The sequence below is a fragment of the Orcinus orca genome, chromosome 8 (assembly GCF_937001465.1).
Source record: "Orcinus orca chromosome 8, mOrcOrc1.1, whole genome shotgun sequence".
Taxonomy (NCBI): domain Eukaryota; kingdom Metazoa; phylum Chordata; class Mammalia; order Artiodactyla; family Delphinidae; genus Orcinus; species Orcinus orca.
In genome coordinates, this window is record NC_064566.1 from 99,273,488 (window position 1) to 99,394,098 (window position 120,611).

Here is a 120,611-nt window from a genome sequence, read left to right on the forward strand (position 1 = left end):
AGTTTCCACTCACCCTGTGTCTGGGACCATGCAAGATTGTCCATTTGTTCATCTCTAAGCCACACCTCTGTTCCAGTAAAAGAAACTGTGTCCCTTGATTCAACACATATGCACTAAGTGCCTACACCCAAAAAAGACCAGGTAGCAACTACCTCTAAGATAGGTATTATTATTCCTTTCTTTATAAATGAGAAAACGGAATCTCCCACAAGTAAGAAACAACTTAGGTACAACTTCTTAGAAGGAAATCATATTTTAAAGAAAAGCATTTTCAGAGGGAAAACTTGTTGAGGTTTGCACAGCTGGAGGAACATGCTACGCAGACCCCAGAGCTCTGATTCTGCTCCGTGATTCCCAGGGAGGCAAGGCCTCAAAGGGGTAGGGGGAATATGAAAATGGAGAAGCCTCAGTCCCTACCTCAAAGGATCTCACTGTCCACGGGGAGAGAGCCAGCCACACAGACAGCTCCAAAATGTGTGAAAAGTGCTCTAATAAAGGTATCAAATGTATAGGGAGCAATGAATGGGGGCGTCACCCACGTTGCCCAGGAGAATCCCGAGAGGGACTATTTCAGCTTTTGAAAAATGAATAGATTGGGACTTCCCTGGTGGCACAGTGGTAAGAATCCACCTGCCAATGCAGGGGACACAGGTTCCAGCCCTTGTCCAGGAAGATCCCACATGCCGCGGAGCAATTAAGCCCGTGTGCCACAACTATTGAGCCTGCGCTCTAGAGCCCGCGAGCCACAACTACTGAGCCCATGTGCCACAACTACTGAAGCCCATGCACCTAGTGCCCGTGCTCCGCAACAGGAGAAGCCACCGCAATGAGAAGCCCATCCATGGCAACAAAGAGTAGCCCCCACTTGCCACAACTAGAGAAAGCCCGCATGCAGCAACGAAGACCCAACGCAGCCAAAAATAAATAAAATAAAATAAATTTATTTAAAAAAAAAAAGAATAGATCAGCAGGTGGAGAGGAAGAAGGAAGCCATTCTAAGCCCACAAGTCCCATCTTGAGGATTTTATTCTCTCTTGGCCCTACCTATGTCCATTCTTCCCAGGCAGGCTGTCTCTGAAAACCACATTTTGCAACACTTCCTGTTTTCAGTTTCAGTCATTTTCTTTAAATTGTGAGCACCTACATTTCTTGCGTTAGTCTCCTTCCTCCATCCTGGTCTTTGCTGGCAGTTTTATCATGGACAGGCTGCCATGCTCAAATTTACCCTTAATACAAGCATGATACCAAAACCCAATTTGTTAAAGAATATCTATGAAAAACCCAAAGTTAATATCATACTTAATGGTGAAATATTAAATGCTCTCCTCCTAAGATCAGAAACAAGGCAAAGGATGTCCACTCTCACCATTCTATTCCACATTTTACTGATGGTCTCAGCCAAAGCAATAAGGAAAGAAAAATAAGTAAAATATGTACATATTGGAAAGGAAGAAATAAATCATCTTTCCTTGCAGATAACATGATTGCTTATGGAAAAAATCTTAAGAAACTCTTCAAAACCAGTACTGGAATTAATAAGTGAATTTAGCAAGATCACACAATACATGGTCAACATTTAAGTTCCGCTGTATTCTTACAAAGTAAGAGCAAGTAATTGGAAAATGAAAATTTGAAAACAGTTCTATTTACAATAGCATTAAAAAATGTAAATGAAAACCGATTAAAAAAAGGCAGAAGCTTTCTTCATTCTAAACTACAAAACATTGCTGACAGAAATTAAAGAAGACCTAAAAAAACGGCAAGCTATGCCACGTTCATGGGTTGGTATTCAATATTGTTAAGGTATCAGCTTTACCCAATTTAATCTATAGTCATTAAAATTCCAATTATAATTCAAGAAGGACATTTTTTTTAAAAGAAATGAGTTGATTTTTTGGGCTTCCCTGGTGGCACAGTGGTTGAGAATCTGCCTGCCAATGCAGGGGACATGGGTTCGAGCCCTGGTCTGGGAAGATCCCACATGCCGCGGAGCAACTGGGCCCGTGAGCCACAATTACTGAGCCTGCGCGTCTGGAGCCTGTGCTCCGCAACAAGAGAGGCCGTGATAGTGAGAGGCCCGCGCACCGCGATGAAGAGTGGCTCCCGCTTGCCACAACTAGAGAAAGCCCTCGCACAGAAACGAAGACCCAACACAGCCATAAATAAATAAATTAATTTAAAAATTAAAAAAAAAACTCAAAGAAATGAGTTGATTTTTTAAATTTACATGGAAAAGAAAAAGATCTAAGAGTCAAAACAAATTTGAAAAAGAAAAACAAAATTGGGGGACTATGACTGCCTGAATTGAAGACTTACTATCAAGCTATGATAATCAAACTTAATCAAACACAAACTTTACCAAACTTAACTGTTCCAATTACCTGTCACTGTGTAACAGATCACCCTAAAACAGTAGCTTAAAACAAGAACAATCATTTATTTTGCCCATAAATCTGGAGGTTGACTGGGCTCAGCTGACCAATTCTCACTCAGGGGCTCTCTGAATGAAGATGTAGTCAGTTGACGGCTGGGGCTGGAGTCAACTCCAAGGTTGCTTCACTCATGTGTCTGGTACCCAGACTAGGACCACTCAACAATGAGGTTCCTCAAGCATCTCTTTCTATGTGGTCTTTCCACATGGGGGACTCAGGGGACCAGACTTCCTACAGGGCAGCTGAAGACTCTACAGTGAATGTCCAGAGAACCAGGTGGAAGCAGTAGGAATTTAATAATCTAGACTTGGAAGTTACCCAGAGTTGCCTGCTCCACCTTCTACCCATTAGAAGTCAGTCCCCGAGGCCAGCCCATATTCATGGGGAGAGGAATTAGACTCCATTCCTTGATGACAGGAGTGCTCAAAAAAATTGCAGACATGTTTTAAAACCACCACATGAACTAAACAAGTGAAGTAAAAATCACTCTTGGCCTAGAAGAAAGTATGGTAGAAACACAAAAGCATCTGACAAAATGATGGGAAATACCATCCGGGACTTTTTGAGCTTCCTGAAGCTCCTGATGAGCTTTATCAGCATGACAGGCAGGTAGAAGACAAGAACCCAGGTTGGGAGAGGGACCTGTCCCCACCTCATACAAGTATTGGCCTCAACTAGATGAGGTCTCCAAATTTCTTGGGCCTTCTCTTTCATTGCCAGGCCTTTCCAACATGCTGTTCCACTGACTAGCATGCCCTTCCTCTTTCCTATGACTACCTCCTACTCATTCTTCAGGTTCAGTTTAGGAATTTGTCCCTCCAGGAAGCCCTCCTTGACCCCCAAGCCTGGGTCAAGGCCCCTCCCATGGGGTGCCATAACTTCCTATACTTTGCCCCTTCTCAAGGCTCATTAGTGTCTTGTGGCTACTTATTTACTTATTGATCCCTCTACCGCTTACTAGAGTTGAAGTTCCCTGAGGGCACAAGGCAGTACTTTGTACTCTGGGAAGGCTGATGAATGACTTAAGTGAGGGTGTGGAATATTCCTGATCTAAAATAGGACTCAAAGCTACACAAGGAAGTGGCTGCGAGATCTCTTGCATCACCTCCCTGCATAGGCAAACTAGAACTGGGCAGAGCAGATCTGACAAGAGTGACTAGCTCCCTCAGTGTGAACAGCTGACACTGCAATCTGCTCAACCATGGACTTCCCTCCAGCCTCCCCAAATCAGCAACTCCCCTTCCCAGCTCCTCTCTGAGAGTAGATCGACCTGCTTCCCACTAAAACCATAGATGCGATAATAGGAGGAAAAAAAGAGGGTCGAGGTTAGGACAATTGGTGGCAACGAGATGAACACAGATTAATGACGAGGACCTCACCCTGGCCACCCACCCCAGCCTGGGCTGGCGAAGGTTCATAGTTGATACCCATTAAAGAGCTTAATTAAATAATTATAATTCACACCCCAGAGCATCAAAGAATCAATACCGGGGAACTTTGGGCCACTCTGGGGGTGGCATCCCACTGGCTTCACAGTTCAGCACAGCAGGCAGAGCTGGTGGAAGTAAATGCAGTTGACACGGAAGTTGCATTAAAAGAGGGCAATAATAGATTAAAAGCTGCCAGGATCCTGGCGACTGGCTGTCAATATCCTTTATTCCCTACCTCGCCCCAATTCTGCCCCCTCCACACACTATTAGCCCAAATCGATGGGCTGTCAATTGACAACACCAGCTCCAGCATTAATGCGAGCTCACAAAAGAAGCCCGGCCCCATATTATCACTTCTCTTGCTTCCAAATTACCACATAATGCAGGCCGCGGGCAGCTTGTGACATATTAACACCATATACGATTTGTTGGGATTGGACTAAATATTTCATGGCTAAAGATTTCATCAGAGACTTGATGACAGAAATAAACTGCTGCCCACAGGGAAATCACTGGAAATAACAGAATTAGGCATTGTTGGAAAATCCAGAGGGACCAAGGGCTGGTAAAGGGATAGAGAGGAACACTGCCCACAGCTGGTGACCTGCGGTTCAGGGAAAGAGACTGCAATGAAAAAGCCTTTTTATTGGTCCCACAAAAGAACAGGTATTTCGATTTCGTCTCGTTTACTTTCTATTCTTGTGCAAAAGCTGGGGAGGAGATTCCTCTTCTTGATAACAGGGAATGTGATTGTTATGGGTTGAACTATGTACCCCCCTCCATTAAAAAAAAAAAGTTAAAGTCTTCATCCCCACAACCTCAGAATGTAACCTTATTTGCAAACAGTCTTTACAGGGTAATCTAGTTAAAATGAGGTCACTAGCGTGGGCCCTAACCTAGTACGACTGGTGTCCTCATAAAAAAAGGAAATTTGGACACAGACGTGCACCGAGGGAAGACAATGTGAAGACACACAGGGAGAAGACAGTCATGTGACTGGAGTGCTGCATCCTTAAGCCCAAGGACACAGGAGGCCACCCGAAGCCAGAAGGGAGGCACAGGGCAGCTCCCTCCCTGAGCATGCAGGGAGCATGGCTCTGCCAACACCGTGATTTCCGGCTGCTGGCCTCCAGAACCACAGCACGATACACTTCTGTTGTTTAAGTTTTTGGTACCTTGTTATGGCAGCCTTAGGAAATGTTAATATTATCACTTAATTCATTTAATTAATAGTTAATAACCCTTACTAGCACGTACTCTATGCGTCAGGCACAGAGCTAAACTCTCCACATACCCTGGCTCACTTAATCCTCATAACACACCTAATGGCTGATTATTATAATCCCCATTTCATAGGTAAAGATAATCAGCTTCAGAAAGAATAATTCACTGAAGGTCACACAGGTAGTAAACAACACAGCAGGTCCCAGACACACGAAAAACACTAAATCAACAAATAAATAAGGTTTCTGATGAATATTTGCAATGTCTGTTTTGGTTTTTTTAATGTGGCTTGATCTAATTTTTTTTTAAATTTAGTTACTTTTGTTTGCGTTGGGTCTTCATTGCTGTGCGCGGGCTTTATGCGGTGAGCGGGGCCTACTCTTCGTTTCGGTGCGCCTTATTCTCATTGCGGTGGCTTCTCTTGTTGCGGAACACAGGCTCTAGGTGCACAGGCTTCAGTAGTTGTGGTACGCAGGCTCACTAGTTGTGGCGCATGGGCTTAGTTGCTCTGCGGCATGTGGGATCTTCCCGGACCAGGGCTTGAACCCGTGTCCCTTGTGTTGGCGGGCGGATTCTTAATCACTGTGCCACCAGGGAAGTCCGTTCAATGTATTTTCAAGTGGTTACTTGCCTGCAGCCTGCTTTCTTTTCAGCCCAATCTAATTTTTTCAACTCTTGGGTTTGGAAGCTGTATCAGCTTGGTTTGAGAGTCCACAGTCTCAAAGGGATGTGTAGACATTAGAAGGCAACAGCATAGGGCAGTGGAGAAATGGGAGGATTTGGTGAAAGGGTACACACTTCCAGTCACAAGATGAGTAAGTTTGGGGGATCTAATAATGTACAGCTTGGTGACTATATTTAACAACACTGCATTATATACTTGGAAGTTGCTGAGAGTAGATTTTAAATGTTCTCACCACAAAAATAAAACAGTAATTATGTGAGATGATGGAGATACTAATTAACCTCATTGTTTCTTTAATTGGAGTATAACTGCTTTACAATGCTGTTACTTTCTGCTGTGCAACAGGAAGTGAATCAGCTATATGTATACATATATACCCTCCCTTTTGGATCTCCCTCCCACTCCCCCACCCCATCCCACCCATCTAGATCATCACAGAGCACCGAGCTGAGCTCCCTGTGCTATACAGCAGGTTCCCACTAGCTACCTATTTTTTATATGGTAGTGTATATATGTCAATCCTAATCTCCCAATTCATCCCACCCTCCCCTTCCTTCACTGTGTCCACATGTCCGTTCTCTATGTCTGCATCTTTATTCCTGCCCTGGAAATAGGTTCATCTGCACCGTTTTTTCTAGATTCCATATATATGCGTTAATATACGGTATTTGTTAAGTCAGAAAAACTAACCTTATTGTTGTGATCACTTCACAACATGTATCAAATCAACACTTTGTACACCTTAAACTTATACCATGTTATATGACAATTATGTCAATAAAGCTGGGGGATAAAACGGAAAACCACCACACAGCCAATGTTATTACTTACTTCCTTGAGAGTAAGAATATGGTTTCATATTCACATACATTCTCTCTCCCCCCACTTTGGGGAAGCCAGCTCTGCAGCCTCCTTCTTTTCTAACTCAAAAAAGATTTTTAAGTGCTTTGTTGAAATACTATTCATATACCACACTATTCATTAATTCATCTATTTAAAGTATGCAATTCAATATTTTTAGTATATTCACAGAACTATGCAACCATTGCCACAACCACTTTAGAATGATTTCACCATCCCAAAACCCCATACCTGTTTGCAATAACTGCATTTTCCCCCAACTGGCCTTTCCCCCAGCCCTAGGAAACCACCTCTATCTCAAAGGATGTGCCTACTCTGAACATTCCACATAATCATACAATATGTGGGCTTTTGTCACTGCCCTGTTTTCAAGGATCATCCATGTTGTAGCATGTATCAGTACTTCATTCCCCTTTACTGCTGAATACTATTCCATTGTATGGACATGCCATGTTTCACTCATCCATTTGCTGATGGACATTTGGGTTATTGCCACTTTCCAGTTATTATAATCCTGCTGTGAACATTTGTGTATAAATGTTTGTGTGGATTTTTTAATTTCTCTTGGGTACATAACTATGAGTAGAATGCCTGGGTCATATGTTAATTCTAACTTTTGAGGAACTGCAGATTGTTTTCCAGACCCGCTGCACCATTTTACATGCGCACCAGCGGTGTATGAGGGTTCCAATTCCTGCACATCCTTGCCAACTTGTTCTTGTCTAGGCATTCTAGTGGATATCAAGTTCTGCCTCACTGTGGATTTGATTTGCATTTCTCTGATGGCTACTGATGTTGAGCTTCTTCCCATATGATTATTAGCTATTTCTGTATCTTCTTTTGTCCATTATAAACATTGGTTTCTTTTTTAAGTTTTAAGAGTTTTTGTAATACATGCTGGATAGTACTACTTTGTTAGCTCTATGACATGCAAATATCTTCCCCAATGCTGTAGGTTGTCTTTCTTCACTTTCTTGATGGTATCCTTTGAAGCACATTTTTACTTTTTATGAAGCCCAATGTTTTCTTTTGCTGCTTGTGTTTTTGGTGTCTAATGCAAGGTCAAGATTGGCAGCCTTTTTCTTAGGGTCCTGGGGCCGGCTGCATCCTGAGTGTTCTGTGGCCCAGCTTTAGGCTTCAGTTCTCCTGGCAGGCCCTGACTGTCCTCTCATATTGCAGAGACTATGTACACTACTTCTGCTCATCCCACTCATGCCACACACTGCCCAGATCTCAGGGGCAATCTGAAGACTGCAGGTGGTCCTTTAGGTCAAAGACTTGGACAGTTCTGTTACTGCCAACTTTCATTTGGCTAGAGCTGCTCTGGGCTTGATCGTTTCCTCATCTCATGCAGCTCTAATGTTGGCTCCCCCACCCTGCAAGGAGGAACTGTAGTGGAGATCTGCAGGGAGCCTGAACTCAGCCAGCCAGCCAGCCTGCCTCTCACCACTCCAAGAGCCATGACCATAGCATCATAAAGCCCAAAGGGAACACATTCTATCACTAACTTCTGGGGTGCCTGCTCCATCCCTTCTCGTTCATTCACTTGACATTGTATGTTTACAATGGGCCAGACACTGGCTGGAACTGTAGGAGTGCGTGGATATTCTTGCACTCATGAGTTTCAGCTTGGTGAGGAATTCAAACATTTCATACAAGTCATGAGTCTCAGGAGTCGGAGTCAAGGGTGATGAGGGAAATAACAGCGTTTTAAACTAGAAAGAGCGGATCAGGAAAGACTGTTTTCTCTTCCCGGGGAGACTCATCTTTTTTTCCTGCGTATTTCAAAGCTCTGTCTGTATTTAACCTGTCTGTCCCAAGTACCCTAAAAATCTCTCCTCAAACCCATACCCCACAGTCAAGGCACTTGCTCAACTTATTCAGCCGGGAATGATTTGCCTGGAACGTGAACATTCGGAGCTTTCTTTCCTCAGCATTTACTGTGCTTCTAGTTAGGCAACTTGTGAAACAAAAAGCACAAACCTTAGTGAAAATGTTCCAGCAGCCTCTCTCAGCGACCCAAGTAGTTTTCTAAATAGCTTACTGCCATCTAGTGGATAAAGATGTCCTTACAGCCATATACACCAAAGAAAAGAAAATCCTCAGCCTTTCCTATTTATGTCCCACCAATCACCCATTTCACCTTAACAGAACCCAAAAGGCTATTTTTCCTAAGAAAGTATATTGTAGGTACTCAATATTGTTTCAGCAAAGAATTGTTTGCAGGCATCGTTTTCTTTACAGTACATTTTAAGTACATAAATAACTACAGTAATGTTACTGGGAGTAAATGTACTGCTGTGGCTTCTAAGACGAAAATTATTCCCTTAGTAGTTTAAAAATTACAATCAGTTTCTCCATAAAAATACATTTTTAAACATAACCATGTTATTGCTAAGTGCAGCTGAAACCAGCATGTAACTCTTAAAATTGGACATGGAGATTGAGGGCCACTGAACTTTTTTGCTCTCACTTTCTGATCCAATGGTGCCCTGTGCAAAATTTAAATGCCAGGCATCCCAGGGCCATGACCTTAGATTTATAACAATTCATTATAATCATCCACACACAAGTGAAATTGCTTTTGTCATCATCCTATACAGACTTACACATGCACAGCCAGACGATCCAACCATCACTCTTAAGGTTGTTAGGATAATCAAATAGAGTAAGACAAGCCAAAACCATTAAACTATCTAGACTGAATGGAGAACTGTAAATGCTGTTCTTATGGCCACCTTCTCCACATCATCTTCTAGGCTGTAATAAACAATCTAACTTACACTTACTGCCATTGTTTCCCCGCAAAAAGAGTGCCATTTTGTAACTGTCTTCATCTTGTGAATGTCAGTCTCTCCTATAAGGCTGGAACACATCTTCCCCAGCTTCTGTATCTACTCCTGCAGTCAGGGCTTAGCCCACAGCAGGAAACTAAAAAATAAGGCAAAGTGAAAGACAAAAATTGACTTGAGTCATTGGGTTCAAATCCCCAGACTGCTTAGACTTCTCGCAAAACGTAAGTCTCCAAGTTTGAACACCCAAAGGACTGATGGGGGGAAAGAAAGACAAACGGAATTATCTGAAGGACACTGGGACCAAGTTCTTAAGCACGTAATTGCAAGTGTTTTCAGAAGCAAGATTACAAATTCCCTTGGTTTAAAGAAATCCCTTCCAGTACACATGAACCCCAGGCTCTACATTGAGATGAACCAGTACTTCATAATTCACTACACTGGGATGCAGGAGGGAACATACAGGTCTTGGAATAAGTCTACCCCAAATTCGAATGCCTGGCTGGCTCCCCCCCTCCACTGTATAATTAAACCTAGCAAATTGTTAACCTAATCCGTAGCTCCTCCCTGACCCCACTTATTTTCTACTAGACAGGCCCAGCAATGCATTGTTTCTCCCACCTGTGTAAAGGAAATAGTTTTATTTCACTGATGAAACTTACAACTTATGTAACTTGAAATTCAACAACTTCCAGTAATGGCTACTACTGATAACCTTCCACTAGGCCTTGTGCTAATTTTCACTATCACACTTGATCTTCAATTTTCTTACCAAGATCCCATGGTTCATGCACGAGACATATTACTTCCTTGAGAGTGGTCTCAAAAAACCACCACACATGGTTTGCTCCAGGTTCACAAACAATGCAGTAAATACTAAAACACAGGTCAGATTCCCACTCACTTGAAAACAGGTGCAAAAAAAGGTATATCAACTACGCTTTCATTTGTAACCCTTGGAAAAAACAAATTGGGTGCAGTGCTATAAACTCCTGGAGAGTTGCCAAACATTAACACACACCTAAGGCACTAAACTTAGTCAATTTGATGTATTTTTAGAAGAAACATCAGCTGTTTTACGAATTATAGCCTTTAGCTATACCCACTAACCTGAACAAGGGAGGGTCAACGCTAGGTAGTTATTGGGGAAACTCTTATGAAGCTCAACTGTCATCTGCATTATGCTAGTTGGGTCATCCAAGAACTGCTACAGAAAGGTGAAGGAAAGCTAAAGCAGAAACTAAGATTGGGTCATTCTGCTGAGAATGAACTGTGACCCAAGACATCCCACCATACCAAAACTGAGAATCTTCCCAAGTGACCACTAGGTGGCTGGTTGGCACTAAGCAGGCCCATCTCACACAAACATGACTTTACAGGATTCACTCAGGTGCAATACCTTCTGGCTTGTCAACTCAAGCTAACATACCAATGGCCCAATGAACAAAGAACCAATGAGGCGGCCTTTGCTCCTAAGCAAGCTTACCTAAAGACAGTCCAGCGTAATTAGGCTTGGTAAACACAATTGTTCTGCCTGAAGTTGCTGAGTTACAGTTGGCTATGATTTAAGATGAGATCAGAATTAGACAATTTCCTTAACGTCTGTTTCAAAGGGGTCAAGGGACATAACTATGCCAACCTTACAGCTAGCTCCATTAATTCCCAGCCCTTAATACTCAGGTGAGAAAACAGAAAAGCCTCTGCCCACGGATTAAAGGATTTCAAATGGACACTCTACCTGAAGTCACCTGTGTATACCACATGTTGTTACTTCTGACAGGATATTTCCTTGTCCTAATTTTGGCCTCAAATTTATCCTCTTTTGAACCCTCAGATGGTTTCAGGTATACCACATGGAATACTCAAAAATATCTGTGATGCCCCTTTCCAGTCTAACAAACACTGGAAAGCACGATGACCTGCAGTTCAAACTACACTAACACTTATGTAGACTTAGTACTAAATGAGCCTAGCTAGCAAAAGGTCTACACATTTTCCCATTTTTTATACCTTAATTTAAAAGGTTCAGGCAGTTGCCTAGACGTAACAATTTGTCATTGACAACCCAGATGCTGTTGTAATACTTATTAGGCCAGAAAGTTGTTCAACCCCCAAACCCGAACACTACCTTACTGCCCTTGTAAACAGAATCAAAACAATTTTATGGTGCCAATTTTAAATACAGTTTTATTTAAGACATTGCATTTTCCACTTACAATACAGTGCTTGTAAAGTGCAATGTTATTTGCTTTCCCTGTGCACACGTTCCATGTTCAAGTATCAAGAATGCCCAGTTTACTACAGCAGCTCAACTTTAAAACTGCCATGGAATTTGCTACAAATTTAGGTCCTTCAATGTTGTGTGGAATAATGCTAAACCTATGCTAAGCTGGCTTAATCAACCTCTTCAATGGTGGGCCCAGAGGAGGCACCACCAGACGGAGGAGCTCCACCACCAGGGAAGCCCCCGGGCATTCCTCCTGGCATTCCTCCTGGCATGCCTCCTGCGCTCTGGTACAGCTTGGTAATGATGGGGTTGCAGACTTTTTCCAGCTCCTTCTGCTGATGTTCAAATTCTTCCTTCTCTGCAGTCTGAGGAAAATAAAAATATTTTATTACAAGTTCTTCAAATAGAAGACTCTAAGCCTGATGTAATCAATCTGACACACTAGACACACAACAGCACATCAAGTTACGTTTAAGATCTTGGGTCACTCAGACATCCAAGGAAGGAAGTTGCCAACATCTGTAGTTCTGGTGGAAACCGCGAATGTTTTGAACCATTCTCATCATCGTGACCTTACAAATTTGTAAAACCCACCCACCCACCTAAGCTTTTGCTAAAGCCCTTTACACCCAACCCTGCACCCTTAAATCTTTGGCAACAGAAATTACAAACCTGGTTCTTATCAAGCCAGTTGATTATTTCATTACACTTATCAAGAATCTTCTGTTTGTCCTCATCATTAATCTTGCCTTGAAGTTTCTCATCCTCAACAGTAGCTTTCATGTTGAAAGCATAGGATTCAAGAGAATTCTTTGAAGACACCTTATCCCGCTGCTTCTCATCTTCAGCTTTATACTTCTCTGCTTCCTGAACCATGCGTTCAATGTCTTCCTTGCTCAAACGGCCTGTAAAATTAACCAACCTTTTAGGCAAGACTATCACCTGCAGTTCTGCACCATCACCCTGCAACTCCATTTAGCAGCTAAGTATGATCTCTGTTAAATGCCCTTGGAGTAGGAGTAGAAACACTTGGAAAATAAAACCATTATAAACCAAATTCTGCCTCTAAAAAGCAGGTAAGAGTGCCACAGGGTACAGGGTGCCACAGAACAAATCAGCATTTGATTCTTCAAATCAGGTATGGATGACAGATACAGAAATTGATTCCCTCTACGAAGGAGTCAATCTCAATACTGGCCTGGGTGCTCAAGAGTGCGCACTTAGCACACTCACAGAATACTGCCCAAACTTACCCTTGTCATTAGTGATGGTAATCTTGTTCTCTTTTCCTGTGCTCTTATCCACAGCAGAGACATTGAGGATGCCATTGGCATCAATATCAAAAGTGACTTCAATCTGAGGAACACCACGGGGAGCAGGAGGTATGCCTGTGAGTTCAAACTTGCCAAGCAGGTTGTTATCCTTGGTCATGGCACGCTCACCTTCATAAACCTTGTTATGAAACAGAAATAAATTCAAAATTACAATAAAAACACAAAGACAAGAAGAAAAACTCACAAATATCTGTGCTACTTCAGATTTGTATTAGCTTGATTAGGAAAGACTGATCGCTCAGACATCCAAGGAAGGAATTGGCCAACACAGGATTTCTGGTGGAAACTACGAATGGTTTTGGAATCCATCATCACAGCGGAACAAGTCTTCCCCAGTTTTACAGGACCTCAAGTAATCTAGGCCACAGAGAAACATACCTGAATGAGTACACCGGGCTGGTTGTCCGAGTAGGTTGTGAAGGTCTGCGTCTGCTTGGTGGGAATGGTGGTGTTGCGCTTGATGAGGACAGTCATGACTCCACCAGCAGTTTCAATTCCAAGGGAAAGAGGAGTGACATCCAACAGCAGCAAGTCTTGAACATTTTCAGATTTGTCTCCAGATAAAATGGCTGCCTGGACAGCTATATGATTAAAAAAAAATTTAAATAAAGCACAGTACTACAATAACTCATTATGTAACTAACCATTCTCAATCACTCAGACATCCAACAGTTTTGCCATCATTAGCTACAGCTTTTGGTGGAAACCACAAATGTTTAAAAATCATTCATCAGTTAGCTAAGGCCTAACAGGCTGCCTGTTAAACTGTTTAACTAGAATAGAAAGATTACCTGCACCATAAGCAACAGCCTCATCAGGGTTGATGCTCTTATTCAGTTCTTTCCCGTTGAAAAAGTCTTGTAGAAGTTTCTGAATCTTGGGGATGCGGGTTGAACCACCCACCAGGACAATATCATGGATCTGAGACTTGTCTAGCTTGGCATCCCGAAGGGCTTTCTCCACAGGGTCTAGTGTGCCACGGAACAAGTCAGCATTCAGTTCTTCAAATCGGGCACGGGTAATTGAGGTATAGAAGTCGATTCCTTCATAGAGGGAATCAATCTCAATACTGGCCTGGGTGCTGGAAGAGAGAGTGCGCTTAGCACGCTCACAAGCAGTACGAAGGCGACGGACAGCCCTCTTGTTCTCACTGATGTCCTTCTTGTGCTTGCGCTTGAATTCTGCAATAAAATGGTTGACCATCCGGTTGTCAAAGTCTTCTCCACCTAAGTGGGTATCTCCAGCTGTAGATTTGACCTCAAAGATTCCATCCTCAATAGTGAGGATTGACACATCAAAAGTGCCACCACCTAAATCAAAGATCAGCACATTTCTTTCTGCTCCAACCTGCAATTACAACACAAATTATTCTCATATCTATTGTGGTGACTCAAACTAATCTCGAGTGACGCATACATAAAACATGGTACTTACCTTTTTGTCTAAGCCATAGGCAATAGCAGCAGCAGTTGGCTCATTGATAATTCTAAGTACATTGAGCCCAGCAATAGTTCCAGCATCTTTGGTAGCCTGACGCTGAGAATCATTAAAGTAAGCGGGTACTGTGACAACAGCATTGGTAACAGTCTAGGAAAAAAAAGATTAAAACTTAACCACTATATCATCTACTTGGACACACAAAGATACATCCTCAAACAACGTTCTGGTTTTACCACCCATTTTGATAGATTTATCTACTGCTCACTCTTACGCCGCCATTATCAGGACACCTGGTAATCCCCATCTATATCCTCCCCTGCAGTACTGTGCACTACTCACCTTCCCAAGATAGGCTTCTGCTATTTCCTTCATCTTTGTCAAAACCATGGATGACACCTCCTCTGGATAAAAACTTTTTGTCTCTCCCTTGTATTCTACTTGAACCTTAGGCCTGCCTGCATCATTCACCACCATGAAAGGCCAATGCTTCATATCAGACTGGACAACAGCATCATCAAATCTTCGTCCAATGAGGCGTTTGGCATCTGCAAAAAGTATCAATACAAACGTTACCTTGAATTTCATTACACTACACCCGTCCCAAGACCAGATGCCTATGGATTCAAATTCTGAATGACCAAGATGCCGCAAACCTTAAGCCTTAAAAGGATAATCACTGAAGTTCCCTACAGAAAACTTTTCCTATCCTTAGGGCTTTCGTGGCCGCCTCACATTTAACAACCTTCTGAGACAACTTCTCAGATTACACACTGCCGAAATCACTTGAATTCATACCATGAAGATTTGCTGGCTTACCAAAAACCGTGTTGGTGGGATTCATCGCAACTTGGTTCTTTGCAGCATCACCGATCAATCGTTCAGTATCAGTAAAGGCGACATAGCTTGGGGTAGTTCGGTTCCCCTGATCATTGGCAATTATTTCCACCTTTCCGTGCTGGAAGACACCCACACAAGAATAGGTGGTGCCAAGATCAATGCCCACTGCAGGTCCCTTAGACATGGTTGCTGGGAAGAAAAAAAAAAAAAGTCCATGGTTTGAAAGGCGGCTCAAGCACTTAGAAAACGTTTACCAAGTCAACGCGACCAGATACGACCACTCCGCAAATTATGCTTAGAACCTCGCCCCAGAAACTGCTCTCGTCGGAAATAACCACGCGGGAAGGTCAGAGCAGGCATGGCGTGCTGCAGTAAGGTTGCCGTCCGAACCGCAGAGCCCGCCGCAGACGGAAGCACGCACCTGCCAAGAGGGTCTGCGCCACACCTGAGCACGTGGTCCCATGCCCCGGGCTGAACCTTAGCCCTCCCCTCCCCCCCTGCGCCGTGCTCAACACAGCAAGGCCTGCAAGGGTCCGAAGCCCCCTCCCCCACTTTGGGCGCGTGCCAATTATGACTTCCTCCTTTAAGAAAAATGGGTCCTGAAACAAGGAAATAGGGCACGACAAGCTCTAAGGCGCCGGTTCCACGCCCCGCAAACAGGCGCGGCTTCTTCTCCCTCCGGGCGGCCCGACCTCCGCAGCCCACTCCTCCGTCCCGACTGCACCCCAAGGAGGCTACCTCCCCTCGGAAACAAAGGTCCCCAGCCGGGCAAAGGAACCGTCGCACGCACCCTGCCTGACACACTCAGAAGGCCCCCGGCCGCTGCAAAGCCATGCAGCCTGAGCAGGGCGATAGACTCCCGAAGGGCCGCCAAAAGCCTTGGAAGACAGAAATCTTAACTTACCTGGAGCGCAGGCCCGGGTCCACTGGACGACAATACAGCAACCTACAAAGCTGCCGCCGCGTTCAACGAGACCGGTTTCCGTCCTCCGCCCCGTCTCTTATACCCTGCCTCAGAACCTTCCAGAAGGGGCCCGCCCCTGTCAGGGCCCATCACGGCTCTCTCGGCCAATGGGCGCGCGGCCACCTCCGCAAGCCCCAATGACGAACCCGGCTCTACCTTTCGGGCCTCCCCTCTCCCGCCCCAGCCCGCCCCGCCTAGCGATGACGCACTCACCGCAGCGTTCTGGAACTTTCATTCTCGCCCCCGCTGTCCGAAAGGCTCAGGGGAAAGGGAGGGTGGGGCCGACGGAGCCCGCGCGCGGGAGTCCTCAGTCACCCCGGGCGCGGGGGAAGGGCTCGTCTGCCTCTGCGCATGCGCCCCAGAAATCGCAGGCGGGAGGGACGAAGGAGGGGGAGGAAGAGGGGCGGGCCAACTTGGAACCAACCAATGACAGCAGCGCGATCGGCGATCTGGCTCCTGCGGAACCCCCGGAGCGAGAGCGCACGGCCTGCAGGGAGGGGTCCGGCGCCTGCAGCCCTGGAGAGAAGGCGGAAGTGGAGCGAGGACAAGATGGCCGCGAAGGTGGTTGCGCCCCTCCCCCACCATCCTCTTTCCCTTACTCCCACCCCGGCCTTGTAGATGGTCTTCTAGGCCCTCCGGGATTCCACACACCCACATAGCCAGCGTGGCTCTGTCCTAAGACTGACCCCGAGCGACGGGGCCGAAGTTTCCGACCCCAGGGCGCTGCGAGGGTAACTTGCCCAATGGCACCCAGATCTGGGGATGGAAGGAGCCGGCCGGCCGCCGCGGCGTCTCGCCTCTGCGCGGGATACGACAGGTTAGCCGGGCAGGCCCCCGGGACCCTCCGTTCATTGTGGTAGCTAGAGGCCGGCTGACCCCGACGCAGAGTGCGGAGAGGCCCAACTTCTCAACCTCCAGGGTCCCGATGCTGTGTCTGTATCCTTAGCGAAATAGATGGCTAAACTCGCTTCTTGGAGCCCGGATGCCTCCGTCACCCCCCCAGCGCCCATCGAGAACAGACTCGGCTTCTTGGCTCGGCCCCTTCTCCACCCGCCCGGGCCCCCTCACTTCTCAGTTATTTGTTTAAAAAAAGAAAAGCTAGGGAGCTCTTTCCTTGTAAGTGAACCAGGCGTAAGGAACCTGGGTTCCGGTAGCCCTGTGTCCTTGATTGAGACTTCCTGAGCCTCTTACTTTCAGTAATTTGAGGTAATATCTTTACTGCCTTGACTTTCGGCAAAAACTAAGCGAGGAACCAGGCAGAAGCGCCTTGAGAATATTACTGGACGAGTGGAGTGCAGAAAACAGTACCTAGAATTTCAAATTGCGGCGCATGATGCGGTGTTTGGGGCCTTGTCACTCTAAGCCTTTCTCAGCACGTTGAATGCTTTCTAGTGAGCGCTTTCAAACAGGCTGGGCAGGTAGTATTCCTATTTAGTAGATGAGCGGGCACAAATAGGGGAAAAGATTTTTTTTAAGACCACCTAGCAGAACTTTTAGTGGCGTGGCTGGAATTAGAAAGGTCTCCAGACTTCGAGAAGGGCCGTCAGACGAGAGATACCTTGTCCTTGTCCAAGCCAGTAAAGCCTAGAGACAGATTCGAATATTGGATCAAAGGATGTCCTTTCTGTATTTGCCTTCTGGGGGAAAATGTGAGCTTGAGCCCTTGGAGGTATGTACCTAACTTCTCCCCACTTCCCAAGGAGTTCGTTTTATATGATGCTTTCACAGGGTGCAAAGTGCTTTCATTTGTTATTTCATTTAATCATCAAAACGATTCTCTGAGAGAGAGATCATTCATTCCTGTGTTAGGAGAGAAATGAGGTTCAGAGATGTTATTTGTGGGAAGTTAAACATCTGGCTGAGCTACAGTAGAACCTAGCTCTTGATTCCAGAATCTTTGGTCTTTTTTTGTTAGTAATTTCCTTCCTGAAAACACGTGTAACTCGAACTGCCGAGAAAGATGTAAACTTCTTGCAGTTTTCTTTAGCATCTGCAGACTTCTCTCCCCACCCAATTTATCGAGTACAATCTCTGAACCACACCCTACATTTTGCAGCTTTTTAAACTAACCTCTGAACTACCTACAAGATTTGAACCGGTGGAAAGTAGAACGGGTGCCTAAATCCACGGGTTTGGGGTATCCCACCTAGTAGCAGTGACTACAGAAAGCTGAACAGATAACCTTCCCTTCTGGTCATTTTCAAAACGTGTTCTAGGATTTGAACTATCTTCTTATCGACTAGAATGAGAGTTTATGTGTTATGTATAAAGTTCAGATAATGATAAATGTCCTGTCTCCACCTCTTTAAATGCACAGGGTTTCAAACCCACTCAGGATCTAAAGTTAAAGTTTGGGTGCCTGGGGCTCCAGTCTGAGGCCTAGAGTTTCTGACTAGGGAGGAGGGTCATGATTAACATTTTTTGAGTGCTTGTCACAGGCCAAGCACTGTTCTAAGTGCTTTGCATATTATTACCTCATTTAATTCTGTGAAATTTTTTTCAGATTTATTTAAATCTCATAGTGTTTACTTTTCAGATTTCTTTGAACCCCTTAGTGTGTACTTTTTTACTGGCACTTCGCCTTGATATAAAATACTGGCTTAGTAAATATTTTTATTTTGATAAAGTCCTTAAGGTCGGAAACTGTCATGAACTTTGTCGTCACTTGGTTTGTCCAGGACTACTTAGTATCTCGCCTTGTGAGAAAAAAGTGCTTGGTATATTTGTGACTGGAATCAATAAATAATAGATCATATTCAGTCTGAGTTCTTCTGTTCTTCAGTTGGCTGCAAGCTAATAAATAAATTTCCAATGCAGGTTATATGAGCTTCAGCCTCTCCTACAGTATCACCTTTACTTATTTATTTTTAAATTGCCGACACAGATGCACCTGTAATAAATACTTGGTTTTTGTGATCAAACACAGTCCCATTTACAAGGCAACTTAGAAGTTAAAATTGAAATATAAACAGCTTAACACGAGAAATGAAGCAGAATTATATATGTCTTTTTCGCAACGGCAGTTTTGACATTGTTCTTATACAGGGTAACAACAAAGGCATCACTTCATTCTTTTACAGTTCTAAGTTTAGTGTGTGCATTTTATTGAAATGGTTATTTTCTAAACATCCGCATCATTCCATCTGTATCTTCTTCCTACACTTTTTCTTCCACCATCTATTTTATCCTTTTTTGTTTCATATTGAAGAATCAAATTTGTTTGACTTGCAAGGTTAATGGAATATGGTTTGAAACCAGTAGTGGCTCAAACTTTATCTTAAACCCAGAGCCTGTCATATCTGAACCCAAAAGCCTGACTGAAACAGAAGCACACTATCACTAAGACTTCAGCACCTTATCTCTCAGAATCTTCAATTCTTGGACTTTCTCAGATTTCAGGTAATAATTTGTTTTGTGACATTTTTTGTAGATATCCAGTATGAATGGACTTCCAAAATAATATGGATATTCAACTGGTATTTTAGTTTTCTAATAACTAACCTGTTTAAATAATCAAAACCTTTTCACGCAAAGGGGACTGATTCCTGCTTGCAGAGGCATAGACAGGAAACCTTAGGTTCAAAGGTAATAAATAATGATAAGAGCAAATTCCTAGTGATGGTAGAGCTGCAGCTGCCACAGCATACTCATTTGGCTCAAGTACTCTAGGAATGAGAATTCTCAGAATTACAGAGCAGATGTGTTATGTTGCCTGGACACCACACTACCAGAAGAATAAGGAAGTGGAGTAAGGAGTTTATGTCTTACAATGAGGCAGTGTTAGTATAAGAAGCATTCCAAATGTGCTAGCCCTCTTAAACTAATGGCAGGCATTTTTTACATTACTTCCTCAATGTCTCTTATGTCCCAACTTTTTTTTGGGGGGGGTGGGGGGCTGGGGGCCATGCCGCGTGGCTTGCGGGATCTTAGTTTCTTGACCAGAGATTGAACCCATGCCCTCAGCAGTGAAAGCATGATGTCCTAACCACTGGACTAACAGGGAATTACCCCCAATTTTTTTTAGAGGAAGACAAAACTCAAGATGAAACTTTCACTCAAGGATAAAACCCTATTTCTTAAAGGATTTTGGAAGGAAATGCATTTGTACTATGTGAGAATTAGATGTAAAAATGAAAATCAGAAATAGGGCAAAATCCCAGATCAACTTTTTCCCTTTAAGCGCCTGATTCCCATTTTAGGAACAGGGCTTTTATCACCACATTCAGCACTACTTTTTCTTTCCTATAGCCTGCTGCCTTTTTTTTTAAAGACTTTATTTTATTTTTATTTATCTATTTATTTGTTTATTTTTACTTTTGCGGGCCTTAGTTCCCTGACCAGGGCTTGAACCCTCACCCTCGGCAGTGAAAGCGCAGAGTCCTAACCACTGGCCTGCCAGGGAATTCCATGTCCTTTTAATAATAAAAAATATTTTGCTCTACCACTGGTGATCTGTTGACACTTGCTTCAGAGTCTTTGAAGGGCTATTTCAGGTTTAGCATTCTTGCCATAGGATGAATTTGACTAGCAGAGTCATGAAAACTATTAAAAAGGCAAGTTGTATTGGAGGCTGCTTTCTTTTAATTTCTCAGACACCTGTCTTCTCCCATGTGTCAGCTCTTCTGAGAGCTATCCTGGTAAATCATTTCTGCTAATTCTTTCCAAGATGCCAACAGTATTTAACAGGCACTAACCTAGATCCCTCCTGCCACCCACTAGTTATCCTCACCATCTCTTCCCTAAATGTTAATATCCTATCCTTCCAGCCCAGAGCTAGGCTTCCTGAGAGGCTAAACTGGGAAAATACTGAATTTCTCTCTGTCTCCACCTCTCAGGAGGGAATGGTATGATGTCCATGCAGTGCCATCAGGAAAAGCGGTCAGTCCCTGAACTTTTTGATAATTTAAGGCCTAGAATCAACAAAAGTCCCAGGTTCACATCTTTCTCCGAAAATGAAAGCAATGGAGGAAGCTCCAAGTTTGGTACAATGCTGAACTTCTGATGACACTCCTTGACATATTAAGAGAAAGCTGATCTAATCTCCCTTTTTAGTCTAGTCAGTCTTGAAATCCTGATTTCATATGTTCACTGAAAGAAGAGACTGTGGTTGGATGATATTCCAGCATTCTGAAAAGATCTCTTTCTCTAGAAGACTTCTTTCTAAGGAGATTGTTAAACGACACCTAATGATTGTTTTCTTGCTCCAGAGATATCCAGCAGGGAAGTCCTTAGAGACATCCAATTTGAGGGAAAATCCACAATTATTCCAGCATTATATTTCTGATATTTGTCAGTGGCCCTCTGAACATCAAGATGGAAAGCTTTTCACAGTCCCTTGTTACACATTTTGGACTCCCTTTTTTTTTAGTTCAATATAAGTAGGAAGATTAGTAGTGAACAGAGTGGGAAAATCTCAGTCATTCTCCATCTCCCACTATTTCTCAACTCCTCTTGAAATTAATATCCAAACTTTCTGGTAAATAAAGTCAGGTCAGGATGGAAGAGACTTGTTTCCTTTTTTGGAGTTTTTCATGGTGCAGATAGGTGTGATATAAGGCTGTGGGTTCTGCTTGACTCTGAATAATCATAGCAATCCAGTAGGTTTGCAGAAATGCATAGAAAATTTATGAACAACACCTCATTTCTTAACAGTGGTGAGTCAAAGTGTTGACACAAAACAGCCCAAGTGAGGAATTCTAAGTGTGTTCACTTCCCCTCTCCCCAGCCTTTCTCACCACAGGTCCTGGTCCCCAAATGCACAGATTTGGCCCCCGCTCTGGTCTAAAGGCACAGTGAGATGCCTTTTTGGAGACCATCAGCTTACATCCTTTTCCTTGTTTGCTGTCATATGAGGAAAGTGTTCATTTGAATCTCTCCCCATGCAATGGTCACTGCTACTTAAATGACCTCTCGTTTGGTCCGAGGCGGTTGTGTGGCTGGTGACTGGGCGTCAATGACGAGAAGAGTCCTGACTCCTGGGAAAGGATGGGAGTCAAGTCCGCTCGAACTCAGACAGTTTGGAAGGCTCTGCTCTGGCTGGGGATCGTGCCAGGAGTGCTCTCTGCTTTGGTCAGGGTAGCGTGGTGGACTTTCTTTGGTTCAGACCCTCTTGCCTCCGGCCCCACGGGACCGTAGGTGTGGGTAGCCAGCCCTGGCTGGGGCGCCGCTTCCGAGGACGGTGTCCGCTGGCTGCGGGAGCCGCTGTTAGCCGTGGAGCGCGTGGAGGAGGAGCCCGAGCGTGAGCTCCGAGAGCCCGAGGAGGAGGAGCTGGGTTTCACAAGGCGGGCTTTCGGGGCTTCGGCATCTTCTCTGAAGAGGAAAAAGAGCAAAAAGAGCAAAGATAGATTTTAGGGCCACAGGACTGCGAAAGCTTCCGCTGCGCTGCTGCTTTCTGAGGTTGCCCGATCAGCTCCTCAAGGTGGAAACCTCGAGCTACCACGTAGGGAAACAGGGACTCCCCCTGCGTCCTGCGCCCTTCCGGCGGGCTTGGGCGGGTGTGCGGCCCCTTGGCCGGGAGGTCCACCCTGTTACTCTGGGGGAATGGGCACTCCCTACTGGATGTCTAGACAGCAGTCCCCTTGACTGGGAGTTTGTCTGCAGAAGCCCTTTCATGGCCCGTAGGCTAGGCCCATTCTCTATTGCATGGCCTTTACAAGTGGAAGGCAATGAGAAGGAACGCAGAGTTTAGCTATTAAGTCCCTGTTGCGGATAGTTTCACAAGAAAGCCAAGGTAAACCAGTCCTCCTGCCCCTAGGCTGGAGCTCCTTACCCACCAGAATAATCCTTTTAACAGATTTAAGGTTAAGAGGAAATGGGACATTTTTGTTGTCGCTGGGGAGCTGGCGGTAGAAAGGCAGCCTAGGTGAGGAAGGGGATTTTGCGGGAGGTTTACCGGATTTCATTCGGTCTCTCTTCCTCCTCGTATCTCTCTTTGTCTTTCCGTCGGATTAGCAGCCACACCAGGAGGAAAATCAGCAGGGCTCCAGCCACCATACCTGTCACCGCTCCTGCAATCATGCCGATGCTTTGTACATCTGTTTTCTCAGAAACAAAAGCAAAAGTAAAACCAAACATAAGCTAAGCAACACATAGACTTAAAAAACATAAGCTCTGGACAAGATGAGTATTTCCAGATCTTTGTATCTATCTTCCTGAGTTCCCCATATACCCTTTCTTGGTGTATGACTGTCCCTCTTGATATTGAAGGGGAGCAGAATACGACACCCCAAAATATGCCTCGGTGACATTAGGATTATTTTTAGCTGATTATTTTTGAGAAAACAGCAGACACAAGAGAAGCTCTGAAAACAGAGTAGAAGTTACCCTTTGTAAGGGTATATCTATAAAGGAAACCTCCATTTGGTTTTGGTCCCCTCCTGGATATAATAAATTTCTTTAGGGGGCTGGAAAATTCACACATACTGTAAATACAGAGTTAGCTACAACTGTTGAACAGTCCTTGGTAACTACTGAATTTATTTCAGTGATAGCCATGTTCTTCTGTAGATAAAGATGTTGACCTTACTCTTACTTGTGATTAAAAACATTTTACGCTGAACCACTGCAGAGACAAAACCAAACCAACCCTTTGCGTACTTACACTGAACAGTCACTCGCACCACACAGCTCTCCTTCCCGGCCTCATTGCCCGCTGTGCACTGGTAGAGCCCAGAGGAGGACATGGTGAGATTCTGCAGCAGGACGCGTCCAGGGTGGTTGTAGTCTACACAAGCAGAAAGGTGACTGTAATCCCCTAGTGACAAGGTCTATATTTATCGTTTATTGTGTCACTGACCTAAGATTCTATCAATATAATACGGTTTGGTAAGGATGAGGTGAGAGAATCGATCCCTTTTTGGAATGTGGGAAGAAAGGTGAACATTCCTTTAAACTGCAGTGCATCCTCAAAAGTTACAAAAGATTCTGAACATTTAAGGGATACTAAACACAATAATTAGATATAATGAATTTACAGAGTACATTTATTCCTAATCTCCTTACCACTTTTATTTTTGCCATTTGAGGAAAGAAAAGACAGATTTTTCTGTCCCCGTTTAGGGATGAAAAATGGAAGTTCAAAGAGGTCCAGCAGTGTGTTCAAAGTCACCTTGTGAGTTGCTGACAAAACCAGATTTAGAATTCATGGAGAGAGTACTGTCCTGCTATCTCAATAGACCGGTAGAAAGATGACTTACCAATCCTAGATTTGGGAGGCAAACGTTCATCCTCTCCCTCCTTCTCCCGGATTCGCTGCCAGTAATACACAATGGGCTTTGTGCCAGAGGATGACTCACACTGTAAAGTCAGGTCACTTCCTTCTGTCAGCTCTCCTTCCAATTCACACTTGGGTTTTGATGGTCTCACTGGCAAAAAAAAAAAAAAAAAAGATCCCCAAACACCCGATTCAGTGGAAGAACTACATCCTGTTGACTTGTTTTTCCACCCATATGGTCAACTTTTGAGTGTGGATTCAATAGTACTTTGTTACCTCGCCATGCTTTACACCACTCTCCAAAATACACCCACTTCCATCCCCTGCACACATATACACCCAATTCCAGCTGTTTCCAGTGGTGCTGTTGTAATTTTTAGAGGCTGCCTCAGAAACTCTCTCATAACTTCTCAAAGAAGAGAAACTTTTATAATTGGAAATTTTAGGAAAGTTGAGTGATTTTACTAATACTGAAACAGGGACAGAAGTTCATTAACTTGTAAGCAATTAAGAACTTAGTAGTTCTTGCTATCACAAAACAGAGAAATGGACTTGAAGCAGATCTGAGAGATTTGTTAAGTATGAGGATACTATTTAAACATTAGAGGATATTTAAATTTTGTAATGGGCTACCGTGGAAAACCGTGATTATTTTTTCTTCTTTCATTACGACTAAAATACAAAGCATACACACTTCTTCCCCGGGAACTGGACTAGGTGACGTCTGTATAATACGAAGGATTGAACAAGAAGTTTTGTACCCGTGTGACACATTTGCCTATCCGTCACCAAGACCTTATTAATAAGATGTAGGCATTTACGAGGGCACTCTGTCTTACCTAAGACTTTTAAGATGACGTGGCTCCACACATAGCGCCCTGAATTCTTCACCTTGCAGGTGTACCGGCCCTCATCGCTGGGCTTCAGAGGCTCAATCTGCAGGGAAGCATCTCCTGCCAGGAAATTGGAAGCAAAGGCCACTCGGCCCTTCTGTTCCTCAGTCAAGTTATTGTAAACATGACGACTGGAGTAAGTGATCACCTGTGGGACAGACGGAGGCAGACTCAAGTTGTGTGGCTCTCAGCCTTGCCCTCTAGCTGAGGTCAAGATGAAGAAAGGATGGGAATTCCTGGTGGTCCAGTGGTTGGGGCTCTGTGCTTCCACTGCAGGGGGCGTGGGTTCATTGGGGAACTAAGATCCTGCATGCAGCCACGCGGTGCGGCCAAAAAAAAAAAAAAGACGAAGAAAGGAAAGGAAATGGAACAAAGCAGTCAAGCCTGGGGGTGATTCTAAGAGTCTAAGAGATCTCTGTTCTAAACAAACCTAAATACACTATGTTTGTCTAGGCCTTCCTTTTTCTAAGAATACGAACACCTCATATTTGTGTAGCATTTTAACTATAAAGTAGTAATTGTTGCATTAAATGCTCAGAACTTTTCTATTTTACAGGTAAGGAATTTTATTTTTATTTAAAAATTTTTTATATGTGTATTTTTTTATTGAAGTATAGTTGATTTAGAATATCATGTTAGTTTCAGGTGCACAGCACAGCAATTCAGTGATATATATATGTATATGTATATGTGTGTATGTGTATATATATACACATATATACATATATGTGTGTGTATATATACACATACACACACATACACATATACGCATATGCATATATATATACGCATATATACACATACACACATACACACATATATATACACACACAGACATAATACATACATGCATATACACATATATGCATATATATACATATACGCATACACACATATACACATATAGATATATACATAATACATATATACACACATACACACATATACACATATACATACGTATATACATACACGCACACACATACATACACACATATGAACATACATATACACATATATACATACATACACATATACATACATATATATATATAATCTTTTTCAGATTCTCTTCCCTTATAGGTTATTACAAAATAGAGTATAGTTCCCTGTGTTATAAGGAATTTTAAATTTGAGTTACAGACTCAAGTTCTCACAGCTGAGTCCAGGAAAGAAGTAAATGCACAGAACGGTCCCCAGAGTTGACTCTGAGGGGAATTGAGAGAATGGAGGCTAAGGAGGGGAGAAGACTTACCTTTCCCCTGCATACCTTCCTCACTTTTGCATTTCCTACCACTTGCACATGATCTGGTCAGAGTACATACACTCCTTGTGTTAAGTGCTTTTACATCTAGTTTATTTCTCACAGTTTTTCCAAGTAGGCGTTATCTATCCCCATTTCACAGGCACATAGCAGAACCAGGATTTGAACACGGCAGTCTAAAGCCATCCAGTTCATTGTTTTGCTTACCACAGTTACCTCTCCTTGTCCCACCTGCACTCATTTCGCTGCTCAGAAACTGCTGTTCCAGAAAGTTTGGAAATGAAGGAGAAAATGTGAAATGAAAAAATGTGTTTTGTTTTTACAAACGTTTCGAGCCCAGCTGAAGTTAAGGAGTAGAAGTTTATGGTTAAAATCTAGGTTTGATACTGAGGGATTCATCGTTGGCTTTCCTTCTTTGTCTGGCTTCGCTGTGAAGTAGTAAGTTAGGTGGGAAAACATTGTGTCCTTTCCTTCCATAAAATACACGTGAGCTTCATGTCTTTGTTTTCCCTGGTAGGGAGACCAAACTTCAGATTTCCCCAACAGGAAAAAACAATCATGATTTTTACTGGATTTTCATCTGCCTGCAACACCACCTCTAGTTCTTGAACCTTTTCCTGGTTCTCTTAGTCCATCACCTCCTGGTAATCACGAAAACCATGCTGATCTTGTCTACCAAGACCTCAAGCCATATAACTTCAGTTCTGTCCTCCCCGCCACTTAGCAATCATATTCCTAAAATTACTTGATTTAAACATCAGCAAACATTTATGGAATGACTGCTCCCCATCAGGTCAGGAGGAGGCTATACAGATGAAGTAAAACCCCTTTCTTATCATCAAGTAATTTATAATCTAGCAGGATTAACAAGGAGAGAAATGTAAACATAGAAAAAGGAATGACTAACTTGAAAGAGTATCAAGAGACAATGTCCCAGAAGAGTTGGTGGCATTTGAGTTAGGCTTTGAAAGATGAGTAGACTAAATAAGAGATTAGAGAGGCAGGGAGAAGCCTGCTGGAGGGGGCATGCCAGATACACAGAACAGCACTAAAAAAAGGCCGCAAGCATATGGGAATCCCCCAAGCACATTTCTGGCTGCAGCTGTTCCAAATTGTTTCACTCTACTTTAAGCCCTTAACCCTACTGTCAATCACGTGATGCTCTGCAGCACAGGAAATGCTTTCCTGAAAAGATACGAAGCCATCCAATAAAATGGCCATAAATGCTCTCACCATTGTATCAAAACTTTTCAGTATCATCCATTTTGCCCTTACCACCTCTCTGAAAAAAAGTGCTTTCTCCTTTTTCTGCATGTTCTTTTTCTTCAGCAAATGTTTATTGAACGCATCTGCCAGGTGCTTTGCTGGGCACTGGAAAACAAGCAGGAAGAAGACACAGTTCCTACCCTGGGGCCTCACAGTTTTGTGGGGGAAAAAAATGGGGGAGCAGCAAGTAAGAAAATTAAGGTGAACACTGTAATCGATAATACACTTAAAACGTTTTCAGTATGCAATTTTGTCCCCTCACTTCAACCAACACCACAGTTGTGATAATTCTGACATCTTTGTCACTATCGCCAACATATTTTTGAGCTCCAGTTTTATATTTCCAGCTACCTGGCCCCTACAGATGTCTGTCTTCTCCAGTCTACCTTACATAATAATGTAAGTTAATGCCAAGTTAATATTAATGTAAAACTCATGCTAGCTCTTTCCCAGATCAAAAGCCTTTCATGGCTCCGCGCCACCTCTGAATGATGACCAGATTCAGACCAGGGCCATCAAAATGATCTCTGCATTACCTTCCCAACCTCGTTTCCTATTTAGTCCCCCTCACATTCTTGAGTGTAGTCACGGTACATTTCCCTTGCTTTCACGTGAGGTGCGCTTTCTTTATGCTCACATGCCTTTGCCCACTGCATTTTTCCACTTAGAAACTCCCCTTTCTCCATCTCTCCACATAAAGAATCCCTATTCATTCTTTTAAACCCCAAATCAATGTTAATTCCTTATGAAACCTTCCCTGATAGGACACTCAGACTAAGAATGCTGTCATCCATAGCATGTCTTGGCACCATTTTTTTTTTTTTTTTTGCGGTATGCGGACCTCTCACTGTTGTGGCCTCTCCCGTTACGGAGCACAGGCTCCGGATGCGCAGGCCCAGCGGCCATGGCTCAGGGGCCCAGCCGCTCCGCGGCATGTGGGATCCTCCCGGACCGGGGCACGAACCCGCGTCCCCTGCATCGGCAGGCAGACTCTCAACCACTGCGCCACCAGGGAAGCCCCCTTGGCAGCATTTTTATGTGAGGAGAAAGTGTGAAAGACAAGACATTGGGCAAACAGGTTGCTGGATCCTCTTTCTATAATTCTGGGCATTGTCTGGGAGATCCTTCAGGCCACTGTGATTTTATGTATGTCTGTTGCCCTCGACTGTCTTTGGCTAGGCAATTTTGCAACCCGGCAATCGTTTATTTAATAAACACTAATTGAAAACATACTCTACACTTGGCACTGTTCTAGAGATGATAACAATACAGGGAAATGAATTTTATAAGTGTTGTCAGGGACCAGGACATGCCACCCCCAAACATGCCACTTTGCATATGCATAAGGATAAATTTCAGCAGAAGTCCCTTGAGCTCCTGAAATCCCTTCTCTGCCCAAAAGCAGAGCCTCCCCAAAGAATTTGTGTCCATAAATCCCCTTTCCCAGGGCAACTCTAACCTTCCCTTCTGGGAGATCAGAGGTGGGCATCACACCCAGACATTGTCACAAACTACCACATCTCCCATCTATCCTTCTAAGGGCCCATTTATCTTTCCAAAAGGTCATTTGCTTTACCATAGGTGCCCTTTCCACCCCTCCCTTCCCACACTAAATTAGGTATACTCTAACCACCTCTTTGAGTTACTCATTGCTGGGTACTCCCAGATGTTACTTACACAATGCATGGGTTAATAAAATGTTTGCTTTTTTTCTTATTAACCTGTCTTTTGTCAATCTAACTGACAGTGCCCCAGCCTGAACACCTAGGAGGGTAGAGGAAAAAAATATATTTTTTTCCTCCCTTACAGTTTTAAAGAACAACTTTTTTTTAAAAAAAGGTGAAATCGCGACTCTCATATACGTAGAAAATAAACACGTATCAAAGATTTTACTTAACTCGTTAATTAATGATGGAACCAGAAAGCTGTTACAACAGGTTCACAGGAGAATTGGACTAAAGAGTTTATATTCTCCTTTGGACAAAAATTCATTTGCATCTCTATGAACAGGAACCATTTCCATCCTATGGATAGGAAGCTTGGCATCACCATCAGCATTCCCCAAGTTAACTTCCATTTCTGCAGAAGTTAATACGTGAGGAAAATTAGACCCTAATTCATCTCCAGAAAACTTGGACTCTAAGCATAAAGCTGATGTTCAGGCGGCACCTCCCTATGGTGTATTGCAGGGAAGGGCCAAGTCTTCAGGCTCGGGTATGGAGAAAGCCACTTTGGTATGACAATGAGGGGAATTAGATCCCTTGAAGGCTGTTTCCCCTGCGTTCCTGCTCCCCTACAGCTGCCTCCCTTAGGGTGTGGTCTCCAGGTTCAACTCGCTGAGTCTTTACATTAGAGAACCTGAAAGGTTACTGGGAACAGCACTATGGGGGTGTCTCTTTCTTACTGGGATGAGGGTGGAGGGGGAATTGGGGCAGCTTCGCTAGGACAGCACCATCAGGCTGCTCCCTAAGACTAAGGTGAACTCTTCAAAGACATCGTAAAGCAAGTTGGGGGAGTCCCCTAACCACGTGGTCCAGTGGTTAAGACTCTGTGCTTCACTGCAGGGGGCACGGGTTTGATCCCTGGACAGGGAACTAAGATCCCACATGCCACGTGGCACGGCCAAAAAAATAAAACAAATTGGCAAGCATGGCCAGTTAGAGAATATTTAGGAGAGCGAAGAGAGGGTAGGAGGGAGAGTCATCCATAGGTAAGGCTGGACATGTGACCAAAGGCTGGACTTGAATCTTAAGCTGAAGAGATCCAAGATGACAGTCATTCATTCAACACATTTTGAGCCTCCACTGTGCCAGCACCTTTTTAGGCACTGGGGAAATATCAGGGAACTCAACATGTAAAAATCCAGCCCTTTAGAAGCATATATTCTAGTGATGGAAAACAGACATAGAAGAACATTACATGGGAGACCCGACAGCGTGAAATACTATAAAAATACAGAGCGGGGGAGGGGGGTTGTGGGCCAGGAAGACAGACTGCAATTTAGATAAGGTCAACAAGGTAGACCTCACTGGAAGGTGAAATTAGAGCACACAGTTGAAGGAGACACAGACTTAGCCTTGGAGTTATCTCGGGGCAGAGAGGCCTAGGCAGAGGAAAGAGCCAGTGCAAAGGCCCTCAGGTGGGAGGGCGCCTGGCATGTTTGAGGAACAGCAGGGAGGCCAGGTAGCTGGAGGACAGTAGATGGAGTCAGGCACTGGGGCCTCATCATGTAGGGCCTCATGGGCCACTGTAAAGATGGCTTTTACTCTGAGGGAAATGGGGGGCCACTAGAGGGCTCTGAGCAGAGGAGTATCAAGACCGATTAATGTTTTGAGAATAGGCTGTAGGAGGCCAAGGGTGGATACAGGAAAACCAGTCAGGAGGCTATTGTAGTGAAGATCCAGGCAAGAGATATGCTGCCTGGAAGGGAAGCAATGGAAGTGATAAGTCATCAGATTCTGAATGGATTTTGAGATAGAACCTACTAGATTTCCCAATAGACTGACTGAGCAACTTATTGAAATGTTTGTGGCATGAGAGTGTGAACTAAAATTCGTATTTATGGCAAGACAAGAACGATTTAAACATAAAGATTCTTCTTTGCCCTTTGCCCCCACCCCCCACCCCGCTCCGCATCGTGTGTCTGCATTTTGCATTGACCACACCCCCCATCAGCAGGAATGCCTGCTCAGCTGTAAAAAGCAATTCTCCTAGCCTCAGCAAGACCGCTCCTTAGAGATAATATTCCTTCTTGATCTTATAAAGGGTCACATGACCCACCACGATGGTGCTTAAATCTGAATTATGTAACCTGTCGATCATATGTCATTTAATGTACAGCCCTCTGGCTCAAAAAACGTATATAGGGCTTCCCTGGTGGCATAGTGGTTAAGAATCCGCCTGCCAATGCAGGGGACGCGGGTTCGAGCCCTGGTCCGGGAGGATCCCACATGCTGCGGAGCAACTAAGCCCGTGCGCCACAACTACTGAGCCTGTGCTCTAGAGCCCGCGAGCCACAACTACTGAGCCCGTGTGCCACAACTACTGAAGCCCGCGTGTCTAGAGGCCGTGCTCCGCAACAAGAGAAGCCAGCGCAATGAGAAGCCCGTGCACCACAAGGAAGAGTAGCCTCCGCTCGCCGCAACTAGAGGAAGCCCGTGTGCAGCAACGAAGACCCAACGCAGACAAAAAATAAATAAAAATAAAATAAATAAATACATAAAAAACATTATAAAATGTGTCTTGACTTCTAAGGGGCAGAACAGTTCTCAGAGCTTTCTGAGATGCTCTTCCTGGGTTACAATCCTCAAACTGGGCTCAAATAAAATTTTCCAATTCTTTCTTAGATTGACTGATTAATTTTTCATCGACAAGAGAAAGAGGAGTCCAGGACTACTCCCAGGTTTTTGGCATGAGTCCATGCAGGGAGAGAACTGCCCTCGACCAAGAGAGGGAAGACTGCACAGAGCAGGTTTGGGGTCAGAGCATGAGGAGTGGGGAGGGGTCAGGAGTTTAGTTTTGGACTTACTCCATTTGAGGTACCTGCTGGACACCCAAAGGAGGTGTGGAGTAAGCAGCTGCATACTTGTGAGTCTTCTGTGCCGGGGTGAGGCCTGGACTGGAAATAGGCATGTAGGAATTACAAGCATGTGGTTGGTGTTTAAAGCCAGGAGGCTGGGTAGGATCGCTGAAAGCATGAATAAGAGACCAGGAACACAGAAGGGAGAATGAGGCTATTCATATAGTGGATATGGAAACACAAGAACGAGAACTCCAGTAAAATACCAACAACCTCAGAGTAAAACGAATGACTGTCATCTTGGATTGCTTAATATACAAGTCCCGCCTCACCTCTGGATGACAGCTTGTCTTCCTCCCACCCTCTCTTCCTAGAGGCTCTCTGAGTCACTGGTGAAGTCTCAGTGAGACCACAGACCAGGAGGAGGCCTTGGAGGCATGGGGGCGGGGAAACAGCCAACTGGAGAGCTAATTCTCCTCATTGTCATACCAGTAGAGGCTCTCTCCCTACTCCAGCCTGAAAACTCCCACCTGCACAACTTACCCTCTAGGGAGGTGCCTCCTGAACACCGTCTTCAAGCTGAGGAACATTCCAGAAAGTACAGGAAATGCATGGGGAGGGGCAGAGGGCTTTAACTCTAGGAATCTTGGGTTCAGATCCGAGCCCTGAAATCTATCAGGCAAGTCCTTCATGTTTGCAAGTCCGAAAGGTTTAGAGTCCAAGTTTTCTGGAGATGAAGTAAGGTCTCATGTTCCTCACATATTAAAAGAAAACAACTGTAACAATCCTTACCCTACCGACTTCACAGGCTTATAGGAAGAATTAAATTTAAGATGGGAGTTCCCTGGTGGCCGAGTGGTTAGGATTCTGGGCTTTCACTGCCATGGCCCAGGTTCAATCCCTAGTCGGGGAACTGAGATCCCGCAAGCCATGTGGTGTGGACAAAAAAAAAAAAAAAAAAAAGTTTAAGAGACGACGTTTGAGAATGGGCACAATTCCTTCCCTCGATAACCATTTAGCAACTCCTCTGCCAGCACAGTGCTTGGCTCTGGGATCAAGCATGTGAATTAGATGTAGACATGAAAATCCACCAACACAATACAATACACCCACTCAGGGTTTTTTGTTTTTATTTAACAAACACGTATGTGGTATTTATTTTGTGCTGGGCACTGTTCTAAACACTTAACAAATATTAACTCCTTGCATTCAAGAAAAAAAAAAAAGGCAGCATCATACAGTGAAAAGTTTAAGACAAGATGAAGGAGATTAAGGAAGTAGGCTCTCCCGTACACTGCTTAGATTTAAGGCCTTTCTTTTGTTTAATAAATATCTGTAGAGTGCCTTCCATGGGGTGGGTACATATATCTTTAACCCGAAACTGGGGCCCTGCAGTTGAATCCTGCTAGAATGGGGTAGTTCTTTCGGGCCCTCCTGTAGTTGCTAATTAATAACTGCATTTCCCACTGAGGCTGGGCATCCCAGGCAGGAGTTCTTAGGACCCGGGAGAGGTTTCTATCCTATTCTTATCCCTTAAAAGGCAACCAACCTCATGTGCCAGGAGGTGGCCAGCAACATTTCTGAATAATTTCTTCATCCCACCTCACTACTTTTTGTTTTTCTCCCAATCAGATAAAACCTATGAACTCTGACCCAGAAAAATGTACATGACATCTTATTTTGCAGATAATTCCTTAGGGTTCCTGGTGTTCAACTTAAAGCCCTGTGCCTTAGACCCAGACCAGGAGGAGCTAGGACCAATCCTCCCGATATTGTACTTGTTCGTTTTAAATGTTTGCAGGGTTTTCTTGCCCCACCTCCTGTTGCACTCCGTGGGAAGAATAGGTTTCTTACAGGGTAGAGGAGCTGCCATAGAAATGCCAAACCGGTGGGACAGTGGGGAGAGGATGAAACACATTAGCAACAGGAAAAAAGTGGAAGCTTTAGCGCTCACCTCCTCTCTAAGAGGGAGTAGGGGGGGCTGATGTTTGGAGATAGAACAAGTAAGCGTGGAACACTTACTAGGCACGCGATGCTATTTTCTCTCTTTTTGACTTTTTCATATTTGTGTACATTTATGTAGGTGCACATCACCTATGTGCTTCCTAAGAAGAACAAAGAGACTCTAAACCTAGAAATCAGTACGGAGCTGGGTGATTTTTAGGGACTTTTGGGTTTTGTGGGCTGTGGGAGGTTGGTGACCCTTTGTGGTCTAGGGAATTTCTTCCTTGTTCATTTTAGTATCTGGACTAATATCAGGAGATACATTTGTCTCAAAAGGTACTTTTGACTTCGGAGAGCCTTAGGAGGTGTGGTCCAGAGTTGAATCTGACTGCTTTGGACTGTCAGAAGTTCACTACCGTAGGAGCTTTGTAACGTTTTGAACAGGCGCACACTAAGAAATACATTTTTCTTCCTGACCCAGCACACACAGAGCGTACACACATATAACTGAAACATAAGTTTCATGAAACAGTGTACGTGCCACATGCCCTGATACTTTCTAGTCTATGTTAAAACAAAATGTCTTGTTGCTCAGGATCCACTACTGAGTCCTAATTTTGAGAAACGCTACTGGCTGGGAAGTCGGTAGTCCTCTATTCAAATGAGAGTTCCTCCACCTACAGCTGTGTGCCTGGGCTCAACTAATGAACTTCTCTAAACCTTAAGGTCCTCAACGGTCACACAGGGACAAGCTACTTCATAGGACTTTGGTGGGATGAGAGAGTAAGCGTTCATGATCACTTTTATTAGGCAGATTCTGGGTTCAAGGAAGCCCCTAAGGTTTCCAAACTGTTCAGCCCATTCATTCCATTCATTTCTATAGTGAAGCTCTCCTGGCTAAAAGCCTCCATTGTTTCCCATCACCTGCGCATGCTGTGGTCTACGGTTTGACCCTCTGAATGTGGGCCCTAAGGCCAGTGCAGCCTGGGCCACACCTCAGCTTTGACCCCTGCCCTCACATCTCTGAACAGCCTAGTCCCCAAACTTGAGTCCCTGGATTCCGAACAACGTCCTCTGTTGTGTCTTTGTCTTGAAGCATACAGTCTTCTCCTTCTGAAATGCCTCTCCTTTTATTTTTACCTAAACAACACCTACACAGGTCTCAGGATCAAGCTGAGGGTCACCTTCTTGTATACAGGCTTTCCCGGTATATTGCTTTTCCCTCCCTTTCCCCCAAATCCTGTCCTAATATTAAATGAAGAAAAAAGAGATAACTACAGGTAAGTATTTAACATCTTTGGGAAGCAGAGATTATGCAACTTCAAAATAATTTTTTTTTTTGGCCACGCCACCCAGCTTGCAGGATCTTAGTTCCCAGATCAGGGATCGAACCGTTTCCTCAGCAGTGAAAGCGCGGCGTCCTAACCACTGGACTGCCAGGGAATTCCCCCAAAATAATATTAATAGGGACTTCCCCGGTGGCTCAGTGGTTAAGAATCTGCCTGCCAATGCCTGCCTGGTCCGGGAAGATCCCACATGCCACAGAGCAACTAAACCCATGAGCCACAACTACTGAGCCTGTGTTCTAGAGCCCGCAAGTCACAACTAGTAAGCCTGTGTGCCAAGCCCGTGTGCCACAACTACGGAAGCCCGCGTGCCTAGAGCCCGTGCTCTGCAATAAGAGAAGCCACAGCAATGAGAAGCCCACGCACCGCAACGAAGCGTAGTGCCCACTCGCTGCAGCCAGAGAAAGCCCACGTGCAGCAAGGAAGACCCAACGCAGCCAAAAATAAATAAATTTATAAAAAAATAATCTTAATATAATTAAATAACCCTTATTTAATATGAGAATTTCACAACACTTCTGACATGGGTTGGGGCTCAGTTACAGCCTTGCAATTTGACTCTTTTTTTTTTGTTCAGACACACATTGAATCTCAGATGCTTGTGTGCCTCTCCGTTTTATTTTGTTTTTTAATTCTAGGGGATGTAATGCTGAGACTAAGCCATGGATCAATAGGGGTGTGATGGGGGAACAGTGAATAAATTTAATCCTTCTGCAAACAAACAAATTAAATATATGAATCGCAGCTGCTGTAGGGCTGTTTGTCTTATGACATTCCTGATGGACCTGCTCTGGATGCATTTTTAGGGAAAGAAGGCAGGACAATTTGTTAGGACTCGAGTGGAACAGCGCAACTTTCTGGCAGTTGCTCTGCTCTGCCAGGCCCTATGTAGTAGTTGTGAAACTGCCTTGAAGGAGATGGACGTAGACCTCTCTCTATGTTTTAGATCAGGATTTTTCTTGCTTAAAGCCAAAGAGAAAGGGGAAAGGGTGAAAGAGTGGCCAAGAGGGTTGGCATGGGAATTGGAACACTTCTGTCCTGATTTCTCCAACTGAAAAATAGAGGGGAAATGTTGTGAGTTCCTGACTGACCTTGGGGGAGGTGAGCACTCTTACTTTGGAAATTCTACCGTGTTTCCATCCTAGAACCAGGAGGAAAGCTCCAGGTTTCTAGTGGCCACGCTCTCTAGGTTGAAATTCAAATATTCCTAAATGTTCCCTGCACATCTGAGCATCCTAGACAAGAGGGATGAAAGTGTTTCTGCTCAGATTGAAAGGCAAAGCTAAGCTTGGGATACAGGTCATTGATTAGCCTCACATCCGGGAATTCCCTGGTGGTCCAGTGGTTAGGTCTCTGAACTTCCACTGCAGGGAGCACCGGTTCAATCCCTGGTTGGGGAACTAAGATCCTGCAAGCCGTGCAGCGCGGTCAAAGAAAAAAAAAAAGAAAAAGAAAAAGAAGCACTGCGTCTGTTCCAACCCTTCCTGTATTTTATTTTCTTCCTTGGTCCCCCTTACTCTCACTCCCAACCCCCTGGCAATTAACCAGCTCTGGCAACGGCACCCACTGCTTGGTATCCCAACTCCCCACGACTGTAGTTTAAGCCCTTATCGTATAGCTGGAAACTGTTCAACTGACCTTGTTTCTACTGGAGTCCCGCTTAGATCAGCCTCACAGAGCCAGAATGCATACTCTAAAATGCAAAGATGCCCTTTTCACTCTTAAAAGCCTTCAAGAACGCCACGACCTTGTAGGGAAAATTCTCAGCTCCCTGGTATGAGAGACAAGACCTTTCAGTTTCTGGTCCTGCAACCCCACAGGCTCACACTTGCACTCCTTGAGAAGCACACCTTGACCTCTCCCCTCCTTCAAAGGCTCTCAGCCAGCGGCTCCTCCTTTGTTTTCCTCTAGAACACTCTGCTTATCTCTATCATGATATGTATCTCTTGAAGTAGCTCCTTTATGAGAGAGGGTATGTGTGTTTAGTGGGAATCCAATATTTATTATATTTAACTAAACTGATTTTTGATATTTCAGAACTTCCAATAGTGCTCAACTTTTTCCAGCAACAGAGTCTCTGCATAATTAATTCTGTCTGGAATAATTTTCTCCCCATATTCTCCTTATTTCCTATATAGCAGCACATTTTCTAATTTCAAATTATTTATGAAGGTGACATAGCTAGTGGTTAATAGCCCAGGTACCGATATCAGCGTGCCCAATTTCAAAAATGGTGACTTTAAGCAATTTTCTCACTTTGTATGTGTATATGCACGTGCCTTAGTTCCTTATTTGTGAAATGGCACCAATAATCCTGGTTATGAGGATTAAGTTAAGTGAGATAGTATGTGCTAAACAGATCTGTGCCTGGCATGTAGCTAATATTTATTGCTCGGTCTTTAAAAAAAATTTCTTGGGGGAGATTGGGATTAACATATATACACTAATATGTATAAAATAGATAACTAATAAGAACCTGCTGTATAAAAAAAAAATAAAAAAATTTTTTTTTAAATTATTGAATGACATTTTGCTTTAAGCTCCAAGAAGGCAGGGATGCTGCTATCTTCTTCACTATTGTACCCCAGTGCCTACCGTAGCATACAGTAAGTGCAAAATAAATTCATGCCATGTGAATGACTGAATAAATGGCAATCCTTACTTCAGAGCATTCACTGAAGATAAGTAGGCAACTGTGCCTGCTTATCAGAGTGATAACAGAAGCCGTATCAGTGGCCTTCTTTAATCAACCCTTATGTTCACTTGGCTACATAACCAAGCAACTCTTTTCTTCTTTAGTTTAAATGAAACCCCTTGGGTGAAAGTTAGATGAGTGGTGTCATTCTTGGATTTTTATTAGAGGAACATGGCCTCTTATTTACTTCCTTCAGAACTGAGAGTATCATGTCTAGGGTTGATTATGAAATTGTTGGAATAAACATGCACAGGTTAAGGTGACCTTGCTCTCGAGAGAACAGAGTGGGTCTTGGGATGATGTACTGTGAGAACAAAATGACAAGCAGTATCAAAATAACAAGGTGATGTAGGCAGCTCTGTAAGCAAGTTAAACTCCAACCGTGATCCTGGATTTTCTTTTCAGCGAAAACCTTTGCTTCTCCCTGCATAAACCACCTTATGAAATTAGTAGCATAGACAGAGGAGAGGAAAGGACAACTTTGCACTTTTTGTAGGGAAAGAAGTAAAGTTCTGAAAACGAAGCAAAGTCTAAAGTCAGCTTCCTAGGTTATAGTTTTTTGTTTGCCTGTTTGTTTTTTTAAAATCACAAGACTTTCAACAAAAAGATTTTTAAAAATAAGCCAATGGGTAAAGGGAGTAAGAATAGTTATGCTAGAAAACCTAGGTTGAGGCAAGGTACAGTGGCTGAGTGCAGCCAAGGCAGAAAGGATGGTAACAACAGGGTACCTACTTCTCATTCTCTAATGAAGACCAGACCAGGGGGTCACCAGGAGCAGAGAGTGACAAGTTCTGTTCACACCACCAGAAGTTTGTAGAAACCAATGGACCACCCTGGTGGTCCTACAGAACCTGAGCACTGCAGACCCAGGGCCAGCTCCTTTGTTTTCCAACTCTAGAACCAGTATCAGTTCTTTTGCTAGCCAGTTATACATGTGTTAAACATTTCCATTTATGTCCTGTACTTGTTCCTCTGTATCCTATATTGTTTATCATATTACACAATCTTAGAGTTCAGAAGGCGTGAGTGCACAAAGCTTAAGCATCGGCAGGTGGGGACGGTTTCAGAGGAGAAAGAGGAGCAAGATTCCCAGTGCAGGTGTGGCTCTGGCCCATCAACCAGGCAATCAAGCTACTTCATCCTAGCCCCCTTCATAGGAAAGACCCTACTAGGACAGATTCCCTCCTTCGGCAAATGATAGATGGCTTTCTCGTAGTTCTTGCTTGCCCAGGAAACATAGAATCTCTTATCCTCACAACCCAGTACCCTTTCTTGTTTATAGTTTTGCATCTGGAAGACTCTAGCCTTTTTCTAGCTAGAAAAGCAGTTCTAGCCCTTTCTGACACAAGGAGAAAGGCCAGGGAGGATGGGGGAGAGGAGGCGGGGCTCTAGCCGGCGCACACTCACCACTTTTTGGTTCCCTTCATGATCGGTGAGCAGCCATTCGATATCCAGGGTGTCTTTTTCTGGGAGCCCCAGTTGATGGTGACAGGGCAAAGTGACCTTTTCCTCTGCCACTCTCTTGATCTCAGTGTGAGTCCCCAAGGTTCCAACATAGTAGGAAGCTGGAAGAGGAAAACCTCTGATGAATCACGCAGAAACTGGATGGCAACGTGCAGGAAGCAAATATTACAACTAACAGTTATTGGATGTTTCTGTGGGCAAGGGGCGAGTCAAAGTGTTGGAAGAATCCTGGACCAGAAGTAATGGAAGTCCCGGGTCTCACACTGGCTCCTCCATATTAATTGAATTCATCATATCTTCCTTAACCCCCCAAATTACAGTCCAATTAATGCCCACCTTTCCTACCTTACTGGGTTTTTAGGAACAATGAAATAACTCAGGTCAACAACAGCTTTGTCTTTTGACCTTTCTCTCCTCTACTAGCAAAGGCCTCCATAAGAACGGAACTTAAAAGGGAAGGCAGGGCTGGCCTCCTCCCAGAACAGGCTCCAGATACTGGTTCACTCCTGAGAATCTTCTTAAGGTCAGGCTGCCCTCACAGAACTCTGAGTAAGTGCAGCATTGCCTCTGGGAACAAGTGGGCTCTTACAGGCAGTCCCTGCTTCCTTTATGGACACACATTCTCCTACCTTGCCACCCCCGCCAACTTCGCTCTTTCATTCTCTGTAGTTTCTTTCTTTTTTTTAAATTGAGTTATAATTGATATAATATTCTATATAAGTTACAGGTGTTCAATATAGTGATTCACAATTTTTAAATGTTATACTTCATTTATAGTTATTATAAAATATTGGCTATATTCCCCACGTTGTACAGTATGTCCTTGTAGTTTATTTTATACATGATGGTTTATACCTCTTAGTCCCCTACCCTTTTATTTTCTCTGTAGTTTCGTATCATAGGGCTTCAAAATATCAAGCAGCACTTTCTATCCAAAGCAGAATTCCAAGTTACCACATTTGGATGCTGTCCCTTCATCCATCCAATATTCCTCTGGCCAATAGGAATTCAGTTCCACTTTTGCTTTCTTTAACTGTCATCTTTTTCCAGGAATGGTATGGTGTCAGCAACTTTACATCCCAAGTTCACCTTCTCTCCTTCCCATTCATCTCTTAGTACCTGAGTTTTTCTTTTTCTTTTTTGTAACTTTTTGGCTGTACCACATGGCATGTGGGATCTTAGCTCCCCAACCAGGGATCGAACCTGCGCCCCCCTGCAGTGGAAGCTCGGAGTCTTAACCGCTGGACCTCCAGGGAAGTCTCTCTTAGTACATGACTATTAAATCTACAGTATTGATGACCGATAAATTGATATGATGAAACCTCACCTGATTCTAGGTATGTGTCTGGCAGTCAACGTGTGCTTTAGCTCTGATCCTCCTTTATCTCCTTACACAGTGATAAAGAAGCTCAGTGTCAAAAATGATCTCTTTCAAGCCATTCACAATGGAACAGAATCACACAGCCTCTAAGACCGAACAGCCCCCAGTGCCAGGGCTTGTGTGAAGCCCTCTCACTGGCAGAGAACTCACTTTGTCACTTTAGAAGGGTGTTAAGCACTAAAGACCAAGAGTCGTGACCAACAGAAGCATATAAACTACCTCTCTTATTCCCTGTTCATTTCCCCAAATTGATTAGCAGCAAATCTGTAGGAAGGAGAAGGGCCTGTCTTCTTGCCTGCAGGGAAGTGAAACAAGGAAGAAGGGAGCAGAGGAGACTGTGGTTCTCGCTCGGGGGACTGACGGGCTGAAATGCAGGGGCCCTCGGAGGTAGACCCCAAGAGAAGCAGCAGGTGGATTCCCAAGCTCCATGGCCAAGAAAGGAGACTAGAGAAATCTGCTGAGCATAAGGAGGGGCCTCAGAACCAAAAGACAAGCCCCTCGTGGGGTCTAACGGACATTCTCAAGAAGCTTTCCGTTATCTGTTTAGAACTTGACACTGCAGTGGGCGTGGCCACCATGTAGTGAGCACTTCCAATGGTGTGGCTCTGCACTGAGCAGCCGCTCTATAAAGAAAGGGTTATTATCCAAAATCACTGTGGAAATGTAAAGAGGGGGTTAGCAACTTGCCCAATATCATACAGCTAGCGCAGTGTGGCAGTGCTGGGCTCCACCCAGATCTGTCTCACTGCGAAGCTCACACTGACAACCATGCTATGCTGCACATGCCCTTGCTTTTTTTTTTTTTTTTTTTTTTTACAGTTTGTTGGTATTTTAATCTTCAACATCTGAGTGCTTTATTGGGTCTCTACACAGGTGACCATTTGTGTTTGATCTCTACACAAATGACCATTTCTCCAGTGCTTTTTCTGGAGAGACGACAGAGACAGCAAGGTCTCAGTTACCTGGCAGACACAGGGCAGTACTTGATGAACTGGGGAAAGAACTCTCCAGGGCTTCTTCATCCTCCTCTGTCTGATTTTCATTCTTTTTTTTTATTCTGCTGGTGGTAGAAGACTAGTATCATTGACTTCTTCCCTTTCCTACATTTTTCCACACTCTGCCAAAGGGCTGATCTTACCTTCACGACTATCTTCCGTACCTTCTCACTTTCATAGTCCTGGAGTTGATCTCTGAATCCGAGTTAGGCTCCTGTGGTTTCTCAGTGACCTCTGCCATGTTGTAGCAACAGTGTGATCTCGTGCCCTTTGTTTTATGTGGCTTCCTGGATGTCTGGTTCTCCCGTTAGCCTCTAAGCTCCTTGAGATCAAGTTCTGTTCACCACTGCATGCCCAGAGCACTCAGCCTGGGTCTCACACGCTGCAGGTGCTCACTAAATATGTGTTGGATGGATTTGAATCTAACCCACGCAATGATTTTACCAATGAGCAACCTGAGGTCTGGGAATAAAGGAGTCGGCCCAAGGTCCTACTGTTAGGGGAACCACTGACCAGAAGTGCCCTTCCTGGTCAGGCACGACAGTAACCACTTGCATGAGTTATCTTACAACAGGAGGTCCTGATAAGGAACTCGGAACTGACAAGCTACCACCAGTCGGAAGAAGTCAGGAAAGGTCAAAAGGAGAGAGGAGATGCCAGTCCATATGTCCTACCAACCTCCCAGAATCCTTCTCGCTGGAATCCATCTTGGCTGAGCGATGCACGTGTCACCAGGAAGGACCCTGAGTCAGAATGATTGGCCAGAGACAACCCGGACACTAAAACTTGAGACTGTGAGCCACGTGGCAGAGCCTTTCTCCTGGGTTCCCTTACCCGGCTGCTCTCCCCCCGGGGACCCCTTCCCCATAAGGTCTCTGGCTTTGTCAGCACGTGTGTCTCCTCAGACAATTCATTTCCTAGTGTTAGACAACAGCCCACTCTCGGGCCCTGGAAGGGGTCCCCCTTCCTGCAACACTACAACTCATTTAGTGGCAGAAATAACCCATAGAAAACCCATCCTCCCTCAGTCCCCACAAAGCAGAGGCGGTTTGCACTGTACTAAGCTAAGCTTGTAAGAAGGAGCTCTGGCTTCCATCCCTGATCATTCCACTGGACACGACAATGTTCAAATGAAGCACTCCTGGCAAAGCCAGAGAACCCAGTACCAATTTGGTGCATACAGCAGGCACTCTATACCTTGAATAAATTGCAAAGAATCAGCTATGTGAGTTGCCGATTTTAGCCACTAGAGGGAATCAAAGGCTCAGATTTGGTTGCTGTCCCACAAGGAAAGGAACGTAGTGGTGAGCGGCGTGCTTTGCCAGAGCCCCAAGCTCTATTCATACCACACCCAGAATTAAACACAGCAGTGCAGGGACTGGCCACTCAGTGAATACAAACGGCTTTACCAAGGCAGGGGGCCTCAAGATCAGGGTGCACGCACCTTGAGTCTTCCCTGAATCTCAGTTCCCCAGGACCCCTGGAGATTTCTCAGGTCCTTCTGTGCTTTTTAACCCACACTCATGTTCTACAGTCTACACTGTAGAACAGGACAGGGGCCTGGGCTCTGATTACCACCCCCAGGCTCGGCAGTGCTCATGGGGGATGCCGAGCACGTCTGGCCGGTGAGCAGGAAGGAGCAGTCCCAACACCCCGGGGCCATCCTTGGGTTCCCTGGACACTGAACGGTTTGTCTTCATTGAGAAAGACCTTAGGGATCATCAAAATTTAACTGCAGCTTGGAGAACTGAAGCGTCAAGTCACAAAGCTGGTTGGTGGCAGAACTGCAAGTAAGGGAATTCTCTCTATCGTGTGACTGGGACTTGTGGCGTTTGACAGTGGGGACAGGTGCTGGAAGGCGGCAGTGGTAAGGACTCCCTCCATGTGCAAATGCAGTCATGGATGCTGCGGCCGCTCCCTAAGCTGAAGCCTTTGCCTACAGCTCCAGCACTTAACAAAGGACCCCTGTGAGCTTGGGAGAATTACCCTCTCTGAGCCTTAGTGTTCTCATCTGCAAAATGGGAATTAAGCTGGACGCTGAGGCAAAGCACCTGGTGATGGCACATAGGGGCCTCCCCCTAAAATGTTCTTCTCTAGTACAGAAAGGAGCTTCTCCTCAGATGACGGCTGCCTACATTTGTTAGGATTAGTTTAAGGTTTTATTCTCTAAAGGGCATTTACATTTATTAAAGATTCTCTTGAACCTTCAAGACCTCCTTCAAAGAGAAGGGGCAGGGGTAACTTTATTTTTTCAACATGAATACTTGTATATAACTGAGGGAAAATAAGCCACATATTTTGAAGATGAATCCACTGAGGAGATGAGTCAGTTTTTATTAATTAATTTATTTATTTTTGCTGTGTTGGGTCTTCGTTTCTGTGCGAGGGCTTTCTCTAGTTGTGGCAAGTGGGGGCTACTCTTCATCGCGGTGCGCGGGCCTCTTACTATCGCGGCCTCTCTTGTTGCGGAGCACAGGCTCCAGATGCGCAGGCTCAGTACTTGTGGCTCACGGGCCCAGTTGCTCCGCGGCATGTGGGATCCTCCCAGACCAGGGCTCGAACCCGTGTCCCCTGCATTAGCAGGCAGACTCTCAACCACTGCGCCACCAGGGAAGCCCGATGAGTCAGTTTTTAAAAGGCGATTTCTATAACCAATTGACTATTCACATTAAAACACTCATAGTTGACTATTCTACTCACATAAAACATTCACTCTCAAATCGCCTTTCTAAAAATGTTATATATGAAGAGCTGGCCTTGTTTCAGTGGTCAGGTAGATGCCTTGGACAACACTTTCAAGGAAGCTCACTTAGGCCAAGTAAGTGAAGCCTATAGTCTTCAAGCCCTGACAAAAACACTGTTTCCCTCGTATACTGAGGCCCTATTTCTGGATCAGACTGTATGGGTTCGAGAGATGTGGCAGGAGTGAGAACCCTGGCTGAATTTTCTCAGATGGCTCTGCTAGGGCTGCCAGTGACCCATCTTGCTTTCACGGATGCAAAAAGACAAATGGCCAGGGGTAAATTTTAATAGAAACCAGGATGCTGCATATAAAATAACTATTTCTCTTTTCTTTCCCTAACAGAGAAATTTTCTACTTCTCAAATACTTACTGAATGCCTACGGGGTACAAGTTGCCCAGGGTCTGCTTGCTACTCTCTCCAAAGAATGGATCCTCTATGCTGCCCTCATCAACACAGGTCATGCACACTATTTAGTGTACAGCAGGGCACCTGCTAACAGGCTATGGAGGGGTGCAAGCACCTGCTTCCACTCGGTGGTTACACTCTTTTCAATGGACCTGTTCTCTTACCTGAAGAGGAGGAGAATTTTCTTGTGTTTTGCTTACATGGAATATTTGAGAAAGCCTCAAGAAAATCAAAATCATCGAACGTCATTTAGCAAAATTAAAAGGATTTTGGAAATTTAAAAATAGACTTCTCTTAATTTATAGATCAAGAAATCGAGGCTTAGAGAGAAGTGACTCACCCAAATTCCTCCTGATTTCTAAGACTAATATATATATATTATATATATATATAAAAATTCTGTAGGGGTGTGTGTGCGTGTGTGTGTGTGTGTGTGTGTGAAGGCGTGTACCTTCCAGACTGTATGGAACACTGTATGCAATTCAAGTTACAGCAGGATGCAATAGAAAGAGCATGAGTTTGGAGTCAGACAGATGTGGACTTAATTGGCTCTAAACCCAATTAATTCCCTGACTGCTCTTTTTTCCTCCTCTGTAAAATGAGTATGAAAACATCAACCATGAAAGGTGATTTTAAGGGTTACATTTGATGTATGTAAAGTGTCTGGCACTGGCACATGGTATACAGTACATACTCAACATGTGTTCATTGTTATTATTAATAGTTGTACACGCCATGCTTTGAAAGACAAGGAAAACCAGAAAAACATGCTGAGGAAGTGAAGAAGAATTGTGAGGAGTCTGAAAGTCATTTTGCTAGATAACTCTTAATATTTGGCCATATTTGCTCTCTCTCTCCATATATATATATGTATCTGTGTATATATGTATGCATATGTATATGTATATATACATACATATATGTATGTATACATGTATATTTTGCTGCATATTTTTGCTGCTATGTTTCAACATCTTGATTACACCTAGGAAAAGTGATCATATTGTATGGAAGATCAATCATTTCCGACAAGAGTGGTTAAGGAAGACGCCAAAGAGTAAGTGGGATTAAGCTGGTTCTGGAGACGACAGGCTTTTCCTGCACAGACCCCAGGGAAGGCAGAGAACATTCCTGGTGGAGAAGCAGCTTGAGCAGAGGCAGCCTCTCTCCTCTCGTCAGCCTCTCAGGCGCCCTTGCTGTGAACCAGGCAAGTTTCTCTTCTCTCTATTTTGCTTTCCCAGTCCAAACCCAGCATCTCTCCAGCCAGCTGCCTTTATGAGGTGTTCGGAAAAAGAAAACCAATTCACTCTGAGCTGCTAGATTCATCTCAATGTCTTCTCAGAGACAAACGTATAATTGATATTTAGAGAAAGCCTGGAGCTGAAGGAACGCAGCTGTGGTTATCAGTGGAATTTCAGCCATCTGGGAATCAGTGTGGTGCCTTGTTTTTTCCCCCAGGAGGTGAGCATTTGTCCCTGTAATCCTAAAATTAATGTGGATGCAAGGACCAAGATGGCAGCCTTGGGCTTCAGTGGCGGGGTGGGAGGTGGGAGTGTATAGAGCTTCAACTCACCTTCCTTCCCCTCTGTGAAAAACTGTCTCAATATGTACTTTTGTGTATTTATCCACATTAAAAAACTGTACGGAGCTCTTCACCTATCAGGTATAAAGGGAACACATAAGATAACAGTTTCTCCTCCCTCCTCAAACCATTTGAAAGCTAATGATTAATAATACTATACATTTATTTAGCAATTAACAATTAACTCAGCCTATTCAAATGCATCATCTCATGTGGCCCTATGAGCACACGATGAGCTCATGTTATCACCTCTGTTTCAGAGAAGAGAAAACAGAGGACCACACAGCTGAGGCCACACGGCTGATGGTTGGGACTGTGGGGACATGGGCCCACCTCCAGTGTTTATTCTAATCTCTTTCCCACACCAGAGGTCATTGCCTTTGCCTTGAAATTCGTTGGAAACACAGAGGTCGTGTTTATTAAATATGGGTGGCACAGAGCTAGGTAGCTGAGCTAATCTGAGTGAACACATTTAAGATATATAATTATCTTGCTAGCTGGGATTCTGAGCCAAAGGCTAGATGAAATTTAACAGAGACAATTGTTAGAAGTTATAGCTAGGCACAAGTACAGGGTGGGAAAGACCTGGAGGACCTGGGGGGCTACAAGATTTACACTGACCAGTAGTATGATATAACTGCTGAAAAAGCGCATGGAGTTTGGGTTGCAAAACTGCTTTGAGGAATAACTGCTTCATTGTCCTCTATCCTAGACAAGTGAGCACACCCAGAACATCTGTGTTCAGTTCTAGAAGCTGCACATGAGAGGGACATTGACAAAAAAGTTGGTATCCAGGGTTGTAACTGGGAGATGATGGGATCTAAAAACATGTCATATGAGGAATAGTTGACACAATTATTGGTGAAAAGGTAGCAAGACGGAAGACTAAGGGGCAACATGGTAGTTCCTTTCCAACATTTAAAAGCCTACAAAACAAGTAATAGGCTTATTGAGTGTTGTTCCAGAGAGTAGAATTAGGTCCAGATGGTGTAATAGATTCAATCATAAAAGGATAAACTGGGAGATCTCCAACACCTCTTTCCAGTTCTGAAATGATATGATTCTCTTACAAAGGATCTATTCCATTTGGGCTTAATATCTTTTTTAACTGAATTATAGTTGAATTACAATGTTGTGTTAATTATTGCTGTACAGCAAAGCGACTCAGTTATACATATATAAATTCTTTTTCAAATTCTTTTCCATTATGGTTTATCACAGGATATTGAATATAGTGCCCTGTGCTATACAGTAGGACCTTGTTGTTTATCCACATCTGGGCTTAATATGTCGATAGACTTCCTAACAGTTAGTCCCTGCCTGATCGGAGAATGCACTGAATCATTTAGTGAGTTTTCCATTCCTGGAGTCACTCAAGTGTGGGTATGTCAGGGGCTGTGAAAGGGATCCTTATGTGTGGATGTTAAACTCAATATTTCATGTCCTTCCTAACATTCTATGAAATATTTTTCCAACGCTTGATATAGTCAAGGCATGGTCCTCGCATACAAAGTGTGAGATACAGATGTATACTATTAGCTGTCAATGTATTTTGTCATCACCTATCAGCTCTTACACAATTTATACAAATAGTCTAGTTTTGTTCCATTGTAACATTACTTTTCAAGATCACTGACGGGCTCTTTGATAGAACTAAAAGGAACTGGCCCCATGCAACTGTAGCATTTCTTTCCTAGCTGTGGATATTTTAATCCACAAGGGGGCAGAATTTGCTTAGCGAGATTAGCCAAGCCTCACCTTATGTTTTTATAATAGTAAAAAGGATTAAAATTGACAAAGAATTATAGACGACCTTGGATTTAAGCTTGAAAAGCACTTTGTTGCCATTTGTGGTTATATGCTAAATTTCAAACTGTATGCATTTAGTTTCCAAGGGCCATGGAAAAAATGGAAATCTTAGAAAATATGATCAGGCATCTGAGAATAACGTCATTAAAGAAATAGAAACACACACTTTTAAAAAATAACTTAAGGTCACTGGTTTAACTTTTTCCAACTGAAATAGGTGTTTACTTTGTCTAAGACCAAAAAAACTTATTTTCATTGCAGAACTTTTATGAAACAAATCAATTACTCAGGCACTGTGAAGTATCATCTTCAGAGAGTCCGGGAGGGAAGGAACAAAAATCCATCCCAGGTGGCTTAGAGGGGAGAAATCAGCAGAAGAACCCTCAGGGTCCTTTACATCTTGATGTTTAGCCTTTGTTTTAGGTTGGTAATTTACTGAATTACAAAACCCTAGAATGCTCTGGTTCTCTGTAATCTAGAATCTCAAGCTTGGGAAGGCCCCGGAGGTCATCTTGGTCATTATCCTGCCTTCAGGTCAATTTCACATTTAAAACTAATCTGCTAAAACATATGCAGTTGTTCATAGTCTCTCATTATCACTGAGGATCTGAAATCACAGGAAAACTTTTATAAGTTCTTGACAGGTCTGTTAGTATCGAATTGTTTATTATTGTATATCATAAGATATTCAGGAATACTGATTTCTATAGCATTTCCTTAAACATCTCATCCACCATGCTTCAGATTCTGGGTGCCACAAACTAACGGGAACATTGACAAAATAGTTGGCAGCCAGAGCTGGATAACCAGGAGTGCACAGTTGTTCAAGCAATATGAGTAGCACTCCTGTTACCACCCTAGATGGTGCCGGGCTACAGAGATGAACGACATTGTCTTTTGTCTATGAAGACGTCCCAATAATAGAGAAACAAAAGAGGCACCCAACAGATCCAGTTCAAGGCAGTGTGTGTGATAAATATGAATGTGAGGGTCAGAACATGCTCTAGGATTTAGAAGAGGAAGATCACCAAGGCGATCAGGGATGGCTTCATACAAAAGGAAGTATTTAACCTGGGCCTGAAGAATAGGTTGGACTTTTAGCAGCTCTAATTCATAGGTGATGACATTCCAAAGACTGGGAATGGCGGCCTGACTGCTTAGGAAATGAGTTGTCAAGCTGACCTCAGTGTTTGGCAGATTAGAACATCACTGTGGACCCTCGATCCTGGTGAGGTCTCACAGACTGGTCTGTAGTATTACAAAATCAGCATGTAAGCTCTACCTACCACTGTCCTACACCTGGGGGTTGGCCATCTGGGAGTAATGGTGTACCCTGATTTCTCCAGTACTAATTGTCAGGGTAAGGCTACCAATCTAGTCTACAGGGATCACTCTGCTACTAAAAAATATACCAGTTATCCCTCAGAATTCTGTTCTCAGTAGTATGATTGTACATGTTCTGTGCATGTATTCATGTCCACATATGCAGCACCACACACACACACACACACACACACACACACACACCTGTCTAGAGACCCCTACAAGCATGCCCGTGTCAGTATGCAGATCAGACAAGAATGTATGCCTTTGATGCTGAGATTCCAAGAGCTAACCTGTTTCATTGACATGCCTATTTATAGCCTCTATCTCATTCCAAATGCTAAGTCGCTCTCTAAATCTAAATCTTTTATTACCTTCCGCAGAGATTTGACCAGAGGGAGGAAATTAAAAATAGACACAGACTGGCTACTGAGAAAGCAGTAGTCAATTTTTAGGGATTCACAGCAATGGAGACTTGAGATTATGCTTATAATTAAAATCTATTGATAAGTTAAAGCCTCATTTCAGCCTTTAACTTTATCCTTCCTCCTCCACCTTCCCATCAAAGCTAATTACAAAGAGAAGATGCCCAGTCTGAACTTCATCTGTTTCCCTCTCCATCACCCACTCTAGGGACAGACAGAAGAGCCAAGAAACAAAATGACAGTACAAATTGGTCACCCAATATATGTTTTAAAAACTCCCGATGGAGGGCTTCCCTGGTGGCACAGTGGTTGAAAGTCCGCCTGCCGATGCAGGGGACACAGGTTCGTGCCCCGGTCCAGGAGGATCCCACGTGCCGCGGAGCGGCTGGGCCCGTGAGCCATGGCCGCTGAGCCTGCGTGTCCGGAGCCTGTGCTCCGCAACGGGAGAGGCCACAGCAGTGAGAGGCCCGCGTACTGCAAAACAAACAAACGAAAAAACCAAAAAACTCCCTATGGAAACATTTATCAATAATAGCTAACAATTTTTGAATGATCATTTTGTGCAAAGCATTGCACTACTCTATTTATATTTATTTATTTATTTATTTTTAATTAAAAAAAATTTTTGGCTCCGTTGAGTCTTCATTGCTGTGCACGGGCCTTCTCTATTTGCAGTGAGCCGGGGCTTCTCATTGCGGTGGCTTCCCTTGTTGTGGAGCACAGGCTCTAGGTGCACGGGCTTCAGTAGTTGTGGCACGTGGGCTCAGTAGTTGTGGCTCACGGGCTCTAGAGTGCAGGCTCAGTAGCTGTGGTGCACGGGCTTAGTTGCTCCGTGGCATGTGGGATCTTCCTGGACCAGGGCTTGAACCCGTGTTCCCTACATTGGCAGGCGGATTCTTAACCACTGCGCCACCAGGGAAGCCCTCAATTTATATTTATTTCCATTTTTAAACTTCTCAACAATCCTGCGAGGTAAGCACTAGTATTATTCTCATTCTATAGACAAAGATGCTGAGGCACAGAGAGATTAATTTGCCCAGATCACACAGTTAGTAAGGAGTAGAGCCATGATTCTAATCCAGGCATGTTATCTGTAACACCCATACTCTTAACAGCGTATTATACTGCCTGTCAGTATATATATATTTAACAAACATTTTATTGCTCTAGAGTTCTGCTGGGATTCTTGTGAATTCCTGCAGACCTTCTCATCATCTTCTTTTCTACTCTTGGTCATATACAGAGATGCTTCTCAATCTTTCTCTATTATGCTCCCATTTTTACATATATATCAACTCACACTCTTCTTTACTACTATTTGGAATAGATTAAATACTGTAATTAAACAATGGCATTTTAGAGCAGGCCTTTAAAAACTAGACAAGAGGAATGTACTGCTGACCTAAAGAAGGTAGACACAAAAGAGTACATGCTACGTGCTTCTGTTTATACAAGGTACAGGACAGAAAATTCATCTATTCTGTTAGAAGTCCAGATGGTGGTTACCCTTTGAAGGAGGAGGAATGGGTTGATGGGAACATGGGGAGGCATCCAAGGGGCTGACTAAGTTCTATTTCTAGATTTGGGTGCTTGTTAACTCGGGAGTGTTCATTTGTGAAATTCATCAAACTGTACACTTATGATTGTGCATTTTAGGTATGTATCTTATACTTCTTTACTAATTTCACCTCTTTCTGCATAACAAATCAAACTTATTCCAAAACTTAGCAGTTAGAGTTTCAAACTCATTCCAAAATTTAGCAGCTTAAAACAACAAACATATTTCATAGTTTCTGTGGGTCAGGAATCTGGGCACAGCTCGGCTGGGTAGCTTTGGCTTAGGGTCTCCCATGAGGTGCAGTAAAACTGTTGGCTGGGGCTGTGGTCTCATCTGAAGGTTTGACTGAGGTAGGGAGACTCCATTTCTAAGCTTACACACGTGGCTGTTGGAAGGTCTCAATCCCTCACTACATGGACCTCTCCAAAGGGCTGCCTCATCCCATGGCAGCTGGCTTCTCCCAGGGTAAGTGACCCAAAAGAAAGCACAAGAAAGTGTCGAAGATGGAAACGCAGAGGAGACACCTGTTGCCATATTCTTTTGATATTTGTTATAAGTGATTACATTATTCCTGCCCACAATCAGGCAGAAGGAATACTAGGAGGGAGGAATTCTGGAGACAATCTTAGAGGCTGCCTACCACATCCTTTAATAAATGTTTAAAAAATTATGCATTAGCTTCCTCTACCTCCCCATTGACAATGATAATCACCGTCTCATAGAATTAAAAATGCTTTAACTATTCACAAGTTTTTTGGTAACCACAACAGCCCTAGGAGTAGGTTATGACATGAATTCTTCATTCTGTTTTATAAAAATGTAATGATAAGCTTGATATTACCACTTTTATGTCTGCATAGCACTTTTTAGATTTCACAGTTCTTTCCCATATATATTTTGAGTTTTGTTATGCAGAGTAGGTGGGAATTGTAGTTTAGTGTTAGTTTATCTGAAAGTACTCTGCAATCATAAAAATGCTTTATAATATTAACAATATCTAACATTCATTGAGTGCTTACTATATGCCAGTTACCGTATGCTGAGGAATACATACATATATATACATTTTATATATATAAATTCACTTAATCACTTAACCCTATGAAGCACGGTTTACCTCATCTTACAGAGCAAAATCTAAGACTCAGAGAGGTTAAGTAATTTGCTAAGATCTCAAAGTTAATAATTTCAACTCAGTCTGACTTCAGACCTCCCATGCTCTACACATGATATAAACTATACTCTTCACGTCATTCCGGTAACACATTTTCCTGGAATATGTCATGGGGAGATGTTTACAGAAGCTGTGCCATCCTAATATCATGGGGTCAAAAAGAAATCATCTTCAAAGGTTACGGCAGGTAGAATGTGGAAGACAGTAATTCCCCCAAATGGCATTTGTATCCAAGATTCAAGAATATAATCCTCCTGCCAATGCAGGGGACATGGGCTTGATCCCTGATCCGGGAAAAGCCTGCGTGCTGCAGAGCAACTAAACCGGTGTGTCACATCTACTGAGCCCATGCACCACAACTACTGAGCCCACGTGCCTAAGGCCCGTGCTTCACAACAAGAGAAGCCACCACAATGAGAAGCCCATGCACCGCAACAAAGAGTAGCCTCTGCTCGCCACAACTAGAGAAAAACCCGAGCGCAGCAACAAAGACCCAACGCAGCCAAAAATAAAATTAATTAATTTTAAAAAAAAGGATATGGTCTTTCTCCAAGAGGCTGATGCTACTGACCTATTATCATTTGGCTGAAGTGCTGGAATATATTCTTACTAATATGCTCATGAAAAGGTGACCATTCATTACCATTTAACACAGATTCTTATTTATTTTTTTTCTTACGGTGGCTTAGTGTTATTTTTTTTAACATCTTTATTGGCATATAATTGCTTTACAATGGTGTGTTAGTTTCTGCTTTATAACAAAGTGAATCAGCTATACATATACATATATCCCCATATCTCCTCCCTCTTGTGTTTGCCTCCCACCCTCCCTATCCCACCCCTCTAGGTGGTCACAAAGCACCGAGCTGATCTCCCTGTGCTCTGCGGCTGCTTCCCACTAGCTATCTATCTTACATTTGGTAGTATATATAAGTCCATGCCACTCTCTCACTTTGTCCCAGCTTACCCTTCCCCCTCCCCGTGTCCTCAAGTCCATTCCCTACATGTGTAACACAGACTCTTTTAAAAGGGCTTATAAATCACTACTGAATTAGATAAGTTCTTAAGGACTGCAATAAGCTTTCATATGCTTCCTACATCAAGTATGTGAGCAGAACTATAATCAGGCTTAGCTCATGCTTCACAAGAAACATCTCAGAGCTTCTCTTCTCCCAGAGACAGAGAATGGCAATTAAAAATCTGGACCTTGATCTGTGTGCTACGTAATGATGGTATACAGCTAAATGGGCTAACCCAGACTTCAACTTCTCATGTTGAGGTGGCAAGAAGAGACCTAGCGTTGCAGTCTGGCTCCCTACACCCAATATACATCCCTGCAGAAAATGTCAGGTCTCAGCAAGGGAGGGTTTACAGTGCCAAACAATTTCCCCTAGCTTTACTTCCTTCCTCTCACTCACCCACACCCAAATGACTCAAATGGCTGCTTCATGCTCATTTATCCTTTCATTCACTCCTGTATTTATTCAAATGACCTAATGATGAGTCTTGGCTTTGGCTCGCCAGAGGACTGACTTCCAGAAGATCTTTGCATTTTCACCAGTGCAGCATACAGGTTCTGGCTGACCTCCCTTTCTCCCTGCCTACTCCATGCTTACAGGAGAGGAGTGGAGAACTGGTAATCATCCAAGGGCTTTTGGTGGCTTCCAAATTTAATTAACTATTGGCATCACTTAAAAGTGACTTCTTGATTCTAAACTTTTTGGAATAATGTGATAAGCATATGGTAAACATTCGAACAGAACAAGATGGTCCACAGTGAAAGGTAAGTCTGTTACCCACACCTAGCCCTCAGTTTCCCTCCTACAGGTGACACTTGTTACCAGTTCCTGTGCACTCAGTGTCTCACACTTGACTCCTGGCTTGGTTGCTATGGAATATTAGGTTGGATACAGTTTTCTCAATTCCGGAAGGCATTGCTCCATTCACTTCTGGCTTCCAGAGTCACTGTGAAGAAGTCTGATGCCAGTTTTAATTCCAATCTTTCATAAGTGACCTCTTTTTTCTTTCTGAAAGTTTTTAGGGTTTTATCTTCATCCTCGGAGTTGTCAAATTTTGCTAAGATGGGTTTTGGATTGTACGTCTTTTTTTTTTTTTTCCCATTCATTTATTGTTAGTAATCTGAAAGCTCATTTAAATGTAAGGCAATGTTATTATACTATTTAAAAATAATTCCTTCCATTTTCACTTCTTCCTCTTTGTATACATATGTATTAGATGTTGGACCTCCTGGGTTGATCCTCTCATTTTCTTACCTTTTTCTCATGTTGTTTGAGTTGTTCCGAGAGTTCTTTTCAAAGGACCTCTTAGAGGTCATTAAAATCAGCAACTCAAATACATTTAGTACATACTCCTTTCTGGTTATATAACCTCTGACAAGTTCCTTACCTTCTCTGTGCCTCAGTTTTCTCATCTATAAAATGGGGGAAATAATTGTACCCAACTCATGGGCATTTAATGAGGATTGTTGATGTATACACACTACTATATATAAGATAGATAACTAATAAGAACCTACTGTATAGCACAGGGAACTCCACTCAATATTCTGTAATGGCCTATATGGGAAAAGAATCTAAGAAGAATAGATATATGTATATGTATAACTGATTCACTTTGCTGTACACCCGAAAGTAACACAACATTGTAAATCAACTATACTCCAATAAATTTTTTTTTAAAAAGATGTGGTATATATATATACACAATGGAATACTACTCCTTAACTATTAAAAAAAAACATAAAAAAGAATGAATTTTGCCATCTGCAGCAACATGGATGGACTTGGAGAGCATTATGCTATGTGAAATAAATCAGACAGAGAAAGATAAATACTATATGATACTGCTCATAAATGGAATCTAAAAAATACAACAAACTAGTGAATATAACATAAAAGAAGCAGACTGACAGATATGGAGAACAAATCAGTGGTTACCAGTGGCGGGGGAAGGGCATTATAGAGGTGGGGGAGTGGGAGGTACAAACTGTTGGGTAGAAGATAGGCTCAAGGATGTACTGTACCACATGGGGAATATAGCCATTATTTTGTAATAACTGTAAATGGAAAGTAACCTTTAAAATTGTATAAAATTTTTTTTAATTTTAAATTAAAAAAATGAGGATTAAAGCATGTAATGAGGATTAAGTTAAATACATGCCTGGTACATAGTAAATGTTCAATAAATATTATTATTATTAATCTGTTCCTTTTGCATAACATTCTACAATTTCTTCTCTTATGTCCCTTAGGATATTGATCATAGGGCTCCTTGCACAGTCTCTGTTTCTATTTGTTTTCCTCTTACTTTTCTCAAATGTCTCATGTTAGGGAGAGAGACACCAAAAAGCTCTTTGGAAGTGCTGTGAGCCAACAGGGCTTTTTGTGCCACGGATTTCTCTGTAGGCTTTTTCACTGCGGGATTCCCAAATGTCAGCATCCGGAGGCTTTTTCTTTGAAGCTGTTCTCTTTCTCCAGAGAATTCTCAAGTCACCCATCTGTCAGTGGGAGGTGAGTAATGGCTGCCAGTGATCTCTGAGCTGGGTGGCCAGGGGGTCAGAGGGAGAGTCCTGTTCAGAAATCCAACAGCCTCAAAGAAAAGGCCTCCAGACCTTGACTTTGGGAAGCCCCATGTTTGCAGTTTGGCCCTTTGCTCTTTGCTGTGTCTGATGTCTCTGTTTCTCCAAACTCCCTTCTCCTGTAGGGTGGGGGAGGAGTTGGGGCTTCTCTGTGGAGGGTGCGGAAGGAGAAACTTAGATCTTTTTAAACAGACTGTCACCTGATCCCCCAGCGTTAAGAACATGCCTCAACTCATCTTTTTGCTCCACGAGCCGGCTGCCCTCTACAAGCAGCAGGTTTCAGCCACGGGGACCTGGTGAGTCAGTTCTTCCCTTCATCCAAATGTTTGTCGACATTTCTCTTTCCCCTCAATTTCCTCCCCTATTCTCTTGACCTTGGTGGATTTACAGCCGTTTTATTCCTTTACTTTCATCTTAATGGGATTTGGGGAGGAAACAGAGAAAAACACCTGTGTTTAACCCAACAGGGGATTGGGGGCGGGGAGCAAGCATTGTCTTGCCCTAGACATTTTCTCTGCTCCATGTTTGAGACCAACTAACAACTTGATAACACCTGTGGCTTTTTATCCTCCCACTTCTCCTGTTCAACAGATAGTCATCTTTGCAGGGTGTGTCCCTTGACTGTGACACTGATATCTAACCCTGTGCCCGATGGGACAGTCCTTTGGGAACAGAGCTGCGTGTCCTTTTCCTCAGGCCGCTCACGTTGGTGTTGGCGACAGGATGGTCACACCCCTGCTGGGAAGTATTTCTGCTGCAACCTCCTTTGTTCAGCCTGATAGGAAAGGAGAAAGGACGCTTCTGTCTTCTCCATTGGACCTTTCCTGAAGAGCAGGGTACCAGAACAATGTGAAAGCAAGTCTTATCTTGTTTTTTCTTTCCTCCCTCCCTCCCTCTCTTCCTCCCTTCCTACCTTCCTTCCCTCCTTCCTGTTCACCAGGCACGTTGTATTTCAACTATTTTGGTTCAGAGTGGGGAAAAATGAATCAAGGTTTTCAGAACGCATTGAAGCAGTTCAGAAACCCTGGGGATAAAGCCATCCTGCCCAACATAAAAGCAGCCCTGTTCTGCCCAGCACCCTCCTTCCTCTGCCCTCACCTCTTTTGCTGCGTTTGCAGCTTAGAAACCCTATGAGAGGCCGAGGCCCTCCCAGGAAAAATATTTGTTTAAAGTTCTCATTTTTTCTGTGGTCTTTAAAAGCCACTGTGGTTCTTAGTCCCGGAATCAGCTTTTCTGGGCATATCACACTGGTCTCCATCTGTGACCTTTCTAGGGGCATGAACTCTACAGAACTCTAGCAGAGATCTGAAGAGTTTTGTTCAGGAGAAATTGGTGGCGAGCCCTGCAAGGAGCTGCTTGGGACATGCAAGCAGATTTCCTTGACCACTAGCTCCTGTGTCAACCAGGGAACCAACAGCGTGAGCATGTAGTATGTCCCCACTGTGCACAGGGATTTTGTGAGAGATACGAGAGTAGGATTAACACAGGATTCCTGATTCCTGCTCTCAAGGAGCGTCCAATATAGTTGTAAGTGGTATGCAAGAATCAGAATGCCATGAGACAGTACAGAATGGGCAAATCCTGGGAATTCCCTGGCAGTCCAGTGGTTAGGACTCCACATTCTCATTGCTGAGGGCCCAGGTTCAATCCCTGGTTGGGGAACTAGGATCCCACAAGCCGTGCGGCGAGGCCAAAAGGAAAAACCAAAAAACGAAACAAACAAACAAACAAAACCCCCCAAATGGGCAAATCCTGTAAAGTCTCAGGAGCTCCGAGGAAATAGTAACCCAGGGATGGTGACAATCAGTAGAGGAAGTAACCCCTGTGGTCTGAAGGATCGCAGCATTTCAGTAGGTAGGACGGGTGACAGGTAGAGGGGGACTTCACCAGATAGAGAGTTGGGAGTAGAGTAGTGCTGGATGTTTGGGTGGGAGTGACATGATCACTCAAAGCTGGGTTGCAAGGGAAAGAGAAGAGGAGGGCGCAAGTCATTTGCGGCGAGATTCAGGATACGGAAGCTTCTAGAGAAATACTACTTCAACTGGCCCGCAGAGCACAGCTCTAATTTTTCTTTTGATTGTTTTTAGTTTAACAGTAGTCTCAGGTTTTATCAACAGTTTTCTGCCTGACCTGGTTTACTGTTCTGTGAGATTAATCCAGAAGCAGATGGAGACTTAATTTCGCCCGCTCTCCACCCCGTGAACCCCTCTTAAATCTCCAGGCTTTTGCTGGGCTGTAGTGTGAGTAAATTGAGATAAAAAGGAATTTAGATATATTTCATTCAGCACCACAGGCCTATCTGGCAGCAGAGGCCTGAAGTGTCCCATCCCCACTTTTCTGGATCGTGCCTCTGAAATAGTCTAGCAGGCATCTGCCCATATCGTTTTTAGGATATCTGGGGGTCTGAACATGACAAAACCCACCCCTTGCCATGACCCACAAGAAGTTGCTCACTCTCTATTGCCTCACCTTCCCTGCCTGGAAAATCTCTCTCCTTCTCTCATGGAAACAGCCCAGGTAGGTGGCTTTCCCTAAACAACATGGCTTTCTCTTATCCCCTTTCCCATAGTACTCAGCAGACACCTATTAGAGTCTTTATATTTTGTTGTGCCTGAATATTTGTTCGTCTTTTCTCCCACTAGACATTAAGCTTCCCAGGCAGGGACAGTTTTGTACCCATCTTTGTAGTTATACAATGCTTGTCACAAAATAGGCCTTCAGTGAAACGGAGCTAATTTTTCAGAGGGACATGCAAATTCTCTGGGAAGCTCGTATGAAAGCATTAATTTATTCATCATCTCTCCATTCATTCATTAAATACTTGCCAGCTTTCTACAACTGAGCCAGGTTTGTGAAGATAATAGTAAGGAAAACAGAATTAGTCTCTTCCCTCATGAAGCTTACATTCGTGTGATAAAGACTCACAGGAATAAAAGAAAAATACTTAATCGTAAGTATTAAGTTATATTAAATGTGATCAATTAAATAGAATTAAATAAAATCTGTAAAAGTAAAAAATGTTTTAAAGGAAAAGTACAGGAAGCTATGAACATATATAATTCCTTTTTTTTTTTGCGGTACGTGCGGTACCGGGGCACGAACCTGCATCCCCTGCATCGGCAGGCGGACTCTCAACCACTGCACCACCAGGGAAACCCTATAATTCCATTTTGAAATATACTTTGAGTTCTTAATATTCCACACAATTATATTGTTTGGATTATAGTAGAATTCTTCTTCCTTTTAAAACCTTTCCTTAATTTGTTCAAGCACTTTTTGAACTGTATTTATAGACTGTTCTACCCCTTGAGATAATGACTTCTCCATTTTGGTAAATAAGACTCTTGTGTAGGGAAGGGGAGGGTTGAGAGGAACATTTAAAAATCAGAGCTAAACCTTCCTGGAGAGGAGGGGTGAGAGTAATTCTACACAAACTCTTTTAGAAAACAGAGAAGGAGGGAACACTTCCCAAAACATGTTATCAGTATTACTCTGGTCCGGAAAACCAGATAAAGATATTATACACACGCAAAAGAAAATCAGACCAATATCCCTCATGAACATAGATGCAGTCAGCTCTTAACAAAATCAGATCATGCAATATATACAGAGGATAATGCATCAGATCAAGTGGGTTTTATCCTCAGAATGTAAGATTGATTTAACATTAAAAAATCAATCATAGTGGGCTTCCCTGGTGGCGCAGTGGTTGAGAATCCGCCTGCCAATGCAGGGGACACGGTTCATGCCCCTGTCCGGGAAGATCCCACATGCCACAGAGCGGCTGGGCCCGTGAGCCATGGCCGCTGAGCCTGTGCGTCCGGAGCCTGTGCTCTGCAATGGGAGAGGCTACAACAGTGACAGGCCCACGTACCGCAAAACAGAAAAAAAAAAATCAATCATAGTAATCTCCCATATTTATAGAAAAGGAGAAAAGAAATGTCATTTCAGTAGATGAAGAAAAAGAATTTAACAAGTTCGACACCCACTTATGATAAAAGAAAAAAATTATTGGCAAACCAGGAAAAAAGGAACTTCTTAAAAAACAAAAAAACAAAAACAAAATAGAACTACAGTGGGAAGTCTGCAGCCCGAAAGAGGATCCTCACCTGACCATGCTGGCACCCTGATATCAGACTTTCAGCCTTCAGAATTGTTAGAAATAAATTTCGGTTGTTTTTTTAAAAAACAGAACTACAAGTAAAAAAGTGAACATTACTTAAAAATTTAATCATCAATGACCTTTTTTTGCAAATTGAGTCATAAAATGTAGAGGTGAGAGGAGCCTTGTGGGACTTCTATGCTAATAGCTCTTTTTTTTTTTTCCCCGACCAGGGATTGAACCCTCAGGAGTGAAAGCGCAGAGTCCTAGCCACTGGACCCCCAGGGAGTTCCCACTAATAACTCATTTTATTGATCACTTCCTAAGAACCCTACAAACATTATCTTATTTAATCCTTAAAACCACTCTATAAAATAGTTTCAATTTTTGTTCCCATTTTACAGATGATGAAACTGAGGCTTGGAGAAATCAAATAAAGTGCCTAAGGAAATGCAACTAGTAAATGGCACAGCCAGTATTTGAACCATGGGTCTGTCATTTGGCATTCGTGGTCAGCACTCATTTAGCCACTTTACCTTCTAAACTAAGCAACTGAGTGTTGGGTCACACCGATGCAGGTTACTGGCAAATTTAGGACTAGAACCCAGGCCTTCTGACTCCAGGGGCACTATGTGTTACTTTCACATCTAATCCTCCCACTCCTTCCTTTCCAAAAAAACACGCGTTATTCCTCCTTGGAAACTCCAGGCCCAAAATACTAGAGAAATAAATATAATTTAGAGAGCCAAGAATTGCATTTCATCTCCTGCTTTGTTTAGCATTCAAAACCACTAAGCCACATAGAAGACTGCCCACGGTCAGAAAAGAGCAACTTAAAGCAGGATCCAGTGGAATCCTCCCTTCATCGGAATGCAGATGGTGAGAAAGGAAATGTATTAAAGGGAAAAGGAGGTAAAGAAAGTTAGGGGTGAGGGTAGAGAATGCTCATGGTTTTCATCTCTTAGAGATTTGAGACTCTGCCCCCCACCCCCGCCCCAAGAACAGAGGAATGCAGACTGTGTAAGTGCCCCAGGAGACCTCAAACTGGCCCTTCTGTGACAAAGATCAGTTCCCATCTTCCTACTCACAGCCCCCAGGACTCCTTAGAACCATCTGAGAGGTGCTGGGAAGTGGTCCCAAGGGCATCAAGGCTCTGGAGCTTTGCTCTGCCCTCTGGAAAGGTTTGGCAAAGATAAAAAGAAAGGAAAAATTCTTTGCAATTCAAGAAATGTGAATTAAGAAGAGAAATGGTATGGGCTGGATGGTGTTGAAGCAGGTCAGGAGGGAGAAGAACAATGTCAGCATCCTTCCTTTTAGATGGGCTGAAGTTCCCTAAATGATGCTCTCATCCGGACAGAAAGGAGCCCACCTTCCCTGTCTGGCACCACCCATCGTGACCGGCATCATTCCTGTGTCCTGCACTACATAGAGGAATGTGGAGCAAGCATTTTGAATGATGAGCGCTGAGCTGTTGAAAATGGTTTTAGGTTTCTTTCCAAATTATAGCATATTTTCAATATAGAGGAAATTAGAATGAAGGAAGTAAAAACCACCCATTTCTTATATCATCCAGAGACAACCACCGAATTCATCCAGAATTTTATTTTTACTTTTGTTAAAATACTTTTTATTTTTTAACAAAATAATAGAGCATCTATAATGCTCATAAATATAACAGTGATCTCCCCCTCCACACTTTACTTCCCAATTTTTGTTCCCCAGGGGCAATCACTCTGAATTATTCTAGCTATTTCTCTGTCATATCCCTTTATTAAAAAAAAAAGTTAGATATTATCTGCTGACTTTCTCCTACAGAAGATGAAAGTTTATACTCTTTTTTCCTTCCCACTCCTTGCCTCTCAAATACACACTTCCCCTCCAGCAATGATCACAATGGAGTTATATCACATTTCAATATGTGTATTCAGCATATATATTATTGTGACTGTGCAAATAATACTCACAACTGAGCCACGCAATTAATTCTGATTACATTTTCTTTATTGTATGATTTTTTAGTATTGAATGCTGTTAATATTGAAAAAAAGAAAGAAAAGAAAATGGTTGCAGAAAAAAAAAGTAGTTCAGGAGTCAGAAAATATTCACAAATCTAAAACTTGGTTGAAAGTTGTTTCTAAACACATCATGGTACACATGTGCATATGATCTTCACTCAGAACAGAAAAAGTGTGCCTAAGATCTGCAAAATCTTTGTTATTCTTCCCCAGGTGGATTTCAAAACTAATGTACATCATTCCAAAGTAGGATGGATGTACGAGATTGTTCTTCCTTCCCCCAAAATAGTTTGATCATTTAGTTTTTGTTCCTTGTTCTCCTTCCTCAAATGCAAAGGAAGAGGGGCTTCCCTGGTGGCGCAGTGGTTAAGAATCCGTCTGCTAATGCAGGGGATACGGGTTCGAGCCCTGGTCTGGGAAGATCCCACATGCTGTGGAGCAACTGAGTCCGTGCGCCACAACTACTGAGCCTGCGCTCTAGGGCCCACGAGCCACAACTACTGAGCCCACGTGCCTAGAGCCCCATGCTCTGCAACAAGAGAAGCCCCTGCTCACCGCAACTAGAGAAAGCCCGCACAAAGAAATGAAGACCCCACACAGCCAAAAATAAATAAATAAAATAAATAAATAAAATATCACTTTAAAAAAACATAAAGGGATAGAAATTTCACTTGCCCATCAGTTGCATTAAGAAATATTTCCTGGTAGCCACAGAGGTTAGAAAATAAATATGGAAAAGAATATTTTGAGTCTTGGAGGGAATTCTTAACTTCTCTTAATTTTATGTATTTAAGATTAGAAGCAAAACAAAACAAACAAAGGACAGTAACAATAAAACAAGCCCCCACTTACTTCCTCCAAAGTCTTAAAATAGTCATTTTAAATACAGCGTGGAGAGTGGTCACCCAAGTGGGCTTGGGTCAGGCTGAGTCCTGATCCTGCCTTTCATTGGCCAATACTATGTGGCCTTAAGATCCTTAAACTTGTCTAGACCTGATTTTATTATCTGTAAATTATATAGTAGTAGTCCCTTTTCCACAGGGCTTTTGTAAGGATTAAACAAAGGAACGCTTGTTTTAAAGCACATGAATGCTTTAAAATATGAAATATGTCTTCGCTGCTATTATAAATAGTACAAAAGTGGAAAGAAAGTAGTCATTCTAGGGAGAGGGAGGACATATATGTAAGAAACTTCTGAGGAAGGAGCAAAATTGACCCTAGGTACTGAGGCAGGGCCTCTGCTAGGACAAACAGCACCTTTTTTGAGCAAATGGCAGAAAGACGATTTATATCTTTCTGTGGGCTGATTTGTTCTGATGCCAGGGCACATGGCTGGTGAGTGGGCAGCAGCTCTTATTAAGGGACTCAGCAAAGGAATGATTACTGTGGGGAATTGTCGAAGACAAATACATCACGATCCCACTTATTTGTGGGATAGGGAAAGCTTTTTGGAGCGTTGCTGTGGAGAAGGCTATTTCCTAAATAACAGCTTCTCCAATATTTCCTATTTCTCTGTGGGCTCTCAGGTTATAAATGCGGACTAAGGAATTCCAGAGTTGTTGGGATGACCTGGAAATATGTTCAGGGTAAGATGAGAAATTTCCAGGAACTTCAGCATAGAGTTGACAGGACCTAATGACTGGATATGAGCTGCAGAAGCAGGATAGGGCCAGGCCAGGAAAACTTTGCCTGACATACTAAGAAGACTGGAGTTTATCCTTGATGCATAGGTAATGGGAAGCCATAAGAGTTTTTAAGCAGGAGTGTTTCATGCTAAATTTATACTCTAGCATGAGAACTCTGTTTACCTGTGTGACAAATGGACCCTGCACGGGGAGGGCTTGGTTCATGGAGGCTGGGTGCCATAAATCCATGAGCAGCAATAAATAAATTAACAGCTTTTGACCTTGTGAAAATTCTCCTTTCTCCTTATCCGCCTTGAGGACAACAGAATACCTGAGAAACTTGTCAAACATCCTTGTAATGCTTGTACTGACAGTCTCCAGAGTAAAGTATTTCTATGAAAATGGCAATCCTGACTTATAATATCTGTAAACTACATGCATGTTAAGGTCAAGGCTAAGGACTGAAAGTTAATGTCCCAAGAGGGAAGAACAGTGAAAAAAAAAAAAAACAAAAAACCTGAATGAGGTGTCTGTCATAGATATTTTTCAGGAATGTGGGATGGGTATTGAATTGTTTGAAGCAAGATGATTACCCATAGGTTTTCATTTCCAGTGTAACAGTTCATGGCTGGAACCTAGCTTATTACTTTTAAACAATACATCTGAAATGTAGGCCCGAAATGTAACTTTAATAACTTGCCATAAGTGGAATCTTACTTATGGGCTGGCTAACAGCCTCTGGTTTAAGGTGTTACAGGCTGCCAACACAGACGGACAGGGTTTATCCTCATTCCAAATTGGGTAAGTAGACCTCCGGTGCTCAGTTGCCTGAGCCCCAGAGAAGTCTCCAGCCACTCTTCTTTACTAGAGAACCAAATTAACTTCCCATGTTGGAACGTTGAATTTTCCTTGCAGTCCTCTGTGGTATCAAATTCAGAGGAAAGCATCTCAGAGGGAGGGAGGGGGAGGAAGTGAGAGAGGAGGAAGGCTGGCCGAGCCCGCAGGGTCCCAGAGGGGAGATGGCCATCTCCTAAGAATAAACTGTTTCACCAGAGGCTGCGCTGGGGACATCTGCTGGCTGTTTGCTTTGGACAGAGCCGGCCAAGAGGTCTCAGGGTTAGTGGTCCCCAGAGATCCCGAGTGGCCCCAACCTAGCAGCTCAGCTCCCTGAGCAGCTGCCCGAGCCTGCAGCCTGTTGCCTGAGGCTGCCCTGCGATTTCCGGAATTTTACAGAAGGGGGAAGGCCGAGCCCCAAGACGGTTCTGAGGGCAGCCACCCTCGCGGGGTCCAGCTCCTAGCAAACAAAGAAGTCAGATGGGCGCCCGGAGCTGGAGCTGCCGGGCTTCTGCTCTGTGATTGAAGCCACGTGGGCTGCAGGTTTTCGCGCCCCGGCCCACATGCCGGGGAGCCTGCGGCCTCCTTCTCTCTGTTTCCACAGTCAGATGCTCTAAGGGCTCTAGACCCCCAGTATCCCAGCAGAAAGAGCAGTAAGTTGCTTCCTCTTTTTCTTTTTTTTTTTCAATGTAATGAATGTAATGTAATTCCACCCCCTTCCCCACCCCCAAATGACTAGAAACCCCCAGGGGCCCACGGGCCTCTGCCTCGAAGCACTCTCCTAGATTTCCCTACCTACAGGAGACCTCAATTCCCTGGCAGAAACCAGCAAGGAGGGGTGGAGTTTTGTTTCTGTTGTTGGTGTGGGAGGGGGTGGTGAGGCATATTTATCAAAACAGCATAAGATACACAATAACCTTTTTTTTTTTTTTTTTTTTTTTTGCGGTGTGTGGGCCTCTCACTGTTGTGGCCTCTCCCACAATAACCTTTTTAAAGTTTAAAACTTTATGAAGTTCTAAGACTAATACATAACTGTAGTCTCACTATTAAAAAAAAAAAAAAAGGAAACACTTCAAGGCTTCCCCCGACCCATTCTTTTTAATCCTCCTCCTCTCCCCCAGGTAATTCATAAAAGCTATTACTTTGGGAATTCCCTGGCGGTCCAGTGGTTAAGGCTCCATGCTTCCACTGCAGGGGGCACAGCAGGTTCGAGGCCTGGTTGGGGAACTAAGATCCTGTATGCCATGCGGCGCGGGCAAAAAAATATATATATTACTAATTTTATGAATATTCTAGATTTCTTCTTTCCAGGTTGAAGTCCCACATTTCACCTTTGGGGTCTCCATAGATCCAGGAAGGGGCATGTCAAGAAGCCAGTAGAGGCTCCTGGCAACCTACTTCCTGTGTGGGAGCATGGCTGAGTTCTAGGTGGTCTTATTTCTAGCTCCTACTCCCCAATTTTTTTGCAAGCTGCCTAAATGTTAGGGAACCATTGACTGAAACTGCCTGCCATGGCCAGGCAGGATAATATAGTAACCACTTGCATGAGTTATCTCACAACAGGAGGTCCCTGACAAGCCGGAAGAATTCGGGAGGGGCCAAAAGGAGGCAGGAGATGCCAGCCCATAATATGCCCTGCCAACCTCCCAGAAACCCTTACGATGGAAACCATCTTGACTGAGAGATGCGCACGCCACCAGGAATCGGACCAAATATGGGCACAGGCAAGATGACTGGCCAGAGACAACCCAGAAAGCTAACCCCATTACCATAAAACCTGAGACTGAGAGCCACACAGCTGAGGAGTTCTTCTGGGTTCCCTTACCATGCTGTTCTCCACCCGGGCATCCCTTCCCAATAAAGTCTTTTGCTTTGTCAGTATGTATCTCCTCGGACAATTCATTTCTGAGTGTTAGACAAGAGCCCACTCTTGGATCCTGGAAGGGATCCCCCTTCCAGTAACAAAAGGGCAGGACCCATGTCTCACTGTACCTATGTGGAAGAAGGGATACTGGCCATGGAATCAGAACACATGGACCTTAGTTCCCTACAACCTAGTCATTCTCCCCAACCCTCACTGCCCACCTCTGTGAAATGGGGATAATACCCCTGTAGTGACAGAGCTGAAGGTGGCCCGCATGCCCCCACCTCCTGGTGTTCATGTTTTTGTGTAATCACCAGCCCTTGAGTGTAAGTGAGACCTGTGACTTGCTTCTAACCAATAAACATGGCCAAGGTGATGATGGGCTGTCACTCATGATTATGTTCAATTACAAAGAACTCCCTCCTAGTGGACTGGAGTTAGAAGCACTCCTGCTGGCCTTGAAGAACAAGCTGCCATGTCGTAAGCTGCCTATGGAGAACGGCCCGTGATAGGGACCTGGGGGTGGTCTCTGACCCATAGCCAGTAAAAAATGGAAACTCTCAGTCCTCCAACCACCAATAAACTGCATGCTGCCAACAACCATGTGAACAGGTACATACGTCCTTCCCCAGGTGAGCCTTCAGATGAAAACCTAGCCCTGGTTGACACCTTGACTGCAGCCTTGAGAAACTAAGCAGAGGGTCCAGCTAAGATGTGTCTGGCCTCCTGACCTGCAGAAATTGTGAGATAATAAATGTGTGTTCCTGTGAGCAGCTAAGTTTATGCTAATTTGTTACACAGCAATAGATAATAAATACACCTCTCCCTTTGGTTTGTGTGTGAAGAGCTCTGTAATCTGCTGGGCACTGTACGTGCATAAGGCTTTACTGGATCCAATATCTAGCAAGTTTCAGGCACACTGTACTCGCAGTAACTATTTGTGCATGATGACATTAAAATGGAAACCAAGGTGAGCATCATGACAGAAAAGAAGGCGTACAGAGCAACAGACTGAGTTTTTTTCAGGGCAGGGAGTCCTCCACCTTGCAGATTTATGGGCTGATTGCACATGGCCCTGAGGTTACCAGCTGGTGGGTCCCCCTCGACCCCATCTCTCTGGCTGTGTGGGGTCTGTCCCCATTCCACTGCCTGACTGGAGCCTGGAGGGACCCTGACCGTCTCTGCTGTCCCAGCCCCTCACACTTACAAAGGCTCTAGAGCTATGCCAGCCACCCAACCACACTGGGCACTTGAAATGTGGCTAATTGGAATTGAGAGGCACCTTTGTATAAAATACACACAGATTTTGAAAACTTAGTGCAAATAAAAAGAGTGTAAAATATCTTGCTAGTAATTTTTTATATTGATCACAAGCTGAAATAATCATATTCTATACATTTAGGGCTAATAAGAATATATTATTAAAATTAATTTCACCTATTTCTCATTGCTTCTTTTTGACGTGACTACTAGAAAATGTTAAATTACAAGTGGGTTTGCGTTTTATTTCTGAATTTTTTATTGGGCAGCGTTGCTCTAGAGCAGGGGTCCCCAGCCCCAGGGCCATGGCCCAGAAGCGGTCCATGGCCTGTTAGGAACTGGGCTGCACAGCGGGAGGTGAGAGGCGGGCCAGCGCGGGAAGCTTCATCTGTATTTACAGCCTCAGGTTACCGCCTGAGCTCCGCCTCCTGTCAGTATTATGGTGAGTTGTACAATTATTTCATTATATATTACAATGTAATAATAATAGAAATAAAGTGCACAATAAATGTAATGCGCTTGAATCATCCCGAAACCATCCCCTCCACTGCCGCCCCATCCGTGGAAAAATTGTCTTCTGCGAAACTGGTCCCTGGTGCCAAAAAGGTTGGGCACCGCTGCTCTAGGGTAACATTAAAGGTTAACTTTGTGCTCTGATCTAGACTGGCTGGTGGAGAGCTGCTGCCCAAGGTAAGGGCTGTCTTAGGTCTGGGCCAGGGAAACCCAAGTTAGAGGACACCCTTTCCCTTGTGCACCTCGCGCTGCTCCGGGAGTGGGTTCAGCTCCGCTAATGGTGTGAATGTGCTGAGTGAGCTGTGCTCCTGACCGGGTAATGCAGGGACGACACAGCGTTTCCGCCTCCGAGCCCTAGTGAGCCTGATGAATGCACTGAGAAGCAGCAGCTACTGCATCGCCATCGTTACTCGGCATATCCGCTCCTGCCCGTCAACTCACACCTATAGCCCTCCCAGGGGGAGAAGATTCACGGCCCCAGCAAGCCCGGTTCTGGGCCAAGCGCAGGGAGCTCCCAGCTGCCTTAGTTTCTCCCACTCGTTAAATGCACGCTCACCACGCCTGGGGGAGGCTCTCGGGCAAAACCCCAGCATTATCTCCTCTCAGTTCTAATAGGTTTATAATTCTAGCCATTCTTAAAGGTTTAAAGATTTCTTTTCCCCTGGGAGGGGTAATGGATTCAGCTTTTGTCGATGGGCAGCATCACATAGTGGTTAAAAGCAGGGACACTGGAGTTAGACTGCCTGGGCTTGAAATCAAGCCCCACTGCTTAATAGCTGTGTGACTTTGAACATGTTTCCTAACTTCTCTGTGCTTCACTTTTCTCACCTATAAATGCAGATAAGAAGGTAATGTACCTTTTTTTTTATTGTGGTAAGAACACTTAACATGAGATCTACCCTTTTAAATTTTAAAATGTTAAAAAAACAAGGTCCTACTCTATAGCACAGGGAACTATATTCGTTATCCTGTAACAGATCATAATGAAAAAGAATATACATATATTCAGTTACATATATATATTCAGTTATATATATGTATACATATATATACGTGAATCACTTTGCTGTACACCAGAAACTAACACAATGTTGTAAATCAACTATGCTTCAATTAAAATAAAATAAAACATACAATAAAGTCCTCAACAATTGGCGCAACGTTGTACAGCAGGTCACCAGGATTTATTCACCTTGCATGACTGAAATGATGACTGTTGATTAGCAACTCCCATCTCCCCCACCCCCAGTCCCTGGCAAGCACCGTCGCACTCTTGGATTCTAGGAATCCGACCATTTGAGATCCTCATGGAAGTGGAATCATGCAGTGTTTGTCCTTCAGTGACTGGTTTATTTCACTTAGTATAATGTCCTCAAGGTTTGTCCATGTTGTCTCACATTGCAGAATTTCCTTCCTTTTTTAAGGCTGAATAATAGCCCATAGTGAGAGAGAGAGAGAGAGCGAGAGAGAGGGAGAGAGAGAAGAGCATGTACCTAACAGCACAGATGTGAGGATTAAATCAGATTACCCACGCAAAGTGTTTAGTGCTTGGCACATGTGTACACAGCAAGCGCTGGCTCTTCTCACTTCCTTACTCCTCGTGTATTAAGTGCTTGCTATTTTGGGGAAACAGAGATGAATCAGGCCCAACCCTGTTCTCAGGTCACAGCCTTGGTGGGTAGGTGATGTGTAAATAAGAAGTCGGCCCACCCCTCGTGGGTGACGTGTGCTCATTTCTAGAACTCTGCCTTTAGCTTGTGTGACACGCCGTCTCTGGGTTTCCTCCTTCCTTGTCCCATCATTGGGTCTTCCTCTTGGGAATGTCCCATGAATGCAGGCGCTGCCCCAAGGCCCCTCCTTCAGCTCTCTTTCGTCTCTCCCTGTGCGCTCCCCTGGTCTTCGGGGGCTTCCACGCACCTAAGTGCTGATGACTTAACTTCCTATCCAGCCCTACCACCCAGACCTCTTCCCCAGGGCCTGCAGATGCAGGGAAAAGAGCTCTCCTTGCATGTCTCACAGGCTCCTTGAACTCAGAGGGAAGGTCCCAAACTCAGAGGGAGGGTCCCAAACTCAGCGCTGTGCCTCCCATTTTCCTTATTTGATTGAATGGCCCCTTACTTCCAGAGCCAGAACTGGGAGTCACGCTGACCCCTCGCTCCTCCTTTACTTGACGTTCACCCCACGCCCATCCTGTGGATTCTGCCTCCTGACACCTTTGACTCTGACCCCTCTCCATCCTCGCTGCCCTGCTGTAGTGCAGCTGCCCAGGATCTTCACTGAGTTACCTCCAAAATGAAGCCCTTGCTTGCAGTTTTATACTTTCCAATTCATTCATTATTGTTTTCTGAAATGCTATTTTTTTCTCTCAGGTTCAACCTCAAATTCAGTACAGTAAAAGACCCTTGGAGATCTGACTTTGCTCTCCAACATCCTCCCTTGTAACCGGTCCACCCCCGGTTCCAGCCACATGCGACGTTCCAGCCACAGCGAACTGCTTCCTATTCTGCACGTGAACTGTTATACCTTGGTCTTTGTTACACCTTTGTCACTGCTTCCTTCATCTAGAGGGCCTTCCCTACCCTTCTAGCCTGCCTGTGGCCTCGTGGTCTACCCTCCACTGGTCCCTTGAGACTTAGGGGGTCACATCTTCCTCTCTTGCTTGCTCCTCCTCTGTGGTCCCCTAGTGCTGTCTGCACACCTCTGACCCAGCCCGCTGAGTTATGACATCTCCCCCTCTAGACTGTCAGTGCCTGGAGGGTCAAGGCTGTATCCTTCCTCACTGCATCTTCAACACCTTGTGCAGAGCTGGACAGAGATGGCGCTCAGGAAGTGGCTGCTGAAGAAATAAATGAAGACAATGTACCTGGTGGGAATGTCAACTGGTGCAGCCACTGTGGAAAACAGTACGGAAGCTCCTCAAAAAACTAAAAATAGAGCTGCCACATGATCCAGCAATTCCACTCTTGATTTAGATTACAGTTATACCCCAGGGGAATATAAGAAGGAAGGTCATGTGATTCCAACCCACCTGGGACCTCTCGATAGACGCTGAAAGGAGAAAAAGTCACGCTGATGTATTTGGTTCCTTCCCTCTTATCGCCCCACCTTTTTCTTTTTATCCTTCTTTTTTTTTTTTTACTGAAATGTAGTTGACATACAATATTATTAGTGTCAGGTTGCTACATAGTGATTTGACATTTGCATGCCTTATGAAATGATCACAAGTCTAGTAACCATCTGTCCCCACACAACGTTATTACAATATTATTGAACCTATTCCTTACACTGCATATTACATCCCTGTGGCTTATTTATTATGTAAATGAAGGTTTGTACCTCTCATCACCTTTCTTTTACAGGTGGACTTGTTCATTCAGCAGGTGTTTTGGGGGCCCCGCTGATACGCAGCAGGGGTGGCAGCAGCAGGGAGGACAGGAGGTCAGCCAGGAGCTTGCGGGGAAGGACCCTGGAGCACTGACGGGCTGAGGCCATGGAGAGGAAACCACTGACTTCTGCCCATAAATCTGTTCTTTGAAATAAGTTATTTCACGTCATTGGTGCCATCTCCCTAGCAATTCTGTACAATAAAGTCCATATGTGAAAAAGTCTGCTGCCTGCAGTGAGCTGGTGGGCAAAACCACTTCCTTGAAGTTTCTTGGTCTTAAGAGAGATGTCTGTTGGGTCCATTACCTGACTGCAGAGGAGGCTGTCCTGGGGACCCCTGTGAAGTTACTGACACTTGCCCTCAAGGTCCTCTGCCTCTGCTTTTTATGCTCTTTCCCTCCTCTGTGTCGGTGTCCACCTGCTCACTCTCATTCATTCATTCAAAAAGTGTTTATTCAGCTTCTAACTACGGAAATGTTTTACTAGGTACTGGGTATGCAAAGATGAATAAAATACTGTCACTTTCCTAGCGGAACTCATGGGCCGGTGAGGGAGCAGACATATGAATATAATTACAGTGCAATATACTAAGTGCCTGTAAGAGACACACAGGAGCACAGCTGCACTGGCGTCCTCCCTGCCCCTGCTCACCAGTCAGGGAGGAATCTGATCAACTAATTCATGCTGGGAAACAGAAGCCTGATGAAAACCAAATGCGTTACCCTTCCCAGGGGCATTTTTGCTAATCTCGTAGCAGCTTCGTTCTTAGCATGTTTATTAATCAGAACCAACATAGTATGTCTGTTTAAATTATCCCACTTCTGGTACCAGAATTCCCCTAATTCAGGCTTTCATCACTTCACTCCTGTTCTGATTTCTAACAGCTCCCTGCCCCTGCCTCTTCACACCCCGAAGCCTTCTTCACAGCCTGTCAGATTAATTTGCCGACAGCACAGTTCTGATCGTAGCCCTTACATCTGCTGGTCAAGCAATTTAAACTCTCGCCACCTCAATCTCCTCATTTATAGGATGGTTATAAAGATGCCCTGCTGATTTCGTTAAATATCTGTGGTGAGGAAATGGGATAATGTATATGAAAAATCTTAATAATTGTAAGAGGCTGTTCACATGTGTTATTATTGTTCTCGTTTTACTACCAGTTTAAAAGCCCTCAGTGGGAAACAGTCTCTCTGCAGCCTAGCCCTCCACGCTTGAGTTTCAGCTTATGTCCTCAAGCTCTTCTCCTCTCCTTTCCTATAAAATGGATGCTCCAATCTTACAGGACCAGTGTAGTCAACATCCTCAGAGCACGTCTTCTTAGAGCCCCACCTAGACCATTTCCCATGCTATTCCACCTGGAATGCGCTCTCCTCCATCCAACTCACCTCCTCCACTCTCATCCAAGCCTTACTTTCCTCTCTAGCTAGTTCAGTCCCATCGACACATGAATGGATAAAAAAGATGTGGCATACACACACACACACACACACACACACACACACACACACACACAATGGAATATTACTCAGCCATTAAAAAGGATGAAATAATGCCATTTGCAGCAACATGGATGGACCTAGAGATTGCCATGCTGAGTGAAGTTAAATACCATATGATATTGCTTATATGAGGAATCTAAAAAAAATGATACAAATGAACTTATTCACAAAACAGAAGCAGACTCACATAGAGAACAAACTTATGGTTACCGGGGCAGGGGTGGGGGATGGGTTGGGGGGAGGGATAGTTAGGGAGGTTGGGATTGACATGCACACACTGCTATGTTTAAATGTTTAAAATGGATAACCAACAAGGACCTACTGTATAGCACAGGGAACTCTGCTCAATGTTATGTAACAACCTAAATGGGAAAAGAATTTGAAAAAGAATAGCTACATGTATATGTATAACAATCACTTTACTGTACACCTGAAACTAATGCAACATTGTTAATCACCTATGCTCCAGTATAAAATAAAAAGTTAAAAAAAATAAAAATGAAGGCCTCCTCAAACCACTCAGGCTCATGGCAATTCCTCCATCTCCTGAGCTCCTTCGTAGTAGCACACACCTGGCAGGTAGCACAGCCGCCTAATTGATAGATTAACATAACTTTTCACATGGTTATGAGTTGTTTCCTCCTCTAACCTAAACATCCCTTGTTATGGACTGAATTCTGTCCCACCCAATTCATATGTTGAGGCCCTAACCCTCAGTACCTCAGAATGTGAAGGTATTTGGAGAGAGGGTCTTTACAGAGTTAACTGAGTTAAAATGAGGTCATTAGGATGGGCCTTAATCCAATATGACTGATGTCTTTACCAGAAGAGGAGGTTAGGACCTAGACAGGCACAGAGGGAGGACCATGTGAGGACATAGGGAGAAGACAGCCATCTGTAAGTTAAGGAGAGATGCTTCAGAAGAAACCAACCCTGCTGACACCTGAATCCTGGGCTTCTAGTTATCCAGAACTGTGAGAAAATCAATTCCTGTTGTTTCCATCACCCAGTCTGTGGTACTTTGTTACGACAGCCCTAGCACACTAGTACTCCCATGAAGGAGCCCCTGAAGGGCAGCCACTTTTGCTTTTCTCCAAAGCTCAAATTAGGGAAATATTTGCCAAGTACCTTGTCATTTTCCTTTGACTCCATCTTTCCCTCTGTATCCTTGCATGTTGTATATCATGTATGTCCCAACCAGACTGTACATTCCGAAAGCTCGGGGCCATGTCTTTTATTGTACATACTCAGTAGGGCCCAGTAAGGGACTTGGAGCACAGAGGTTTTGTAAGAAATGCCTGAAGGGGAAGCATGTTAAAAGTATTTCACCACTGGGCTGATACAGACTGCCCTCAAAGGAAGTTGATTGAGGACATTTGTTCTTTTCTCTAAAGGTTTTCTCTAGGAAACGAAATCTCTTGCCTTGAAACGCATCTGGCTGAGAGAGTCCAGAGCAATGACATTAACCGTAATTGACATTAAAGCATCTCCCTGGACCGCTGTTGATGGGGCTCCCAAGGTTTCAGGGCTCGTGTTGCAGGAAGCACTGACATTCAAGCTCGCCCATCGTCTGGAACACTGAACTCCTCTCCTCTCCCCAGGCACAGAGCAGCCTCCAGGGTTTGAGCAAATAAGAGCTTCAGCTATTTTCTCTTTATGGAGGAAGGCACAACTGAAAACTTTTATCTGATCTTTTTCTCTGAAGTTCCTTTTTTCTCCTGCCAGCTTTTCTCCTTTGAGTCCTATTGCCATGACCACATCTGTCCCCAGAGATTTACCTCTCCCGCTTAAAATTTTGGCCCAAGTATGGAAAATAGAACATCTTCTCTCTTCATGTCCACTAATAAAGCAGAGGCAGGCAGGAACATTCAAAAGGAACTTTACTGTGAACTAACAGGGGAGTGAACATATGTGTTTATATGTAATACATACATGCAATAACATACGTGTGCATATGAGCATAACAACATTTATGAAGTATTTGTTTTTAAACAATTGGCCCACTTAACATGCTCATAGGCATTATTCTTTCCACCTCTAGGCTGAGGAAATTCCTCTGTAATTCTTTGGCTTTTCTTCCTTTGGTTCTTTTCTTTTCCCTTTCAGAGAAGGTACTGGAATTAAACAGTTGTCATATACTGACCTGCTGGTCAAAAAGTGGGTCGCAGGAATTCTGTGGCAGTCCAGTGGTTACAACTCCACGCTTCCACTGCCGAGGGTCCGGGTTCCATCCGTGGTCGGGGAATTAAGATCCTGAAAACCGCATGGTGTTGTAGTGGGTCGCAGGTCCACCCCAGATGAATGCGGAACCCTCCACTTCTCAGCTCTCATTCTCCACAGCAAGACAGAGGGCATGCAGAACCGCGCCCTCCCACCGCCTCCTCCATGCAGGTATTGTAAGGGATGACGTCATTGCCCCATCCTGACTTCTTTTTTTAAAATATTTTATTTATTTTTTATTATATTTGGCTGCGCGGGGTCTTAGTTGCGGCGCGTGGGCTCTTCGCTGCGGTGCGTGGGCTTCTCTCTAGTTGTGGTGGGCAGGTTTTCTCTCTCTAGTTGTGGTGCGTGGGCTCCAGAGCACGTGGGCTCTATAGCTTGCAGCACGCAGGCTTTCTAGTTGAGGCGCACGGGCTTAGTTGCCCCGCAGCATGTGGGATCTTAGTTCCCCTACCAGGGAATCGAACCCACGTCCCCTGCATTGGAAGGAGGATTCTTTACCATTGGACCACCAGGAGAGTCCCTCTGACTTGACTTCTATTTGTCAGTGAGAAGCTAGTTTCTCTTTGTGATTGGAGCGTATCAGAAAACTTGAAGACACAAAACTAGCTCCCTATCCAAAAGCTCTGATTAAATAGCCTGAGAACTTACAGGCATATTGGCTAGTGAGGCAGCCTTCCATGGAGGCCACACAGGCAGTAGCCTGTTCTGGGGTATTTACGGGCCCACAATGGTAGGTTTGGAGGTCTTGTTCATTTGTGCTATTCATTCAACCTGAGCCCTGAGAAGGATTTTTTATCCTGGATTTTTATGTTAGACTGAAAAACACCATAGATCTCTTATCATGTCAGATATAATGAACTATAGCACAGCACATCAAATAAATAAGGTGACAATTTAGAATTAGGGGACGATCATTGGTTTGGAATTAGGAGGTCCAGGTTTGAGTCCTAGTTATATCATTAACTAATACAAATGACCTTTCATCTCTCTGGGCCTCTAAGATGATAATTGCTTTGCTTTTCACTGAAATTTTATCACAACTCAGTGTGGAAACACTGACGGTCTCTCAATGATCAGAAGTTCTGATGGGCAGTTACATATGCCTTTGATGAATTTAATGGGAAATGAAATGTGTAGTTAATGTAATTTGGGGATCAAAAGTATTTCAAACTATGGGTCTCACTGGGAGAAAAAAAAATACAACCTTGGCAGTTAAAAAAATTGAGATTATTAGACTAGATTATACAGAAGTCCTTCTAACGCTGACAATCTAGAATTCTTGTCTGTGTTGCCATTGTACAGGAAAAGTATGTGAAGCCTGGGCAAGCGCTGGAAGTGGGAAGACAAGGTGGTGAGAGACGAGAGAAGGCTGGGGAGGGAAAGAGTATTTACTTGATAACCACAGTTTGTGACTCAGCACATCTATTCTCTCCCTTAAGACAACCATCTTACGAGGAAAGGTATCATTAGCCTATGGTGGAGAAACAGGCTCAGAGAGCTTTAGTGTTAGCATAGCCCTCAAGTGGTGGAGCTGGGCTTTGACTTCGGCTCCAGGTCTGCTGGCTGTACTTGGAGATGAAACCTAAGGTTAAGTGAGGTCATACAGGCAGGGCCCTGATCTGACACAAGCAGTGTCCTTATAGAAGAGGCACCAGAGCACTCACACCATCTCTCTCTCCCTCTCTCTCCCTCTCCCTCCCTCCCTCTCCCTGTACCCATGAGGTCACAGTAAGGAGGTCCACCTGCAAGCCAGGAACAGAGCCCTCAGAAGCAATCAATTTGCCGGCACCTTGATCATGAATTTCCAGCCTCCAGAACTGCGAAAAAATATATGTCTGTTCCTTAAGCCACCCAGTCTGTGACACTTTGCTATCACATTAGCCTGAGCACGCTAATACCAAAGAAACAGATCCTTCGGTCTCAGCCAAGCCTTCGGATGACGGTAGCCCCAACGTGACTGCAAACTCAGGATCCCAGGCCAGAACCACCTGGCCAAGCCGCTTCGGAATTCCTAACCCACAGAAACTGTGAAATAATAAATGCTTCTTGTCTTAAGCCACTTAACTGGAGGGCGGGATAATTTTGTACGCAGCAATAGACAACTGACGCAAAAGTGAGGGACAGGGCTGTTGACGGCAAGGCAGTACCCGTAGGGCATTTTGCATAGCCAAGGAAGGAAGCATCATTTGTGAGACTTTACCTGTGGGACAGAGCCCAGCTATGCTTTGTCCCACAGGCAAAGTCTCAGACGATGCTTCCTCCTGTGGCTATGCAAAGCGGTGGAGAGATGTGGGAGAGAGATGGCCAGCTATGCACCACCCCACAAATAACATCTCCCAAATGATGCTTCCTTCCTCTCAGAAATATTTGCTAAGCATACCCAGCAGCACTGCATACAGCTCCAGGGAAAAATCTCCCCAAATGTCACTACTTGGACACTTGCTTTCCTGGACACTGTCTTTTATTTTGCTAATAAATTATTTTGGTTAATATTTCTATTGAATGCTGAAGCTTATGACCAAATTAATGTTTCTAAGAGTTTTAGGAGCAGATACACTGAGGGATACAGTTACAGTACTTCCAGGAGAACACTGGAATCATGGATGGTAAATACCTGGGAACAAATTAGCAGCTGGCTCTGTATTCCAAAATAAAATTCAGAGGAACTGGGAGAGGAGGTCACAGTGGCGGAATATTCTGAGAAGGTTTAGGATATCAGGCCTAACCTTAAATCATCCCAGTTCAGGAGAATCTGAGAATTTCAGAGCTAAAATATCTTAAAAATCACCCAAGATAAGCTCTCTATTTCACGATAAAGGAGAAATGAAGGCCCAGCAGCTGAGTCACTTGCCCAAGCGTACGTGATGTGCGTGTAAATAATGGAGCAGAGCCTGGAGCTCTGGCCTTTGGATTTTAGTGCAGGCTGTTCTGTCCCAGGGTTGGGAGGAGAGCGCCAAACCACTGCTTCTTCTAAGGGGGATCTTGACCACTTCCCTCCCTGCAGCCATTTCCTCATTAGATAATTTTTTTCCTGCTCCTTCCTGCGTGATCCCTTCTACACAACCCCCCCAGGTCTGCTCTCGCAGGTTTCCACACATAGATCACTCAGCCTACCTGAAAGTACCCTCTGCTGCTTTGCTAGAACTCTGATAGCCAGCAAGCCTTTGTCAGGTAGGAAGGTAGGGGGAAGGGAACGTGCCCCGGACGGCAGGGTGAGGGACTGGGGCTCCAATATCGATCGGCCACCAAAGATCGGCCCTGGAATCTTAGGCAAGTCACGTACTGCTTCTCAGCCTTGAAGTGCCCTTCCAATTATAGCCCGCCGCCCCATCAGTCAGAGAGAGCCATCCTTTTTAATGAGCTAGCTAGCTCTCAGTGTGCCTACATAATGGAATGCTGCAGTCTTGATGAAATGCCTCTCTCCTGGAGAAGACTAAGAGAGAGAACAAAGGTGGAGAATTCAGACATTGTGCAAGCTGCTAGAAATCAGCCTCGGGGAACCCAGGGACAGTGCTGCCTCAGCCTGCCTGCTTTGGACGGACCCGGGCACCTAGCTGGGCCTCATCGTCTCCCCTTTGAAAAGGCACTGCTCATTATTTTCTCATACATGTTATGCCGTCGCGTATATGATTCTAGTTTTGCAATAAATCACAAAACCAGTAGCGTAGTTGAATATTTCAGTCCCTAAAATCAGAGTCAGTTCAACTCTAGTCCTCATTTGTGCGGTATCAAACACATGGGCTTTGGAAATAGACAGACGTGGATTCAAAATTGGCTTTACCACTTCCTGGCTGTTGGACTTGGGCAAGTTACTTCCCCTCTCTGAGCCCCATGCTGTTTCCTTCTACCACGTGTGGGGCTAGTAATCCACAGCCCACCAGGTGGTTGTGAGGGTCACACTAAGATCCTCACATAAAGGTCTTCACGGTGCGGCACCAAGAAAATGCCCAGTGAGCTTTAGCTATGACTCTTGCTGTTCTGTGCCTAATTCTCTGAGCTCCTTTATGTGCCAGGAATTATACTAGTCACTGGGGATCCAAATAAAAAAGACAGTCGTTCCCTCAAGAAGTTCATGAAGTAGCTGCCTTGCGTGCCTGGTTCTAAGACATTTGGAAAATGTGGAAAGCCCAAAGATCTGTCAAAGCATTAAAAAAATGAATGTGCTTAAATATGGATGGGTGTGTGTTATTTAAACAAATGGTTACAACAGTGTCTGGAAAGCCCAGCAAAAACCCAGTCTCTCCAGGGAACCATTTAACCCCTATTTTGAATGAGAAGATAAGTATCAGGCTATGAACCTTCCAGAAAGTGCACCTATCAGATTCCCCATGGGCCACTGTGCAAACAAAGCTGCGTGGCCCCCCATGGGGCGAGCCTGGGCAGGGGAGGGAGGTGCAGGGAGACACCAAGACCCAGTGGTGAGACGGGTGAATGGTGTCCCTGGTGTCTCCTTTGGGTCCCCACTCTGCAGGCAACAGATGATATGGGGATCACCTGAGTGTGTGTTGCATCTGGATGAGAACATGAGAACGTGGAGCATGCTGGATGCTGAAACAGATGCTGAAAATCTGTGGGCTGCTTCAATTTTAATCTACATTAGCTTCTCTACTGCTTCAATCTTGAGATAACTGTCTCAAGCATAACAGAATAGGGGCTGGTCAGCTGACATGATGAGGCAGTGAGGTAAGTGCTCTCATGGTGGCAAGAGGCTGGGCTGTGCTGGGGGCACAAGGTAGGGGGTCACAGCGTGCGGACCCCAGAGGACGGCTGGGAGGCCTGCCCCGAGTCTCCGAGGAGGTGTACCCATAATTCTCCACAAATCCTCTGGATTACGAATTGCTGTTCTAAAAAATTATTTTAAATTTCTAGCCCTAAAGGGAAAAAATGAGGAATTCATCCATTTTTTGCTTAAATTTGCCACGTTTGTTTGTTATTAACACCTCCTGCCTAATGGTGATGATGGTGATTTTATAACAAGTTACTAAATGTTCTGAGAACCACAAAACAGACCCTGGTGATAAGAATTTATCTCAACAATCCAGGTATACCCTCATGAACTTAATTTTTTTCCTGAGGAGGTAAATAAATACTGACATTTTAGGAAGGACAGTCCTTAGAAGCATGTTTTCCTGAGTGGCTTCTCTACGTGTTTTAATGATTTCCTAAATGCTGGCTCACGTGAACACTGTTTATTTTAAGGAAACTCAGAAAGCAGATATGCAGCACCACAACCATTGGAAGAGGGGCTGAATCGTGCTGAATTAGTCGGGATGGTTTGGGTTAGAGATATGCCTCTGATGTGCTGATTTCCTCAGACGCAGAGAATGCGTGGGCCTGCTGTAGTTCTCTTGTTTAGAAACCTCCTCCCCTGTAAACATCTGAGGCATGGGCGCTTCAAAGAAGTTGACAAGGAACTTGCCCTCCTCCTATTCATTGATTGAAATGGGGAATTTGAGGTTTCCTTGGCTTTCCTGTGACAGCAATACTGAAAAGGAACAGGAAAGGCTGCTATTCATTCAGAGGTATGTATTGAGTGCAAACTTGGGGCCTAGCCCTGGGCTCTGCCTGATGGAATTTGCAAGAGAAGTAGTTGAAGACTTGGTCTCTAACTGCAAGTTACTTATATAATCTATTTGGGGAGGTAGGACTAAGGTAGATGGAGCAAAGAATCTGATCCACTAAATAGTTATGAAGTCCCTGCCATGTGGTAAGCCCGGCACAGTCAGCCCGAAAAGCTCTGTGGCTTCTTTTCTTTCTTTCTTTTTTTTTTTTCTTTTGCAGCATCTTAGCTCCCTGACCAGGGATCGAACCTGCACCCCCTGCAGTGGAAGTGCATCTTAACCTCTGGACCGCCAGGGAAGTCCCTGTGGTTTCTTTTCTTTAGATACAGAATGGCTGGGCCTCACCCCCAGAGCAGTGGTCCAAGAGTCATTTTCAGAGCAGCATCAGTCATCTGGGGACTTGTTACAAATGCAAATTCTTGGTCCTATCCCACAGTCTCCAGGTTAGGGCCCAGCCATCGCCGCCGTTTTAACAAGCCCTCCAGGTGCTTATGACACACACACACACACACACACGCACATCTGAGAACCATCTGATTCAATAGGCTTGGTGTGGGATGGGGGGCTCTGGGCTCCTGAATATTTCCAAAGCTGCACAGAGATACTGATGTGAGGCCAGGATTGGGAACTACTGGGCTGGTGATATGAGGGACACAGGGATGCTGAGAGCACAGCCCCTGATGTGAAGGAGCTCACAGTTCAGTGGACGGTATTAAACTTGATGCTACTGGAGGCCACGGAATAGCTCCACCTTGGGTCGGGGGGAATTCCCGGAGGAGCTGGAGCTCACCCTGCACCTTAAAGTTGAACAGGATTCCAAAGAGCTGCAGGGGGACCTTTTAGAGGGACAGATGAGCAAAAGGTCCAGAGGCAGGAAGGAGTGGGAAGGGCAGACAGCAACCTGCTCTTTACTCGGCCCTGAAGCAAGCATCCATTTATTCATTTTACAAACATTTCCTGAATGTCTACTCTTACGGCTGATTATTTACGATCTCTAGCTCGCCAGTTTCCAAACAGGACTTGAGGTGGTTTACCACGTTAAAACACATCTAACACAGGATCATAAATAAATGCAAACGGAACAGAGTCCCATTAAAAGGAACTGGGAAACAGATCTTTCAGGCACTAGGATGTATTAATCGAGGGCTGGCTGGGAGCAAAGCCCTGTGAGAGGTGCTATGGGGTTTGCTGAGAGAGATGAAGGACCCCACCAGGGAAGATGAAAGTGCACATAAATGACCATGTTTTAGCCAAGAGCTGTGGCACTTTCGAGATCATTCTGAGCTGGGGAAGTGGGTGTCCGTGCCTTGAAGGAGGGAGAGGATTTGGGTGCTGAGATTAGGGCCACAGTTGGAAGCGGGAAGGGGCATCAGTGGGAGGAAGAGAATCCACGAAGTCCCTGAGGCAAAGAAGTGCTGGAGAGAAAGAATAGGGTAAATGAATGGGAATCATGAGATTTCTCACACCAAAGAGGCTGAGGCTAAATTCGAGAAGGTCTTAACTGCAGCCGGAGGAATCTGTGTCCCGTGTCCTAGTTAGTGGGGAGTCGCGGAGGGTGTTTTAGAGGGGAGCAACCTGGGGGCACTTATGTAGGTGGAGTGGAAGTAGAATGTATAGGTGGGGAGACCACTGAGGAGGCTGGGTCTAACCTAGAGGAGGGAGGATGGCCTGAGCTGGGGGTGGCAGCAGCAAGAGAAAGGCAGGTCGTTGAAAGAGAGGCTTTGGAGTTATAATGGACAGCTCGCTACTCCTGGGACTTGCAGTACCAGCATCACCAGGGAGCTTGTTAAAAATGCGACCTTAGGCCCCTCGCCCGACCTCTACTGAGTCAGAATCTGCATTTTAACAAGAGCCCCAGGTGCTCTGTATGCACAGCAATATTAGAGAAGCAAGGGTTACCAGGACCAGGCAAGTTCCTTAATGCAGGGAGTAGGGGAAGGAGAAGATTCGAAGATATCATCAGATTTTTTTTCCTTTTTTTTTTTTTTGCGGTACGCGGGCCTCTCACTGTTGTGGCCTCTCCCGTTGCGGAGCACAGGCTCCGGACGCACAGGCTCAGCGGCCATGGCTCACGGGCCCAGCCACTCCGTGGCATGTGGGATCTTCCAGAACCGGGGCACGAACCCGTGTCCCCTGCATCGGCAGGCGGACTCTCAACCACTGCGCCACCAGGGAAGCCCGATCAGATGTTTTGAGGACTGGACCATAAGGGGTTGGGGGTCGAGTCAGAGTAAGTTTGACTTGAGGCTGAGAGGACCAGACTACTGACCGGCTGTGGGTTCAAGGGCCTGTAGCTGGAGGCATGTGTCGGGAGCCAGAGTATTTGCTTAATTTGTTTACTCCAAATCATTGTATGGTGGAGTCACTTGAATCATATTTTGTAAAATTTTCTCTGTAAAATGGAGAAATAACAATATCGTCCAGCTTCTATAAATTATGTAGGAAAAGATCCACATTAATTCGCCAAATGTTTGCTAACAACAGTAATAGTGATGATAATAACAGCAACGTATACTACCATTTATTAAGTGCTTGCTCTGTTCCAGGGAAAATACTAAATCATTTACTACTGTGCAAATCAATAGTAATATGCCTACCAAATGTTGCCCTTGATTGTTATGGATTTTTACCTCCTTTGCTCCATATAATTTATCTATTTATCTATTTATTCATCTGTCTCCCCCATTCAACTCTTCTTAGTTTTTCTAGTACTTAATATAGCGCCTTACAGTGAACTCACTGGGGTTTTTTAATGAATGAAAAACCAGTCGATTGAGACTAGCTATGTGTACGATGCTTTAAACATCTTGATGTTTAGTCACACATTACATTGCACTTGATAATGCATCTGCCTCATACAGGAAGAGACAAACTTAGTCATTCTCCTGTTCCCAGTATTGAACCACTGTCAGGCACATAGCAAGTACTCGATAAATTTGGATGAATGAATGAATTTGTAGTTTGCACTAAAAGGTTTTTAACATGTGACAACAAACCCCTAAAGTTAATAAAAACAGGACCTCAGAATCCTCGGATGTGAAACTAACCAAAGAATGTTGTAACATAACCAAGTAGGTTTTCATTTAGCCAAGGAAGAAAGGATGTCATCAGAGAAAGGTCATGATCTTTACAAAGTTCTAGAAAAATGAACCAGAAAAATGAGATTGTGACAGTGTCATTCCACACTGTGCAGGGGACAGACTGTTCTGATAAAAACAGACACCTCTTCAGACTGGAGACAGTGTCTCAGCTCCTTCAGCCTGATGGAAGGATCCTCGTATCCACTACAGCGACTTCTGGTCTGTCCTCTGGCCTCCCGAGCACATGTAACTCCCACTCCCCCTATGGGAGTGTCCTGAACAAGTAACTAACCTTCAGCTGCTGAAAAGGCCTGAGAGAGTAGAAAGAAGTTTGAATCCCAGCTCCATCACAGGCTAAGTCTGAAACCTTGAGCAATTTACTTGGCCTCTATGAGACTTAGTTTCTTCATCTGTAAAATAGATTGAAACTGACCTCTCAAGATAATGAACATTAAAAAATAAATTAGTGTATGTAAAGCGCCCAACCCCGTATCTGGTACCTAGGACAATAATATCAATGCTCCTGTCCATCCCCTGCCTCTGCCCATCCCTCACCCCCGCTCCCCCCTTATCCCTATCATGGTGAACAAGGACATTATTACTATTTTGCATTCCTATACATGCACGCAGGCCCGTGGTGACCACCTCAAAGTACTGTTTTCCTGTGGCCTCAGGCCCCAGTTAGCCTTCCCCTTTTATCACCACTACTTGGAGTTTCCCATCTTGCTAGTAATTCACCCAGCTGGCTTTGAGGACAGTGTCCTTTTTACCCAACTCTGACTCCGCAGGACTGTTTCTAAATGCACCTCTTCATCTTTCATCATCATAGGCACGAAGAGAACGCAGGGTCTACCTAGGACCCATGTAATCTAGTGCCGTCTCCCGAAGCTGATGCCACAGAAATCACAGTAATAGCAACCACAGCTCACTGTCCAGACTGAACTGTGGATGCCGTCAAGCCGTCTTTCCCTTTCCCAAGCTTCGTTAAAGGTGTGCTACTTCCAGTAAAAGGGTCTTGAATTACATTTAAGGGAAAAATCAAAGAAAACTTCAAGGGGCACAGGGACTGGATTCCCTGCCACAAAACCATACGGGCTTGTCCTGCGTTAAAACTCGTGTGGCCACGCTCCTTCGGTCCCTTCCACCGTCCGACCTCCCTTCGGCACTGGCCTGCTCTTACATCTTAGGCCTGAAGAAGGAACAGCAGAGCACGGGTTCGGGGAAACGTGTAGCATGTGGAGGTAGGGAGGTGTTTGTAGTGACCCCCAGCCTCCCCACGGCCAGGTGCCTCTCCTCCAGCTTCATCATTTTCGCCCAAGCCCAGGGCTACATTCGCTTCAGAGGGATTGACTATAAATGGTCATCAGGGGGAAGCGGCCAGTATGCCAAGAGCTACAAGCCTGACAGAACTTGTGTATCAGCCTGACAGCTTCAATAGCCCAGAGTCTACATGGAATCCCAAACAGCCCTTGTTTCTTCCTCCCCAGCCACAGGCCTCCTGCCTGCCTCCCTGGCTTTATTTAAACAAGATGAGAGCAGGCTTTGTCTGGACCAGAACACCAGGGACCTTCCCCCAGCACCAGAGGGCAGGTCAGCGAGTCAGGGCTCAGACTTTAAGGCGAACTGCTCTCCTGCCTTTAGGTCCTCTGACTCGTATAAACTGGAGACCATAGGAACTCCATCATCTCAGAATCAAAGGTGAGGCATGTCCGTGACCAGTGCCGATGGCTGGGGTCTGCGTGTGGTAACAGTTACGGCGCCGGGCTCAGGGCGGGGTGGGGCAGGGCTGTGGTGATGCCTGTCCAGTGCTCAGCATGGCACATATGGTATACAGTAAGTAGTCAGTAAGTGAGAGCTCTTACTATCAATAATCAATAATCTTATAGATCATCCTACGAAGACGTATTGTTATTCATTATTATCCTTTTTTCTTTGTTTTCTCTTTTGTTTTTTGGCAGCTGAGGAAACAGACCCTCAGAGACGTTCAATAACTTATTCCTGGTTTCATCGCATTCAGGTCAGGGTGTAAAGCCAGACATGGTACTGTAGCCTCTGTTCTGTGTCACTTCTCACCGTGGGGACAAGACGACCACGTATTATACTCCAGCTCTGGAGAAGTCACCTCCTCACTCTGGGCTGGACGTATGAGTTGAAATTAATGACCCCTAAGGATCCTTCCCATGTTACCTGCTGTGACTTCAAGTTGAAGATCTCAGGGGCAGGGGAACTCCTCCCTAGCTGAGAAGTCTGTCTCCTTCCCCATCCAAGAGAGGCTGCAGTGATGGGAAGGATGACTGTGGTCCATGAGAAGCAGATGCAGAGCCTGGGCTCTTTTAGGCCCAAGGAAGAAAGATGGAGAGGAAACTAGGGTGAAGGATGCTTCAGAAAGCAGGATGCTTGTTCTTAGCCTCACTGAGGGACACCAGGTCAGCAGAGGAAGTGGGACTGGAGAAACCTTGTCCAAAGAATCTGAGCTAAAAATGCTGTCAGAGGTTGGAAATCTGCCACCATAATTTCCTCCTTCCACTTCATCCACTGCCCTCTTCTAGTCCTCTAAGGGATACATGTGTTTTCTTTGCAGAGCAAGCTGTAGAGGGAGAGTCATGTATCTGGCCAGGGCAGAGCTGTGACACCACATCCCACAGCTGGGGCCAGAAAACACCGAGGCACCCACACCGGGCTCTCCCATACATATCGGGATTCCACTGGCTTCATTTCATGGCTTTTCTCTGCAAGCCCTTCTTTCCTTCCAGACTTGGAAACAATTGAGGTAGTTGGGCTAGTTACTTTGGAATGAGACGGGGCTGTTTTTGGGAGTCTGCGAACCTCCGGAGCTGCTGTCTCTCTGCCGATTGCCCTTCCGCACCCCTGGGTGGGTGAAGGGCAGCCGATCAGCTGTCCCTGCCCAGTAGTCAGTACCCTTCCCAACGCCATCCTTTTCCTGTCAAAATTCACCTCCTCCAAGAAGCTCTGAGGTTGGATGGAGCCAGACTTCCTTCCTGCCCTGCCCCCTCCTGGGAATTTACAGGCTTCACACACTGCTGATTACCTTCTCATTTACATCTCCCTGCCGCTGGTACTATGTCTCAGGTTTCCACTTTTTGATTTTCCTTCTCTGTTTTGTATATTCCATTAGACTGGGGGCTGTTTAAGCACAAAAAGCCCAGAGTGTCCTTACTCCCTCAGCTCTGCATTTTACAGCATCCAGTCCGGGCTCTGCCCGGGGCTGTGCTGCATCCATGCTGTGGGTTCACTTTGCCTTCTAGTGTCCAGGATCTGGGCTGTGAGAGGGACAGCAGGGAAACCCCTGGTCTTCAGAGACCTTGGACCACCACGAGGGGGGTGGGGCAGAACAGAGCTGGTCTCCCAAAGGGCCAAGTGTCTATTTTTGCACCCCGAAAATGAGCTGTTGGGCCCCTGGGCCAGGGAATAGCCGCACAACACTGGGCTCCCCGGAGGCAACTGGGCTCAGAAAGCCCAGGAGGAGGTGCAAAGTGGGAGAGATGTTACTTTGGCTGTGAGGGCCTCTGGGACTCCTGGGTGAATCCACAGGCCTCATATATATTTATGTGAACTTAAGATGCTAATGAATGGTGTGGAGCCAAGGGCCCTGCTGGGCTCTGTGAGCAACTGGCTTCACTCTTAGCAGTCTTCTTTGTCTGCGGGCCTTTAGGTTCAAATTGCAGATCTGGGTTTGGAAGTACAGCTGACATGGAAACCTGCCCGGGGCTTAGAGCAGAATCACAGCGGGCTGGAGAGAAGCGGGGAGCCTCCCACCCAGCTTCTTCAGACAATTCACTGAAGCCTGGGTCTGGCTGAAGTCCCCATGTCCACCTTGCAATCACAACCCCTCTTACACAGGGAGGTTTCTACCCTCTTCTGAAGGCATCTCCTTACCCCAAACATTCATCTATTCCAGTGATGGCAAACTGTGCAACTTTTTTGGCTAACTTAAATCTGTTTGGCTGCAGTGGAATGAAGGTCAGTTCACCGCCATATTACACAGATGACCTCCTTGGCTTTAGAACCCCCTGCTGCCTCCTCTGGTCCAGCTCAGTCACCGGTTTTCTTACCTATCCATCCCTGGACTCTGTGCCAGTCACCGGGCACACCAAGATGAATGAGTCTCAAAACTGACCCTCACAATCATATGGTCTTACGTAGGGAGGAAGTTGAGGGGGAGCAGAATATATTAAAATACATTTATTATGATAAATTATATTTACTAACACAGAGCTATAGGCAAAGTCTTTGGGGACAGAGCCAATAGCAACCAGCTCTGCTTGGGACTGATGGGTAAGATTTCATAGAGGGGCTCACCTCTGAGCTTGGCCTTCGTGGCAAGTAAGGCTTTCCCAGGTGGAGAAGGAAGGAAAAGGGTGTTCTAAGTAGAGGGGAGACCATGCATGAGGCCAGAAGATCTGAGAGTCTGGTCTGTGTGGTTGAACAGCAAATCATACAAAGGAGTTTGAACCCTACCTTCTAGTCTAAAGGCAACAGGTAGTCAGAGTCTGTATTAGACCAACGGTATTAAACCTGATCAGCTTGGAGTCACAGAAGACGACCCTGGAGACAGTACAGGCTGGGCTGGGAAGCGGGTAGGATGGGAGGAAGGGGTGGCGGTTGGGAGGCTGCCGTACTTATTCAAGCAAAAGAGAAAGCCACTTAAGGACAGCACTTAGAGATTTCAGCAATTCTAAAAATAACATTTAAAAAAACAGAAGTTATGTGTACTTATTATACAAAAACTGGAAAACAGGGACAAAAATAACACAGAAAATAACAAACACCTATAAAATTTCCTTCCAGTCTTTTTTCTATGCATACATACACACACACACACACACACACACACTACAGATTTTACTATATACATAGTTCTGACGTCTTTTTATTGCTTTTTATGTCATGAACATTTATACAAGTCATGAAAGTTCTTTGCTACCTGTTTCACTAACAGCATTATGTTCAATTGTATGGATTCACGAATTGTAATTTACTTAGTCACTTTCCTATTCTGGGACATTCAGTTTGTGCCAGTGTTTTTACTGCAGCAAACATTTTAATACATAAATTTTTGCACATTCTATTCAATTATCTCTTTAGCATAGGTTCCTAACAATGGAAGTATTGGTCCAAGGCTATGAATGGCTTTAAAATTCCTGAAGCAGACTTTTAAACTGCTCTTTAAAATGGTTTGTGTTCTTAGCACCCCACTAATTATGCATGAGCATTGCACCCTTGGGTGCAGACCAGGAGTTCACTCCCTCTTTATCATTTCCTCAAAGTCCACACTCTTTTTCCCAGACTTCCCCAGAAGAGCGATCAGTCAGAGCAGATACGGTGTTTGCTTTAACCTCTTAGAAAGAGCTCATTTCTGAGGTGGGACGAGGCTCATCCCAGAGCAAGGGGAGTGTCACTCATGCTGGGAAGATCAGAACTGGCATTAGAGCGCGAGCAATCGTCTGTGACCCAGGATTGCTTTTCCTGTGGCTGGAGCCACCGCCAAGCCTGGATTTCTGGGACAGTCCCTGGGTTTGTCCATTTATTCTTAAAGTATACTCATGCTGGTCAGAGCACAAAATTGCTTCTGTTTGTAAAGTACAGTCTGACATGAATGTCTTCATGGACACATGTAGAAGTGGGCTGACATGTCTGTTTGCACATGCCAGGTGGAAGTCTGTGCCTAATAGCCACCAGGGATGATTGCACAGTACCTGGCTCACTGCAAACATTTCAGTGCCTATGATCTCATCTTGGTGTGGTTAGGGAAAAGAGCACAGGTTTCGCAATAAGATACCTACTGGGCTGTGACTTTGGCCAAGTTTATGAATCTCTAAGATCCTTACCTTCCTCCTTTGTGAGATGGGAATGCGTATCCTCATTCTGTAGATAAGGAAACTGAGGCTCAGGGGTAAGTGACTTACCTAAGGTCACAGAGCTGATAGAAAATGGAGCTATCACTATCCAGGGCTATCCCCAGCTCCCACCAGATTTTAAAAATTCCAGCCCTATGAGTCTAAACTTCCGTGACATGGAGGCTAGGACTCGCCCTTCAGATTAAGTTCTTCTTACACTTACTTAAATGTCCTTTCTACTGCATTATGCTTCCTCACGTTTCCCTCCAAATCTAGTTCTTCGGGAATAAGAAGTAGTTTGAAAATTTTTTGTTGCGTTCTATCTATAATAGGAAGTTCCAACTGTGTCTTTCTTTCTTATTGGGAAGCAAGATGGTTAAGGGGAAGGGATGAAACAAGCAAAGATCATCTGGACTTAAACCACTTTCTATCCTGAATCTGGCTCCCTTTCCATCTGGATATTAAAGCACTGTCTCCGGAAATGGAAAATTTCACATCTAGGTCTGACACTGGGTCTCCTTGAGCTGATGTGTTAAGCACTGGAAAAATAAATAACAGTGCCTCCCACTTGCTTCCTCCTTTTGAAGGTGTGTCTGGTCTCCGGGGAGACTTAGCAATGGATGACCTCGCTGGCCTGCCCATCTTCTGAAGAAGGCCCTTAAGTCTAGAGGCAGCATCTTAAGGGCCTTTGTATTCTCTTTCTATTTCAGGCCTCCATGAATTTCCTTAACCCAGAAGTTAGGAAACACTTAGGAATTTTTTTTACATGGTTGTCTAAGGGTTCTTTAACTCATACCCTGTTACCCAACCTAGCCTTTTTTCCCTTGGCTTTAGCCATCTGGTTTGTATTCACTGTGGAACATGATAGCGGGATATTAAGTTTTTCAAAGTACAGGCAGGGAAAGGGGAAAAAGGCTCTGTCTTGCAAAAGTGGTAGCTTTTCCTCCATCTCTCATGACCCAAAAATGTAGTTGGAAGCATTTTATCTTTGGCTGGGTTGTGATTTACTTGGGTCATTGCATTTGTAGATAAAAGCTGCAAGCTCGAGAGTCTCCGCTGCAACTGGGAACGGAGCTCGCTGGTCCCACATCTCAAAGAAAACTTCAGAGGAAGAGCTTTGTCATCTGGATCCCGCACCAAGCGCTCACCCTGAAGGGTCACGTCCTGGCCTCTGCATCAGGCGGAAACTTTAAGGTTCATGGGAGTTTGATTCCTAGGGCTGTGAGTGACCTCTAAAAATTCTCTCAGCTAGTGATTCCCTAACTCTCGGGTATAAACTGGTACCATTGGTCCATGATGAAATTTTCATGGTTTCACAGGGAAGGACAAATGTAGATGATATAATATGTATGGAGTAAGATGATAAAAGCAAAATATTTAGAATGGCGCCTCGCATACTGTTAGCACTCAGTAAATGTTAGCGGAGACAGACAGCTGTCTGTGTACGGCTGTCAACTGCCTTTTTGTTTCTAGTATTGTTTTTGTTGTTGAAATGCCATTTCTTTTTAGGAATAATTGTAACAGGATGGTAGTTTACATTTTTGTCTAACGTCAATAGTCAGCAATATTTAAAAAGTGGGCACCTGATTTCGTATCCAAATTTATTTTTGAACTTTCACTGGTCTCTGAAATCTAAAAGTCTGCGAAAAGGTAATCTAGGCGCACCTATACTTCGAATTAAATTTTGTCTAAAACATGAATGCATTCCTTTCCCAGCGACCTAAGGCATCTAATCACTTGGGCCTTGCCCCGTCTGTCCACAAGGAATGGCTGTCTCTGGACGGGGAATTGGACTGGCAGCCCACAGGTACCAGGAAGCTGTAGACTTCTTTCCAAACGGGACCCTAGTTGCTGAGCCCCCCACCCCGCCTTGCTCAGAACTACTCTCTCCCGCTTCAACCACCTGCCTTCCCCTGGCTCATCAGTACCAGCTGGAAGCACTGGAGGCGGGAGCCACGTCTCCCTCGGAGACAGCCTCACCAGCGACGGCAGGCTGACCAGTTATCAGCAGCCCATTTCCTTCTGTGAGCCAAGGCAGCAAGCTAAGCCTCACCTTTGCTGAGAATTAACAGTGTGTGCAAAGATGGTGGATGCATCTTTCTGGCTCTGTTTATGTCACCCGAGTGAGAATCACATTTTGGGTGTAATATACCACTACTCCATGTGTGACATCTGATGTGCGAGACACTGGGATAATGCTAGGCTCAGCTCTGAGTCCTGCCTAAGCAAAGCGACACAGCTCTTCCCTGAGGTTTAGGACAAGGTGGGTCGTTCATTCATTTGTTCAACGAGTAGCATGTGTACTATGTGTTAGACACTGCAGGGGATGCAAAGACGGATCAAACCAGGATCATGCCTGAGAAAGTGGACAGTCCAGAAAGTGAATAATTGTATTTCTAAGGGTAGAAGGTGATTGGTGACACAATGATAGTTTTGGGAGTTTAGAGCAGACAAAGATTACTTCAACTGAGGGAAATGAGGACGGCCTTAGAGTGAAGAGGGTATTTAGGCCATTGAGCTATCCCAGAGCAAGCCTCTGTCTTTGCATTCAGAGTCCTTCCCTGGAAGGACTTAGGGTGTCTTTGCTCCCTTTAATGCAGTGTGTATTTGGGGACGGGGTTTCAGGAGGCAAGGGTGAGGTAAGAGCGGCAGCAGGGAGATAGGAATTGGACATTGACCCGGTGCCTCCTATCTCCTGGAGACTCGGATGGGCCATCTCATCATTACTGAATCCAGAACCCTGAAAAAACGGGCCCCTGAACTGGAGGACCAGCTCCATTGGGTTCCATTTTACTTAATTTTTCAACCCCAAGAACTTGATAGTTAACTTATTCCTGAAAGGTTCACGGGAATCCAGAGAAGCCAAACAGGGCTGGAGATGTGGGCTCTGGCCTCAAGGTCAAAATAAGCTGGAAAACTGCAAAGTAATATGAACATCTAGAAGCAAAGGGAGCTGGAGGCTCCTGCAGATCTGGACTACCGCTGACCTCAGGTCTAAACCTTCCACAAGGCTTTCCAGGGATTGGAGATGGTTTGCGTCCTTCCTGGGTCCTTATGCTAGACCCTCCATGAAGATCAGAACCCCCCAAATTCATAAGTAGGCATGTCATCTTTCTGGATTTATGACATATATTTAAAATATCTTGATGGTGGTGATGGTTTCATGGGTATATATATATATATATGCCAAAACCTAACAAATTATATACCTTAAATATATGCAGTTTATTGTACATCTCAATAAAGCTGTTGGGTTTTTTTTTTGAAGTACTTAGAATGGGTGTGAAGTAACCTTCTCAGTAACAAAGCCCTCAATAACTCTCAACCTGCACGGATCCGGCTCCCCTGAAGGCCCAATTTAGTACGTGGTTGTTGTGTAAGGGAGGCCATGCCTGCCAACACAATAAAGATAGTTATGATGGGAGAATGTCCAAGTTTGCATCATTTCTCACCCGAATCCCACTGTCCTCATTCCATCCCTTCACCCAGCATTCTTCTCATTTTCACAGCCTACGAGGCCCAGGCTCAAATCCTCGCTTTCTGTCACTTATTAATTAAGTGACATTGGACAAATTACTTTTCTGAGTTTCAGCACTTTGCTCATCTACAAAATGGAGATGTCTTAAGGTTCTTGTGGAGATAGATTCAGTCTACATACTGGGTCCCTGGCTCATAGCATGGCTTCAGTTAATGATGGTTGTAATAACTGGGGAGAAAGGTTAAAGGAAATAGGAGTGTTTAGTTTGTAAAAGGAGAGAGCAGGATAGGAGACAAACATGAAAGAACGTTCTTCAACTATTTATAAGGAGGATGGGCAGCTATGATGCAGTAGAAATGACATCGGCAGTCTGTCTTGAGACGAGTCACTGAATCCCTCCTTCAGTGTCCATATGTCAAAGGGGGATTGATCACTACATACTTCAGGGTGTGCTTGTAGTATTACATGAGGTGATGTGTATATGAAAATGTCTAGCACAGTACCCATCACAGATAAATGCTCTTAAAACATCACTTTACAAATTGGAGGGCCCTTTACTTGTAAGATTATGGCAGTCCTAATCTTTGTAGCCTTGGGAGGTGGCAGTTTCAAGCATCTCCAACTGAGAGCGGAAAGTCCCTCCCAGGGTTAAGAGCTGTCCTGGAGCGGATGGGGCTCTGCAGTTTCTGAGTACCCTGCAGTGTGTTCCACTGGAGGATGGACGGTCATCTTCCAGAGGGACTTCTGCTGGGTGGGAGGGGGAACAGACCGATGTGTAAAAGTGTTCAGAAACTGAATCTTCTGTGTCAGGAAGGCAGGAACTGGGAAGGCTGGGGAAGGGTGGAGGCGGCTCAAATGAGCTGATGCTCCTTGTAATAAATACTATTGACATATGCGCAAACCTTAGAGCAGCCAGTGGGAGCTCGGTAAACTGGAGATAATGGCACGTTCTGTCCTGGGCATGACAGCTTTTGTTTTGAGAGACATGAATGGTTCCCCAGAATTTCCAGACCTCCTCCAAGCACACACACTCAGCCGCCAACGTGTGTGATCTCCACGTGCCCCCTCCCATGCCCTCTGCCTCGGGGACGCAAAGAGGCCCAGCAGCAACCAGGTATCCTGGTCATGATGAGCAGGGGGCACGGGCCAGCATCTTGGGCCCCTTTGCAATCTCTAATTCAGGTGGCTGTATTCCTGCAAACGGTCTCTGAAGATGTGTACATGCTTTAAAATCCTTGGGGTTGCTAAGCCATTGAAAGAGCTTTAGGCTAGGAGCCAGGACACCAGGCTGGCCATGAACTAGCTACATGATCTAAGGAAAGCCACCTGGCCCGTCTGAGGCCAGTTTCTCTCCCTCCGTCTCTCCCTTCCCTCCTGAGAGGTATTTTCCATGGACCAGCAGCCATAGCTGGAAACTTGTTGCAAACATGGAATCTCAGGCTCCACCCCAGACCTACTAAATCAGATCTCGCATTTTAAGAAGGTCCCCAGCTGATTCATAAGCACCTTAAAGTCTGAGAAGCGCTGGCTTAGGTGACCTGAATAGCACGTGAACTTACGGCACCAGCTCTGCAGTCAGACTGCCTGGGTTCAAACCCAGACTTCACAGCTCACTAGCTGTGTAACTTTGGCAAGGACTTCACCTCCTCTGTAAAAGGGGATCCTAATGGTACCTACATGGTAGAGTTGTTATGAGGATTAAATGAGATAACATATACAAAGAGCTCTGCACAAAGAAGGCCTCATTAAATAACTTTTTTCATTTATAAAATGTCTCGGTTGCTAGGCACACCATAGAGAAAAAAAGCAGATGTTTATTTGTCGTCTCTTTACTGAGTACTTATCTCTGTGTCAAGCACTGTGGGGATACAGAAGTCAGTGATACAAAGTCCAGACTCTTGTAGAAAGAGACAAGAGACAAGTGCATGAGCAGAGGTAAAAAGAAGACTTCAGACTGTGATAAATGTTAGGGGGAAAATAGAGCAGGGTAATGTGAGGTGATCAGGCCAAGGCTCTGGTTAGAGGGGAGGCTGAGTGGAGCTCAGGGAGGGTCTCACGGAGGAAATATTTGCACTGAAACCTGTAAGGTAAGAGCCAGCCTTGCAAAGACCAGGAAGAGAGCGCTCCAGGCGAGGGACAGATGTGCAGAAGCCCTGGGATGCGAGCATTTTCAGAGGCAGAGGCCTGGGCAGGTCAGACTGTATGTGGGTCTATTCTAGTGCCAGGGAAAGCACTGGGGGCAGAGCCAGGGAGCTGGGGGAGCAGGGAGACCTGGTGGGGGCACAGGTGAAGCATCAGCTCACAATGCCTGCACGGGGAGGATGGCGAGGGATCGTTGGGGTCTGAAGCCTCCCGCTAAGGAGTACAGCTGAGTCCTCTTGCTGCAGAGTGGGAAGGACCTAGAAATTCTCCCCTCCGATCTCTCCTGGTGCACGGTGACAACTGAGACCCAGAGAGGGAGTTGCCCAAGGTCCTTCTCCACACTGCCTGAGGTAGGTCCCCAAATTGGCCTGTAAACTATGACTGCGTGTTATTTCCAGAGTGAGGCTGAATAACTGTTTCACAACTACTCCCCACCCCCCGCCGTGTCCTCCCTGCCCCCTCTATGCCCCCAGCTGCGCGTCTCCAGGCTCCTGACCCCTCACCCACCCCCTGACGCAATATCTTCATCTCACATGACACGTACTCTTGCTCCACTGTTTGCTGAAGATCTTACACCTTAATGACTCTCCTTTTCCAAATCCCGCATTTCACTTCCTGTCTGTACCAAACATTCTGGCCTTTAACTACATTCCGTCTGACATCGTTCACCATTTCCTTTTTCCTCTGTCAGCCTGGTCCCCTGATAGGACTTGGATGAGCAAGTATCCAGCACACCACACAGGAGTTGCTTCACAATGGAAATCTGTATCTTCTGATAAAATCCACCCACAGCCAAGCCCTTGGAGCTCCCAGGGAAAACAACATGCACAGACGAAACTGTTACAAAACCAACCTAGGTCAGAGGCATCTCTCCCTATTATGAGAAAAGCGATGGTTTGATTTCTCGGTGTCAGGGTGGGATTAAAATCACAGCAGAGGGTTTCCCTGGTGACGCAGTGGTTGAGAGTCTGCCTGCCGATGCAGGGGACGCGGGTTTTTGCCCCGGTCCGGGAAGATCCCACATGCCGCGGAGCGGCTGGGCCCGTGAGCCATGGCCGCTGAGCCTGCACGTCCGGAGCCTGTGCTCCGCAACGGGAGAGGCCACAACAGTGAGAGGCCCGTGTACCGCAAAAAAAAAAAAAAAAAATCACAGCAGAAATAGGCTTTGTCTGAAACGGCTCTAACTGAGCAGATGAACACATCCATCTCCAGGCCTGCCTGTCATCCCCTCCCTTGAGCTGCCCTTCTTTCAGAGTCCCTACTGAGCATGTGACTTGGAACAGAGAGAAAGTGGACCAATGTGGGTTATGCTTCATTTAGTATGAGGCTGCTCCGCCACCCCAGCCTTACAAATGTCTTTTCCTACCTTGCCTGGTACCTGTGGTTTTCACATGTGACAGTCAGGTTTGAGAGCAAAGAAACTAACAGAAGATGACACACCACCACCATCACTCGAAGGACGGAACACCTGCTTTGACCCAGGTTTACTCTAAGATGAGCCAAGGCCTGGAGGAGCCTGTGAAGCGTGTGAGGAGCTGGCCAACAACCTCCTCGCTGGAGCACAGGTTCAGTGATAACTTCTATTTACGTCCCAGTGAAGTGCTCGCCGTGGGGAAGGAAGGGCCAGGTAACCGCTGCCGGCTTGCTTGCAAAGCTAGGCTAGGATCCTGTGACGAGGAGCCAGGCGTCACACAGGAAATCCTGTAGGTGTGGAGCGCTGCTTGAATAGCCTACTATTCCTTCCATAACTAACTTGGAGAGTCTGCTCTTCGGCGAGCATGGCTCAGTTAGGTGCTTTGCCCTCTGTGCTCTCACTTCCCGTGTCTCCAGGCCCCAGGGGCATAGGCCGCTGCTGGCCCCAGGCAGACCCTGGGTAATTTGCTGTCGGCCACTGCCCGCTCCAGCCTCGCCCCAGTAAAAGGAAAGGAGAATCCAGGAAACTTCAGAACCTTTATAATGTCATCATTCCAAGGACAGACAGAAAAGCTTAACCACGCATCACTCATGCCCACACAGCACCAAGACACCCTCCAGCCTTCTCACCCCCATGTGCTCAACTCTGGGACCTTTAACTCTTTGCCTCTCAGCCTATAAGCCTAAGTCTTGAGTGTCAATGGACATCACCTGAGGTTACAGCAGGTGATGGTCCCAGGTCAGGGAACTCAGGTGCACATCTTCCATTTCCCCAACTCCTGCCAAAGGTGCCCGAGGTCCTGCTCTGGAGCTTCTCAGATGTTTCTTATGTTCTGCAGGGAGCTTGCAGAGCCTGGTTCAGTGGGCCTGGGTAGGACCTGAGATGCTACATTTCTAGCAAGCTCCCTGTGCTACCCCTGCCACTCATCTGAGGATCACACTTTGAGTGGTCTACTGCTTGGGCGACCAACCAGATGGTTTTCTCAGGACTGTCCTTGTTTTATCATTGAAAGTCCTGTGTCCCACATCCTGAGAAACCTCCCAGTCCTGGGCAGATCAGAACGGTTGATCACTCGAGACAAATCTCAAGGCTTCCCAGAGTCGAAGGCAGCCATATCTGGCGACAAAGCTTATGCATTGCCCCCTCCATGAGCTGGTAATGAGACACTGGAGGATGAGAGCCAGTGAGGTGTCCTGCTGTGGGGTGTTGCTGCCATGCATAGGGAGGCTCATGGTCCAGTGGAGGAAGGGGATGAGCAATGGTTTGGGAGCCAGAAGACCTGACTTCTCCTTTTGATTCTGCTAGTAATTAGCTGTATAACACCAGGAAAATGTCTTAACCTCTCTGATCCTTTTCGATAAAATGGAGGCTGACAATACCTGTCTCACAAAGCTGTCGTGAAGATTAAATGCGCTAACATACACATAAGCACTGAGCTGGGAAATAATATTTTTTGAATCCCACCAACACTTTCTGTAATCATTGACTTGTGTTTCCTCTGTTTGCCCTACCTCGGATACCCTAGTGGAGTTAGTGATGTGCAGGGTGAATCCATCAAGACAAAGGAGAAAGAGGGAGGAAGAGGACCTTTGACTCCACGTGCCGGGCAACACAGGAAAGACGAGATGTACAGAGTTCACACTTGCCTGTGCTGCATGTATGTATGTGTGTGTGTGTGTGTGTGTGTCTCACTCTGTCCCTCTCTCTCTGTTTCTCTCTCTCTCTGTCTCTCTTTGTGTGTCTTTGTCTCTGTGTATGCATGTCTGTTTCTCTGTCTTTCTTTGTCTCTTTCTGTCTCTTTCTCTGTTTTTTCTGTCTCTCTCTGTCTTGCTCTCTTATCTCTCTCTCTCTCTCTGCTTCTCTGTCTCTCTCTCATTAAGTACCAGATCCGAGAGCAGCCACACTGGGTCCAGAGAGAGAGAGAGGGGAAGAGCAAGGGGAAGGTCAGGCTCAGGTGCCAGGCATGTGAGGACGGTCACCTGGATTCCTCAGGGCTTGGGAAGCTACAGGACTCCGGGAACAGGGAGGGAGAGGCAGTGGAGCAGAGACGGTGGCTACGGAGAGGTGGCCCCATTTCCGGCTCGCCTCCTTTGAGGATGGAGCGGCTGCAAGGCGGGAGCCTGAACTTTGCTATTGGCTGGAGGGATGGGGGATGGACCTCCAGCCAAGGAAAGCAGATGGAGACCAGGCCTCGGCTAGAAACCCAGACTCTACCCGCCTGGGCCAGGAATCCATTCTAAGTGGGAATTCTAGGTCTGCGGAAATCTGGGACACCCAGTTTAGCCCACACTCTTTGTTGTTCAGGTCAGTGGAAAAAATCAGACATTTTTCTTCCCACCTTGAGGTTTGCCTTTCCTCCCAAACTGAAACAGGAAATACAATTCAACATGTCTTGAATGTGGGTATTGGGCTCACTGGATCTAATTTTGGTCAGGACAAAAGTAGAGGATGCAGAGCCTTGCAGCTCCATCTTGGGCCAAATCCTCAAAGACCACATGGTGGCCTCCCATCCATGTGTCCCCATAGGTATGTCATCCATCTGTCTCTCCACTCCTGTCTTCCCCAGATCATTACTGAAGCAGAAAGCAAACTCAGCTCCAGTCTGTACAGCTGTACAGCCTACGACAGAACACCTGACCTCTTCAGTCTGACTTTTCTGACCCAAAATAGGGATGACAATAATACTGGCCTTGCAGTGGACTTCCCTGGTGGCGCAGTGGTTAAGACTCCACGTTCCCAATGCAGGGGGCCCGGGTTCGATCCCTGGTCAGGTAACTAGATCCCATATGCATGCCACAACTAAGAGTTTGCATGCCACAACTGGGGAGCCGGCGAGCCACAACTAAAGAGCCGCAACTAAGACCAGTGCAACCAAATAAATAAAATAAAATAAAATAAATATTAAAAAAAAATAATACTGGCCTCACAGATTGTTGTGAGGATACCAGAAATTTCTGGTATGAAAGTCCCTAGCATGATGCCTGCTACATAATAGGTGCTCAATAAAACAGTACCTGACAGCGAAGGCAGAAATTAACCAGCCTGTGTTTGCCCAGGCTGGACAGCCCAAGCGGGCACAGGCCTTGGGGAGCGTGTGATGGAGAGGGCAGAGTGGGGAACATAAGTCTGGCCCCCTGTGATTCAGCTTCAGCAACCTGCAGACAGTATGCAGGGCAGCATAAGGAAGGGCGCCTCTTGCCTGGAGCTGAATAACACAAAAAGTTACTCTCCTAGAGCAGTTACAGACAACTGGGGCACAGACAGGGTTTAGGCACCTCTTGGGATCCTGGAGCAGGGTGACATTCCCCGAAGGACATCGGGGAACTCATCTGCAGGATGGAGGGGCAGTGGTGACCGGAGCCCTGAAGGCTGGCCCTGCTGGCCTGGTATCTGCTGGCTTCAAGCAGGCCCTCCAAATACCTCTGGGCTGAGCCTCTCCCAGCAAGGACAGTCACGGGAATCAGGACAGCCATTTATCAGCTTATTATGTACCAAGCAGGATGCTAAAATTCTTTGTATGCATTGCCTCATTTAATTCTCACAACAAACCTGTGAATTGTTAATAGATGTGAGTACTGGTGAGAAAACTAAGGTCAGGAAGGTGAAGTGCCCAAGGTCACACGGTTATAAAGTGGCCCAGCCAGGAGCCCCGGGCTGAGCTCTTACAGAAGTGGCTACGCGGCACATCCACATGGCCGCCTATGTGCCTTCCCCCACTCTTCCCTTGAAGAGTGATTGGAAATAAGTGGAACTGTCACTGGAAGTAATGAGAAGTGACAGAGGCTGGGTTGGAAGGCTCATTGCTCCAAGTCAAAATGATCTCCACAAACCCAAGCCTAAATTTAAACAGTGAAGCCGCAAAACACTTTCCCTCTCCAGGACTTGACACCCCCTCACCCCCAACCCTCCCAACAAGAAGAGAAGTAAGGTTATGTCAGGGGCTGAGTCTGTTCAATACACCAGATTTCTTCTGGAGCAAAAAGTTCCTTTTCGGCTTGATCCTATTCACTTTCCACATGGACAAATATTACTAAAACCTCAGGTGACCAGACCACCGTTCTTAATTAAGAGATCCAAATTCACTGATGTATTTCTTCCTCTTTTTCTTTTCTTTTCTTAAACATCCCATGAGGGACGAGGAACCAGAGGCAGCTATGTAACTGGCAGGTTGTGAGGGAGAACGAACCATAACTTTCAACAGGCAAGGATGTCGGGAGGTCTGATCCTTCCAGAAAGCACCTGGCTGAATGCCAGGACACACAGCACTGCATCCGTCCCTTCTGATGACGACGGGGGGGATCCATCAAGCCACCAGCTGTTTATTTAGCACCGGCCCCACTAATGTGCAAGTGCTGTGGATGACAGGGGAACATCAGCCACCGTCCTGAAGACGCACGTGGGAAGACACAGCGCATCTCCGTAAGATGGCACAGAATTGAGTTGCTACCCCCCCAGGACTCCTAAAAGCCCTGGTACTTGCCTTGATGACAGCACTCTCATATATCTGCAATTCCCTGTTTATGACTATGTCGCCCCACTGGGCTGAGTTCTTAGACGGTGGAAACCGTGTTCCATATCAGTGGCACCTGAGAGCCTAGCACAGGGCCTGAACTACAGAAGGAGCCCCCCTCCTCTAGTTGTTTTGTGAGTGAGGGTGCATGAATGATGTCGAAAATGTTATGGGACACACATGAGAGTCCCTGGAAGCTCCTGAAAGCTGCTGCCACTCTCCGTGAAACAGAAAGAGCTCAGAGAAGCTGCTCTGTAAATGCCAGCAGGGCTGAGCTTTTAGCTTTTGCGTCCTCGCTCTCTGTTTCTGTGTCTTCCTCTCTTCCTCCCGCTCCTCTTTCTTCTCCTCTGTCGCCTTTCGTGACCTCAACTCTCCAGATCCCCTTGCTGCCTCGCTTCAGAAAAACCTCCCATATTCCACACCGACCTCGGAAGACAGCTGCCCATGTTCCCTTCTCAGTGTGGGCACAAAGGCAGCGGCTTTCTCCCCTGTGTCCCGTGGAAACAAAGTAGCCTTCAGTCTTATCACCAGCAGACTCTGGCCGAGGCTCCACACACAGTGATCCAACCACTGTCACTAACAAAATAAAGGTTGTCGGACTTCAGCATTCTTCCCCATTCTGGTCTATGTGTTGCCAAAGGAAATAAACTTATTTTCCCAGACTCTAGACAGTTAGGAAGCTCAGATAACCAGATTTTTTTTTTTTTTTTTTTTGGTACCGAATGCATTCTTCTTTGGGAAGAAGTCAAAACTGCTGAAAAGAGGAATTTAACTACAAAAGGCAACATATAGGGTGAGTTGTAGCCAATACACTCGCCACCCATAGCCTCAGGACTAATAAGGAGTTCACGCAACCAACCCCAAAGCAAGGCGAGGTCTCCACAACTACGAGAGTCTTCCGATTCGTTAGAAGGAACTAGTAACCCATGTACGACATACATAGTAATTCTGGGTTATAAACAATAGACATTAACCCAAACGAACCATTTCTTAACAATTTGAATGGAGTGGGGGGGGGGAGGGGTGATAAATGTTCTAACCGAACTTTCCACTGTGGGATTTATCGTTTGGAATCCTGTAAATGAAGCCTTGCTTCAGCCTGATCCTCTCTTCTTGGTAACACAGAAGCCTCGATTTCAGAGTAACTATGTGCCTCCTGATAATTGGAAAGCAAATAGTTTTTGGAATCCAAAATGTTGGGTCGGTGTCCTGGCTCAGCTATTTACCGAGAGGGTCATCTTGAGAAACTCACTTTATTTCTCTAGGCCTCAGTTTATTTACCTGTAAAGTGGCATAATAATGACATTTACTCTCAAAGAGTGATTTGAGAATGAGATAAGGTATGTTAATATATTTTGTAAACTGTGAAACTTTGTACAAACGTTAGCAATAAATTCTACTGCCGTCATAATCCTACCTACATAGTTCTCTCTCAGGTACTACGAGTGAGCTAATAATATACAATTCATATTTCAAAACCTAACCACAAGTTCAAATCCATGCAGGGAAATCATTAAGCTACATACTTAGTGGGTGCACTTTATTGTATGTAAATTATGCCTTAATTTTAAAAACTGAAGGAAATGCTAATGCCTGCAAACAGTTTCATGCAACAGACCCTCTACTCAGAAGTCTACCCTGGGTGCCCATGCTTGGGGTTGTTCTGTAGGTAACTCTGCTCAGGATGAGGTCCTTTTGGTGAGTATTTCAGGTACTAAACTTCTAGGGCAGAGGTCCCTGGCCATCTACCCTGACCTTGAATGATGCTGCCTGGCTAACAGTGCCCCAGTGCAGACCCAGGATGGAGTCACTACTGCTCTCTTCACATTAGGCAGCCAGCCGTTCTGGATTCATAATCATATGCTACCTATTGCCATGAAGGCTCCGTGCCTGAAAAAAATCAGATGAGCGTGGTAACACCCATGTGTTCTGATCACAGCCACATCAGGACCAGCCGGAAAATTCTCAAAATTATAAAAAAAACAGAGAATGTTAATGGTATAAGGAAACATAGAGATAACCTGAGTCTAGCAATCTCGTTTCACAGAGAAAGAAACTGAGGCTCAGAATAGTAATGACTTGCCGAGAATAACCCAGCAAAATTGTGAAGCTAGAGCTGTTGATTTCCCTTTCTATTCCTTGCAGGCACACCTGCATCTTTAGGACTTTGGGTATAATCCCTTTTTCCTGAATATACCAGACATTATACAAGGCACTGCAGAAGTTTCCAGGATTTCTAGTTATGATGGCTAAACTGAAATGTTATGACATCGGCCCTATTTTTCAGACAATTTCTCAACATAAAACCGATGGCAATTATTCAGCACTGACTACATTTAACTGAAGCATCTGAAGAGCTTAACTACATGAGCTGAAAAGGAGGGAGAGAGATTTTCCACTTCGAGGTGTGACAGGACAGACTATGGAGTTAGGGGGTCTTGTCTTGGCCCTTCTACTAAGCTACCTGTTTAACTTTAGCCAAATCTCTCTGAACTTTGGTTCTTTCTTCATCATAAAAGAAGGGGTAGGTTTAGATCAAGGATTTACTTGGGTTCCAAGGAACAGTATCAGGAGGTCAATGAACCCCTAGAAGTTATAGGAAAATCTGATGTATATGTGTCTTTTTCTAAGAAGTGGATTCAGGGTTTTCACTGGATTCTCAGAGGGGTCTGGGATTCAAAATTTTAAGAACCACTGATTTAGATAGTGTCTTAGCTTTTCCCCATGTCTGCTAATCTTTGATTCTACCTTTTAAAAATGTCTGTCTAGTTCATCACCATTAGGTACATTTATGAAATATACTCATGTGTACTTTGCCCAGCTGAGCAAAAGATAAAAATTGAATGAGACAAGATATGAGCCTACCGGGAATGTATCTATATTATAACCATCACCGTTAATGTGGGAAGACGAGGGAAGGTCATGGAAACCTGCTGAGACCCGTCATTAAACCACAGGCCAGTGGACCAAGCATTCAAGCACTCCTCAAACTCAGTTTTTTGGAAACAAACCTCCTTCCCCATCCTGGCAAAAGTTTCCATGAATTCTATTGTTAATGTCTGGTACTAACGTACTTGATATATTAAGTTTGTATAACAAATGTATTATCTGGTCCTTGTCCATGTAATGTTCTATGTATAATTATTTTGAAAACAGTACTCATTGTGTTTGCATTAATGGACAAGGCAGCACAAAAGCAAACAGTTAAAACTGGGCTCCTCGCAATTGCGTTGTTCCACAGTCAAAGAGTAATAATACTCCAGATCTTTCACCTCTCTTGACCTTAAATGTTCCAAATGTTTCAAATATCCAATTATTTTAACAGATACTTCGCAAGCTTTTAGTTTCTGCTAGGTACTAAAAGTGGTACCCCGATGAATGAGGCATGGACCTTACACTCTAACTGGAGTGTTAGGTAAGTATTCAGATTGCTGTAATACAAAGTAGCATAATAGAACGGCTACTGGGATTCAAAGGAAGGAAAAAAGTATGTTCTGCTGGTGAGATCATGGACAGGTGTATGGAGGAAGTGGTATTTGAGGTGAGACTTGGAGAGTGAACATGATTTTGATCTGGAGGGTCAACGATCTGTAAGGGTGGAGAGTAAGAGGGCATTTTTGGTGGAGGGATTATCATAAACAAAAGCATAGAGCCAGAAAGAAGCATGGGGCATGGTTTGAGTACAGGAAGTAATCCAGGTTTCTTGGAGAGTTGTTGGGCGGTGAGTTGTAAATGATATTGTGTAAAATCTTTAATATGAGAATGAAGTGTATATACTTGACATTATAGGCAATGGAGACTACTAAAAGTTTATGGAAGAGCAGAGTAAGATCATGGAATCAGAGAGAATGCGAATTCAAAATCCCTCCACCCCCATTCTGCAGTCAAGGAACCCAGAGAGCTTGCCAGATTCCTAATCCAAATTCTTTGCCTTATACCAGCTGTTTCACGAGGTTACTCGGGTAGCAGTATGTAGGAAGGGAAGAGAGAGCTTGGGCAGGAGACCACGTGGCAGCTATTACAGAAGTCCAGGAAGAAGTTCAGGTAGGATAATGAGACCTGAGCAACAGGGGAAGGGGAGTGGTGGTGGTCAGAGGAGGTGCTGGGGGAACCCATGAAGTCCCCCTTGTTTCTCCTCCGTGGGGCTCAGAGCATTCCTTTTCATTCACATCAGAAAGGCAGGCCATTTGATTTCACTCACTGGCGGGTCCAGAAAGCAAGGAGTCAACTGGCCCATCCTTGTTCAGACTATGAACTCTTAGCTCTCCTGATTCCCCTTCAATACTGTGCTTTCTCTAGAAAAAAGAGGCCAGAAATCATGCTAGCAGTGGCCAGAAGCCACGCGGGATCTGTTCCTTTCAGGGAGCAGGAGATGATTTTAGGATTCAGGCAACACTGAGGGCTTTCTTTCTGGCTTTCCTAAAGAGTGCCCGTCCAGGCATCCCAGGGCTCAAAACCACTTTGCAAATAAGGCTAATCCAGCCCACAGGAGTGGTTCCCCAGGGGCTGCTGACCCATGCAGGGATTTCAGTTCCTTCAGTGTTGCTCCCCTCAAATGCTGGTCTCTGGCTCTCCAACCTCATCTCAGGTTTTCTGCCCTGTCCCTTGTCCTGACCCTTCAACTCATCTCCTCTGTGACTTCTTACTTGAACAGTTTATTCAATTCAGAGCTGGGATGTCATATGTCATGACAAGGGCATTGATGTGGCAAAAGCTTAATAGTAGGTGAACATCCTATTATTAGGTGAATAGTAGATGAACATCCAGTTATGAAGAATTTCTAAGTCAGTGGTCCACTTTTTCTCTTCTACATGGCATTTGGTTTGTAACAATTTTATAAAGACAGAACCCTCCCAAAAAAGATATCATGAGAGACAATTTCTATGAGAAAGACATCAACCCAACAGATGATATTCTCACCAGAGGAATGATACACATAGTAGGCACTCAATAAAAAATGGCTAAGGAACCAATGACATCTTTTGATCCATGCCTTGGTCTGTTCCTCTTTCTCATGAACTAAGACGTTGACCATCATCAAAGCCAGCTGATTTCAACTGACCATGCGGGCCAAAGTCACTTTCCACCAGAAACTGTGCCCAAATGGGGCTGGTGTAGAGCAGGTGCTCAAACACTCTTAGCTTTTTTCCCTTTCCCAGGCTCCTCCCATGGGGCAGGATCTCGCTGATGTCTCCTGCTCCATGAATAGGACTGAACTGGATCTCAATGCAGAGAACATCTTTAAGAGTCCTTCTGTGGTGCCGGAAGCCTATAACATGGCGGTTTAGCAAGCAAACAACGTGCATTCAAATCCTATCTCTGCCAACGAGGAGCCTACGGCTTTGAGCGAGTTACCTGACCTCTTTACATCTTGTTTTCTTCACCTGTAAAATCGGGGTAATAATAGCAGGTGGCCAATAGGGTTGGCGTGAAGAATAAATGAGTCAACAAGATAACCCACATAACATGCTCAGCATAGTAAGTACTCAGTGAGTTCCAGCTGCTTTTAATAAGGCTGCTCTGCCGTTCGAGCCTACTGACATCGGGTGGTTGGTGGCTTAGGGGTAAGGCCAGCAGAAGTACCATCCAGATACGCCATGTGCTCAGGAGCGGCGCTGCCATAATTGGCTGGTATTTACAAGAGCCTAGAAAATCGTGGCTCCTCACCTGCCCTACATGAGCAATAGTTTAGGTTAATCCACCTCTTTTATTCCTCTAACCTGGGTGAAGAGTTATTGTTGGCCTGAGGCTGGCCTAGGCAGGCATGCATACGGCCTAGTTGGTTTGTAAGGTTTCAAAAAGAGAGACAGAGAGCTCTAGACATCTAATTCAGAGGGAGTTTTTAGTGCCTCTTCACTTTTGTTTGGGGACTTTTCCATCCATTAGGTCCCTGACAAACTCCTGGTGTTTAAGGCTGTCAGAGCCAGAAGGGACTTAGGAACCATCTCCTTTGCTTGTTTGGGAGCGAAGGGAGCTGAAGGCCTGGTAGTGGGTAAGTGGTCCAAGGTCACCCAGCGAGTCAGTTCGAAACTGGGACCAGTTCTCACCTGGCCTGGTCTCCAGGGCAGCGCTCACTTTACCACGCCTGCTGGCTCTTTGGTTTTCTGAACTCAGGCTCACATTTGGTCCTGGCTCTAGGTGTAGCCCTCGTTTCCCTGGTTCCTATCATGACTTTCCTTCAGCTCCCCAGTCAGCCTTCCCTGACCTGGTGCATCTCCCTCCTGTCAGCTCTTGCCCACACATCCTTGATGGGCACTGTCCTGCCCTGTCCTGTAAACTTGCCTGCTTCCAGCCCGGGTGAGTCTATGCCTTAGGGCCTCTGAGGCCTCAGAAGTCCCCAGAAGGGACACGCGGGGCAGCACTTCTCTTGGCCCCAGAGCCTGTTTCCCTCTATTCTCTCCTCCGCTCCATTTTTCTCTGTCTTGATCAGTCTCTCTCAGGCTTGCTGTTCTGCCTCACATCCCTCCTCCTCTTTCCTCTCTCCCTCCCAGCCCTTTCCCTTCCCCTCTTCGTCCCTCCCAGTCTGTCCGCACCTTCCTGGTCCTCCTGGGACTCTGCCCTTTCCCCTCTCCTGCTTTCCTCTCCCCCTCTCTTCTCCCACTCCCTTTCGCTTACCCTCCAACACATCTGTTTCTAATCTGCGCCCTCCAGGCGCCTGTTTGAAACGAAAAAGCTCCCCCCACCCTCAGGAACCTGGCACAAAAATTCCTGAATAATACCTTCCCTCTCCCAATTCTCCAGTTTCCCCAGATACTCCTGAAACTAAACACCACCCCCAAAAGCACCCGCCACACCATGCGGTTCTCGGCCAAACTTAACCAGGAAACACCCCAACGCCCAAGGCTGCTCCAGGGCCCAGATGTGCGAGACGTTTTCGATGGCCGACTGGGCGGCCCTCCGCTGCCAGATGTGTTCCTCCCTGGCCGGGAGGCAGGGACACTGGCGTCCGGCTCACTCCGGGGGCCGCGGGGACAACCGTTCGGAGCCCGTATCGCGGCCCGGGTGCGGGACAGTGTGTGCCCGGGGCCACCCGCCCTCCCCAGGCACTCACCTAGCCCGAGCAGGACGAGGAGGATCATCCCGATGCCCGGGCGCGGGCTCCTCCCCGCTCAGTCGCTGCTTGGCTCCGGGGCGGGCGGGCTCAGCCGACGGACCTCGGGCGAGCTGGGCGCGGCGCCTCGGGGTGCGCGCGGGGCGGCTGCAGCCATGTGCCGGCGCGGGAGCGGCCCCACGCCTCGCGCCCCTCTCCGGGATCCCCGCAACGGGCGCAGAAGGGCTTCCAGCGCTCGCCCTGCCAGCTGGCACTCGGACGGGAGCGGGGACCCGGGTCAGCGAGGAAAAGGCGAGGCAGAAAGACCCTACCGCTTCGTGGAACACTTTTCCCTGTTTGGAAAGAAAAAGGAGTGAAGAAAGAGAGGGGGGGAAAAATAGAGTGAGCTGGAACCACATGGTTGCCTCCCACCGGCAGCCCCTCCCTCCCTCCCTTGCTCGCTCGCTCGCTCGCTCGCTCGCTGCTCCCTCCCTCCCAGCGCTCGGGGCGCGCAGGGCGCCGGCCGGGCAGCCGCGGGGGTCGGGCCCGCGGGGCTCCGCCGGCGGCGGGAGGGAGGAGAGGGGATGCGGCCGCTCGGAGGCCGGTGGTGGCGCCCGGCGCTCGGTGTGGGGTCGACCCTGTAGGAGAGAGCCGGGGACACTTGGCCACGAGCGAGGATGAGGCCTTATCAGCCTCCTCGGTCTCCGTCCTCACTGCGTCCTTCTCTCCACTTCTCTCTCGCATCCTTTTCTCGCTCACACACACTCTGCTTCCGCACAAATCTGCGCTTTCTCCTCTTCCATCTCCTCTCTCCATTTCTCTCGCGTTTGCATTCTCCTTGCCTCTCCTCTCTCACCTCCTCCCTCCTCTCCTTTCCTTCCTCATTCCTCTTTTCTCCTCTCCTCCGCCCTCTCTGCCACGTTTAGTCGGGGTGAAACTCCAGACCCACCGTGCAGACAGCCCAGCCTGAAAGTGACAGTGGACTGTCAAGCAACGGGTCTGGTCGGGAGCTCCTGACTCCGCGGCCTGTTTGGGCTCCACAGCCTTTCCGTCGGCCTTTCGCCCTCGCTGTTTCTCCCTCGGCGGTAATCACAGCAGCCCCCGCTCGGATCCGGCCGAGCTAAGCGAGCCATCCCCCCGGGGGGAGTGAGGTTCACAACTCTGTGGAAAGGAGTCCGTTAGGAAGCCCTGGTGCTGACCTCCCTGCACGTGGCCCTGGACAAAACAGGCATCACCTCCTTTCAGAAAAGAAGGCAGAGGGCACGGATTCCCTCCTCCGTGCGAGGGACCCCGCCCAGGAGGCCCGCGGAGGGCCGCCCGCGAGCTCCCGGGCCGGCGCCTGGGGTTGTGTCTACCAGGACCCTGCTGCTCGGCGGTGGCGGGAGGGGACTAGAGAAGGAAAGGGCAGCGACGGCCACGCTCAGGTCTCAACCGTCCTGAGGCTCCGGGAAAGCCTGGACCTGCACTCTCTGGTGCCCGGGCTCTGGACGTCCCTGGAGCGGGGGCTGCTGCTTCAGCCAGACGGAGGCACGACCTGACCCGTGCCCGCGAGGGGAGCTGGGGCCAGCCTTCAGCGGCGGGGCAGGCTGCTCTATCACACTTTCAAGCCCGTTTGCCCAGTCCTCGCTCCAGGGGCCTTAGATGCCGGAGCTGTACGGTCCTTTCTAATTAGCTAGTCTTTTCCGGTGGAATGAAACCAACCCCATCTCATAAGTGAGGAAAGCACAGGCCTGGAGAGGTGACGGCGCTCTCACCAGGTCCTTCAGAGGGGTAACAAAAGCAAGGGCTGCTCTTGGGGCTTTGGATCAGCTGTGAGAGTCGCTTGAGTAGAATTCGGGCATTTTCCCCCTCTCTCCTCGCCCCCCACCCCTTTTTCAATAGCTGTTTATTATGCATCTACTCTGTGCCAGATGCTTTTGTAGGTGTTGAGGACACAAAGTGAGTAGAACTTGGTTACTGACATTTCTTAAACATTTGGAACTAGGATATCTTGGCATCACCTATGGACCAGGAAGTGTATTAATTATTTAATATTTATCATTTTATTAATTCTTATGATAATGCTAAGGGATAGGCAGTTTTGATTCCATTTTAAAGATGAGGAAACTATAACCTAGAGAGGTTAAATATCATGCCCCAGATCACAAAATATTAAAACTCTTCTATTCCAATATTAATATTCTAATGTATTCGTATTAATATTAAAAATAAAACATTTTAAAAGTCTGACTACTTTTTTCCATTTTATACTTCTTGTGTAATAGGAGAAATAGAAATATTCATAACTATAATTCACATATGAATGTGCTGAAAAAATGTCAATTCTCTTAGGCTGAGGAAGGTAGCAGGGAAACTACAGAGAAAGTGACTTTTTGTCATTTCTGTCTTAAAATTTTATTTAATATTGATATATTTTCAGACTTAGAGAAAAGTTGCAAAAATAGTACAAAAAATCCTTGTATACACTTCACCTCAGATTTCTACTTTTTATTTCTTTCTAAAAGAGATATTTCTGTAAACGTTTTAAAGCCCCATCTCTACTCCTCCATCGCTGGTGGCCTTTCTCATGAACCTGGTGACACCATGTATTGAGTGAGGGCTGGTGTGCACATGAAGACAGATGTATGCAGGTGTAAACAGACATGTGTTTAAACCCACGTTGCTCAGGCTGAAGATAACAAGATAGCTTCAGCTCCAAGTTGTTAAGTCAGTCACCAGCATAGGAAATGCCAATTTCATATGATTTTTGCTGAGATTGGGTCATAAACACTCAGTTTCCCCAGGTCTGAAGTCTTATAGCCAGTATATATTGGGCATAGACTCCTTGGGGAGAGTCCTTGGGTCTCTGGAGATGACTGTCCCTGAATCTGAAGCCCCCTTTCTGTTACTAGGCATCTGTGAGCCAGAAGAGTGCCCCAGAGCCCCTGGGGATGGCTCACAACTCAGAAACACATCGCCTACCTACGCTGTGTCCCACACTGATTGGTCTGGGATCCAAAAAGGTACCGGCAGTCTTTACCCTAAATGGACCTCTCAGTCCAGTGAGAGAGAAAACATCAACATTCGAAATCTTTCCACAACAAACACGAAAAGTTACGTAATTAAGTGACAGAATAAATTATCCTGACAGTAAGAAACACTGGGAATTCCAGGAAGGGAGGGAGAACTGTAGGCTGGCGTGGCTGTGAAGGTTCTTTGGGAGAACACTTCTTGAGCCAGGCTTTGGGGAATGGAGAGAACTTCACTAGATGGGAGGACCTGGGGAGGACCACTGGAGGGGGGGCACTCCTGGACAAAGACATGGAGTTAGGAGTAGCTGTGGTGTATACAGGGGGTATTGAATGGAATGAAATCCATGAAATGAAAAATTGGTGTTGGTGCAAAATGCCTTGTAACAGTTAGCCTGCAGCAAAATTGTGAAGAGTCCTGAATGTGAGGCAAAGGATTCTGGAACTTGTTCTACACCTTCTGCAGACTCACTGAAAAAATTTTCGCAAAATGGACCTTGATGAGAACCATACTTTAAGAGATATAAATTGGCAGTGCCCAGAGGTGACTGCAAGGGCTGGCCAAGGGTGGAGAGCTTTAGTACACTTTCTTATCCATCAAGCTCCCCGGCCCCATGCTTTAATAGAAACAATTACATTTCCTCAACATTTTGTAAAGTGATATGAATATGCAGCTTCGAGACAAGTCCCTGATCCTCCCCACTCTGTGTGGAGTCAGAGAGCCACCCTAAACCTCTTCTCTATAGGAATTCCAGAGCCACCACGGGGTATGCGTGAAGCATGGGAAGAAAAACCTGAAGCAGAGAAACTGGCTAGAACCTACTGTGTTAAATGGGGAGATGAGGTGAGGGCGGTAAATCAAACACAGAAGATATCTGGGAGAAAGTTAAATCAGGTTAAACATCCAGTGGTCATTGTGAGCGGAAGAGGGAGTGGAAGACAAGCGGCACCAAAGATAAGGATAAGTGATCTAATCTATTGTTATATATGCTAAGATTAAAGCTACAATTTATAGACCTTCTAGTATATTCCAGGGATTATAAGTGTCATCAACAAGCCTCACTATACGACATTACAATGAGGACACTAAGGTCCAGAGAGTAAATAAATTGCGTATCATTCCATGGTTAGTAAGTGATTGAGCCAAGATTTAAAGTTAGAAGATTGAAAGCCCTCACTGTCTTTTGACAGTAATGCTTCCTAGGAAGTCAAGTAAGTTAACTTGTCAGGAAGGGAAAGATCAATTTCATTTGAGACACGGTAACTCAGAGACGATGATAAACCACATCTATCCATTCTCCATCCATCCATCCATTCACTTTTTTATTTTTAGTTTGAATCAATAATTCAGTAAATCTTGGTTAAGTACCTATGAGGTGCCCAGCACTGGAAGTCAATGATGAACAAAGCAAAAGTTGTCCTTGCTCTCTAGAAGCGTATGGTGGGTTAAGGAAGATGGACAGCAAAGAAGCAATCACAAAGCAGAGTGAGAAATAGTCCGTAAGGGAAAGTGCAGAGTGCTACGGAGCTGACGGCAGGACCCTGTACTCAGCGCAGGGGACATCAAGGAAGCTGCCCTGAGCAGGAGGGGAAGGAGATGTCTCATCTTACAGGACACCTGGGAACCACGGCCCACTTCTTTTCATCTCTTTGCATTCCGGTATCCACCTGTGCTCCATTCTCAGAGGAAGACACATTCCTGAGGGCATTCAGGACAAGAAGCTGTGGGATAATGGAAGGAGCTGTGGGCTGCGAGGCAGACAGTCTGGGTTCTGAGTGGCTTTGAATAGGTCACTTGACGTCACGGGGCCTTTTCCTCTTTTCCTGACGCTGTTATGAGGCAGAAATGAGATTCTGGTGAAGGTGCCTAGCACAGCGTGTAACATATAGGAGACTCAGTAAATACTTGTTCCAACTAAAACTTAAGTCCACAGGACTACTTCCCTGCAGTAAAAAAAGAGCCAACTTCTGTCTCATTTCCTTTTTCTATTAAAACAAGGTTATCTTTACATATTCTCTCATGTCCCACAAGGACGTCACTTCTCGCCTTGGCTGTTCAGCGCGCTGGTTCTGTGCATGGCTGGACAGTAAGAGGCTCCAGCCGGCTATCGGGGTCTTGACTGGACAACCCTTCCTGAGGCTGTGTCTGAGGAGCCCTGTGTGTTGATGGAGGCTAAGGAATGAGGGGTTCTCAGAGGAAGCAGCTGTTCTCCCCACCGACGGCCTGGGGGGTGGGTGGGGCAGAGGTGAGACCGGCTGGCCCTGCTCTACCCCAAACTGCGAGATGACAGTCCCCAGCTTTGATCTGTGTGGTCAGCTGAGGAGGCAGGGATTTGGTGGGGCTCAGGTTTCCTGTTGGACATTTGTCAGTGAAGAAGGGACCTATGCTTCCCTCTGCCTGCCAGGACGCAGGATGCATAGGTCTGTCCTTCGACCCCAGTCCGCTTTTCAGGTGCCAGTGGGAGAGTCAAGAGGCGAGATGAAAAACAGAGAAGGTTTATGGAGCTGCTGAGCCTAAGTTACAGTCTGAGTTTCTGCTCTACACACCACCTTCTTCCCCGAGGTCAGCTAGGTCTGGGGTTTCCCAGCTCCTCCCCACATCCTACTTTCAATTCCTGCTAAAGTGATGCCCTCAGAGACGTAGTTCAAGCTTTGGAGAAAGACAGGCTGATTTTGAATTCGCGTGGCTCTCCTTGCCGTGTCTAACTTGGGCTCCCTCAGCCTCCGTTACTTCCGGTCATCTCTAAGAGTTCTCATGGGTTTTTGAGACGATTACCTGAAACTATATAGAGAAAGCACCTAGCACAGGCCCCCTGCTATTCAGCACACAGCAGCTCCCTCTGTTCCCCCTTAACTAATGCAACAGTGCATGCCTCCAGGATACCCTGTAACCAGGTCTGCAGAGGGTGCTTTCACCTCTCAGAGAAGGGGAGAGATAGCATCTCCTTCCTCTAAGGGTGAATTGAAGTCTGGTGACTTCCTTAGAAACACACAGCAAAAGGAGTAGCGGAAGTATCCCTGTGCCATCTCCCTTTCTCATTCCCCATCTCTAAGTTAAGATGAAAATCAGAAGGCTTTTCCTTGGCTAATAATACTCAGAATGCCCACAAGACAAGCTGTCCTAAGGAAGCCTGTGAGAGAGGAAGAAGATGAAGCACTAAATTTCAGATCATTTGATTGAAAAGACTATCAGAGGCATCTAACATCCTTATTTCACTGAAAACAACTCAAGCTCAGAGAGGAGCAACGACTTGCCTAAAGCCACACAGCCAGCTGGTGGCACAGAACTGATCAGAGCCTTAGTCTGATGCCTAGTTCAGTGCTCTTGCCACCACCTCCTACGGGCCTGCTCTGATCACCAGCTAGGCAGGTGAGCAGACCCACGTCTGGCTTCATTCTGCAGCCGGACAGACCTAAGTGATTTTCCTGAGAATCCAGCAGCATGTTTTCCTCTGTAACACATAAGCACATGGCAGAGAACACAAACGGCCAAACCAGAAGACAGAAATCATTCCTATCTTCCCAGCTTGGGATCAGCCACTTGCTGTCCCCAGCTGCATGAGTTCTCCTGTGCTTTCCATTCATTCAGCCTTAACAGAAGTGTTCCAGCCATGAGCCCCGCATTAGTTCCACCTCTGTGCAGCTGCTGTCTCCACTATCAAGCTGGATGGGTCTTAAGAGTTCCTTTTGGTCGAACTTCCTCACTTTGTTGACTGAGACCCAGCCAGGGAAGAGCTATCTCAGGGCCACACTCAAGTTAGAGGCAGAGCCAAGCTTGAGACCAGTTGCCTAGAGGCCAGCCCATTCTCTTTACAGCAGGGTGGACGATTATCACAGAGAGTGGCTCTCCCTCTTCCGAAAAGGTTAAGAATGAGAACAGAAAACTACATGGTGTCTGCTGGCAGAAACAGGTGTGACAGGGCCCCAGGAAGAGCTGGGATTTTTTTTTTTTTCCTAATAATGGTTGAGGCCGTCAAGCCATTGAATAAAACTGAGGACAATATATCCAAAGCCTGAACATGCCACCGGTGTCCTGTGAGGAGCTCATATTTTTGTAGGCTGAGATACGGGGAGCTGTCAACAGCTGCTTGCAGCTGCTCAGTGACAAGACTGGTGTCTGCAGTGGGCAGGCTGAGGAGCTGGCAGGGGATAAGAACCATCCCCCACCTTCCCGACCACAATACACGCACAACAGCGTGACACAAACTCGGACCACTGTCTTGTGTTGTCTTGCATCTCCCCTGACTACACTGTCCCCAGGAGGCGGGGTGAGGTACAAGACAGCTATGGCCTGAAACCACTGTCTGAGAGGCAGTGGAGAGTGGTGGACAGAGCACGAAATGTGACATCAGGAGACCAGGACTGAGCACTTCCTGGCACTGTCATTTCCTGAGTTATCTTGAACAAATTATTTAATGTCTCTGAGTCTCAGTTTTTCATCTGAAGAAAATAGGGATGCTACAACATTGTAAATTTTTAAGCTCTTTATGAATGTGAGGGAAGTATTATTAGGAGTATAAATTGCAGGAATTGACACAACCTGATTAGAGCTGGTCATTCTTTTCTGTTCCCCTGTTTCTCAGTTGGAATAGAGAATCTATGAATCTAGGAGTGTTTATAGTGTGTACCCATGGTAGACACAGCACAGCATGCAGAAGAAACAGACCGGGCATAGGACTCAGGGTGGGGCCCTCCCCTCTGACTTCCCAGAAGATGTGTTAAACTCAAAGACAGGGCTGGCAGCCCCCGTTCACTGGCTGCCCAGCCCATTCCCTACACACCTCCACCGAGGAGGCTAAAATACTAAAGCACCTGCCCAGCGCCCCTTGCCCCAAGGAAGGCCAGGTGACACAGGTCTAGCCAATGAGTCAGGCATAAGAGAAGTTTGCTGGGGAGCTTTTGGTAAACATTTGCTTTATACGATGTGCAACCCAGAATTGGATTTTCCCCCTAAGGGGCATCTAGTTTAAAGAGGGATATGTAATTTGCTCTTACATATCTTACATATCCTACATTTATGGTAAGTAACCATAAACCTAAGATAAAGCATAGCCATTGGCCTAAGAAAGGCACAGGTGAAGTGCTATTGAATTTAAAATATCCCTTCCTAATACAGTGATCGGGGACTGCTTCATGGAGAAGGTGGCACTTGAGGCGGGCAGGGCTTGAACAACACGAGGACGGGACATTGAGAAATAGACCCCAGTCCCAACCTCACCAGCCCTGAGCTTCCCCACCATCCTGAGCCATGTTACAGGGAAGTCAACAGTTCTTTCTAGGTGAGGTAATTATAACTCTGGACATGATCAGATATAATTGCATCTTGTACACACAGAGCATTTCCTCTAAAGTCCTTTAAAGATACAATCTAACTCATCCCTCTGACATGGGCAGGGGTGGATAAAGAATAAAGAAGGAAGCTCACAGACATGAAGCGACGTCCTAAGATTCTAGAGTTGTTTGGGAAGAGAGCCTGCCAATCCCTTTGGCCATCCCATCCTTCTTGGAACTCTGCACCTTCCCTTTCATCCATGTAGAGGCACACCCTTGCCTATGTGCGCACACACACATCCTCTAGTTATGCAGGGAGGTGCCTTTGTCTAATGTGCATCATAGAAAAAATTCTCACTCATAGTGAAGATATAGGAAATCTCTACGAGGAGGGTCAGTATTTCAGTTCATTACCCTTAAGAGCATGGATTTGCTCGTTATTCAAGCGCTTTCCCTGGTGTCCAGTGGAATCAATGCTTCTGTGAATGCCCCTGGCTGGGCTCGGGGCTGACATGTCAAGTGGAAGCTAGCCTGGTTTCACTAGGACCATTCTTTAACTCCTCCGAATAAACTGCCCTGACAGCCACATGTTTAAAAATTATCCATCTACACACTCATTAAGATGACTAATATCAAAAAACCCAGAAAATACCAAGTGTTGGTAAAGATGTGGAGAGATAATAACCCTTGTGCACTATTGCTGAGAATGTAAAATGGTACAGCCACTATGGAAAACAATATGACGACTCCTCAAAAAATTAAACACGGAATTGCCATATGACCCAGCAATTCCACTTCTAGGTATATACTCAAAGGAACTGAAGGCAGGGACTCAAAGGGGTATCTGTACACCCCTATTTATAGCAGCATCATTTACAGTAGCCAAAAGGTGGAAACAACACAAATGTCCATCCACAGATGAATAAATAAACAAAATATGACATATACATACATGGAATATTATTTGGCCTTAAAATGGAAGGAAATTCTGACACGTGTTACAACATGGATAAACCTTGAAGACATTATGCTGAGTGACATAAACCAATCACAAAGGGATAAATACTGTTTGATTACAGTTGCATGAAGTATATATAGATGTCAAAGTCATAGAGACTAAAAGTAATAGAATGGTGATTTCTGGGGGCAGGGGGAATGAGGAGTTGGTGTTTGATGGATACAGAGTTTGTTTTGCGAGATGAAAAGAGTTCTAGAGATGGATGGTGGTGATGGCTGTACAGCAATGTGAATGTACTTAATGCCACTGAACTGTACGCTTCAAAATGGTTAAGTTGATAAATTTCATGTTGTGTGTATTTTACCACAATTAAAAAAATCACTCATCTACAACATCACTTACTTAAAATAAATCTGGTCCTAAGCTGTCCAGATCAAACATGACCTAGTTTACCTTTTGGAGATCATCGTGGTCTAATTCAAAGAGCTACATCTCGAATCAGAAAACTTAGATTCAAATCTCAATTCTGCTGCTTGTTAGCTGTTTGACCTTATACTTACTGAGCCTTAATTTCCTTGTCTTTGGTCAAATATAATAACATCAGCTTTGACTCCTTCGCTGGGTAGACGTGAAGATGCAATGAGATAATTTATGTGAACGTGCTTAGCAAACCACAGAACACTAAACAAATAACAAAAGATTTTTTGAGAGAGTAATGAGGTTTTCTCTGGGACCTATTGTAATATTTTCCAACTTTTCTTGCCAAGAAGTTTCTTCAATCAGACCTAAATTCCTTCCAACAACAGCTTCGGCCAGGTTGGAAATAGCCTTTCTGTTAGGACATTTCCAAATTCCCGGTTTAGAGATCCTTCCATCTGGTAGGTGTCAAAGGGGACAGCAGGAACCACAAGCAGAACCACGTGGAACCACTAGCTCTTTGGGCCAAGGACAGAATTCTTCTTTAGGTCTGGTCTGGTTTGCAAATTCCTGGCTGTCATAGTAACCCCCAAAGTAAAGGAGGACTGTTCAGCGTCATCTTTGACTGCAGGCCGGGCTGGGAATGCACTCAGGTTGGCCCGAGTAAACAGTGTTCGCTGCTAACCACTCTGTGCCTCTCTCTCTGGGCCCAGGGATGGGCGAGGCAGGGAGCTCGCCAACCTCAAGCCCTTTGGCTGCAGAGCTTCCTGCTGGTGTCCCGTTGGCGCTGCCAGGTCCAAAGTGGGGAGGGAGTTTCCAGAAGAGGGGAGGCCCCTGGGAGATGGAATGAACGCCACCATGGAAGCAAAAGTCTGCAGCCTGTGAAGATGTATGTAGATGCCTTGGGGAGAGGACGACTGTTGGCACTTCCATAGTACTTCAAGTGTCCCTGTTAAGTTCACAGTTGACCTCTGCTGACCCCTTCAGTCAGGGCTGTTTATCCCAATGCTAGTGCTGGAGACCTAAAACTGTTGAAGATCTAACAAATGTTGAAGATCTAACAAATGTAGTCGGCTTCACAACACAAAAAGAAAACAGCGAAAATGAAATTATTAGGCACCTCACTAAATCTATAAAGATGCTATGATGCCATTTTCTTCGTTACATTTATTATCATAAGATTTTTACCTATTTGAAAATAACTTGCTGGCTAGTTTTTCGTCATTGGCAGAATTCCTGATTATGTGCAGTGATCGCCAAGAAATCATTGCTAGGCCCAATTTCAAAAGTAAAATTATAAAAAAAATTGCGATATTTTCATAGTTTAAAAAGTTAGAGTTTGAGTATATTTTAATATGCTTAATATGGTGCGGTGTGGGGCCAAAAGGCCTGGGAAGGCCCCCAAATGTTTCTGCTTCTCAGTTTGTCTCTCTCACTCTTTTTCTTTCCTCTTTCCTTCTTTCTTCTCCTCTCCCTCTCTCCTTCATCTCTCTCCCCCCTTCCTCCTGTCTTCCTTCCTTTTTTCCCTCTACTCTCCTTCCCTCTTTCTCCCCCCTTCCTCCTGTCTTCCTTCCTTTTTTCCCTCTGCTCTGCTTCCCTCTTTCTCCCTTTCTTTCTTTCTTCCTTTCTTTCCTTCCTCTCTCTCTCTTTTTCTATTTCTCTCTCTCAAGGGCGTAGGATCATTGGTGCCTGACGCTGAAGCAGCATGAAACAGTGCAGAAGCTCCGTGCACTCCGACGGCA

At 45.3% G+C, this 120,611-nt stretch overlaps 2 protein-coding genes and 2 non-coding genes across 4 annotated transcripts; all 4 read right to left on the reverse strand.

The window, feature by feature from the left end:
• Nucleotides 1–11,583: 11,583 nt before the first annotated feature.
• On the reverse strand, nucleotides 11,584–15,461 carry HSPA8 (heat shock protein family A (Hsp70) member 8). The gene is made up of 8 exons (XM_049713285.1): nucleotides 15,242–15,461; nucleotides 14,765–14,970; nucleotides 14,420–14,572; nucleotides 13,777–14,332; nucleotides 13,364–13,566; nucleotides 12,905–13,103; nucleotides 12,324–12,556; nucleotides 11,584–12,016 (listed from the first exon to the last, which is right to left on the reverse strand). The coding sequence occupies exons 1-8, from the start codon at nucleotides 15,444–15,446 to the stop codon at nucleotides 11,819–11,821; spliced, it is 1,953 nt and encodes a 650-aa protein (XP_049569242.1). The 5' UTR covers nucleotides 15,447–15,461; the 3' UTR covers nucleotides 11,584–11,818.
• On the reverse strand, nucleotides 12,136–12,222 carry LOC125965299 (small nucleolar RNA SNORD14). Its single transcript, XR_007479043.1, has one exon. It is a non-coding gene; the product is annotated as a small nucleolar RNA SNORD14 (small nucleolar RNA).
• Nucleotides 13,220–13,305, reverse strand: LOC125965300 (small nucleolar RNA SNORD14). Its single transcript, XR_007479044.1, has one exon. It is a non-coding gene; the product is annotated as a small nucleolar RNA SNORD14 (small nucleolar RNA).
• A 2,712-nt stretch (nucleotides 15,462–18,173) lies between the features above and the next one.
• CLMP (CXADR like membrane protein) lies at nucleotides 18,174–109,597 on the reverse strand. The gene is made up of 7 exons (XM_004280692.3): nucleotides 109,237–109,597; nucleotides 39,773–39,930; nucleotides 25,278–25,479; nucleotides 24,422–24,589; nucleotides 23,827–23,949; nucleotides 23,119–23,260; nucleotides 18,174–22,535 (listed from the first exon to the last, which is right to left on the reverse strand). Exons 1-7 carry the CDS (start codon nucleotides 109,262–109,264, stop codon nucleotides 22,235–22,237), a joined length of 1,122 nt encoding a protein of 373 aa, XP_004280740.1. The 5' UTR covers nucleotides 109,265–109,597; the 3' UTR covers nucleotides 18,174–22,234.
• Nucleotides 109,598–120,611: the final 11,014 nt, after the last annotated feature.

Bases quoted from the DNA above. Each gene is read 5' to 3' on its own strand.
- HSPA8 (XM_049713285.1), bottom strand. From the start codon at position 15,446: ATGTCTAAGGGACCTGCAGTGGGCATTGATCTTGGCACCACCTATTCT. The intron at 12,557-12,904 runs GTAAGTTTGGGC...TTAATTTTACAG, and splicing joins TACCATCACTAATGACAAGG to GCCGTTTGAGCAAGGAAGAC. The intron at 12,017-12,323 runs GTTTGTAATTTC...TATTTTCCTCAG, and splicing joins ACTGGCTTGATAAGAACCAG to ACTGCAGAGAAGGAAGAATT.
- CLMP (XM_004280692.3), bottom strand. From the start codon at position 109,264: ATGATCCTCCTCGTCCTGCTCGGGCTAG. The intron at 24,590-25,277 runs GTAAGACAGAGT...TTTTTTTGCCAG, and splicing joins CGTCATCTTAAAAGTCTTAG to TGAGACCATCAAAACCCAAG. The intron at 23,950-24,421 runs GTAAGTCATCTT...CTGCTTGTGTAG, and splicing joins GCCTCCCAAATCTAGGATTG to ACTACAACCACCCTGGACGC.